Raw genomic sequence first — 116235 nt, forward strand, 5'->3', positions numbered from 1 at the left:
ATAGACAGCAGGTTTAAAACAAACAGAAGGAAGTATGTCTTCACACAACACATAGTCAACTATGGAACTCATTGCCAGGGGATGTTGTGAAGGCCAACAGCATAACTGGGTTTTAAAAAAATAGATAAATTCATGAAGGAAAGGTCTATCAATGGTTATTACCCAAGATGGTCAAGAATGCAACCCATGCTCATGGTGTCCCTAAAACCTCTGACTGCCAGAAGCTGTGACTAGACAATAGGGGATGGATCACTCAATAACTGCCCTTTTCTATGCATTCCCTCTGAAGCACTTAGCACCAGCCACTGTCAGAAGACAGGATTCCGGGCTAGATGGACCATTGATCTGACCCAATATAGCCGTTCTTATGTTTAATATCTGTAAGGGAGGGCAGTCCTCTTGTGAAACATTCTCCACGCAAGCTTTGAGAGGCAGTTATGAAGTTGAGGGCCACCATGGACTAACCTACTGAAAGAATGTCTGGAACCAGCTCCCATTTGATGGGAAACAGATGTTCTCTCAATATTAACATATACCCAGACACATTGCTTACTCACTAGTGAATTAAATACTGAACTGTGTATGTCCTTTGAGAGTCCCATAAAGTGTGGTGACAGTCTAGGAGTACAAAGTGGCCTATAAAAAAAATATATTAGGCCTCTGAACACCCCAGGTCAATATTGTTACCATTTTATGTATGAAGAAACTGACGCAGAGGAACGCCAAGTCACTGCTCAAAACAGCACAAAGCAAGCTAGTTGCACAGCTGTTGAGAGCAGGGTTAGCGGATACGGTGGTAAAAACACTAGCGCTCAGTCAACATTCTTGTTACCACTCATGAAGCTGTTCCTGTGTTAGAGCAACAGAAGAACGTGAGAAAAACTTCTACAGAGCACTCAATTTATATTAGTGATAAGCTCTAAAGGAAAGACTAATTTCCAGGAGGGCCCACCTGCACAGCATTTTCATCAGGTTTAATAAGCACGCTAGAACGTGGTTTAAACCCAGGTGCAGTGGAACAGTGTTCTTAAGATGGTTATGGTGACAAGTGCCAACAGGATGCAAGCATGGCAAAACAATGTTCCAAAAGCATATTCTAATCTAGGCAGGAACCTTTACTAGATAACAGTAACTGTTCCTATCTGAATTAGAATACGGTTTTTGAAACTTGTTTCACTATGCGTTGATCCCATCAGCACTGACCATCTAGGCAGGTCATTATACTTGCTCTAGCATGTTAATTATGCTTTTGTTTCTTAGCCTCTCTCTTTGTTAGGTGTAATAAAAGGCAGAGAATTTTAAAAAACATTAAAAACAGAACCCACAAAAGACAGACACAGGACAACTTGAGTGTCATCTACATTTAGGCAGTTTTATTAGACAACTTGAAAAAAGATGAGTGCTTTAATTTACAAATGTATTAATAATTTCAGTAACCTGGCAATTATGGAAAAGAAATATTTTACAAACATTACAAAAGTTGTACTCTATTTTGAAATACAGAAAAGGCTATTAGTCAACAGTAAAGATATATATTATGTGATGATAGTTTTTCAATCCGATTGCAAAATAGTTTTTTTATGTCTATGCCTTCTCAAATGGACAATAAATCTTGAGGCTAAGGCACTTTGGATATATATTCACTAGCATATAAGAAAAAACATTATAAGGAGACTGCAATAAATGGATGCTCTTATGCCTAGTAGTGGCTGTCAGTGCACCAGACTCTTGTGAATGGGCACAGCTCTTAACAAATAAACTGAAGGTTATTTCTTCCTACTTCTGATAATTTAACTAAAGATTAATTCAGGCAAATTTAGATTTAAGGAGGCCAGATGAGAATTCTGAGATTTAAACTCTTCATTCACTTTAACTATTATTTCAACTTCTTTTAAAAAAGGAAAACTGTGATGATAATTGCATGGAAACTGACAGTGAGAATTAGCGTATGGAGTAATTTTTCAGGAAAAAATGTTTACGGTCTCCACCCAACTATGTTTACTGTCTCCAACCAGCTATCTACTGATTTGTAATGTACCCACCCTGATGGTAGCTAGGTGCAACACAAAAAGTCTTCGAAGCATTACAGCAGCCTCAGTAGGACCTTGTTTTCTGTTCCTCCCATTCTTTTTAAAAGATTGTTTCTGATGCTGATTAAGAAGGGGATAGTGATAGCTAATGTCTCACAGTCTCTTTATTTCCAGGGAACTGCAACAAACCCCCCTTTTTGAGTAAAAAAAAAAAAAAAAAATCACCGCCACCTTAAAGAAAATTCTTTGGAGTGGTAACTGTGAAATGTGTTTAGTGCATCCTTTTCATTTCTGTGTACCAAGTCCAAAGAGTGAAATATGAAACATTCATTTAAACCCCGAGCGACCAATCCTTTATTCAAATTAGTTCCATTAAATTTAATGGGGCAACTCACAAGCTTAGTTACCTGTAGGATCCAACACCATTTGTTCTTTAAACTATCCTTTTCTTATTTTTCACTCAACTAAATGGTGGAGTGAAAGAACAGCAATTCGCGATACAAAAAATTACTTCTTCAAAATCCAGGCAAAACAGATAAACCAAAAGTGAATTTTCCTCAAACAGCTCAACTCGTAATTTGAGCACGTAACTTCCCTGAGTAATATTTTACAATTATAACATTCTACACTAAAATCAGCATAGTGCAACAAATTTTACACATAAGGATAGTGGCCTTGATTATGAAAGTCATGAACAAAAACACAAGAACGTTTGCTGATGTTCGACAACATACTCCTCTGTTAAATATCCTACAGTGAAGGCTAGCAATGATAATTTTAAAGATGCCAGGAAAACTAACCTTTAAGGAAGTGTTTTACAAGAAAAATTGTGTTTCAGATACACTTAATGATTTTCAGTTTCCTTCAGTTTGAAAATTCAGCAAATAGCAAATGCTACATCTAATCTTCAGTGCTGTGGAAACTTTCATCACATCAATATAGTGCAGTCTCAACTTGGAAGATAAAATAACGGTTTTGTGTCTAAACAAATTTAAAACTATATCTATGTGAAATATATAATAAGCAACATATTCCTATCAGCAAAGTGAAATTTGAGTACATTGCATTATTTGTGTTTCAAAAATATTTTCGGTTTACATTTTTTTCATTGATAAGAAGAATAAACCAAAGTCCACAGACTCAAAGCATTGACATAGCAGTAATGAATTTTTAAGCCTTTATTTGTGTGGAAATCCACAGGATGTCAATTGTGGGAAGTTATTTTGGACATCAAATGCTTGAGCAGATATTTTTCTAGGTTAGGGGAGATAGCATACATCAGTTCCATAGGCCAGACTCTTCATGGCTGTTGCATATTTATTCATGGTATTTTATTCTCCATATCTTCACAGGCTGGCAACATTCAGTTATGAATAAATAAGTTGCAAATATGCAAGCATGAAAATTGTTCGTTCTCAAATTGCTATTCCACAAAACTGGTGATTAAAATATCTACCCAATCTAAATATTCAGTTTCTTCTAATTGCAAATGTCAGAATTTGACGCACCCATTTTTCTATGACAAAATAAATTAGAGTTTCTAGTTCCTTGCTCCTTTTCAGGTGTACTGAAATTTATTACATATGCCTCTAAAGTTAAGGTCACGTCAGAATAAACCTCTACAAAATTAAATGCTTCCTTCACAATCTGAAGGATTCACTGTCTTATAGTAGTAAAATTTGCTAATATAATAATAGTGTGATTATGTAAATGTTTATTAGAATAATGACATTTAAAATATATTGTACTGTTTGAATATTACCATTTTTTCTTACAAGAGTTGAAAGTAAGAGTTTGAGTAAAAGCATTTGAAAAAAATTGACAAGAACTGAGGAAATACCAAGTCCTATAGTATCTGCTGTATTAAAGACGTCTAACTGGAACACTTCACTTCTTTATAATTCAGGCATTTGACCCACAATACAACAGAGGTGTTCAATGCATTCTGATTATAAACTTTCTGACAGCAGTTTGAAATATTTCTTTGGTGGGGAAACTATACATAAGAAGTAATGTCAGTTTATAACATGGTAAGACATTAAAATGGAGTTATCAGATTACCCCCAACATACACCCACAGTACAACTAGAGTGGGATGAAAACACAATATTTTCCTTTTCTATTTGTTGACTGCTGAATATGAGTGGAGGGGAGGGTGTTTGTTGACTCTACTTCCCTTTACCTGTAGTAGTGAGTTCCAAGACCAGATGTGGTTCTGGTGGTGCACTATGGGCCATTAATACAAAGGTGAGCCTGAGAATGCAGAGAAATTACAACATAGCATCCTAGAACATCCAATACTTCTCACTCTCCCTTTATCGTGGATTAGAAAAGAGAAACTTGGCAGCAGCTATTATAGGTATTCAATGGGTTTTTTTTTTTAAACTGAGAGAACAAGCTATTGAAAATTACAATTATTTGAATACAAAGGCAAATATTTGTTCCATCCTAGTCACAAAACGGAAGTTAATCAAGTTAGCGAAACCAGGAGACTAAACAGTATAGTCAATATATAGGCCCATTTTGATTATGCTGTTAAAAATGTCAGATATGTTAGCTGACTTCCAACATAGATACCAATAGTATTCTATCAAAATTAAAAACTAAAAATCAATAAAATAGTGCACACTGTGTAAACAAAGATTTAAGGACAGATTTAGCAATTGTGATTTCAGCTTATTCTGTACCTATTTAAAAAAAGCTGTCAGAAGGCTCTTTGCCCTTAATTTGGCTGACATACAACTGTAAAAAAGCATAATTATGTTCGGATAGCATAAGGCTACATATGTAGGTACAAACATTCCAACACACACACATACATATATACAGTATATAAACATGTGTGTTGCATATCACCATCATTACAGTGAAGTCCTACCACTGCTCCCAGCTAAAGTCATCTCCTCTACCAAATACAAGAAAAAAGCCTAAAATGGTAAGAAAAATGACTGTGTTGCCAGCTAGCACAAGACCACAGGCTCCCCACTTGATCTGAAATACAAGATGAGAAGAAAAAAAATCCTTATTTGGTTTACATAACGTGTACAGTTCTATGTTACTTTCATGCATTAGATAAGCTAAATGAAATATTACACATGGGTGCTAAAAGCATAAGGGACAAGACCAACAAACAATTGATTCAGTTCAAGCATTCAATTAGCAACCACTGAAATAACTAGTATTATACTTATAAATTCTCCCTTCATTAGACAGTCTTCTTTAATACATTATCTTTCAGAACTAAATAATTATCTTAAAGCATAATCCTCTTGGCGAAGAGAACATATAATACAGTATACAGAGAATTCTTTCAAACTCAATGCTTTCTCCTAGCTTTTATGAATTACAAATTGGAAGATATTCCATAAAATCAAGGCAAGGAATAACAATGAACAATAATTTGCAAAAATAAATAGCAATAGCTTTTTGTAGCCAAACAATCCCATGCCCCAGTGTTAAAAATATTTTGCACTTAGGAGATGTTGCTAGGGATTAGAGTACCCTCTTGTGGGCATTTCTGGTTTTGCCTACTGTCAAAAACCTACAATTGCTAAAACAATTTGTTTTTATATAGGTTTCAGAGTGGTAGCCGTGTTAGTCTGTATCAGCAAAAAGAACGAGGAGTACTTGTGGCACCTTAGAGACTAACAAATTTATTTGGGCATAAGCTTTCGTGGGCTAAAACCCACTTCATCAGATGCATGCAGTAGAAAATACTGTATTTTTCCACTGCATGCATCTGATGAAGTGGGCTTTAGCTCACGAAAGCTTATGCCCAAATAAAACTGTTTTTATATAGTGTCCTTCATACAGAGCATTACAAAATACATTAAAATGAAGCGTACAAAAGCCTAAGCAGAAGAGGAAGTCTATAAAGTGATATTAAGAAAAAAAGTGTTTCAGTAGTTTAGCAGCAGAGAGGAAAGAGCTCCACGTACATGGCAAAGAACCAGTGTCAGACTGAATCCATCCCACAGAGGAGCAGCTCAGGGATGGGGCAGAGAGGAATGGAGTTAGTGGGTGGATAAAAGGTAGGGCAGAGCAAGTCTGTGGAATGCTTTGAAAACCAGGAAGGTAATTTCTTTAAGCAAGAATTTCATTTTGGCCACATAATTTTGGAAACCCTAAATTGCAGTAAACAGAATTTTTAGAAAACCAGAATAAGAGAGCTGTAATACCCAAGACAGGAAAGGAACAGGCATAGATACAGATTTCAGAAGAGCCACTATCAAGAATTCTGGAAATGGGAGTAAGCAGACTAGTTAAGGATCATAAGGGATGGAAATGAAAGTTCATGAACAAAAATGACTCCCAAGATTTGAGCTGAAAAGAGCAACAATATAAGCTAGGCAGGGGCATGAGAACTGTCAACAAATGTGCAACAGTAGTAAGTTTCTTATCATAAGAAAGAGTCAGCAGAACGTACCGCTTCAACACGTGCAAGAATTATAGGCATTCCAAAGGCAGAAACAACAATTCCAGTTGTGAAGAAATATGCCAATTCCCTGCAGGCACTGCTAGCGGCATCAGTGTCATCGCTTACTCTTTTTGCAATGAAGTGAGGAATGGGACAAAGGACGTAAAATATCAAGACAAACAGGGGCCAGTACACACTGTGGGAGAAAAAGCCCCAAAAAGAAAAAGTTACTTTTCACATTGAAATCAAATCAGACAGACAACTTTATAGATTTCAAAGGGATTTTCACATACACAAAATTAAGTGTGTGTGTCTTTGTAAGATCAGGACCAATGTTTGTACTAAATAACCTACTTTTTAGCCTTTTGATTATCAGAAAACAATTGATATGTAAGCATGTTTAGTCACTATTGGACAAGGTATATCTAATAGTTAATCTTAAAACTCAGTGAATTTTACAGTTATTTTTATATACTTTTTCAAAAATAAACCATCTGGTTGTTGTTTAGAATTAGTAAAATTTAAATATCATTTGTATTTTTTTTAATGCTGCTTGTGAATGTCAGATAAATTCACCTCTACTCCATTCAGTATTACTATTTTAATAAAATCAGTAAAATATTAAAATCAAATCAATACTAGAGAAATCTATTGCAAAAATACTACTACAAAGTTAAAATTACAGACTCATTAAACAATACTATATTGCTACCCGAGACTCAGTGTACAATGATTTTACTCCAGTTTTTACAGGAGTTAAACATCAATGAAAATAGTGGATTTACAATAACTATAGCCCCATTACCAACTGTTGGTTCTGGACCTTACAATGGTGTTCTAGGACAGTAGGTTTAACATGAATAATCATAATGCAAAGCTAAATGGGTTACAAAGCCATCCAATCAGAATCCACAATTCTTAGTTAACTACTGAACTTACCTTTTAGCTAATAAAACAATGGTTAAATGTGCATACTCCAAATTACATGGGACCGACATACAGCTAGACTGCATATGTGTATTTACATGGGCAGTTCAAGAACACAAAGTTAGAACAAAGTCAATTTTTGTTTTTGAACTGAATTATTTCTTACCCATAATATTCTAGGGCACATCCCAACATAAGAAACGTTAGACCAATGGCTCCACTGAAGGATAAACCAACAAGGGCTGTACAAGAACAAAGAAATGGACTGTTATGCTGAAAACTCAAAACAAAACAATAATTATTATAACTTTAAGAGGAAGGCACCCTGACATTGTCACAGCAACACTTTCTCCAAGACTCAGTAAAAACTGCCCTTGACTTGAATCAGCAGCTGCAATGCAAAGTGATTCATTATTTCAATTCATTGTGTGACTTGGTTACAATTGATAATTGTAGCAGATACATTCCTCATTCGTTTGATTTTTATTCTGCACCTTTTCTGCTCTTGATACCATATTCTTCATTGAATGACCATAGCAACAACTTATTGATGCTTCAAAATAGAATTTAAGGGATTTTTACTCTTTTTAAAGTTTCATTAAAATCTAATAATAGCATTTTTATACCTTGTGAAATCAAGACACACCACAACACAAATAAGGCTTTTATTAGACTTTAAACCATTCCCTACATTGTTTGCAATCCACACACTGCAGCAACCTAAGAGTGCATGGAAAGCAAAAAATGAAACCAGCAAGTCTCTCTCATTACCCCCAAGGTAAAAAAGGCCAAGGTATCATTGGATCCTGATCTTTGAGGATAAGGCCTTTTGTAACATCACTTCAAGCCTTCCAAAATTATTCACAACTTTTACAGATGTCAGCCACTTCAGGGAACACTAGGGTGACCAGACAGCAAGTGTGAAAAATCAGGATGGGGGTGGAGGGTAATAGGAGCCTATATAAGAAAAAGACCCAAAAATCCGGACTGTCCCTATAAAATTGGGACATCTAGTCATCTAGGGAACACCTGCGGAAGGGTGCGGGAGCTGGAGAGCTACTCTGGAGGCAAAACGAGAAACAGGGGATCCAGAGAACTGAGGGGGACCAGATTCGGGGGCAGGGAGGATGAGGAAGAATCAGAGGTGTGTGAGGGGGCCACAAGGGAGAACTGGGGGTGTCCAGACTCGGAGGCGAGGGGGAACAGTGGGGAGAAATGGAGGTGGGTCCAGGACAGAAGGAATGGGAGAATCGTGGATGTCAGGGAGACTGAAAGGGGCAAGGGGGAGAGTGACGTGAGGAGGAACAAGGACAACCCAGTGAGGGAGAGGCAACGAGGCTCGGGAGGAGGGAACAGGAGGAACTCAGCAATGTTGTGGCTCAGGAGGAGGAATCAGGGTGTCCAGGCTCAGGGTGGGGGCAAATCAAGAGTGACAAGGCTTGAGAGGGTATCATGACTGGGCAGGGAGGGAATCGAGGGGTGACAAGCCTCACAGGAGGGAACTGGGGTGTCCAAGCTCGGGGGGGGGGGGGCAATTTGCGTGTCGAGGCTCGGGAGGGTACCGTGGCTGAGGGGGCAAGATCAGGAACGATGAGGCTCAGGAGAGTATCACGGTGGTGGTGGGGGAGGCAATTGAGGTGCCCAGGCTTGCGGCGGGGAGGAGAATCAGGGTGTCCAGGCTAGGGTTGCCAACTTTGGTTGGGCAAATTCCTGGAGATTTCATCACATAACATAATCTTTAAATCCTGGAGACTCCAGGACAATACCCTAGTCCAGGCTCTGAAGGGTCCCGTGGTTGGGGGGCCGGGGCAGTGGTAGGGGGGAATCTGGGTGTCCAAGCTCAGCTCAGGAATACAGTGGCTCAAAGAGGAGGAATTAGCGAGGGTGTGTGTGAGGAGACTAGGGGGTGGGGGGGGGTGGAGATCAGGATGTCCAGACTCAGGAGTGTAGGGTGTCTGGGAGAGGAGGAAGCAGGGGGTGAGGAGAATCAGGGGAAGGGGATCATGAGTGACAAAACTCGGGAGGATAGAAAGGTTGAGGGCAGGGAATCGGGGGGTGACGAGGCTCGGAATCAGAGGGGTTACGAGGCTCGGGGGAGGGAGGAATTGGGGGTGACGACGAGAGGAATCGGGGGGTGACGAGGCTTGTGGGGGGGATCGGAGGGACAAGGGGGGTGGGAGAGGAGGAGGGGGCCTCACGAGGCTCGGGGGGCAATCGGGGGGTGACAAGGCTCGGAAGGAGGGATCGGGGGGTGACAAGGGGAGGAATCGGGGGGTGACGAGGCTCAGGGGGAGGAATCGGGGGGTGACGAGGCTCAGGGGGAGGAATCGGGGGAAATCGGGGGGTGACGAGGGGAGGAGGGGGTGACAAGGCTCGAGGGAGGAATCGGGGGATGACGAAGGGAGGAGGGGGCTGATGAGGCTCGGGGGGAGGAATCGGGGAGTGACGAGGGAAGGAATCGGGGGGGAGGAATCAGGGGTGACAAGGGGAGGAATCGGGGGCTGACGAGGCTGAGAGGGAGGAATCGGGGGGTGACGAGGCTGGGAGGGAGGAATCGGGGGGTGACGAGGCTCGGAAGGGGGAGTCGGGGGAATTGGGGGTGACGAGGGGAGGAGGGGGTGACAAGGCTCGGGGGAGGAATCGGGGGGGAGGAATCGGGGGTGACAAGGGGAGGAATCGGGGGCTGACGAGGCTCGGAAGGGGGAGTCGGGGGCTGACGAGGCTCGGAAGGGGGAGGAGGGGGGAATCAGGGGGTGACAAGGCTCGAGGGGAGAATCGGGGGGGAGGAATCGGGGGGTGACGAGGCTCGAGGGGAGAATGGGGGGGGAGGAATCGGGGGGTGACGAGGCTCGTGGGGAGAATCGGGGGGGAGGAATCGGGGGGTGACGAGGCTCGAGGGGAGAATCGGGGGGGAGGAATCGGGGGGTGACGAGGCTCGTGGGGAGAATTGGGGGGGAGGAATCGGGGGGTGACGAGGCTCGTGGGGAGGATCGGGGGGACGAGGGGGTGATGAGGCTCGAGGGGGAAATCGGGGGGTGACGAGGGGAGGAGGGGGGCTGACGAGGCTTGGAGTCAATCGGGGGTGATGAGGGGAGGAATCGGGGGGAAGGAATCGGGGGGTGATGAGGCTCGGAAGGGGGGATCGGGGGATGACAAGCGGAGGAATCGGGGCTGAGGAGGGTGACGGGGGGCTGACGAGGCTCGGGGGGGAGGAATCGGGGGCTGACGAGGCTCGGGGGACACTCGGGAGCTCCCCAGGAGCCTGGGGGAAAGTCTCCGGGGCAGGCCTCGGCCGCCCCCGCGCGGGGCTGCGGCGCGCCGCTCGGTACCTTTCACCCCCGCCATGGTCGCGGGGCGCAGAGACTGTAGCGCGAGCTCCGCTTTCCGGGGCGCCGAGCGGATCTGCGGGCTGCGGCTACTTCCGGCTTCCGCTAACGGAGACACCCCGCCCCGGTTAGCCCAGCCCCGGCCCCGGCCCCACGTGGCCACAGGGGGCGGGAGCCATTAAAGGGCCCGCGGCGCGAGGCTGCCGCTTCCCCACGCGCGACCCCCCAGCCCCGCCCCGCCCCGCCCCGCCCCAGCCGCCCCAGAAGGGGGAGCCCGTGTCCGTTCCCGCCGCGGCAGCCGCGCTTGTCCACGTGCCCCGCCCCGCGGATCTGGCGGGTGCTTTATTCCCCCTCCGCCCCCGGGGAACCAACCCTCGGGTCCCACTGAAACAACGAGGCTGTTCGGAGCCGAGCCCGCGGAAATCTCCGGCGCCTGGGCTCGTCCCCAGCGAGCCCCTTCGCCTGGGCCGGCTGCAGAGGGAGGGCGACCAGGCCCGGGGCGTTTCCGGGCGAGCTGCCTTGGGGGCCGGCGGCGGACCCTGTCCCGGGGAGACTTTTTCTCTCCCAGGTGTTTCAGTGTAATAAGCCTTGGGGGCACAAGAGTCCTGAGCAGGCTGAATACAAATTGCTGCTGCAGCAGCAGCCTCAGGCTTTGCTTCTGTTTGCTCTCCTTGTCCTGCTCCTTCCCCCATCAGCCCTACTAGAGTCTTGCAGGAAAAGCCGGTAGACAAGGCCTGCAGTCCTCACCTGAAAGCCACCGGGAAAAGTTATTTTTCTAGGAGCCGTCTTGTAGTGTTGCCCCGACTTAATGTGACCAGGTGTCCCCATTTTATAGGCACAGTCCCGATATTTGGGGCTTTTTCATATATAGGCTCCTATTACCCCCTCCCTTCCCCCACTCCTGTCCTGATTTTTCACACTTAGTACCGGTCACCCTGTCCTGACTTGGCTCATCTAAGGAAACAGTCCGCCAGAAGTCAGCTGGTTTGAATTTAATAATAAAGTTGTGCTCTACAGCCCACTGGTGGTTTGAACCAGAGGTACTGCAAATCCGGATCAGGGGTTGCCACCTAATTGAAACATGAGTACCAAGTTTATTAATTTGTCTCCTATAGAAAACCAGCATCAAGATTATCCAGGTGCACTACAATGTATTACTTCATTAGATCAGTCTTGCTTAAAGTCACAGTCACTGACATGGGCCCATTAAATGGGTTTGCCATTTGTATGGTAGCGCAGTAGGAGTAGAGAAGGATGAACGTAGCAAAACAAAACAAATTGGTAGACTTTGTGGCAACTGAGAATTACACATTCCACTGTTCTTGGTGTATGTTTGATAGAAATGGAGGCAATATGAAATGTTATGAATACTGTAGGAACTGCAGTGTATTAACCTATGAATACTGATATGTACCAATGGGACCAGGTCAATGAGGGGAAGTTACTCGATATCGGGTTAAAAGACTTTCTTGTGTGAATGCACTGGGCTAATTCTTAGTGGGGTTAGGGCAGTATTTATTATATGCCTAGACTGCTTGAATTCAGTGGGAATTGCACAAGAAGGCAAAACAATGTCTTTCCAGATACAAATAGGTATGTACACAGCAGAGACAAGGCAGGTGCGGTAATATCTATTATTGGACCAACTTCTGTTGGTGAAAGAGACAAGCTTTGGAGCTACACAGAGCTCTTCTTCAGGTCTGGGAAAGGCACTCAGAGGTCTGGTCTACCCTACAGACCTATATCAGTAAAACTACTTCACTCAGAGTATGAAAAATCCATCCCTGAGCCACAGTTCTAACCGACCTAACCCCCCATGTAGACAGCACTATGTCAGCTGGAGAGAGTCTCCCACCAACATAGCTACCACCTCTCAGGAAGGTGGATTAACTATGCTGACGTAAGAGCTCTCTCCCATCATCTTAGAGTGTCTTCATTAAAGCACTACAGTGGCACAGCTGCGCCAATGCAGTGTTTTAAATGTAGACTGGCCCAGAGTGTTAGAGCTAAATACAAGGGTGGAACAGAAAAGGAGTTAACACGTTGAAAAGACCATTTAAGTGTCAAGACAAAGGAGTGTTATTGGCTTATAGATTGTTGTAATGAGCCATAAATCCAATGTCTTTATTATGTCCATAATTTTTGGAGCCTAGCAGAGTTATGAATTAAAGTTCCTAGGCTAGCCTTTTGAAGGTGGTGTTTAGGTTTCCTTTGAGGATGAGGACTGAGAGGTCAGATATGGTGCACATTAGGAAGATAGTATGGCCAGTTTCAAGATCCTGTATCTTGTCTCCAGGACAGCATAAGCCTTGTTTTGCCAGGCTGGTAACTAGAGACTAAAAACCTAGAGTTAAAAAGTACTGAGTAGGAGAAGGGCATTCAGTGGTGAGCAGCTGTCTAGGCAGGCAGACTCTGCAGAGGGAATTTGAAGGAATGGGGATTTCCCACATCCTGGGAATGGTGAGCATTAGGGAAAAGCAGGCATACTTAGGCTGGTTTATTTTAAAGATTTATTTTCTCTTAAGTTCATTTGTTCTAAATAAGTGATACTTTGGTTTAATGATGCTGCTTGGTCACCCATTACTGCTGTTCTTGGTCCTGAGGTAGTAGAATTGCAGGGTGTGAGCCCAAGTCAAGGCTGCTGCTAAGGTAATCATTGTGGATACACATGGGACTAGCACCCTGCACTTAGAGGGGGTATGCTCAGAGAGTTGTTATCCGCTCTCCTTTGACCTGTGGGGTTGGGCAGGGCAGGTATGCGGAGTAGTTTGTTCATGTACATAGGGAAGGCCTTCATATCCTCCTAAGATCTTTCAATTAAACTTTTCAGGAGGTACTCTGCAATCCTCTCCTGAAGGGATGGCAGCCTTATTTCTTCCTCCACAGTGGGCAGCTTTACTGCACCACTCCGCCATCAGGTCAGCTGGTACTGCTGCAATAAACTAGACAACAGCATACCAGCCCAGAAGGCTTCGGGAACCAGCAGCATTTGTGCTCTCTGCGTGTGTCTGACCCTCAGGAGATACCAGATAAAATCACCACTGCTGGTAGAAAATAGTGCCAGTACTCTGTACTGTTGCCTGGTTCTGTACCCATGGAAATAGGGGTCACGATTTTATTGTTTCATTCAACCAAAAAATTCCCTCTTCATTTCACCCCAACCTCACCCTGGTGGGCCATGCTCCCCCTGGCTGTGGCTGGAGGGCTGTACTGGGGCACTCCAAAGTTGAAGTGTCGATAAGTATGGCTTACATAAAAATTTTGTGGGGAAAAGGAAAGAGCACTCTGAAACTTAACTTTTGCTTTCCATTGGGACTGTAAATAAGATACATCTGTCTATTTTATCTGTAGCCATGCAGCCTTCAAAGGTGCCCCATCCTACACCCAAATCTGCTAGCATTAGGGTTCCTCTGGGTAGAGTATTTGGGGGTAGGGCATTCTGCCCTAGGGTTGTAGTTCCTAGGGAGAGTGTAGTAGGAGCTTGGGTTCGGGTTCCTATGGAGAGGGCTTTCCACCTTAGGGTTAGTATTCCTATAGGTAGGATACTTGGAGCTAGGGTGAGGATTCCTATGGGAAAGGCTCCCCACCCTACGCTCAGGGTTCCTATGAATAGGGTACTTGGAGGTATGGTAGGAGAAAGAAGAGAACATGGGAGACTATGGTCAATAAGATCCTGCAAGCCAGTGCTACATGGACTGAGCTCAGAGTATCTGGTGGGTGAATACAGCAAACACCATGGAAAAGAAAAAAAGTGGACAGGAGAATGGCCCAGGAGTCTCCCCAGCAAAAAGGAGAGAGAGAGATGCACCAGGACATAATGTGGCTTCTTAGGCTTGTCCTTCTTTGGCTTAGGCAGCCAATATAAATACTGTAGACTAGTGTTTCTCAAACTGGGGTTCGCGAGAGTACTCTAGGGAGTGGGCAGGTGCCGCTGATCAACTCCTCCCCCTCCCTCCCAGCACCTCCTGCAGGCTGGGGAACAGCTGTTCAGCAGCATGCAGGAGACGCTGGGAGGGAGGGGGAGGAGCGGGGAGGGGGCGGAAAGAGGAGTGGTGAGGTGGAGCAGGAAGAAGTCGGGTGGGGCCTTGGGGGAAGGGGTGGAGTGGGGGCAGGGCCTGGGGCTGAGCAGGGGTTTGGTTTTCACTACATCCCTCAGCAATCTGTCCTTGAAGAAATAGTCATGCCTCCCCCTTGTTGTGGTTCTCCCTGGGGCTTTGCAAATTGTAGAGATCCTTGGTCCTGTGTTTGCAACGTTCAGGAGAATAGTGCAGAGCTCTGTCAGAGATGGTAGGGAAGCAAAAAGTGCCACAGGGGTTTGTAGGATTTAAAAACACACAAAAAGCTACAGGATGGGGATGTTATTATGGTACAGATAAAACTGCACAATGGAAACTTGACCCCTAGCTCCCAGTCACATCTACAAGACTTGATTTCTGCCCCACCATGCATTGCGAAAGTTTCCCAAAAGAAAGAGTGCACCAGATGGTGGTGAGTGCCACATTAGGATACCTATCCATGGGGCACCACACTGTGCTTTGACACAAGCATTCCTGGTAAGTACATGCAGCGCTGACCCAAGCAGCCAAGTGCACGCACACACGCAACACAGTAACTGCAGCCGCTTCCCACCAACATAGCTTACATTGACCAAAGTTGGTAGTGTAGACATGGCAATAGGCACAAAGCCATAATCACGGCAAGTACAAACCTACAAAACTGGATTTCTACTTACCCCCATCTAAACACTTGTATAGATATATACGTAAATGAAATCAGACTCTGGCCTCTTGGGTTTTTTAAAATAATTTTTGCTTTTTAAAAGTCATTTTCTAGTTGTGTATTTTCCCCCCAATATACCTGTTCTTCATATACCTCAAGATATTATTGCCCTATTAATCTGTCTTCAGCAATGGAAACCAAAAGCAAACTAACTTCCTCATGCAGCTTGTTTGCGCTAAAGCAGTGGTTTTCAAACTGGGGTATATGTACCACCTCTCATCAGGGGTACAACACATTTTATTTAGTACAGAGGTTTTCAAACTGTGGGGCATGCCCTGCTAGGGGGGCACAGAGGAATTTTTTTGGGGGGGGGAGGGGAGAAGAGAAGAGGAGAAGATACGTAGTGATGCCAGTTACTCCTTTGAGTTACAATTTTTGCACCTTCTAACCTTGTGGGGTGGGGTGGGGTGGGGCTGGCCTGAGCCCCCTGGGATTGTTGCTTCCCTTCCCTCCCATGTTCCTCTGTGCCCCCCAGTTTAAAAACCTGTATTAACTGTTGCTAAATGGAAGGCAAAAATCTCAGGGGGGCGGGGTACACATGCCCCTCCACATTGCCTCTTGCTATCTCAGATGGAAGTATGTGGTAAACTACGTTATTTGGAAAAGGGTACGCAGCCTAAGAAGTTTGAAAACCATTGCTCTAGAGGAAATGTAGCCTATACATAAGTCTCTAGGGAGCACCCAGTGTTGATTTGTTTCTCCAGGAAAAAATAGCAATAGTTACTTCAGGTGCATAGCTGAGTGGGTCCATTCCTCCTGAGAAGTGATTAAAAGGCGGTCTGTTTAGTCACATGTAAAAATCTTGCAAAATACAGTTTTAACTTCATCACTAACGGTCCTGCTTATACTATATTTACACAGTTTTATTCCCAAAAATTGTATTCAGAGTAATAAAGTGGATGTTTCTTTACAAGCACAGCACATACCTGAATTTATTGAATTTGAGCTTTTTAGTATATATACACAAATGTTTTAGACTAGTCACATTTTGAGTATATAGCATATTTACAAAAAATATTACAATAATTTTAGACAAACAGTAAACCTGAACATTGATAAGCTCTGTCACTACGAGATAGGAAAAATAAATTAAATTGCAGAGTTAACTAATTCTGAGATAAGTAGGTCCCAAAACTTTCATGCATCCAAAAAAGGTTGGAGAAGAATCAAAGTTAAAATTTGGATGGTTTGTATTTTGTGAACATTACTGAGTTACCCAGAGCTCTCTGCCATGACAAACTTGATACAAAGCTAATGTAGTTTATCATTTAAAAAAAAAAAAAAGTACATTACATCAATGAGATCCTTTTATTATATAGGCATAGTTCACACAATATCTACAAACGTGAATAAGAAACAAAATAAATCAACAAACCACAGGAACATGATTCACATTCCAGTTATCTTTTTAAATAAGACAAGCACATACTGGATCAAAAACATTTCATAATATGTTAATAAATAACATCATTTGTTATGGTTATCTTGAACATTTTGAGGTCTTGCATATAAAAAGGAAAAGTGTGTTGGTATCACATTGTCAGTTCATGGTAATAAATAATGGACCAATACAACAAAAAGATGAAGTTTTATACAGAAAATAATGTCTTTTGACATGTTGCCTTTGCTGTAAATATTTTGCCACTGGAAAATTAAAATTTAAAGTAAATAAACAAAAGTGGATTGTCTTTAAAAACATCAGCTTTCCAAAGCTTTTCACATCAGATATAGATCTTTTCCTTAAAGAATTAATATGGAAACCTTTCTGCCCATCCTATGCATATGCTGAACTTTTAAAGCTAAAGCAGATAGGAGATTTCATCTCATCCATGAAGTGTGGTCAATAAACCATTATTTCTAGTTACTTTACAAAAGGAAAAATAGTCTGGGTCAAAGTAATTTGCTGCATAACTAGATAAGAAAGGCTTCAGCATCAGAAATGCCTGTATGTTGCCATTATTGCTTCAGACCAATGCAACTCAAATATACAAACTGCCCTGTTGTTACCTCAAAAGGCCAGACAAATTCCACATGCCTGGATAACTTGCATACTGTGATCTGAAGAGTGAAGTGGTAACAGATCCCATTTCTATCATGACTCCTTCCCCAACTGCTCTGAGAAACTTTTGGACAGTTGGCTGGAATTGATAAAACACGTTGATGCAAGATCTTCCGAACCCTCAAGTGGGAAATGTTTTTAACTAATGTGGGAAGCTTCTGAAGCAGCAGTATAACTGACACAGCAATCTTAAAAAACATGGGCTACCAGACCGTTCTACTTATGGGTAGAGCTTCACCAGGAATGTGGTAAAACCTTACCATTCACGTTCTACAACTATGGACTTGCCCCACGCCCACACAGTTCACTTTTCCCTGAACATTGTGTCTTGACAGGTGTTTAGCTTAGGCTGGTGTATCATCAAATATTTGATCTTCAGTTTAAGTCACTCTGCTCTATGATGCCGTAGACTTTGTTCTAAATATTTCACTGCTTGGCTGTAATGTGAAGTACAGTTCTCTGCTTAAGGCGTTAAATTGCCATATTGACTTATCCTGTTCCTCAGCTTTGCCTTTGAGAATATCCTAAAAGTGATTAGATATCAAATGGTTATTAATTATTATTAAGTGTGCCTAAACCAGGTCCCTGGAGCCGAACACTTACATTTGGATCTCAGCTTGGACATACTGTCCAGTTATTGCACTCAGTTGCAGTGCTGTGTCTCATTATAATTCATTGTCAGAAGTGGGACGTCAAGTGTCCCAACACAAAACAGTTCCACCTTTGTCTAGAATGCGTTCCTCCCTCACCCCACTTAACTCTGGAAGTATGGGATAAGCTTCCAAAGTATTATGAGCAATTTTAGTGACACAGGTCCCTTTAGGAGACATGTGGCTAAAATTCTCCTGTGTTTTTGAAATGTGTGTGATGTATGTATGAGGAAACACCCATTTTGTTCTTCGTGATAAGTGGTAGGTTCATGAGCAATTTTGAAACTTCCAAATTTTGGTAATCTGTGAAAATCGCAAAGTTGTGATCAGAGACTATATAAGCACGAGCACAGATCTGAGAAAGTATGTTAATACAAAGGCTTTTGGCCTTGGTTTTCAAATTCTGACCAGGCATCATTTAGCTCCATGAAGATCATCTTTGCATACTGTTCATATGGCTGCCCTGTAGCCTAAAAGAGAACAAAGTAAAGAATCCATCACTGATCTGCTAGACCAGAATACATACCATTGACATTTAAACACTGTTATATTCTAAAGTACTTAGTAGTTTACTTTAAAAACAAACACACACAAACAAACAAACAGCTTCTCAGTTTGTTTTTGCTTCACTAAACCTAACTGCTCTTACTGCGGGTTGCTCACCCTGGGTACAGCTTAATGAAACATCATGGCCCTCCTACTCCTCCATAGCTTTTCAGTAGACGAGGGCTACTCACAGCTAGTCTGCAACTTCAGAATATAGCACTGCAGCCCCAAGATGAGGGCAATGAGGGTTTTAATCTCAGGTTTTCGTGAAAGGACACTGAATTGGCCGTCACCTTACGTGCAATGGTGCTGCTGTCTGACAGCAGGTCCTTCCAGCTCCCCAACAGAAGCATCTCCCTCCCTATCTTGCAAGCCTCACTTGTTGCGGGTCACAACCCAAACATTCTTCTCAAAGGTCATCCCTGGTTATGCAAACCCAGTCTTGCGGCCACGGGAAGAGCAAAACCAAAGCCACCATCCTCTCAAAGATGGAAGCATCCCCAGACTACCAGCCTGGGATTAATGGATCAAATCTGAACATCAATCTCCTGTTTCATGTCACACTGTTGACAGACTGTAGCCTGAGATTCTTCTATTTTCAATTATAAAAGGAAAGATCACTTTAAAAACAGCTCTTCCCATCTGCATTCATTATAAACTAATGCTCTGCAGGATGTTTGATAGTATGGTATGTGACAAAGTTCCTCTTCTACCTTGGTGGGTCCTGCGCTTATTTGCAGATTTTGCTCACCTCAGAGATTCACGACAGCCCTCAGTTTGGCTACTTTCATGGCTCAAATCTGCCGTTCATTCAGATAACCTCATCACTGGCCAGCATGGGGGGTGTGAGGGGGAAAAGATAAGAACGATCCCCGCAGTTTCTGCTGATCCACCATGCGGGTTGGGGACCATCTCAGAGACCTTCACCTCTGGTGGAAGCTCCTGTGTTGGGTCAGGAATTGGGAGGTTTGGGGGGGAAACTGGGCCCGCCCTCTACCCCAGGTTCCAGCCAAGGGCCCTGTGGACTGCAGCTGTCTAGAGTACCTCCTGCAACAGCTGCATGACAGCTACAATTCCCTGGGCTACTTCCCCTTGGCCTCCTCCCAACACTTTCCCACAGGACCTTCCTCCTGATGTCTTAACGCTTGTACTCCTCAGTCCTCCAGCAGCACATCGCCTCAGTCCCAGCTCCTTACGCACACACCCCACTAACTGGGGTGACAGCCTTTTTAAGCCAAGCGTCCCGATTAGCCTTAATTAATTCTTGCAGCTTCCGAATTGGCTACAGGTGTCCTAATTAGCCTGCCTGACTTAATTAGTTCTAGAAAGTTCCTGAGTGTTCTGGAATAGTCCCTGTTATCTTAACCTGGAACTAATGTATCTACCTTCGACCACTCTCTTGTAGCCATCTGGCCTGACCCTGTCACAGGTAGCAGTTCATGGATAATTTGGCTTAAAAACTAAAATATGAGGATGACCCAAAACCCTGAATCTGAACATCCTTGTATCTGGGGGAAGTTTGTACCTAATTTGAACTGCCTGGGGCTCATTTAAGGGGCTGGTCTTGAGAACACAGTTAGCAATTATTTTTATTCAGTTTCCCTATTCAACCATTTAACGAGTTGGTGCAATCACATCTCATGCTTTCTAGCTCACCTTTCATTTGCACTAGTTGTGCCTTATTCATGAGATTAATTCTTAAAAAAAAAAGAAAAGAAAAGAAAAGGACAGACAGACTTACTTTGTCAGGATGAACAACAAGCACTGCTCTCCGATAGACCTTCTTCACTTGTTCTGGAGTTACAAGATCTGCCATGCCAATGGGTTTCCATTTAGTCTCTCCGGCCCATAACACTGTGTGCATCGTTGACAGCAGTGCTCTTATGTTTCTTTCCTTCCCTTCAATCCATTCTAGGATCTGGAGATAAGAGAGAATTCTCAACAAGAAAGCATCCATTACCGATGCGAAGTGTGTCAAATCCACATTTTGCCATTTGGATGGCAAGGGTTTCCAAGGATCACTCCCCCCGACACTCAGGGCCAGATTTTAGGACAGGTTGAAGGGCATGATATCAGAGAGTCTCAAAGTAGGGAAAGCTTTTTTCTTTTTTAAAAGCACCTCTTACAGGGCTTGACTGTCTTTTTATAGCAAAGCACGGGTGGAAGGCGGCTTTAGAAGCAGGTAGCGTTTATCTAGGCAGCAAAACCTTAAAAGTTTGAGGAAACTATAGGAGAGTCCTGCTTTTCCAATTTTTGAAGCATCCGTTTAAGGAGTTGGGAGCCATGCATCTGAAGTGGATTTTTACCCACGAAAGCTTTTGCCCAAATAAATCTGTTAGTCTTTAAGGTGCCACTGGACTCCTTGTTGTTTTTGTGGATATTGACTAACATGGCTACCCAAATACTTGACATCCAATTAGTCTGAAGATTACAACTAGTTGTAATCAAGCTGGTATTACTGTTCATTTTGTAGGTTTAGAACATTTTGCACCTCTTATCTGCACATCCACACTGATCCCCAAGCCTACCACTGTCAAATTTAACACGAATTGTATTTTGCTGATGAAGTTTACTTGGTTTTGGATTGAGCTATTCCTCCTCCCTCCCCATTCTACCTCAATAGCTACATGGTTTCCCACTTGGAATGGCTCACCCATGACATAATCTGGCAATTCTATCAACAAGTCTGCTTCAAAAGAAAGAATTTCAGCAGAGAAAACAGGAGAATGCTAGAACATATGGGATCAACAAATACAGAGAACTAAATGCAGCCCTGACTTTAGCAAGTACGGCTAACTTAAGTCCTATGGCAGACCACCAGCCATGGCGATGTCACCGAGAAAGAAAACTCAGTTTACCACAGAGACTGATCTAAACCATAAGCTAGAACTCCAGAGCTGCAGGAACATTCCCAGAGGAATGTTCTCAAATCCAGAGAAGATGTAAGGATTTACTGAAGACCTGAACACTGTCAAGTTCCTTCACCCCCTCACTATAGATGTATTGAGATGGGGGAGCAGGGAAGGTGGGGGGGGAAAGAAGGGGGAAAAGAAAATCTTACCTTTGAAAGGCTACTTGTGAAGTTACAATAAGAATTTTCCAGCATGCCACATTATAAAGCTTCTCTTTTTTCTCTGGTACAAAACCACACAAAACCCAACCAACCAAAAAAAATCCACAATTTGCTCAGCTCTATTCTGGACTAACATTTTAAAACAAAGTGCTCTTTACTCTAAATAGCAAAAAAAATTTGTTTTGTGATCTTGGATTTGAGAATTGGGATTGTCCAAAGACAACCTTCCCCAAATTGTGGTATGTCAGGAACCGGAACATTTGCTGGTGGTCTCCAGAGAGCTGACTAGTCACCTAGTGCGAGCTCTTCATTTCTAGCTGCTAAGTTGTATTAAGATGGCTAAAAATGCATTATATGCTTTCCAAGCATTTCTTTTCCATGCACATGTAACTCACTGGTGTGTGTTACACGGCTCTCTCGGAGCCCAATCTGCACAGGACGCAAGTCGGTTACAGACACAGCTAAAAGTGGTGCCTCTTTAGTTCAAACTGTAGCAATTCAAGCTTTCAGCTCTTGGGATATCTAGCTCAATCCCCAGTGTGCTGGCCGAGAGGACAGATCTCACATAAGTAGTTAAGGATTGTGAGTGGAAAGCAGGGGAGTTAGTGATCGTTTGTATTTAAATGTGGCTCTACTATGAAAGTTTGATGCCTAGCTGAGGAATTCAGTGTGACATAGTAAATTTTAGTAGATCTTGGACATCAAGCATGCAGTAGATGAATGCATACTAGAATGGAGTGAGTGTTAAGTGAATACAGGAATACCATAAACAAAGGCATTAGTAGTTTCTTGCACAGGAGTTTGTTCTTAAAAACTGAGCTTGTGGAGAGTTAAAAGTGACTAGTTTTACTAATTATAAGGAAGAAACTGAGTGGGATTTCAGTCTTCAGCTTGCTGGAAGGAAAGTCTTTTCAAATGTGGGTACGGTTATCACACTACAACAAGAATGCAGCTTACTTTTAACTTTTCAGGGTCCATCTCCTTAGCCATTTCTTCTTTTCTCATTTCAGCTATTGTTTTAGGTCCCTTTTTGTCTTTGTGGGCATTAAAGCCTTGACCACATAATAGGTCTTCAAAATCAGCAGACACCTTTGGTTTTGAGTCTTAATAAAAATCAGAAAGCTTAAGTTAGAGTCTACTCTTGTAAATAGGCAGTACGATTAAACATCATCTTCCTCAAGCTGCCCACCAAAGCAATATTCTGATCACAAAGCACATAACCTCTTAATACTTCAAGTCTGTATGTAAACTCTCACCTCATGATGTAGGAACCCCACCCCCTAGAGTAAAAGGCATTTTCAGAAATGGCAACTAGTTGCATGTACCCAACTTAATACACTTGGGCTTCAGATTCAGGCATTCCAAGCACTAGGCTCCAGTTGAAGGGAAACACGTATGTTCTGCAATCAGACAGGTCTAGCTGGACACTCAGACACACACAAAAATCTACAGCCACTTTTGGAACATAAGCGCAGCCATACTGGGTCAGACCCAAGGACCATCCAGCCCAGTATCCTGTCTTCCAACAGTGGCCAATGCCAGATGCCCCAGAGGGAATGAACTGAACAGGTAATCATCAAGTGATTCATCCAGTCACCCATTCCCATATGGCTGCAGAAGTGTTAGGAATGCAGAATTTCCGGAATACCACCAAACTTCAGAATCATCATTCCCCTCCATCTCTCCCTGCCCAAGTACAAAATGTAATTGCCCTTGGAGATCATACAATGATCAGCTTGGTTGTATTTACTCCGGCCATAAATTGTTTGTCTCTTTTTGCAATAACCTACATTAAATAGCAGCAAACATTTTGGAAGTCATTGGGGGGAGGGGTGGGAGAGAGAAAGAGAATAAATAAATCTTACCAGCATTGGCTGGTCCTTTTCCACGATCGTTTTGCCCACCAGGCATTGCTGAAAAGCTCACGTTGTAGTTAGGCCTGTTCTGTGGAGAGGCATGTGCTAGGTTTTGCTGGGATTTGGACTGTGATTGTTGCCAGGAGTATCCGGAACCTTGCTGCCAACCACTACCTCCCATTGGCTGGGGAGATGGTTTCTGTGGAGAGCCCATAGGAGGGAATCCTCCACTTATTCCCGTCGGTGTGGTTGGTTTACTGGCAAATGAAGACCCCCCTGCAATATAGGAAGAGGTGAGGAGAAGAGAAAATGTTAGCAGCATGTTCCAATAGACAGGACACTGGTCTTAGAGCTGGGAACAGAACCCAGTGTCCTGACTCAGCTATTGACCTGTTGTGTGACCGGGAGCAAGTCACTTCACTGGTTTCCTTTGGTCTTGCCTATATTCAGTTTGTAAGCTCTCTGGAGCAGGGAGTGAGTGTTCTTTACTAAGTCTGTACAGCACCTAGCAGAAAAGGACCCGGACCTGGACTGTAACCTCTAGCGGCTATTGTAATACAAACTAACAATAAGCACAGGAGCTCCTTATGTACTATACATGGTGGACAGTCAGGAACCAAACAATTTCTTGTGGTGGTTACAATGGCAAGCAACATTTACCATGAGATTGTATGTGTAGACACACACTGCTTCCTGAGGGGCATAAGGCGCCAAAATGGCCAAAATAAAATAGTGATGTAACAAAAAAAATATAGATATCAGCTTTCAGAGCTTAAAGTATCAAGCTGAATTCAGATACATTTAATGTAAGTTTGATCAAGTTCATGTGATCTAAAAACGTGAACTATGCTGAACACTTAAAGGTTGGGCCATATCCTATGGAGTCCAAGCTCTTGCTTGTTTTTAGAATCCATCATGTCACTACACAGATTCACTGAAGCAAGACCAACAACTGCTCTCTTACATAATGCATGGCACTTGTTTGTTTTGTTCTGGCAGAGCAAGTGGCAAGCCAGCAGAGGGAACTGGGAAACCTAATTTCAGAACCATGCTGACATTGACACAGATGAATAAAAAAAAATGGCAGCCAAAGGCATGTTAGTTTGCCCAATGTAAGAAGCAGAGGGCAGGAAGAGCTGGCAAAAGAAAAAAAAATGTCTGCGTTTAGTAAAGTGCAAGCGGGAGAAAGTCGGAGATATTGAACACATAAGAGGGTCTTAAAAACCAATGTGATCAAAAATCTTTCCAATAGTAGAGTTTGGTGGCCTCTGATCATTTTGAAGGCCAACCTAAGCTGAAAGCATTTTATCTAGGAGTCAGAAAGTGAAGCGTCATTTGCAGGGAGACACAAATTAAGACAGGATCCTTGGGCTTCCAGGCCCCATCTTTAGGGAAAGTGTTGATGGAGCAGTGAGTCAGGGCAGAGCAGCAAGGACAGAAAAAAGGCATAGCCTAGAGAGGAAGATCAAAGCCCAGACAGAAGAAATAAACCCCACTCAAAAGGCAGGTGGAGAGTCATTCCCAGGAACCCCTGAAATTTTGGGTGGTCCAAAACATTGGTTGAGCCAAGCCCCGTTTGTTGTTTTATCACGTTTGTTGACATCAGATTTAAGCTAAGGATAAAAATCAAGGCAGCAGCCCCTCGCAAGTTGAAACTTGCCATTGGCAAGTCATTGACTTCATGTTATACCTTACAAACCCATGCTGCCTAACAGTGGTGAGGTCCCAGCCAAGTCTTTCAACAAGCTCCTATAGATGTAAGCTCAGAAGAAGTCCAGCTTTGAAGAGGCATAAAGAATCTAGTCCACCCCTCCCTTCTTTGAAGCAGCTGTTTTCCAAAACCATCTCCGAGGTTCAAGTGTAGTAAACTGCTCCAACCCTCCCGCCCCCCAGAAATATGCTGCCTCAAACCCCAAGCTGCCCATTTTAACTCAACACTTCCACATTAGCATCTCTTCTAAATGGGCCAACCATATAAATTTGATTTGTTATTAAAAAACAACCTGCTAAATTTGCACCAAGAGCTCCTAAATCAGCAAATGGATCCAGAGTTTGTGGTTTGGACTGGTGCGTGGGAGTGCTATGGAGAGATCCTGTGGGACTTGTAGCGGCTGACTTGCTTCCCATACCAAGGCCACCTATAGAGAGAAAAAGAGTTTGTAAAGCTGATCTTTAACATCAGGTCTGCTCAAACTTACCATTAGGAGTCATACTAGTATATCATCTTAATGTTTAATTCAAGCCTGCTCTTGTAGAACATTGAGGTGCCGTGTTTGTTGAGCTGACATTTTATACTTAGATAATGAACTATTTACTCTTCAATCTCTCTCACACACACCATTCAACACCAACTATGCAAGAAAATATTAGGCTTGGTATTCTCAGATTGCTTCTACAGCAGCCATGGTATTTCGCAATCAAATATAGTGGGGGCGGAGGGAAGTGAAACACTTTAAAAGCCTTGAATTAATTTTATGTAGTGGCTACCCATTAGACACAGTTAGGACTCCACAATGTATTTGAAGACCTCAGCAGCTGAGAAGTTTGCATTTCATGAGATACCAGATACATTTTGCAGGGTTTTTGCTCAAAATGAGGACTATTTTCAATCAAATGGTTCAATTTTCAAGCTAAATCCTTCACATCTTCATATCAATTTTTACATTGTAGCATGCAGGGTTTGGAAGTCTTGTTCATGGATGTTTTAAAAAAAACACACCCCACCAACCAGCCAGCTTTCACAGATTGTGAGAAGTAAAATTTGGAAGTTAGAAGATGGCCATACAACCTCATTTAGACTTTTATTTTTTTGAACAGGGATGTGAAATTCTTCATGAAAAATGGTTTGCACTACTTCAGTGTTCACTGTTACTACAGTAACCTACAATCTTGTCATCTTCAAAGGACAGCAATTTCATTTGCATAACTTTGAAGGAGGATGCACTAGATCCCTTAAGTTCAGAGGAGAATCTTAGTTGTGTGTTCCATCAATGGAATAAATATAAATCGTTGTAATACAACATAAATGAGTACAGTTTTTAGGTAATGGAAGATTAAACCAGCTCTCTTCAGCTAGTGGTAATATTTTCCCCATTAAAAATTCACCTTTAAAAAGGGATAGAAAGTGGTACCATACAAACCTGATTTGTTGGACCACTCCCAGCCAGCTGAAACATCTGGTTGTATGGCAACCGTTGGTGTACTAGAAGCTAAACAAAACGATTGTTATTTATTAAGGTATTACCCTCCCCCCCCAAAAAAAAACCCCAAAAAACCAAACCAAAACAAAGAAAACCCTAACCCAGCCTCAGAGGAAAAACAAAAAAAGTTAAAGAAACCTATAGTGCAGAATGAAATTGCATAGTGGTACTCTGTGGTTGTCTAGGATTTGGTAATGATGGAAGAGTCATGTATTAAGTCACAGCTATCGTGACTAAGGTTTCTCTTTGACCCCACCCCATTATGTTTTGTAAAGTACGGCACACAGATTTAATGTCTATTTCAAGTGACTCAGTTGTACAAGCTGTACAGTCCAATACAAACTTCTCGGATTTGGTTAAAGGCAATGCATAAAATCAATGTGGTCACCACCCATTAGGATTTTTAAGTATATAACTGTAGCTATCAAATGGGGATGATTTTACGCTGTTTTACCTTTAGGCAACAAAGTTAGTTGGCTTGCACTCAATTTGATCAAAAATTAAAGGTTGTGCCAGTTTGAGATGCCTATTACCACACATTAATTTACCTGAAAGAATTTAAGTAGTGACCAGAGCACAGAACTACTGTAGTGGTGGAAGGTCAGAGCACAAAGTATCTAGCACGTTCAACAGATGCCTTCGTCTTGGCAAGTTCCAGCAGCAGAAGAATTCAAGTTTTGAAATGTTTGTGGAATCCCATGTTTTAGAAGAGAGTGTGTGTCTGTTAAAAACGTGACCTGTCTTAGGGCACCGCTACACTTGCGGATGTAGAGTGCTTGGAGTTAAACCAGCCTTCGTAGAGCGCAGTAGGGAAAGCGCTGCAATCTGTCCACACTGACAGCTACAAGTGCACTGGCGTGGCCACATTAGCAGCTCTTGCATCGGCCACAGTGCATTGTGGTAGCTATCCCAGCATGCAAGTGGCTGCAATGTGCTTTTCACACATGGGGGTGGGGGTGAGGTGGAGTGTGACAGGGAGTGTAGAGTGTGTGTGTGTGGGGGGGGGAGCTGAGAGCATGTCAGCATGTTGTCTTGTAAGTTCAGATACAGCAGACTCCCCCTACCCTCACCTCTCTCACACACACACACACACACACACACACACACCCCATTCCACACTAAGCCCTGATCTACACTAGGACTTTAGGTTGAATTTAGCAGCGTTACATCGATGTAAACCTGCACCCGTCCACACAATGAAGCCATTTATTTCGACTTAAAGGGCTCTTAAAATCGATTTCCTTATTCCACCCCTGACAAGTGGATTAGCGCTTAAATCGGCCTTGCCGGGTCGAATTTGGGGTACTGTGGACACAATTCGATGGTATTGGCCTCCGGGAGCTATCCCAGAGTGCTCCATTGTGACTGCTCTGGACAGCACTCTCAACTCAGATGCACGATTGTTTGCCGTTGCTCTGACGCAGGGAGGGGCAACTGACGACACACGGCTTACAGGGTTGGCTTCAGGGAGCTAAAATCAACAAAGGGGTATTTCAGGCAGGACTTCATGGAGGGTTCCAATAAGAAATGGTGCATCCACATCTCAGGGCTGCTCGGCAGAAGATGGTACAATATGACTGCTAGCCATCCTCATCTCTTGCCTGCCCGGCAGAAGATGATGCAATAGGACTGCTAGCAATCCATATCGCCTGCCTGCTCACCATAAGATGGTTCAATAGGACTGACTGCAGGACTAAAGAGAATGACTTGATCAAGTCACTCCAAATTTAGTCCCTGCGCCCATGTCTGCCCAGGCGCTCCTGATTGACCTCACACAGGCGACCAGGAGCACCTCGGACATGACAATGACAGCTACCAGTCCTATTGCACCGTCTGATGCCACAAGGCAATGGGTTGCTGCTACTGTGTAGCCATGCAGTACCGTGTTTGCCAGCACCCAGGAGACATATGGTGACGGTTACCTGAGCGGGCTCCATGCTTGCTGTGGTATGGCGTCTGCACAGGTAACTCAGGAAAAAAGGCACAAAATGATTGTCTGCCCTTGCTTTCATGGAGGGAGGGAGGGAATGGGGGCCTGACGATATGTACCCAGAACCACCCACGACAATGTTTTAGCCCCATCAGGCATTGGGATCTCAACCCAGAATTCCAGTGGGCAGCGGAGACTGCGGGAACTGTGGGATAGCTACCCACAGTGCAATGCTCCGGAAGTTGACTCTAGCCTCAGTACTGTGGAAGCACTCCACCCAGTTAATGCACTTAGAGCATTTTCTGTGGGGACACACACTTGAATATATAAAACCGATTTCTAAAAAACCGACTTCTATAAATTTGACCTAATTTCGTAGTCATACCCTAATGGTTGCTTTGTCTCAGAGCAGATAAGCAGCCAGCTGCCAGAAATGGAGCTTTCAAAGGGCATATCCACATTCCTGCGGTGATTCAAAAACGAGGACAAGAGTGGCTACTTGACTTAAGGGGATTATGGGATGGTTCCAGAGGCTGATCAGAGCGCAGCAATGCAACCCCTCATTCACACAGACGCCCGGGTGTTTCAGCCAAGGCGCAACAAGCATGAATCTTCTCGCTGAGGTGGAGTACCAGGAGCGCTCTAGCCGTGGAGTCAGAGCGCTCTACATGCCTTGCCAGTGTGGACAGGTAGTGAGCTAGGGCGCCCGGGGCTGCTTTAATGCGCTCTAACTCACAAGTGTAGCCAAGCCCTAAAGGTAAAGAAAATAGTTCTAACCCAAGGTAGATCAGGATCATACTTTAATTCAGTGCTTTAAAATGAAGCAAGGCCTCATTCTTCCATGTATGTTATCTGCCCTGAAACCTACTACTATTTCCCTCTACCCTAGTAACGCTGACTCTTTTCATCTTAATTAGCCTCTTACAGTTTGTATGGCAACTTCCACCTTCTCAGTATGTATACATCTTCTTACTATATGTTCCATTCTATGCATCCAAGGAAGTGGGCTGTAGCCCACGAAAGCTTATGCTCTAATAAATTTATTAGTCTTGAAGGTGCCACAAGTACTCCTGTTCTTTTTGAAGTACTTTGGAATGCCTTTTGGGTGAGCACCACCAGGATACCTATAACTTACTTATAATCCCTTACACTTGAGTGCTTTAAATTAAAAAAAATTCCAGAAATTGCTGAACTCAGCTGAATGCTGCAAATCTACAGACCCTTCTATCTTTTGCTGAGCTTTTTGTACTACTCTTGAGCGACAGGGCTGTCTTGTGAAAGTAAGAACCCCCTAAATATAGACATAGCAGCACAAAGGGAAAATGCAAAATGAAAGTCAAATGAAAAATATGCCTCAATATAAATAAGCCTCAAGATCATGATGTGGTGACTTGCTTTGGACATAAACAGCCAGCCAGAATAGTTGCTTATCAAGAGCTGAACCTAGTCAACATTATAAGTTTGCACTTTCTGAACAATACAGAAACGGTGCTCCAGATTACATATGTCCCCATTCCCACCACTAGGATAGTGCATGGATTCTCTTCCGCACTGATTGCACGTATGGATGTTTGTGTTGGAAAGCGGGTGGGGGCTGGAGAACTGGGTAACCCTCACAGAAATTTCCACCCTCTCAGGAAAGATCAGCAGCCACAGAAACATTAAAGGAAAGCAAAGGTGTAACTGTATTTCAGAGGGGACAGCAAGTTGTTTCATTCTAATGAAGTGGTATAAAAATACCCAGATAAACCAAACTGGGTTTCTTTAATGCAGTGGAGAGAAACAAGTAGTCAGGTTTTCAAACATTATTGGACTGCACAACCACCTTCTGCCAAGTTCCCTCATTAATTCTCGACACTAGCACTGTAATTTAGTACCATAAAATAGCCAAGATACTATTTAACTGCTTTCATTGATACAGCCGGCTCCGATTTAGATTTCATTGATACAGCCAATTAACAAAGTTGATATGTCCAGTATCCTCCTCCCTTCCATGTTATGACAGAGCTAAAATACAACAGTGCCAGTGAGAAAAGAATCTCCTCTTTTGTAATACTAACTTTCCAATGAGAATATCCCACCCGAGAAAGGTGTTTTAGATGATCAGACATGAGAATTAATTTGGGGCTGAATTTGTTTAAGCCAGAGAAGGCTACAAGATCAAAAGTTCTCAGTATCTCAACAACGTGATCTCTAGTTCACTTCGAATGAGAGACTATTTGGTGGTACTTGCACCAATAAATGGGCATAGAGAGAAGATATTGAGCAGCAGGAGGAGGAGAGATTGCTGTCTGCAGAAAATCTCCTTGCCTTTTCTTTTTTAAACACACAAAGCTTAGCATCAGTCTGATGGAGACTCAAAGATAAAATGAAACAACTAAACAAACAAGTTTAAAATAAGTCTGATGGGAAGAACCATCAGAAATCTAGATCCAGTATGATGCCTGACTAAACATGAAGAGACTGGAGTTCTCTACCAGACTTCGTGTGCTGTGCCCTATTTAGTGCAATTAATGGTAATTTGGTTCATATCAGACCTCATAACCACATGAATACACATGCAGGCATCGCTGTTTAGCAGTCTGATTTCTTCATGTGCACAAATGGCTCAATAAATTAAATACAAATTGGGAGTGTAACAGGATTCAAATTAGAAATAAGCTGCAAATCTAGGGACTGAAAGCCCTTTCTTCTCCCTCCGTTGAGCAGCTGTGCTCTGGTCATTATTTCAGAGATAAGTATGTTTGTGCTTATTAATGGCTTGTTCCCTCACCATTACTTATACAAACACCTGTTTTAAATACCATAGATGAGGCATTGAGTTTCTTACCCACGTGAAAAGGGTCACTGTGCACTGTAGGTGAAGGACTTCTTGTTGCTTGAAGGAAAGGATCACCAGTGGCATTTGATGAACCAAGAAAAGATCCCAGTAGATCTGGACCAGATTGCTTTGGGCTAGTTCCAAATGGATCAAAGGCAGTTGCTATAAAAATGCATTTGAGGTTAATTTTTGCATTTCATACTATGGTTTCCCTTTCTAATTAGTCTGGATTAGATCTCTTCTCCTCAAAACAATTAGGCATCATTTGTAACTCCCACAGACACTAACAGGAGGTAGGATGCAACCAGGGGAGACAGACTGATAACTTGGATTTGCACTGAATGTACAAAAGTATTCCAACCAAGTGCTACAACTCTAGGTTCTGTTAGATATATCCATGGCAACACAGATGCACATCCCATCTGTCTTATCCAAGGAGGATAACTGCTCCTAAATTCAGCTGAAGTGGGATGCTATAGGAAGGTATTTTAAATTCTGACTTGCAAACTGTGTGGAGAAATGAGTGACTAGCCCAAAAACTTCAGGTGTTGGAGTCTGTCCAGCCTGTTCCCCTTCCTGAAACTATTTGAGAAATAAAATGGGGAGTGTTGGAAGTTCTCTAAAAGCTTTGAAGACACCCAGAGGATGTCATCAAGATTATGGAGTTTCCAAAAGGCTCTTGGAGAAATAGCTTTAGAGAAGCACTGGTGCCCTTCCTGTATATATGAACCATCTCCACATCTGTGACATGGTTCTGAGTTCAGCTCTTCCATAAATTCCGTTTTGAGTACATGCTTATCCCATAGCATTTTAATTTGGAGAAGCTGCCAACAACAAGGAGCAAAGTTTAAGAAGAGAGGGGAGCAATCTGATCTGACCACTTGAAACATTATTGTAACATGTTGTGTTACAGAAGACAATTGTGAGCGCTGAACACTGTATGAAGTGAAGTTACTTATGTGGTAGCAGCATTGTTCATGTTACTTAACGATTGAATACTGGCTTACTGTTCTCATACTTGCTTTCGAGGTCCTACACAACCTAGCTCTCTTGTACCTCACTCATCTGTCCTCCTCATTCTGCCCACTCCCTTTGACCACTCCCTTCCTGCCCCTTAACATATGATTCCATTCTGCCTGGAGATCCTTTCCTGACCCTACTGGCAGAGCTAGGGATGGGCAAGCCAGGTCATTGGCCTGGGCACCAACTCCCAAGGGAGTGCCTAACTGCTGTGCTTTTTATTTTCCTCTGTTCTGCTCTGATTGGCTGGATGGGTGTTTTATTGTTATTGCTCAGCTGTTGGGGGTGCCAAATGACTTTTCTTCCGTGACTGACAAAATGTCTAGGGCTGCTCCTGACCATTGCCACACCCTACCCTCTTAAGAGGGTGCTCTCACAAATCAGCTTTGAGGCTTATAAACCACAATCATATATCAGAAGCAAGATACTCAGGATGAGCACACTGCTCACACAGGGAACCTGGGTACCTTAGCCTTCACTCACTTCTTCCTTCTCCAAATCTCTGTCAGCGTCCTTCCATCCCTGCACCTCAAAGATTTGTGTTCTCGTCATGGTTTAGATTGCAACAGTCGCAATTTTCAATCTGTTTTGTAGACACATCTGGTGTCTGTGCACTAGTAAATAAAAGATTCCCTCTAACAATAGGACACTAGATTCCCTTATTCTACTTAGCTTTGGGATCTTCAGGAACTAGCTGTGAAAACCTCACATTTAGTGGGTGTTACTACAGTGAACTCTACTCAAGTCTGAGACCGCGTTGATCTAGTGCACTACAAACGGATTTTAAACACCACAGCATTAACACTGTTAAAATGATTGCAGAAGGTATATATATGATCAGGAAGTTCAGCATAGGCAGTTCAGCATAGGCACTGATGTACGTATGCTGCCCCAAAACAGGTTTTTTGAAACTAAGACGGATAGTTGTGGGTTAAAGAGAAACTGTCACAGCCTTTACCATATATTTCTTTAACTGGTTCTGAATAATGTGGGGTTTTTTTTGAGAGAGTAAAAAGGGAAGAAATTCAGCTTTACAGCTCTCAAAACAAAAAGCCCACCCACAATAGGAAAAAGCTGCAATGAAAGTATTGTGCCCAGTGATCTGGAATAGCTCCTCCAAAGCTTGCAATCAAGTTTGACCAGGAGTTTCCATTCTCTGTGAGCTTGCAGCTGCCTGTGGCATAGTTGATTAACCATTTCTTAGAGACTTTCCATAATCTGGGCCTTTGAGACTCTTGCCTTCAGCATTTCCTTCATAGATCCTCTTCATTCCTCCTTTCCCCCGCCAAGGAGTCTGGGCCCCGCCCCTTATCTCTGACACTCAGCCTATGGGCAAACTTCGACACTCAATGTCAGTATCATCTAAACAGTCTGCCTTGTACTTTTCAGCAGGCAGGGAGGAGAGAGAGAGAGAGAAAATTTTTAAGGTTTCAGTATTTGCTGGCTGAAAGAGAGAAGGCAGAAATAGCAGAGGGACAGACATGTGCATTGTTTCCATAAACTGGAGATGGACCACAACCACAGTTCCTCACCCCTCTGAGCTATGAGAAAGTGGAGATCCAGACTTTGCTATACAGACTCATCTCTAGCAAAAATCCAACAGCTGGTAGGTTAGAGCATACCCCTACCAGCCCCCACAGCGTCTCTCTAATTGGAGAATTATGAGACATATCTGCTTGTTTTCACAGCTTGGAATCTATAATTTCATTTAGAGGGACACTGGGTCACTGTAAGATTTATGAATTCTAAAACATTCTCCTTCTACCTTTGTTACACAGTATCATTTTAAATAGTCCCCCATCACAAACTATAAACTTACAGAAATAAAATACTAAATGTCACTAATAACTAATTCACATGGACATGAGTGTAATGGACAGGTCCCTTCACCCAAGAAGTATGCACACATTATCAGGGACCACTGAAAATTCAGTATTTGAGATTCCTTAGAGGGTGATGCTCTGTGTAGTGCAAAATGCCTTGGTCTCCTTGCAAGGCCTCACAGATACTCCAAATCCCTCCCCGTGTAGAGCCTCACTCGTCCATCATCTCTACTACAAGTCCAATAGCTCAGAAAGGCTCTTCTACAGCCACATCATCACACATTTGTACCAAGTCAGGGACTAGGCTAAGAAGCGTTACCTTCTCCTACTCTTGGGGACGGAGATGGGGATGCTGAAGCTGCAGAGCGTCGGGGGGTGGAGTGTGCAGATCCAGGCCCACCTACGTGAAAGACATCCTCAGCAGCTGCCTGTCCACCTTGACTGGGGGCCCTGGAACCACTGACCCCAAACAGATCACTCAACAAGTCTGAGTTAGAGGGGAGAGCAGTGGACTGAGTGGGGAAATTCTTGCTCATAGGGCTACCATCTAGACCCAGAAGGTCAACATCCTCAGGTGGAAGTGGTGCTGGAGTCTCTTGTTGCTTTTTGCTGTGTTTTGGAGTCCCATGGGTTTTGTCACTGCTAGCATTGCTGTGCTGACTGGAAAGGGATAAGAGTTCATCATCCGATTGTTCACTCTCCTCATGCACTAGTGCTGCCCGATCCTCAGAGGTGGGGTGAGAACTGCTTTTGTCAGATTTCTGATCTAAGCGAGCAAAAGAATTTATGTTAGCTTCCGGTTCTTTACGTTTTTACATATAAGCCGTTTATTAGCCTCCCATGGAAAAAAGGCAGCAATAGCAAAACACACGTGTTCAGCCAAATTTAAAATGGAAGTCCCAATTACTCTGTATTGTATGGAAATATTTCCACTTTACTGATAGGGAAACTGAGCCTACGGAACAGGACAGTGTAAGAGCCTGGATGAGAACAGAAGCTGTTCCTGGATCTAGATGTGGTGCCTAAACTGATTTGTCTCAGGTTTCATTTATGGGGGACTAAAACACAAGGCAAGGGCAAAAATGAAGAAGCATTTTAATGAAAGCATCACTTGAACTTTAATCCAGGTTTTTAGTTTGGTAAAAGGGGGAAATCCTCATGATGGATTCCTAAACTGTATGTTGCAATGATGCTGCAGGAGACTTATGCTATATATGCTATAGGAGAGGTTCTCAAGCTTGTTCACAGTGTGGAACATGTTCTATCAGACCATTACGTCCCATGGATTACCAGCCCTCCCATTGGCAGGCACAGACCATTTCTTCCCTGTACGTAGTCACATAAGGTGCCACAGGGGATGTTGTAAGTGAAAGAGCAATATTAGGAAAGGCAAGTATTTTAAAACTGTCGTTTACTGTGTATTAGCAGCTGGAATCAATGGCTCTGAGTTTGAGATTATGGACTACCTCAGTCAGACAAATCCAGGGCAAGCAGGCACAGTGATCTCACTACCTCAGAAGAAGGGAGTGTTCATTTTAAACTCAAAATTGCAGCATAACCAGTAGCCCACAGTGATCTAATGTGAAAGACAAGATCACAAGCTGACCCTTTGCTTGAGCACATTCATCCTTTAAAAACTAGAGACAACTTTTTACAACACTGGCTGAAAATACTAGAGGCCAAGTCCAAGTACCTTGCCAGCTGAGAGAGGAGAGGAATGCCCCCTGTCCAACGTTTTTTATGTTATCCTGAGGTGCATCTACAGGGCATCGACCTGCAAGACAAAGAACCAAACGCACCAGGATAGAAGGAAGTCACAAAATAGCAAAGGGCAACGTCAGTGTTAGAAGCTGAAGAACCTGCACAAAGTAGGGCAGTTCTCACCTGCCAAGGCGAGAGCGTCTTGATGTTCCTGGTGAGAGGAGAAGAGAATGCTTGCATTGATGTCTTTTGTTGTGAAGTTCTCCCAGGGAGGAGTCAGGTCAGTCTGTCTATCAGCAGATTCTATTTCTATCTCCAGTGTAACATGAAACAGCTGGGGATATTTGTCTGGGGAGTCGCATGCATCCAGTTCAGGTCTAAATGTTGACAGAAAGTTGTTCAGTTAAAAGTGGTAAAGCAATTTTTTTTTTTTTTGGCAGACAAAGTTTAAAGCCTTTAATACATGTATACGTCCACGTTCTTCATTTTTACACTTCTCCCAATCACTCCTAGCATCTTTTCAACTGCACACAAACAGCAGCAAAGTGGCAAGGACAAAGCAAGTATCTGGCATGTGTTACTATAAGATGAATCATACAAATCAGCAAAGTTATTCTTTAGCTAGTTCCCAAGGAAGGGGAGAGCAAAAATTGTACTCTAAAGACTCTTGCCTCTACTTCATCCTAACAGTCCCCATTTCAAAAAAAAAAATCAACCTTGCTTGTTGACAGGTTGTGCTGCTGTCCGCACTTTGTAGAAACCCAACAGCAGCTGAAAATATAGACACTCCTGAAGAGAGAGACTTCATTTAAAATAAAATGGAATCAGTTACCCAAATTAGCGTGCTCCGAGTTGCAAACTCATTGCCATGAGGTAGATGAGGGCTAGGGCCCTTTCCCAAAAATCAGCTACTCCATATCTAGACCTCGTCATTATACCAGAAACCACAACTGTGTTCTCCTATTCATCCAGTGATTGGACAGTCTGTAAATCAGTCCCCAAGAAAGTTCCTTGTCTCATCACATGGGTGTAGCCCTTGTCAAGCCAGTGCCCTCTGAGTCTGGGGAGCTGGTGTTCCCTTCTGTCTATTCTGTTACCTTCTCAATTATTGATTAGGGGCCTGAAGGCTGCATACTTCCTCCAGACTTGAAATTTCTGGTCTCACCCTACAACACCTACCATTTTCAGTTTCAGACCATTACTCATTTCTGCTCTCTGGCCCAGTGTGGGGTTTCTACACTCCATCACATGGATTAAGCTGCCTTCTGACTGGACTCTACCACTTTGCCTTTTTTCCTAACTGCACAGTAATAAGCTACTGTCACTGCACCATGTAAAGAGCATTCTCAGTATCTGATTTTGCAGTCCAATGAATGCAAAAGTTGTAAGCAGTGAACATTCTTAGAGTACTCAAGCCTTAGTTTAGTTATTTTAAAACTTTATAAAACAGAGTTAATGAATATCAGTAAAGCAATGGGAGACATTTCCCTTAAACACTTCTACAGAGAAAGTATCTTATTCCATTCACCCATGAAAGGGAACAAGATCTTACCTATTTTACTGTTCCACCTCATCCACCCATACTCCATACCACCATGCAGTCACCCTTGCAGGGGTTGCATACAGTCTCTGCTATATCTAAGGACCATTTGTTTTAACTATTAAGTTACCTAGGGCGCTGAAAACAAAAGTTACATCTCAGAAATTAAGATATTTGCCTAGGATAACTCATGTTCTTGGATATTTTACCACAGTGCACCAGCTTTGGGGAAGTAGTGGGCATAACTCCCCTCCCCATTAAACAGACATATGCAGACCTGAGCCATCTGAAGGGATGTCCTGGTATTAGTTATACTGGAAACAAAAGGGGAGACTTGCCTTTCTAGGGAGGCTCAGCAAGTCCAAGAGTGTTTCCCCTTTTAGGGACTTTCACTTAGTAGGCAGCAAATATAGTAAAACATTCTATTGAATATTCCAGGTGCTCCAAACAACTCTCCTTCTGCAGAGTCGAGAGTGGCTAGGAGCCAGCAAGACAAGAAGAGCGTACATCATGCATGCATTTAATATATTAAGTAACCTCAACCATTTAAAAAAATAGGGAGGAAGAGGACCACTCATTATGGGAGGCCCACATATATTTTCTGCATCTTCACAATTGCCCATTATGTAGTTTGGGAATCCCTGAATGAGTGGTACCTAGGGAAGAGATGGCTCCCTCAAAGTAAAAGGAAAAATGGTCTTCAGAAAGCCCTGTTTCTCATTTCCCCAGCACCTCAGAACAGGTATTTGAGAGACACTGATATAAAAGTCTGACAATTTAGTTCTTTATCAGTAATGTTGTCAAAGCTACTCAGGCAGAAGATACTAGAAGAGCTATTTATGCCCTATTTGTGTGCCGGTATGCATTAGTTATGAGTCAGTGATGGTCAGATTGTTTGTATGCAGCTAACATGCTGAAGTTTGCATGCAGTACTGGTCTTTGCCCTAAGAGGTACTTACTTCGTAAATTTTAGCATGGTTGTTCCCAGTGCTATGAATCCAGTATGAAATTGAATCTGGAAGATTTGTGTGTTTGACATCTTAAAAAACAAAAACAAAAAAACAAAACCACCACAAGATTAAATATACACTTCTTAAATAAAAGGGAATTAATTCTCTAGATTTATATGACACACAGGCAGCTAATTGGTTCTACTTCACTAACTGTTACCATATAAGTGAATACTCCTGGGGGAATTCTACACCACTGCACCTGCACAGAATTTATGTTCCCTGCAGATTTCTTTGCTTCCCCACAGAAAAATGACTTTGATGGGGAAGCAAAGGGAAGCCACAAAAGCAGTCATGCAACCCTCCCCGGCAGCATATTTTGGGAGCCCAGGTCAGCTGGCAGAGGTAAATCATTGTGGGGTAGGAGGCAGAACTGGGAAAGACCTGGCTGGTGGCTCCTACCCTCGCTGAGCTCAGCTGCTAGTCCCAGTGGCCCTGCGGAGGATGGGATTTCCTCTTCCTTTGCACAGCATCTGGGGCTGGGTCAGACCCACCAGGTTTCTCCCCCGGCTGAAGGAAGCTCTGCAAACTTCCCTCCCCCCGCTTTCTGCGCCCATTGTTCCTCAGTTGCACAGGAAGGAATCCACTCCTCCCTCTGCCAAACCCTGTGCCCAGACCCCCTCATACCCAGACCCTCTCGCCGAGCCTCACCCCCCTGCACTCAGAACCCCCTCAATGAGCCACACTCCCCCTGCATCACCCCAACAAGCCACCTGCACCCACATCCCCAACAAGCCCCAACCAGCTACATCTGGACTGAGCATCCCCACTGAGCCCCCCACACCCTCTTGTTGAGCTCTAACTCCCCCCACACTCAGACCCCCCTGCTGAGCCCCAAGCACCTTCACCTGGACCCCCCTGCAGAGTCCCATTACTGTTGCACCCGTAAACCCCACCCCCCCAGCAAGCCCCTGTGCATTCAGATCCCCCACTGAGCTGCCCACACTCAGACTGCCCCACATAGAACCCTCCCAATCCACACCTGGATTCCGCCCCCCGCCGACACACACACACTTGGATCCTGCCTTACTGAGTCTGCCTGGCTACATCTGGCACAGAGGGGCAGGGCCCTGGGGTGTTTCTGGGGCAGGCCTGGTCCTTGCGCTGTGTCAGGGTTGGGTACAGCCTCACCACTGAGTCCGTTTCCCGGGGGGAGAGGGTGTTGTGTAGCTGCACAGAGATCTCCCACTTCTGTGCAGCCAGTGGCCTGTGCTCCCCAATGCCATACCACATTTATTTGACAAATAATATTTTAAAATTCTGCACATTTTACGTGCAGAAGATTTGTTTTGTGGTTTTTTTGGGTGCACAATGCTCTCAGGAGAAAAGCGAATGAAAGTCTTTACTGACAGCTACATCACCGGATTTGTTTTTCAAGCATACAACAGCTTTTCTATCTCAGAATCCAATATCTAATCGATTTCAACTCTCCTTCCTTGCATGTAATTCAGAACACCTCAGTGCTGAGTAAACATTTCTCCCCTTTGTTCTCATTTCTCAAGAGATCTTAGGTTTTATTTTAGTGATTTTATTATACATCTGTTCTGACAGACAACCATGTTGCCACTATGTATGTTAAAAATCTGTTGACCTAATCGTGAGAGAATGCAGGAACTTTCCTCCTGCAAACGAAGACTCCACTCCAGCCCAGTCCACCCAGAGCATGGTGAAATGGTACATTAGCAGGGCCCTATCAAATTCATGGTCCATCTTGGTCAATTTTACAGTCACATGATTTTTTTAAAAAAAAAATTGTAAGTTTCATGATTTCAGTTCTTTAAACCTGAAATTTCACAGTGTTGTAATTGTAGGGGTCGTGACACAAAAAGGAGTTGGGGGAGGGTCACAAGGTTATTGTGGAGGGGGTTGAAGTACTGCTACCCTTACTTCTGTGCTGCTGCTGGCGGCGGTGCTGCTTTTAGAGCTGGGCAGCGGGAGAGCAGTGGCTGCTGGCTGGGAGCCCAGCTCTGAAGGCAGAACCCCCGCCAGCAGCCGCGCAGAAGTAGGGTGGCATGGTATGGTATGGCCACCCTTACTTCGGCACTGCTGCCTGCAAAGCTGGGCCCTCAGTCAGCAGCCGCCACTCTCCAGCCGCCCAGCTCTGCAGGCGGCAGTGCAGACGTAAAGGCAGCAATACCATACCATGCCACCCTACTTCTGTGTGGCTGCTGGGGTGAGGGGGGTGCTGCCTTCAGAGCTGGGCCCCTGGCCAACAGACGCTACTCTCTGGTTGCCCAGTTCTGAAGGCAGTGCAGAAGTAAGGGTGGCAATACTGTGACCCCCCCTAAAATAAACTTGCACCACCCCACCCCCACAACTCCCTTTTGGGACAGGACCCCCGATTTGAGAAACTTTGGTCTCCCTTGTGAAATCTGTATAGTATAGGGGTAAAAGCACACAAAAAAAATACCAGATTTCATACGGGAAGACAAGATTTCATGGTCCGTGATGAGTTTTTCATGGCCATGAATTTGGCAGGGCCCTATGCATTAGGAATGTGGAAATACTGGCTTGTTGCCACCTCCTTCCCTACGTGGCAGGGCAGGAAGTCCAGTAGACCCTTGCTTCAAGCTGGTTACTGGCAGAGGAACTTTCAGTTCTTGCAGCTGGAAGGATCTTGCCCGGTCCCCTCCATACACTACCAGCACTGTCACTGCCTACTCTGAGCTTCACTCCCAGCCTCTCCAAGTCTTTAGGGCCGTGCTGAACATTTTTATGGCTACTTTGCCTCCTTCCACCTCAATCTTTGACTGCCAGGGTCAGTCTTTGACTGCGTGTTTGTGCTGTGTGTATCAAAAGGTAGACAAACTATACTTTTGCTTGAAGTCGTCCTCCAATGGTTGATCTCATATGGTAGACAGAAATGACAACATCTCCATGAACAGTGACTCCTAATGGAATTATGACTTTCCCGTCTTGCATACGGAATTCCCTTTAAAACAAATGAGGAAGAAGTCCATGGTTATGCGCACTTCAGCAGAACCATTAAAGTTATTGCTGGTGTACTTCAAAATACATAATCTCAAAACTCAGACCGTGATTAGTGAGTAGAAGTAGCATTCTGTGCTCTTACTAGTGGTCAGTTGAAACGGTAATGTTTCACATAGAACTACTAGTATAGTGCTGAAAATAGGGGTAAGCCCAGCACCTCATCATAGAAGTTCAGACAAGCTCTGGCAGTCGAGTTTTAACACTGGGCATCAACTTCCCAGTAACATTTTCACTTCTAGTAACATTATCTTGCCCAATCAAATCAATCACAGACAGGACCCCGCCGCCGCGCCCTGCCCCCCCCCGCACAGCTTGGAAGTTAGATGTATTACAGTAAAAAAAGACTTTTATTAGCATCATTAAGAGGTAAGAAAGCCATAGTAACTTACTTCATTCTTTCATATTCCTGGGAGGTTGTAAAGATTCTGGTTTCTCCAATCAGAATGTCACAGAAGGGTCGACACCCATTTCTCTGCTTATTGAAACAGGGGACTGGACTGAGAGAGACTGATTTGATAGTAAGAGGCTTACAGTGAGGCTGGATAGGCTTTTCTACTATTAGATCACAAATGTATCCTAGGTATCTGCAACAAAGAGAGCCATTACCGAATGATCCCATCACTAGGGCTGTCAAGCAATTAAAATTTATCACGATTAATTGCACAGTTAAACAGTAATAGAATAGCATTTAAATATTTCTGGATGTTTTCTACATTTTCATTTCAATTACAAACACAGAATACAAAGTGTACAGTTCTCACTTTATATTTATTTTTATTACAAATATTTGCACTGTAAAAAGACAATAGCATTCTTCAATTCACCACATACAAGTACTGTAGTGTAATTTTTGTTGTGAAAGTGCAACTTACAAGTGTAGATTTGGGGGTTTTTTGTTTGTTACATAACTGCACTCAAAAACAAAACAAACGAGCCAAAAATCTACATTTGTAAGTTACACTTTCACAACAAAGAGATTGCACTACAGTACTTGTATGAGGTGAATTGAAAATTATTTCATTTCTTTTGTATGATTTTACAGTGCAAATATTTGTAATAAAAATATACACTGATTTCAGTTACAATATATATGACAATGTAGAACATCCAAAATATTTAATAAATTTCAATTGGTATTCTATTGTTGAACAGTGCAATTAAAACTGAGATTAATTCTTTTGAGTTAATCGCGTGAGTTAACGGAGATCAACAGCCCTACCCATCACACAATTATCACTTCTGTTTTCTATAAGAGAGGCACTTGGAGAGCACAAACTTGCACTGAGCTGCTTGTAAAGTTCTAGGAATGGAATTTTGTCAGTATTTGTACAACATGCATTTACTGCCGTCAAGCCACAAAGCAAACAATGTAAGCATTTTATGCCAATTCTGCATTTATAAGAATAAATAAAAATAGAGTCTATACTGAAAACAAACAAAACAAAAAACCCACACATGGCAGCCTGTCTCAGAGCCCAGGACTACAGACTTGGTGTAGCAGTATTGTCTGTCTGTTTGGTCAGCAGGCCTAGGGGTCAGCACCCGCTTCTCCAGTCTCTTTTAGTTCAATGTGTCCTGAACTCCTTGAATGGGGTTCAGCTGGATTGGCCTCTTTGTTGATAACCCCCTAGTCCCACCCCATCCCTGGGCTAGGCATAGGGGAATCTGGGGTAGTTAGGGGGACCAGGCTCTCACTCCACCAGGTCCCAGCACAGGGCCCTGAAAGGATGATAGCATTGTATGACCTACGCTTAGCCCACCTCCCCCACCCAATGCCTCAGTTTGAGGTGGGACTTTGCTTTCAACCCCAGAGTCTCAGGGCTGATGCAGGTGACCCTCTGGTGCCCCTACCTTTCGGGTGATGTCTAAAAGGCAGGGGAGGAAGACTCACAGCCAGACCTCTTTAATAAGAGCTTCTCCTCCTGTCTCAGGGCAGTGTTCCTCCAGGAAATGACTTCTCTCCTACCCCCAGCCTGGGCTGCTGGAACTCTTTATACTCTTTTCCCCAGGAGTATGCTTGGCAGTACCTGAGGGGTGGAGCTTTCCTGACCCAGCACTGCTGCAGCCTTTTCCCGGCCTAAGCCTTAGTGTGGCTTTGGAAACTCTATCACACTTGGACTCATGCTATGGTGCTAAAAATAGCAACGCAGACATTCCCACTCTGGTTCCAAGACCCACCCTCCTTGCAGGGTTCCAGAGTTTGAGGGGGAACATGTACACTACTATTTTTAAGTGCCATAGCAGGAGCCGGAGTCTGTAGACGCGGGCTCAGAGAGTCCCTGCTGCCGGTGGTTTTTTTGTAGTGTAGATATACCCTTAGAGACCAGTTAGCTTAGCTCCAGCTAAGTGCATTGGAGGGTTTGTTTCTATAATGATCTTAAACAGCACTTTTAGAAAATAAATAATGACAATTCCAAAACTTGCCAGGACACAGCAATGCTGTTTTCAGCTTAACTAGGCTAAGAATCTTGGGGGTTTAAACTTTTGTTTCTACATATTTATCACTGCATTTTTTCTGTTCACTCGGTGGGAGCCTGCCAACAGGATATTCTTCTGTTGCAACACAAACAAGATGTTTTTCACAGCAAGTTTCTGATCAGACAAACTAATTTTGGGGGAAGCTTGAAGCAATAGTAAGCCTTGTCTTAATTTTCTTTCAACCTAACGAACAAAGCCATCAGAAAAAAAAAACAAAAACAAAAAACAGACATAGCCTTCATCTATTAATCCTTGGCCACAATTTGAGGAAAAACAGCATTCACCATTCTCACTTTACACAGGGTGAGGCTAGGACACAGAGGCTAAGGAACTTGTCTGACCCTACATAGCTCTAGCAACATTAACATGCTAGGACTGGAACTCAAGCATTCCAGGCTCCAAACCCCTTGCTTAATACTTTAGACCATCATTACTCAGACTATCATGTGGCACGTGAGCAGTTCCACTGACTTCCGTGGGACTACTCACAGGAATGTTTGTAGGACCCAGGCCTGGACAGCTGAGGAGATGGGGACCACAGGCCTAAAAACAGTTATATGTTTTCAACTATGTTGAATAGTGCTTGCCCGACTAACATACTCTACCTTCTGTGGGATGGCCAGAGTCCTATTCCAGGTCTCTTTGAGTTGAGCAACTGAATAGCTGGGATTGGACTAGAGAAGAGATGACAGAAACAGAACATTGCACTGACCAGAACTGCTGATGCTGCACGACCATCCTGTCAGATAAAATGCAAGAGCACAAATCAGAGATATCCTGTTAATTGAAGGGAAAGGATAGTCTATTTTAACCCAATCCATATTTAAAAGCGCATTTCAGCAAGATTTCAATGACATGGCCATATTAGAGCTAAAGGAGGAATGCCTATAGAAACTCTTGTTTCGGCGCTTTCATTTCTAGTAATTAACATTTGAACCAGACTAAATCCAGTTGATAGAAATGGACTCAGTTATTTTACAGAAGTGCATAAAAGAGTAGTTGAGGATTCACACAAGATTTTGAGGGCTCAGAAATAACTTCTGTCTTTGTATTGGAACTTTTGCTGTGTTTTAGTAATTTGTAGTTTGTAATATTACACTACACCTGCAGATCTTGGGCTCACTGCAATCTGCTAAAGCAGGGATTTACCTTGATACAGGATTTGCCACCCCAGAACAGACTAAGGCTTAAGTATCCTGCTGAATATGGGCATGTGCTCGAAGTCAAAGGGACCACTCATGCCTTTTGAGCTTACATAGATCTCTTCTTCAGGGTTAGAGCTCTGTGTAAGCTCAAAAGCTGGTCTCTCACCAACAGAAGTTGGTCCAAAAGGTGGGTGAGGTAATATCTTCTAGTTTCTCGAATATCCTGGGACCAACATGGGTACAACATCATTACATACCTTGTGTTAAGCACTGGTTTAAAGTACCTTGCTGAAGAGGGGCCCCCATATTGGTAACCTATCTTTTGGACTTGGCTGGCTGTACAAGCTAGTTGGAGGGGGACGGACAAAGAGAAAAATGCCCTTTGACATACAAAAAATTCATTTGGGCACTAAGCAGGTCTTGGAGCTCGGTCATGTTCAAGTCTTTTAGGTTGGGAAACTACATACCTAGAGAACTTATGTGTTTCTGATTTTCACAGTAGAACTGTAGTCAAATGGAGAGTGACACTATTAGGCTTAATGTTTATCAGAAGTTTCCAGATGAAATCTGCCTAGATCATAGAAGGTTTTTACTGCCCAAAACTTGACAGCCCTGAAATGACAACCTGGGAGCCGAAAGTTAAACAGAACTCCTTCTGCATCATTATCAACCGTAAAGGTTCTACAGGCCAAAGAGTGTGATTGTGTAGGTGTCACTGACACAATCTTCAGCCTACACTGTCCTCAACATCTGTGCAATTACAGGGCCCTCAATGGGTTTGCCCAAGGCCCTGGAAACACTACGTTGTTAACAAGTCTGTTGATGTACAAGGAGAGACAGAATGTGGTTCATCTTCCTTAGCTATGCTGGCTCTGCGGGGCTAACTGGAGTAAAAGCCATCAGACTCGTTTTTCATGGAAGTTAGTAGAACTGACTCAATACTCACAGGAAGTAGATCTGAGGAGTAAAATGTCCCTCTTGTTGCAGAGAGAATTTTCAGAATAGACCCACACTTTAATGGTAGTTTTAGTTATTCTTCTTCAAGCTCTCCTCCCCCAACCAAACTAGAAACTGCATTTAAAGTTGTGACAAACCATAACACTCAAAGCAACGTCTGCTGTTGTGTCGGGCAGAAAAGATTCTCAAACATATTGCAATACATAAGATTAAAGGCATGAAGCATTTTTAGCATCAAGTTGAATTGTCTCTTTATATTTAAAAGTTTAGGTTTTTGCATACTGGCAGATTGTATAATCCTTATTCTCCTGTATGGATTTACCCTCATTGTATCCTTGTACAATGGTGCATTTTGTTGCTGGCCAGTTCCCCAGGGAAGCAAGAGTTTACAAGCAGAGATTACTCAAATGTAGCTACCGGCTGACTTACCATGCAATGGATGACACACACATTTTTGGGGTTCTGCTGTAACCAGTTGTGCATGTTCTTACATACAGCATAGAGATTATGCAGACTGGGTGCTTGTCTCATTGGCCAGCTACATTCAGATACCTAGGAGATCACATAATGAACAAACATAAAACTTCATAATCCCCTTAACTGAGACTGTTTCATAGATCTTTCCTGTCAAAAAGAGCATATCCCTTCCATACAAGGTAAGTGATGTGCTTTAAAACCCTTCAGCCTCTTTTTTCATGCAGAACTCTGCTTAATGGGGGAGGCATGAATTATGGAAGGGGCAAGAGAATATCAATTTCATATTATGAAACAAAAAAATCTTTTGTCCCTGACAATACATTTTAAAACTGTTTTGAAATATTTAGCATGCAACTTGGATCATCCTTACTAACTATTTAAAGCACTGAATTCTCTTTGCAAGGAAGAGTTGGATCAAATTGCTGTGCTTTGATTATAGTTACACTGTAATAAGTCCTGCACTAGGTCACATGGTTGACATGTTAGCAAACTGGTTCTTAAAGTTATGGCCTGGTTTTCAAGAGGAGCTGAGCATCGCCTGCTTCCACTGACTTAATGGAGTGGGATTTGAGAGACCTCCGCAACCCTGAACATCAGGCCACTAATGCCTGGACTCTTATGAGAGAGAGAGAGAGAGATCTGATTTCTACAGCAATCTTTTAATACTTTGAGTAATTCTTTGTAGAAAGGAATTGGGTAATAGTTTCTAAGATGTCAGCCAGAACATTATTCCTCAAATGCTAAGCTGTACAAACAAGCAAAGCATTTCTAGCTATCACTCATCCATATACTCTCTGAATAATACAGTTGTCTCAAGGACAATCTTTGCAGTGCTGTGCCAAGTTGCAGATTGGCTCGCCTTCCACAAACCTTTTTCTCCATTTGGCTTATTTTTAATTGAATTGCTTTTTAAAGAGGTTTCTGGCCAGAGGTAGGAAGCTACAGTACCAAGTTTCACTCTGTCTGAAGAGCAGTTTTTTCCCCAAGCAGACATTTGAATTCTACTTTAGGAATGGGGAGGGAGGGGGAGGGGTGGAGAAGAGAAGATGGTAGTTTGATTAAATCTTCCTAAATACGTGGAAGTTCCCTAGATGGATCATATAACCACTTAAAAGGAGAATGATATAAATTTGTCAAGGCAGCTTACTCAGACTGTCCATAACGTCTAAGCAATTAATTTGGGTTGTATTTAGTTTGAACCCTAATATTTGTAAGGGGATCTACAGCAAGGCCCCCTATAAGAATGTATTGTTTTCCATTGTAAGCACCTAGCAAAGTATCTGTTGCTGCAGTTAACCGTCTATAACACAAATTCTTATTTTAAAGTATGTACAATAGTTAGAAATAACCATTCTGCTCTGTAGCAGATGAGCATACATTAGGGAGTGCTCACATGAAGTGCAATGAGCATTTATTTGGCCATTCTTTTAGGTTATAATCATGCAAACTGAAATGCATTTTTTTTCCTGGACAGTTTCACATCGTGATTTTTTTAAGTGGAGTTGCTTGGACAATTAGTCCTGATTGTGTTTTGCTGTTCTCCAAGGGAAGCTGTTACTGACAATATGACCAACGACCCATGAACTAAATATCCTCTAACTAGGCCTTGACACAGCAGACTGTAAAGGCTCTGAAAAGCTGTTACCATCTATTAAGTAAATATGCATTTCCAGCAGTCCATAATTATGGATTTGCTTGGTCTGTAATCACAGGCCAGCAAGCAGATATGTAATTTGGAAATTTTTAAGTATATGTTATGTAGTTTTCTTTATTTGACATGCTACCTCAATATCATTAAGGAAATTCAATACAACATAAAAATAAGTGGAAGTTGTATACGGCTTTTGAAATATGGGGGCCTGTGGCCATGTTTATGATACTAGTGTTAGGACAGTAACATCAGCTTGTTTTTATGCATAAAATTTTTATTTTTAATTTCTCCCAGCTTCTTTGGGAAACTGCTGGAGAAGCCACTACCAGGGAAGTCACTAGAAGAATGGATTATTAAAGGACTAATGAGCATTATACTGTTCCCAGTTACATTCTTCCAGGGGCTCTACATTTTGCCTTGCTTATTTTTTAAAACTATATCCTATCTTCAGATACGGCAGCTACTTTTCCTCTTCAGAAGTCTGTGAAAGAAGAGGTGAATAAGCCAGTAGGAGGCAAAAAGGGTTATGGAAGATGAGAATTAACAGCAACTATGAATTTACAACATTTTTATATAAAAAAGATTTATTCCTCTTGAAAAAAAGGCTTAGAGAATAGGAAACTAATAATCCACTTTAAATAAAGAACAGAACAAGCAGCTACTGTGCGTGGAGGGGATTGGGAGGAACACCTCTCAGTTAGTCCTGTGCCAAAGCCTAAATGGAGAATAGTCATTCAAGGATTTTAGCTCCTTTAGGATCGATTAGTATTTTTCCATGTATACCACATCCATTGCAAGAGCACCATGGAACAATTTTACAAAATCATCTCATATATACACACACCTTATCTTTCCTGCCTGCCTAGTAGAGACAGACTATCCCAGCCCAGAACCTTAAGATGCTGCATTTTGATAAATGCTATTTATCATTTTCACCTCATGTTTTGAGGCAACAGCTAACAAAATGGCTAGTCAGTCTTAGTAGGTAACATACACAGTAGTAAATAAGAATATGAATACTATTTCCTGCCCTGCAGCATTCTTTCAATAGACAAGTACAGCAGCAATACCACTAAAATATTTTAAGTTGAGTGGCTGTAAATACAGATCCCACTGCATCTTCTATGGATACAGAAGAGTCCTGACGTTAGTTCAGTTTTTTTTGAGCACTCCTCATCTCAGCCCCATTGCCAACAAATATACCTGAATTTGTTAAGCAAAAGTGAATTAAAAGTTCCTTGATTATTTTCACCTAACAGGTTTTCCTGATTCACTGACAACATATAACACCATCACAGAAAGGCCGTTTACAAATGGAGCCTTTTTTTTAGTGATGTGCATTTTTAGCCATGGTGTGCACACAAATGTAAATGGAATGGCTACCAGCGATCTAGACAGTGGCTGCAAATAGACTTCAGTTTACTTAACAACTATAGGTCAGACTAATCTCTTGCTACACTAGCTTAAGTTTTGTAATTAATGTTGCATTTTGGTGGAAGACAGAGCTAGAAAGAAGGAAGAAGATTGCTTGTAAGAAAGTGTTTTGTTTTTTGGGTTTTTTTTTTTTTTTTAAAACCAGTTATGTCTAACCTTGCATATCTACAGGGATCTCCAAATGCTTTAAAACCTTCAAGAAATTGTAGCCCAACACTTCTGTCTGGTATCATTCTGGTTTTATAGAGGAGGAAATGAAGGCAGAAAGCATTAGTAACTTCTCAAATAATAAAAGTAGGGGCAGAGCCAGATACACAACCCATATTTAACTTCCAGATATAACTTTATTTTGTGAGGGCAGGAATATCACTGATTGCATCAAGATTTTACATAACTAGAGAGACAGTTTTGCAGCACAGAAGTATGCTGTTTTATTTTTAAAGAAAACTTCTTTAGAAGCACCTTTGTTAGGATACCTGTTCTCACCACTTTGCTTTTTTAATTCTTTCTAAGAGAGTCTGGTGAAGTGAAGTTTCCCTATGTACAGTACCAATACTGTAGGTGATTACAACGGTGACATCACACCCCATATTCTTCATAGAAATATGGTTGAGATATACTTTATGTAAGATGGCTCATGTAAGGTATCAATGGAAAGGTTATAATTTACTGAATGTGATTTTCCGATTTGTATACATGTATGAGCTTGCGCTGTGCAGATCTTTCTATACAGCGCAAGACAGTATTATTTTGGGTTTATTCCCCAAACGGGGTGTGCACGTGAATGCTGGGTGAATCCTCTCACACAGAGTGGACTTCAGTCTGTGTCTGCAGCTGGGTGTGGCCCTACCTGTGTGCGTTGCAAGAGGCCGGAGAGCCTAATTCAGCAAAACAGGGAAGGGAATCCAGGCTGGTGGAGGAGGAGGGGCTCAGTGGAACCCCAGTACATGAGGGGGCATCCCAGAAGGAGGGGGTCTAACCCAACACAACTACCCTCTGCTTTTCAGGCCTTCAACAAAATTAGCACCCGAGTATTATGCTGTTAGGCAGTCATGCAGATGGGAGCTACTTTCATTCATACACACTACAATTTTAAAGAGTTGTGCAACTCAGTCAGTATATAAAACTTAGTGTTAATAGACTGATAAGTCATTCTCTTAGAAAATTTTCTGAAAAAGTGCTTATTCCTCACTCCTCTGCAGCAGTTTCTAGCAGCTGTACAGGAGTCACGAGTAGCATAGCGGCAACTTAAGTACCCCTACAGTCCCTCCCATTGCAAGCTCCAGTGCAGGTACATGCCATAGCACAGAGCCCTCAAGGGCGGCTTTAACTTATGCCAGGGGCTGTTTGAGGCCCTATAGTAGGCCAGAATCCAGGGAGTGAAATGGGCATTTAAAGCCACCTTTGGTCCCCATCTCCCTGAGCCTTCTGTGCTCTGCCTCTTAGGAGGCACAGAACCTGCCCCCTTTGTTTTGTAAGAACTCTGAGTGAGATTGCTTCAGAGACCTCTTGCTGACTGTCCTCCAAAGTTTGTGATCCTGGGCTTTGGTATCCCAGAAGAAAGCACTTACCCGGTTATGAAACTTGGCACTACGATAAGACTTCTGTGACAAATTGAAGACCGTGTAGTGGTCAGGATGTCGTGAATCTAAGAACGTTCGCACATCTTCAATGTGATTCCTGAACCCCAGTTCAACCCCTTCAGCAGGAAAAGACATAACTGTCAAGACCAAACACACACAAGAGTGAGTATGGACCACAACAGGGTTCAGAAGTTGGTTCATAAACACTGAGTACTGCAGACAGCATGATTTCATTTACACAAGTGACTGACACTTACCAATGATTCTTGAGGTAACGTAAGAAATATCTAGCTCTCCCTTGGCGTAACTAAAGAAAAGAAAGCAGGGAAGACACTTGTTAACATAGACACCTATATACAGAAGCCAAGACAACAATGTTTCTCCACGAAGACTCACTTCAGATTAGGAATGGATAACAAGGGGCGACAAACTACTTAGTAGTACATTTGGAAGTTAAGTCTAAACAAGACAGAATCAGAGAGTTTTAAAATATTGCTTTCCAACAATGGACTAAACAACCCTCTCTTTTTTATATACCCAGTTGTCTTTACACCATTGTCTACTTTTTGTCAAAAAGAACACCCTCCACTTTATCATCAGCTGCCTTGACTCCAATTTCTAATGGAAATTTTTCAGCAACCTGAACAGTCAGTCACTTCCACAGACACCTGAAAGCCACTCCTAAGATCATGAACAATTGCTCTGCCACCTCAGAGTTATTCCAGAATAGACAGTGTGCACCACAAGGCGGCACCAGAGCACAGTGCCTAGTTGAGATGCAGTCAGCTGCAGTGATCAACAGCGTACAACAAGTCAACAAAATTTTCTTAAAAGGTAGTGGTCAAGAATGGATTTAAGGATGGGAACAATAAGGGGGGCTAAATAGGATGGGTGAATCAGTCAGTCGGGAGAATCGGTATTTAAAGACAAAAACGTAGGGTAGAAGTGGGATCGCATAAGGGATATAGAGGTAAGAGTAGTGAAGAGAGACTTGGAGAAGAGAATGGATAGGAAAGGCCCATCCCAATGTTCAGGATCTCTGACATTCATTCATCCCAAGGTTACAAATCTTGCTTTAGTGGCCTTAGCTTCATTTAAACCATATACCCAATTATAAGACCGATTCATTCATAAAAGTCACATCAAACAAATAAAAGAAAAGCTTTCTAGATAACCTGGAAAAAGACCAGTTTCTTTTTCCAATGCCAGTTAAGAACAAAGTTTCCTTCCCACTAACATCCTGGAGCTACAGTTTTTGTTTTACCTGTACTGAGAGGCTTTGGTTGTACTATACCTGGCAACAGATTGCATAACTTTTGAAGAGGTGTCTTTTAGGGTGTCCTTAAGGTTATCCTTCAAGTTGCTGAAGAGTCGCCCTGCTCCTCCTTTCACCATGTCTAGTAAGCCTCCCCCATAGGTGGATTCCATGTCTGGCGATGATGCCCCTTTAAAAAAAAAAAAAGGCTACAGATGTCACTCATTCAGAACAAAGAGCATGCTGCCAACAGGCACTCTGCTTTAGCCTCATGGTAACACAGCCGAGTGCTTTGCTTAAGATCAGGAAACAGGCTACTCTCACTGGTCTCCAGCTAAATATCGATTTTCAGAGTTGTGGAAGCACTCCTGCTGGCCAAGGTGAAGATGTTTAGAAGTTGCTAGCGTTGCGTGCAAGGCATCAGGTTGACAGTCTATAGCAGGGGTGGCCAAACTGTGCCTCTTTTGCAGTTACACTGCAGCTCCCGAAGCCTCCCAGAGATCCACCCCACCATTCTCCACCTACCATTTGGGGGGGGGTGGGAGGGGTAGCTGCTAAGGGCTTCTGCCCTGCGGCAGGGTGGGGCTAGGGGCTTCTGCCAGAGACAACTGCCAACTGTAAAGGGGCGGGAGGGGGGCACAATTTGAATGTTCAGTCCTCCCAACAGCTTGAGACATACACCCCCAGGCACACTCCCCCTCTTTCCCCCCATGGCCCCTCCCTTCAGCTCCCAGGTGTTAGCTCTGCATGGAGAGGCAGCAGCAAACACCTGGGAGCTGCAGGGAGGGGTCATTAATTTAGCTCCTTGGGGAGAGGCAGCAAGAAAAGTAGTTGAAGCCCTGAGCCCCAGCAGGTGCCACCCGCAGGGCTGAAGTTTGGCCTCCCCTGGTCTATAGAATTGGCACAGTAGGGGCAAGAGCAGAACAAGCTAGGCTACTTTTTGCCTTAACCCAGCCTCAGGATACAAGCAGAATTCAGTTTCCATTAAGGTTGCCCTTCCTATAACTGACTTCTCTACCATGAAATCTCTTTCAGACAGGCTAAAATATTTATTAGACAGCAACTCTTATCACAGCGGACGTGGTCACGAGCCTGAATGCATTTCAGAAGTCACAGGCTCTGTCTCCCAGTTATCAATCCCTGAACATCTAGTCTCCTAGGAGAAATACAAACCAATAACTTTCCTATTCTCTGCCTTCCACCCTCCCAATACATGCAACATGCAAGAGGGGAGATAGTCGGCATCCCATTTCACAGACAGGGTATCTTAGGAATGGAGATTGTCATGGGGTTACATGTTCCTGGCAATATACATTGTCAATAGGCAAGACAGGCTTGTCAATTTTACTGAGGGACGGCAAGACCATATTTGTGGGTCTTTTAAGCCATATATGTTTGTTCAGCAGCTTGCATAGTGGGCCCTGGACTAGATTGGGGCATTAATGTAATGTAAATAATAAGAAGAGGCATGTCTTCACAGTTGTGATTTAATGCTGTGATAAAGTGAATGTTCAAGAACAAAACAAGACAGAGTATTAGCATGGTAGGATGCAATGTGTTCTTATACACAGTATGTCCTTCATTGCACAAATAAAATAAGTGATTTGATGTTTATTTTTGTTGTAATCCTCAATAATTAAGTTGTGAAAAGCTTTGTTATAGATGCAGAATCTCTGTTAATTTCCAGCTGAAAGTATTGTTCTGGAAGTGACTTCCAATTGTGTTACAGATTGCAGTACACGGGTTCTTTTATTTCATTCTGCAACTGAACTGCAAAGCATCAGTCTAGCAAAAGATTTAAAAATCCTTTGATTATCTATAATTAAGGCTACGTTTTAGTCACAGACAGTAAACAAAAATTCACAGCCAGTGATCTGTCCATGACTAGTATTATATACCCCGACTAAATCTTGGGGAGGAGGGAATAGCCTAAGGGGTGTCGCGGGTGCTGTAGGTGTTGACACAGCCTTGTCGCTAAAAGTTGCGTAGTGTAGACAAGCCCTTAGTGTCCTAACCACTATCTACAAAACTCTGTTCTGTAGATGAAGAAATCATCAATAGAACTTCAGCTGTACTGTACCTACAGTTCAACTTCCATTTAAAAAGAGAAGAGAGCAGAATGTTTGAGGAAGGAATTAAGCAGATTTAAAAAAAAAAAAAAAAAAAAAAAAAAGCTACCCAACAACTTAGATCCAATTGATAATCTCTGCTAAAACTCCACTTAATTATGGTTTTCAAAACTGTTAATTAGAAGACTAATCAGTAGCCCTGGTGCAGTTCTAATGGAGACAATCAACAACCAAGGATCATAGCTGCGTTTAAGGGCACACCTCTCAATATAAGCTGCTCTCTGAATACTCGAGGGAATGATTCAGAACCTAACATACAGCTCAACAGATGGACACATGCTTGGTAGGGACGCACAGTTTGTGGCATAATGTTCTTTCAGCATTCGAAAGAATCTCTATTTATGGGGGGGAAGAAAACTAGAATACAAGATCATTCATATTTGGCAATAAGCATCCTTCTTAATATGTGAAGACAGCAGGCACATTTTGCAGTGTTGTTTGCACAGACTGTACATTACCAGGGTGGGGAACTAGGCTGCTGCACAAGACCATGAGATTCCTTCCCCCACTCAAGACCAATTGCATTGCAAGTGCCCATTTGCTTGTGCTTTAACAATACTAGAATGATTAATTAAAGCTCATAAACATAGATGTGAAATTCAGTGTTAAAATCTAGTAACATTTTATTCTACAATGTTAGGAGTGTGCAAGTGTATCTTCATAAAAATACACCCCTGCAAGTTAGACTGGTAGGGGTATCGCACCCGGCCTTCAATCCAATATTCTGCACATTTACTCATAGCAATCCAGTTAACTTTGACCTGGTGTTAAATTACTGTCTGGTGATCTTATCCTTGTTTGTGAAGAACCGATTCTTGCAGAGTATGAGATTTTTGTTCTGTATGCAACAGGAAACCTTTACTAATTCAATTATTGGATAGTCACTGAAAAGCTTAAGTATTTTAGAGAGATTGTCACTTTTGACAGCTTCTAGCTCTTTATAATTTGGTCATTATTTGCGATACAAGTTTTAGTCAAGGTATTTTGCAAACCATGACTTTTTACTTTTCCTAATAATGATGAAACTTTTAATAGTGTTTTTAATGCAAGTGTGATGTGAAATGCTAGTGAAACAGAAGCTAACATGCCTCCCCTTTAAAAAAAAAAAAATTGCATTAGCAATGACAATTCACCCCCCCCCCATCTTCTCACTTTTAAGATTTCCACATTAGTGGCTCAGACTGGTAAAGTGACAGTTTGGTTCATTTAGTTGACAAGTTCAAACATTCGTCTGTCAGAGAGAGAGAGAAAAAAAAATCCATTCATTTTCAACAGGCAAACTCTCATTTTGAAGACACCATGCGCCCATATGACCAGGCATACGTACCAGCTATTCATCATATAGCACTGCTACAGTTATAGGCACCTTACCATATGGGATAGCAGCCACTCCTAGATTCACCTACAAAAAGGGGTGCCATTGTTCCTTTTAAATTTCTGCTCATTGCATCAGGTGTCTGCTTGGTTCTTGTCCTAGATAATCCCCGTGTGATAACCAACTAAAACGGATAAACCCCCATTCAGATCGCCCTCTCTGCTCCCCCCGAAAAAAGTTTAAGATGTGCTGCTGCTCCTGGCAGTGTCCTTTACAGTCACTTACAATAAGGCAAGGCACTCAGAATGCTATAGAACAGTTAAAGATATGAAAATCAGTGCAAAGTCAAATAAAAGGGAGCCTTCTAAAAAGAGTGGGCGCTCATGCAGGAGTGGACTGACTGCAATTGAAAAGGTGGACAAAGACATTTAAAAAGGGGGAACAGTTCTGCGCCCTGGATGCCTCACAGAAATACAAAACACAACTCCTGGAATACTGGTGCCCATTTTTGGCTGGGATGCTGAAGTTGCATCATACTGGGGAACCAACATAGATCCCTAGCCCAGCGTTTTCTCTTAGATGGCACCAAACTGGTGCCGGGGATCACAGGGAAAGCTCCATGACCCTAAATCAATTCCATCTCACCACTGCAAATATGCTGCTGTGGGTAAAGAGATGGGCAGCGCCTTGAAACTCACCTTCTTGCCTCGCTCCTGATACAGCATCTAAATATAGCTGGCCACAGGAGCCATCTGTGTACAGGATTAAAGGTGCAGGAAGCAGTGCCCTATTCCACGCTTTCTGCTTCTACTCTCACACTATCCCATTTTACTGTGAGAGCAGGTGTCCCAGCCTCCAGATAACACCAATGGACCTCCCCAGGCATCAAGCAGCAGATATCCTTTGGGGAGGGAAGGGACAGGAGGAGCAACAGAGGAGAAGACCAAAGAAGAACAATTAATTCAAAGTGGAAGGAAGACAAGAGGAGAAAGAGATCTGAGTCAGAAGGGAAGAAAAGGAACAGACAGAGTGCTATTGAACCACAGCCTGGCATAACGGGATAGACTGGAGGAGCAATGGCCTAATGGATGGAGGCCTGAGCCCTATTCCCAGCTCAGCCACAGATTTCCTCAGTGACTTTGGGCAAGTCATTTAATCTACCCTGTGCCTCAGTTCCCCCATCTGTAAAATGGGGAATACCACCACCTCAGAGGCATGAGGAGGATAAAAGCCATTAATGACCAAGGAGCACTGATGCTACAGTGAGGAGGGCCACCTAAGTACCTAGACAGCGAGGTCTCTCCAACAGCAACACAAGGGTTAGGAACTACTGCCCTTCACTCACCTTTAAACTTCTTCTCTTTCAAGTTTCAATTCCTTTATGATCAGTCTTATCTTGCTTATGCTCCTCTAGAGCCATTTAATTATTGGTCTCTCTCCAGAAGAGGAAGAAGTCTTAAGAGTGAAAAACGACAACAGGCCCACAGCAGGTTAGCTAAACCTATTGTGCAAAGGTCACTGCTAGAGCTGGGACTAGAATCAGAGCTGCTGGTTCCAATGCCGTGCGCTACATACGAGACTACATCCTCCCTGAACGCTGGGTTCTTAGAAACACTTCTTATACAGTGTGTTTGCAGACAGATACTAGGAGAGTGACCGAGAGGATAGAGAGAGATGAGTTGCCTATATTTTGACAGGAAGCTTCCACAAGCATGTCACCTCAGCCTGTGAGAAACCCAGTGTGCTAGGACGCATGTGCTGGCAGCAACAGGTGCAGGGCTAGGACACTTTCCCATTTCAGTAAGGGCTTTTTCTTATACCTTAGGAAGGAAACAAAAAGCCATTAAGCAAACAAGCATTTAAAATGCACTTTGCAAACTTCCAAGAGCTAGTCTGAATATTAACGTTGATAGGACAGTATTTAACTTGAAGTGGGGGGTGAAGGCAGACATGCAAAGTCAGGAAATTAAGCCAGATAAGACCCTTCATTCAGACAACTCACAAACCAAGGCAAAGGCAAACAGAAGTACACAGAAAGAAAGCAAAGGAATCAGTCTTACTTCAGCTTACCAAGATCATTAGGGTCTTCTCCATAGCACAGCTCCCAGTCCAGGAACATTTTTCTTCCCTGCACTCTTGCACATGCTCTCTGCTCCCTTTTGAGAGAGACTGAATAGTCACCAAGCCTCCAGGGCTAACCCCACCCTGCTCTCTTGCAGATTCCTGCAAGAAGAGCAGACAGCTGTGGTCCTGGTAGCAAGTTAACCCTTTCTCACTCACTTCCTCCAAAGAATCAGGAGTGTTTTCCCTCCTGGTGCAATGTGGTCCATTTCAGAATAGGAGGGGAGGGATCTTTGGGGCTTTATAAAAATTACATAATACCCATGGATAAGCAATCACTCTCAGGAATAATTTAGTATTAGCAGTATCCAAAGAGGGAGTTACTTTACCAGAAGCACAGACATAGTCACCTTAATTGTGTCTTAAATATCATGGCAAAACTTTAACAAAGGAGCTCCCAGGAGTATGCTCCAGTGCCGTATGCTGAGAAAAAATATCTTCCTGTTTCCCCTAGTGGTGGTGACTCCTGTAAATTGATGGCAGAGTATATGTTAAATTTACTGTGGCAATAAAATAGAATATAACTTAAGTCAGAGCAGGAACTACAGATCAGTTCAAATATTAAAAAAATGGAAGATTTCCATTTTCTTCTATATATCAGTGCTGCTTTCATTCTGAAAGTATTAAATGCTCTAATGAATATACAGGGTTCCATGACAGAAGTCTGACACCATACTTAAAGGAGCTCAGCTAGTTCTTCTACTGACTTTGCACAGATACTTCAGTTCCCTGACCATTTCCAAATTTCTGGCTCTTTATGCCACATATTCCCCCAAAGTACTTCACTTTGCAGATCTTGGAATTGTTTTTTCCTTAAATCATTACCATGGCAGCGTCAGGGATGTAATTTCGTTTTGTTTTTAAAACATACAAAAACTTCTATAATTATGATCCAGCACTTTTCTTCAACATTAAGCTACACAACAGCTCTGTGATATAGGCAAAAAGGGGTCTAATCCTGCATTCCCTGAGCCCCCAGAGCTACCAATAAAGCCAGTGAAGTTTCCGAGTGCTTCACTATTATCCCCATTTTTACAGAAGGGGGAAAGTTAAATTATGACTTGTTCAAGGCCAGAGTGTCAATGGAGATTAGAACTGAGGATTTCCTAATTCACTTCTTTCCTTAGACTATGATGAGTCTTGACGCTATCTTCCATGCTTATCACTTAGTGCCTTTCATCAGAGGATCTCAAGTCATTTTAAAAACATTAATGGAAAGATACAAACCCACACTTAAATTGTGAAGGTGATTGGTATTTCTAAAGGACACTTCTCTGCACAGGTGACTCCTTTCAGCCACTGATAATGGATAATATTAAGAGCTGCAAGTGCTGCATTCGTTAAATATACTTGCAAGAGTAGCCATCAAAATCTAACAAGTGTTAGAGATAATCCTTTACCCATGCCTACTTGTAACTGCAAATTGGAGGTGATCAGTTATATGCTGTGCACCTCCGAGATTCATCTAATTTAAAAGAGACACTTAAAGCACTAAAGTGCATGGTAGTTTTATAAATGGAACTCACTCACATTGATGAAAGTTACCTGCATAAATCTATCAGGCAGCCAGGAAAGATTAGACCCTAGAAAACCTGCTTCTAAAGAATTAGAAAATTTGAAAGAAGAAATATTTAAGCTATAGCTTTGGCTCATTTGATCCAGCTGCCCTTTTAATTTTTGTGTTAGATTTTCAGTATTGTTAGATTCCCTAGAATCCTTCAAGTACAGGTTTACAAAAATTAAAACATGTATTGCTATTATAAAGCAATACCTGAGGTGCTCAGTCCCTCTCAGAAACATAGCCCATGAGCAAGATGTGCTCTGACAGAGTAGATCAGCAGAACTCAGTAATCAACTCCAAAGGTTTCATTCCTGTAGTTCTAGTAAATATCAAGACTTGCAAAGTGAACTTTGAAAATTGTACAACTTTTGCAGCTCTGTGATGTAGCAGCTTAGCAATGTTGCAGGGGCAGTCAGCTAACAAGCCAACAGCCTGTGGTTGCTCTGCCGTGACTGTATACAGCAGAAGAAAGAGGTTTGTTGCACGGTGGTCTAGTGCAGTGTTTCCCAAAGTAAAGTAGAGAGTGTACCCCTGACCCCCACCCTGGAGTGGAGGTGGGGGGGAGGGCACAGAGATGTCTCAATTGTTCTCCAGAGACTCAGCTTTCTTTAGAAAGAGTCTCTAGTTATTAAGGTTGCAAAGAAAACCTCAAAAAAGTGACCTGAGTGGAAGTAATGCAGTGATGTCCACTCGGGTCTGCAGACAGGCTGAGAAACAATTGTGCTGCACTGTGACCTGCCTCATTTTTCCCCATGCGCGCTAACTCAAATGCCGATGATACTGTACAATGTAAACACTGTTGATGTTCCATTGCTGGTCTAGGAATGCAAGAAGATCTACACTGAGGGATCCCTCCTTTTGGGTAGGCCTTTACAGCACAAGCGGGAGCGCAACTGGTTACATTCTCCTGAAGTGGGGCTCCACTTTCAAAATTTTGAGAAATACTGGTTGAGTGGATAATGCATTGGATTTGGAGTCAGGAGACCTGGAGGTCTATATCCAGCTCTCCCACTGATCTGCCACGTGACCTTGGGCAAGTCACTATCTGTGACAACTCTCTGCCTCTCACCCTTTGTTTTCTCCATTTTGGTTGTAATCCCTTTGGGACAGGGATACAGTATTTGTTTTTACAATGGCTAGCATGATGAGTTCCAGTCTTGGTGGGGCATCTAGGTCCTACTGTAACACAAATAGGTAAAAAGAACGAGTACTTGTGGCACCTTAAAGGTAAACAAATTTATTTGAACATAAGCTTTCATGGGCTAAAACCCACTTCATTGAATGCATGGAGTGGAAAATACAGTAGGAAGATATAGATATATGTATCTACACAGAGAGCATGAAAAAATGGGTGTTGCCATACCAACTATAACAAGAGTAATCAGTTAAGGTGGGCTATTAGCAGCAGGAGAAAAAAAGCCTTTTGTAGTGATAATCAGGACGGCCCATTTCCAACAGTTGACAAGAAGATGCGAGTAATAGTAGGGGGAAAAAATAAGCATGGGGAAATACCTATTACACAAAGTAAAACTAAGGGAATACAGCCTTTGACGAAGCACAATTGTTGTTAATTTTGATCAGAGAGAGGGTTCTAACTGAAAGTTTTGATTAGCTGCAAAGTAAATGACTTTTCTGGGTACTGTTCTAGAGAAAGAGTTATAAAAGGCAGTGACTTATCATATTTCTTGGCATTAACACTTGTTTATGTGTTAACACTTGTTTATGTGTTATGAAGTTACAGTCTACATCTATCAAAGCACAGATGCATTCTCTCAGACATTCATCTAGAAAATAACCAGTATATTGCTGGAGCATAGTTCTATGTAAAATGGCCATACATTAAGATCATCACCCAACTATTCCTTTATCAGTAAACATTCACACTTTTTTGAAGGTTGCAAGTGAGACAATTCTCTCGGACAGTGGTTTTCAACCAGTGGTCTGCAGACCTCTGGGGGTCCACAGATTGTGTGTTGGATTTCCAAAGGGGAAATCTGCACCTCTATTTGACATTTTTTAGGGGTCAGCAAATGAAAACAAGTTGAAAAACCACTGCTGTAGGAAGCTGGTAACATAACCAATTTACCTCTATGCTACACCCCATTCTCTCCTCCCTCTCAAACCCAAAGTCAGGAATAAACAAGGAAAAAGACTTATCTGACTTGTCTGATCATGTCCATTTCCCTTCATAATGCAGAATGAGAGTCCACCAAGTCAATGACAAGTCGGTGATTACAAATATAAGAATTGCCATTCTGGGTCACCCCAGTATCCCGTTTCCAACAATGACCAGTACCAGAGCTTCAGGGGAAATGTACAGAACAGGGCAGTTTGAGTGATCCACCCCATCTTCCCCGATGGGCTTCTGGCAGCCAGAGGTGTAGGGTCACCCCAAGCATGGGGTTGCATCCTTGCCAATCTTGGCTAATAACCATTGATGGATCTATCCTCCATAAACTTATCTAGTTCTATTCTGAACCCATTTATACTTCTGTCCATCACAACATACCATGGCAATGAGTTCCAAAAGCTAATTGTGCATTGTGTGAAAAAGTACTTCCTCATGTTTGTATTAAAACTGCTGCCGATTAATTTCATCAGGTGATCCCTAGTTTTTGTATTGTAAATAATACTTCTCTATTCACTTTTTCCACACCAATCATGATTTTATAGCCCTCTATCGTATCCCCCCTTAGTCGTCTCTTTTCTAAGCTGAACAGCCCTAATCTTTGTAGTCTCTCCTCATATGGAAGCCATTTCATACCCTTGATCATCTTTGTTGCCCTTCTTTGAACTTTTTCCAGTTCTATTATATCCTTTTTGAGATGGGACAATCAGAACTGGAGAGAGTAGTCAAGGTGTGGGCACAGCACATCCTGATATTAAACAGAAATTATATTTGATCTTAGATGAAAGTGTGTGGGAGGAGGTTGGGGGAGAAATAAAGGATGTGCAGGCACAATCTAAAAATGGATCCCTAATCACAATTTTGTCTTAAATTCCTACACGATGGTGGTTTATAATTAATATATGATGGCACCAGCACCCCCTAAGCATGTTAGTTTTATTGTGGTAAGTCATTTATACTTATTCCTGCTAACTTAGTCCTTCAAAAAAGGTTAATTACACATCAAAGCACCAGCCTGTGAGTATTACATATTAGGCATCAGTAGAGTGCTGATTCTGGTATGTATATGCTCACGACTGAACCTTCAGCTTCTGAAAAGCTAGTGTGAAGTAATGTTTTCTTCACTGGACCAAGGAGTAAAATTGTATTTTTTCATGCTTTTAGCCTCAGTCAATAAGCATATAATGGTTTCCGATACATTTTAGCTGTTAAATAAATTTAAAACACAAAATAAATTTGGATATCCCAAAATACACAGAGCGACAGCAGTGTATAAATTCTATAGTCACCATGACATGGGTGAGATGAGATTTGAGGTGGTGGAAAGAATTGCAAACTACTGAGGCAAATTCAAGGGACAACTCAGAAAGAGCAAAGATATTGCAGGTAAAATAAAAGAATTTGTAATTGAAATTAGATTCCTCATTGGCAACAAGACGACACAAACTGAAGAAAAGCTAAAATTACATATATATTTAAGAGGGGATCAAGGAGTGATAGCGCATACCCGTATATCTAAGCTTAGATGAGGAAAGTTTCTGTAGTCACTGATTAGAGACAAAACAAAATATCTGGAAAAGTACAGACTGGGAAAAGACAGCATGGATTAATAAGAAATCATGACTACATCTGATAAGATCCCCACAGTGACAATAAAACACAGGAGTAAAGCAGTAGACACTTCACTGAGATTTCAAGAAAGTTTTTAATGTTATGCTGTACAGATAACTAGCAAGGTTTATAAAATGTACTGAAAATCCAAATTTAAAACAAGGTCTTTGTAACAGGTTAGTGCTCACTGGGTACAACTTGGGTAAGACTAGGCACATGGCAGAGAACTTTGTTACATCCACTTTTCACGCATACTTTACATCACCAGGTGTAAAGATGTCACACAGTATACATCTGCTGTATTGACTCCCTGAGAAGGGAGACTGGAGCATCTGCGTGCGTGTCAGGAATGAGGCCCTGCAGCTGCATCTGTCCATTCATCAGGCAGTCAATGAGCACAGTAGGGCAACAGCAGAACAACCTGATTGGCTAAGGCAGTCAGGTGGCTTGCTCTTCAGCAAAGCAGTGGCACAGGATCAGGGCTACTCCATGCACACACCTGTGAATTCTCTGCCTCCCTATGCTCATCTCATCCCAACCCCTGCTCCTGCCTAGATGTGCCCTGCACCCAATCACACTCCAGTCCTGCCTTTGCTGTCTCCAGATAATCTGATTCTACCCTTCAGCTTTGATGCCTGGTGCTGACTCGGTCTCAAACCTTGCCTCTGGCATTTGGACTCTGACCACTAGGCCTGACAATGAGACAAAGTACCTTAGACATGGACAAATGAAAACTTAAACACTAGGTAAAAAAAGACCAGTATTCAGACACTAACTCAAGAAAGGGAATGGGGCAGGGAAGATGCCACCAAGCAGGAACTTGAAGTTCAATTTTAATATTAGCCAATGGTTAAGAAAATCAAGTATACACTGAGATGTATAGAGATGATTAGATCACAAATCCCATGAGATTATAACAGTGTTAAAACAGCTGGCACTCCTTCATCTGGAGAATTGTGCACCGTTTGGCCATTTTACAATAATCATCTTGAAGACAGCAAAGTTTAAAGACAGAAGAATAAAGGGTCTTGAGTATAGGGGGAAGCTAAATTCATTAGAAGAGGGTTGATAGTACAGGGTAATGATTGAGGTGCACGCAGCTCACCAACTACTGAATGGAAAGGAAATGCTCCTTCACTAAGCTGTTAAAGAGTCTTCAGCTATCCTTCAATGCCTCATTGTCAGGAGACTGGGTCACAGGTGGCCAAGAGGGTTTTTAAGTGGCTGAGGAGCCCAATTCTTGCCCTGCAGATTTTCCCACAGAGTGACAGGGTCAGGAACATAAAAAAAGATACAGAATAATTTTTTTCTAAGTAGGTAATTAGTATAAGAAACAGACAAAGTGGCAGTAATAGAAACTGCATAAAGAATGCTAGACGGGAGGGTGACACACTACAGGATACAAACACTGGCTGAGAAGGTCGAGGGGTCAGTATGAGCTGCAGGCTCTTCTGTAATGTGATGAATGTACCCAATCTGTATAACTGTCTATGAGTGTATTTGAAAGTTTTATAATTAAATGTGTACCTGGCTAAAGAGAATAATCATGCACGGTCATTGTAGGAGGTCTGATGGGATTCACGGACGTCAATGAGAAACTGAATTCTAGCAACATGCTACTGTTCGCATATGTTAAGGCTGCCTCCAACGTACACTACCCCATTTTACTGAAGAACAGCATTTTAAGCCCTTCCTACACTCTTAAGGCCTGAATTCCTCTCTTTTCCTGAATGTACAACCACATTCTTCCTCTATTTCAGATTCACAGCCTTTCAGCAACTGAAGCATACCGGTGTCATAGAATCATAGGACTGGAAGGGACCTTGAGAGGTCATCTAGTCCAGTCTTCTGCATACATGGCAGGACTAAGTATTATCTAGACCATTCCTGACAGGTGTTTGTCTAGCTTGCTCTTAAAAATTTCCAATGATGGAGATTCCACAACCTCCCGAGGCAATTTATTCTAGTGCTTAACCACTCTGACAGGGAGTTTTTCCTAATGTCCAACCTAAACCGCCCTTGCTGCAATTTAAGCACATTGCTAATTTACATGACAAATGTGTGGGTCTATCATGTAGCACCACACTGGCGATTCAGCCCTTAACTACCGCACACTGAAGCAGGAAGGTGTTTGCTGCATTGTGCTAAGTTTTAACCAGGTCAGCGGATTTCCCTCTGTGTTTTAGCCAGTGATGTGGCCTGTAAGTAACACTACACATACTTCAGTTACAGTGAAGCCACCCACATATACAAACACATACACACAATCTATTTCATGCAATATAGCCAAGATTCCAAATTGGTTTGGAAGCAGCAAACTGAAGGGGTGTAGGCACAGTACTCACCAGGCTAGGTCTCTGGTAGGGCAGCTCTCAAGTTAGGCCATGTCTACACTTGCACACTTCCCTGGCTACTTTTCCATGTACTGCTAGCCCGTGTATTTTGTGCCTGCACCAAGTGTCCACGTACGCTGTGCTGGGGCACAAGTATAGACTGGGTACAGGCATATTTCCACATACACATTGCTCCTTTTCAGGACCTGACGATAGCATCACCATTTCAGGGACAGTGTCCCAGAATCCTCTGCATCACTGGAGACACTCTGGGAACTGCCTTGCTGTGTGTTGCTGGTACTGTATGCCACCTTCACACATTTTGCAACGGCAGCTCCCAGTTCTCTCTCCCCTCTGCCAAACTGCATTGGAAGACATCAAGCAAGTCCAGAATTATGTCATTCTGCTACTGCTCGTGGGACAAATGTTCATGTGGTCCAGTACTGGCTGCTGGATGGAATGGGTCTAGAAATATTTGAGATGCCAAAAACGCCTGACCAAAGGGCTGAATGATAATCCACTGCAGTCCCACAGAACAGATATCTTCAATGCTGGGATTGCAATAGTATGCCCATAGGTGGACCGCTGTTTCTGGTCCTGAAGAACCAGCACAGTGTGGTGGGACCACATTATCTTGGAGTCCTGGGATGATGACCGGTAGCTGCGTAACTTCCAAATGAGAAAACAGACCTTCACGGAGCTGTGCAAGCAGCCTGCACCAACACTCCAGTGCAAGCCCACTCATTCTTGGAAATGCATACCACTCCAGAAGCAGGTAGTGACTGCCCCTCGGAAGCTGGCAACACCTGACAGCTACCGGTCAGTTCCAACCATTTTGGGGCTGGGAAGTCAACTGTTGGGATGGTGGATGTGCAGGCTGGCTATATTGTCCATACTGTAATCTATCCACAGGTGGTTACCATAACTGAAGTCCCTGAATTATAGTGGGATTTCTGAGGATGGGTGGGAGGGCAGTTCTGAACCATGCAGGGGGCAATCCCAGTACTTTGCCCCCTGAAGGGAGCCGGTGAATATGTGAACCAAAAATGTTACTGTGCATTTCTTCTCCAAGGCTTAGTGGGCCTCGGGTTAGTTCATGAACACCAGTGCTGGACACCTGTGAAAGGTCCATGATGCCAGGAGCTCAGGATTGTATTGAGGGGGGAAAAGGAACTCCATTGCCCAGAAACTATGTGGTTATATGTAGTGTTTCTGTGCCAACAGTTATTTTGGGAGACCCCACATACCCAGTCCTAACATGGCTCATGCAGCTGTATCCCAACATCACCAACCTAAGAAAAAGGGACTTGAACTACCGACTGAGTAGCTGCAGAATTGTGTTGAAGTGCACCTTTGGGCATCTGCAAGCTCATTGGCGAAGCCTGCAGATGCACGTGAATGCCATTGTAGCCAGCACAGTTCACATTATCATGGCATGCCAGGGCTTGCATAACACTTGCGATGCTAAAGGGGAATACTTCCAGAGCAAGTGGGCACAGGACAGATCTGGTTTTCAAAATCTATAGTCAGCTGGATCCCTCCCTCGTGCACACTGCTCCTGGTTCCTGGAAATTCATGATGCTATTTGCTCACACATTGTGGATCAGTGTGCAGCCAGAGTGTGACGCGATGGTGCTGCTGGAAAAACCCAATCAAACATTGCTACATAATGGTGTTGTGATAAACCTCAGTGGGTTTTGATCCCCTGCAGATGACGTTAATGTACTAACTGAAAGCAGGTAATTGGGCGGGGGGCCTGCAAGGTTAACACCTTTGGCGGGGTTTTGTGCCATGGAGAGTATATATGTACTTTCATGCCATCATTGAGCAATGGTTTTTGTTATAGGGTAACAGCTCTGTTTCAGGGTGCTTTATGGGGAGCACTGAAGCATTGTTAAAGTTATTTAAAAACAGTTCTGCAAGGTTTGCAGAGGGGCTTCACACATTCCTTCCTCTCAGTGTTTTCTGATACCGCTGCTCATAGCGCTTATCCTAGAATCACAGAACTGTAGGACTCAAAGCAACCTCAACAGGTCATCTAGTCTAGCCTCCTGCACTGAGGCAGGACTCAGAGTTATCTATACACCCTTGGCAGGTGTTTGTCTAACCTGTTCTTTAAAACCTCCAATGATGGAGATCCCACAACCTGCAAAGGTAATTTGCTCTATTGCTTGACTACTGTTACAATTAGGACATTTCCTATCCTGTCCTCAGTGATTAAGGACAACAGTTTATCACCCTCTTCCTTATAACCACCTTTTACATACTTATGTAGACTTATGTCCCGCCACAGGTTTTTCTTCTCCAGACGAAACATACCCATTTTTTTCAATCTTTCTTCATAAGTCATGTTTTCCAGACGTTGAATCATTTTTGTTGCTCTTCTCTGGACTTTCTCCAATTTTTCCACATCTTTCCTGAAGCATGATCCTGAGATTTGGACATAAGACTCCAGCTGAGGCTATATCAGTGCTGAGCAGAGTGGAAGAATTACTTCTTGCTTACGACACTCCGGCCAATACTTCCCAGAATGATGGGTGGTTGATTTTGTTTGTTTGTTTTTTGTCACTGTTTTTTTGCAACAGTATTACATTGCTAACTCATTTAGTTTGTGATCCACTATAAACCATAGATCCTTTGCTGCCATACTGCTCCCTAGGCAGTAATTTCCCATTTTTTATTTGCACAATTGATTACTGCTTCCTAAGTGTAGTACTTTGCATTTGTCCTTATTGAATTTCATCCTATTTATTTCAGACCATTTCTCCAGTTTGTTAAGGTCTTTTGAATTCTAATCCTGTCCTCCAAAGTGCTTGCATCCCCTCCCAGCTTGGTATCAACTGCAAATTTTATAAGTGTACACTCTATGCCAGGGGTGGCCAAACTGTGGCTCACAAGCCACATGCAGCTCTTTTACCATTAAAGTGCCTACCAGACTGAGTGGGGGGTGCTTGGGACCTCCGCCTTGCAGTGGGCTGGTAGGGTAGGAGCTTCTGTCCAGAGGGGAGGAAGGTCTCAGGCCTTCAGCCCTACAGACGCACCTGCCAGGACTCAGGACTTCAGCAGGAGTGGGGCTGAAGCCCTGAGCCTTGGCTCCTGGCAGACGTGCTCTGGCTCTCAAACTTCTGAAGATTGTTGTATGTGGCTTGGAAGGCCAGTGAGCTTGGCCATGTGTACTCTATGCCAAAATCCAAATAATTTATGAAAATACTGAACAGAATGAGACCAAGACATATCCCTGCAGGGACAAATCCCAACTCAATATGCCCTTCCAGCTTGATTATGAACCATTTATAACTACTCTAAGTATGCTTTCCCAATCAGGTGCACACCACCTTACACTAGGTTAGTCTAAGCTATATTTCTCTAGTTTGTTTATGAGACGGTATCAAAAGCCTTATTAAAGTTGAGATATATCACATCTACTGCTTCCCCTCTATCTACAAGGCTTATTACCAGGGCTTAAATTCTCACAGATTATTTCCAGAAGCTGCCCATGCTTCCCCGCATTCAGGGCTTGGGGCTTCAGCTTTGTGGGGGGTGTGCCAGGTTTGGGGCTTCAGCCCTGGAAAATATTTACCGGAGCTCTACTCCAGACAGCTCTGGCTGAATTTAAGTTCTGCTTGTTACATTGTCAAAGAAGAATATTAGGTTGGTTTGACATGATCTGTTCTTGACAAATCCATGTTGACCTTATTTTCTTCTAGGTGCTTACAAATTTGATTGCCTAATTATTTGTTCCACTATGTTTCCGGGTACCAAAATTAAGCTGGCTGGTGTATAATTCCCTGGGTTGTCCTCATTTCCCTTTTTATAAATAGGTATTATATATGCCCTTTTCTAGTCCTGGGGGATCTCTCCTGAGTAGATCCCAAAGACATTTCTTTACAAAGGATGTCAGTGTCATTATTCCCACTTTACAGATGGGGAAACTAACTATATGGCGTCATGACCCACAGGTCTCAAATCTGGTTTGTGGGAGCAGCCATGCTCCAACCCTCCACCTGGCAGCCTAGAAGATCTCTCAGGACCTGGTCTCAGGACCGTGGTCTTGAGCCCAGTATCATTAGTCTCTTGGGAATAAGCCTTAGCCATCACACCACACCAATTCATGGCCTGATGGGGGAGGAATAGGTGCAGATCATTGTGCAGGGGGACAAACAGGGATGTCTCCTGCATGGGCTTGGGGGCCACACTCAGGCTGGGTGACAAAGACTGGATTGGGCTCCTCATTCCCTTCTTTAATGCTTGGGGAGCGGGGGGGGGGGTTCCCCTGAGAGGTGCCAGCAGAAGATGTGCTGGGTGTCCAGCATGCTCTTCCCCGGCAGCAATGGTCAGATTCACTGCCTCAGCAGCAGTAGCCTGGGTGGCTGGGGGAGGAAGAGGAGTAGCAGGAGCAGGAGGTGCTGGCTATTCTGGAGAGGAGCAGAGGCCATGGCATCGAGCAGGCAGGCCCCGAGTGGTATGAGTTGTACCAGTGACTGCATGTGTGCATGGTCCCATTCCATCTGGGCATACTCTGCTCCGTGAATCAGTTCATCAGTGCCTCCTCCTGCTTAAGAGCCCAATTCTCCCTTGCCCTAAGGAATTCAAACTGCTCCTGACTCCTGCTGTCAACACCAATCCACAAGTCCCCCAGAGTCCTCCTCCATCTGCTATCTCTACTGCTGCCCTCCCAGCAGAATGGTTTCCCTATTAGAGGGGGAATGTCCTGGTAAGTCAAAGAGAAAGCTAGCATTATATTTCATTTCTCCTTTGGAGGAACCTAAGCAATTCCATCACATAACATAACAGTGCTGCCGACGGCTACAATATTGATGCCTTTTAGCATCCCAGGAATGCAACTGCTACAGTCTCCTTCCTTCAGACTATTTTTGCAGCCCGTGTCGAAGGAGCTGAGGGCAAAGTGGTAAAATACCAGCAGTACTGTTAATAAAATGTTCCATGGTTTACAGTGCATCATGGGAATGGTTGAGGAGGAGTTTGGTTCCTTTCAGGGATTACATTACTGGTTACCTATTTCTTCTTTAAAGGCTGGCCATCATTTGGAGAACATACCAGTGTTCATGGAATGGAATGAAGAAGTGACTTTCCAGTGCAGTGGAGGTCACCCGGCCACCTCTGCCAGAGCGATGTTTCTGCTAATGCTCACCCCTCTACATATTGCTGAGTGGAGGGGTTGAGTGAGCTATGAAGGTAGTCCAGGCCCATTTGCCCTGCCCTTAAAATTGAAGAGACAGCTTGAATTTTTGCCACACTAAATTTGCTGAATTATGTGAGAGCACTAGGAGGGAATTTAAGAGGAAACTGATCGTATTCTAAACAAGCAGACAGAGTTCCCATGGAAAAGGGCAAGAGAAAAACTTCCACCTAACCCTTTGTCTTGCCAGAAAGTCCAGCCCAAGTCCAGCACACCACTTTGAATGGGACAGGAAAGCAGTCAAACCTCAAGTGTATTTTCTTCCCAGAACTTTTGCATTAACCCTGCAAGCAAGTCGCCTCTCCACTCCTAAGAGACTAGACCTTGTGTTTGTGCAAGTGCTGGAGGGATGCTTCACCTACGCTCACACTCCACAGCTTCTGCAGGGTGGCTCAGCACAGGGAGAGGATAGACACCAGGGAGGGAGTGGGAATGGTAATAACCATTTGAAATGGTCATAGTGGGATTGGACTGCTCTGATGTTCCTTGGACAACTATATGTTTCCCTTTCAGGACCTAGACAGCCCCACACACAAGCAAGCAAAAACCCTGCTTCATGCAGCTCCTATACAGAAGGGGAAAGAAAAACGGTCGTGGGGTGTTTACACAACCGTCAGTGTCATGAAACTGTTCTTTCCTTACTGCTCCTTAGGAATCTGTTATAGCTTCCATTGAGTGCTTTACTGGGCTTCATGGGATTCTGAGCAAGTCGTTGGTTTACAGCCTTGTTTTGCTTTGGGACCACAAGGAGCTGGGGGTAGGAAGCAGCTTCAGGTATGTATTACCAGAGCAGGGGGATAGTTCCAGGGAGTGTGAAGGTGCATTGTAACTAACCAGCCTCATGTGCTGTTTCCTGCAGAGGCTCTGGTTTCTCTTGGCAGGGGAAGCTTCCTCAGTTAACCTGGTAGAAACGCAGAATCACATGCTCCTCTTCCTCCAGGGTCCCCACTGCCTCCTCACTGTGCCCCTTAATGGCATCTGGTCATACAATAAGGCCAGTGGAATTGAGGAGAGGGTCATGAGTCTCACTTAAGGTCCATACTTGCAGTCCTGGAGGGTACCTAGTCCAGCTCATCGTAGCATGGGCATGTGCTAGGTCCTCTCCTGGAGTGATCGTTGAGTCCTTCACTCTCCACTACAAGAGCCACGGGTGCTTCATGTGCAATGGGCTGGAGTCTAGTGAATCCTGTCTCCTCCAGACTTCATGAAAGGCCCTGTTAGAGGAGTATGTTCCTGCTGATCCAAGCGAAACTGTGGAGGACGGTGTACTCCGAGCACACACTGATCAAAACCCACGTGTGTTCCAGAGACCAGAGGCAGCTCTTGGAACATGATCTGTGGTCACCTGTCCTGAGCCACAGAGTTCATGGGAGAACTGATCTGAAGTGCTCAGCACAGGTTGCTATACCCCGGCAATGGAAAGTCGGGGGGCGGGTCAAGTCTGAGTCCTTTATGCCTTTAGGTAAGGGTCAGGCAGTATGTAAAGGGATGAATGCATTGTGGGAATAGCCCTGGAGGACTATCGATACCCATGACCTGGCACACACCCACTGGCCATTTCGGCACTGCACTACAGGGCTAATATGGGGCCATGCCACAACAGAGGCATGTACCTACTCAATCCCTCATACATGTAGCTTTCGTTCTGTGTGCTATCATTCAGCAACATGCTTCAAGATTTCGGATATGGGCAACAGGGAGGTTATGACACATCAAGGCACGTGTAATGGTGTAAAGTCACAAGTGCAGGTGTAGCCTTCCAGGACGTGTGCCAAGCTTATCTACTCTTCCACACACTTCACACCTTTTACGGTTCCTATTTTTAGAACCTTTCCCCATACACACACTTCCAAAAAGGGAGATTCACCTATCTCTCATTTTCAAAAAAGAGGCATTTCTTTACGTCCTGTGTGAATTATATAGAGTCACAGAAATGCAGGGCTGTAAGGACTTCTGGAGGTCACCCAGTCCATCCCCCCCACACTGAGGTGGGATTAGACTATCCCTGACAAATGTTAGTTTAAAAAAACTAAAGTCAGGGATCACCCAGCCTCCAGGAATGCTGATCACTCAAATGAGGCAGTATTAATAAGCAACTTGCAAACCCATCCCTAGCATTTACATCAATTTAAATATTTTGTCCAAATACTGATTTTACTAAACTTGTAACTTCCAGGAAATAAGTTGTCATCATGTTGTTTTGGCTACAACTTTTATCTGGAGTTCTGTACACATCAGGCAGAAACTGCCTCTGGACTTCATATATGTCCCAAATGGTTTCAATGACTGCAAAGGCAAGTTCCTGGACAGTCTACTTTTACAAATAATGTAGCTCCTTTAGAAAAGTTGTTGGGCCTTATTCTCTCCTGTAGGGGCATGAGTGACTTTGCCTGAAAGGGAGAATAGGCTGCCTCACAGGGGTGTTGTGCAGATAAATGCATTAAAAGATTGCAAGGCACTTAGATATTAAGGTAATGGGGGCTATGTAAGTAACTAAAATAGAGCTCTTGAATATAGTAACACATGATTCTGTGCATAAGAAGTTGAAGTATTGGCCATGGTGGCCACGTATAAATTGAAAGGTGCAGAGCATTGTTGCAGGTTCTTGCCATGCAGGACAATGCACTGTAATAGAGACTACCAGAGAAATCTTCAATACTTGCAGGAATGAGCTTTGTTTATTATGCAGTCACTGCTAATGTACAGAAAGGCTACGTCCACTCCTAGACAGTACGTCCTAGTGGCTAGTGCAATGGACTGGGAGTCAGGTTCTAGTGCTGGCATTGCTAGTGATCTACTAGATGACCTTTAGCAAGTCACTTTCCCTTCTCTGTGCCTCAGTATCCCCACCTGTAAAATGGGGATAATGATACTGACCTCCTTTGTAAGGCACTTGGAAATCTACCAATGAAAAGTGCTACATGTGAATATTCTAGCAATTAAATTTAGCAAATGTAATTTTTCTTCAGTTTCTTTCAATTTCAAGTCATCATCCCCCGCCAGCTCATGTAAACATACAGCATTATAAATTTCATGGATAATCCTTACATTTGTATACTAATTTATAAAAGCAACACAAAATGACCATATAAGTAATTTTTTTTTTCTGAGTAAAGCCTTAAGGTTTTATAATCAGACTGCCTTCATATAAACTTCATGACATTTTTGAGAACTCTAGGAAATATTACTGCTGTTTCTTCAGAACTTTACAAGTTTTCCTCGTTATCTAAACAATATTCTTTCACAACAACAAGCAGATATTTTAAGGGAGAAGTACAAAATAGCCCAGTGTTACAAGTACCCTGAGCAAAACATCTGCATTGTGAGCAATTCCCCTCTCCCCCACACCCATTGGTCAATCAAGTTTATTTATACCGCATGAAAGATTTTCCTTGTTTGTGAAATTTACATTATGATGAGAAAAATGTGCTGGTAGTCAAAGTGATTAAATGCTGAAACTTGTTGAAGCCATGAAACTTGTGTTTTTAAAGTTTACACTAAAACTAAAACAGAAAAAACAGCATATAAAGCTACTGCCACATCACATGCAAGAAGAATCAGGCCATGCTATTCAGTGTTCAAAACAAAGAGGCTTATGAAATGGAACCTTCTCTTTTAAAAATGCAGAGCACAAAACAAAGCAGACATTGTCTGAGAGATACTCTATCTCATTGCCAGTGATATGGAGATGTCTCTCTCCTGACTCAGTCAGGAGTAAGCACCAACACACAAGGTTTTGATTGGTGGGTATGCAAATTTAAAGCAGTTAAAGAAATCCTGACTTTACACTTCCAATGGATTTTAGATAATTTTCAGATTATGAATAATTTAAGAACTGTACAAGACTAATGTGAACAGCAATTTCATTAGTTTTATTGTGTTCTTACTGTTACTCATTTTCTTTCAATATTCAGCTTTTTAGTGCGAGAGAGCATTACTATGTCACAGAGGAAGCAAGAAGCTCATTTTACTCCTCCATTGCCTATTCCTCATTCTCTAACCACCTTCAGCCATCCATAAACTCTTCGCCATATTCCATATCAGATAGTTTTATATTTTAGGTCTCTTTCCACTTTTGCTCAAATCTTCCATTGCTAATTTTGCCATTTTTGTCCTTGTTCTAAGTTCAGTCCACTCCAACGCTGTGTACACACTACCTCTTACGTCAGTATAAATTATGTCACTCAGGGATGTGAATACGCCACTCTCCTGAGCGACATAAGTTACACCGACCTAAGCGCTGGTGTGGACAGCGCTATGTCGGCAGGAGAGCTTCTCCTGCTGACAAAGCTACTGCCGCTTGTGGGAGCTGGAGTAATGAAGTCGATGAGTGAGGTCTCTCCCATCGGTTTACAGCTCTGCACTAGCAGCGCTATGGTGGCACAGCTGCATCTGTTCAGCCGTGCGGCTGTAAGCTCTGTAGTGTAGCCATAGCCTAAGATTCCTCTCTGGAGGTTGGTCGTTCAGATTATTCTCGAACAAAGATAAGCAGTGAATCTATTATAATGACATAGGGAAGTCTTGTAGTGGTGGCAGTCTGGGACTATTTTCTGCTCAAAGTATGCAGCCCTTGTACATATACAAATACATTATGATAGTTTTTAGTTACAGGATCACAGAAATTTCTCACTAAAGCATGCACTGTCTGGGTACCCCTAGGAGCGGTGAAAGGCTGGCGCATGCTCAGTGAAGATGGAATCTTTTAGCAGCAGCAACTCTCTACTGAGCATGTACAAACTAAGATTTTTTTCCGAAGACTTATAAATTGGCCAAATTTGGGCAGATTTTTACAGGGACAGCAAAAGGCACATCCCTGATACAAAGACCTACCATATTTCAAGTCCCTGCTCCAAAGCATGGGGGTGGTAGAGCTGGTCAAAGAAAAGGGCTCAAGATATATTTTTTTTAAAAATATGGGCAAAACAATGTTTTCTCCCCTAGCCTTTTTCTTGGCAATAACTGCACCATTTTGCCTTAAATTTTCTTGAAAAAATTCAGATACCCAGCATGGAAATTTCAGCTAAAATGATTAAAGTTTGGCAAAGTTATATGCAACTGAAAACAGGGTCTTATAATGGAAAATGTTGGTCAATCTTAATAACCACTGATACCAGCCCTATCTGGAATATAGTGATTGAGAACAAAAACTATGAAACGATGAGCTAAATCCATGAATCCTACCAGTAAGCGTGCAGCATTACTGTGGGTCATTTATACCTTCGCATTCCTACTTAATCAAAACAAAAAGTAAAATCAACACCAGGTATCGGCAACCTTTGGCACGCGGCCCATCAGGGAAATCTGCTGGCAGGCCGGGATGGTTTGTTTACATGCAGCATCTGCAGGTTCGGCTGATCGCAGCTTCCACTGGCCGCAGTTTGCCATTCCAGGTCAGTGGGGGCTGCGGGAAGCGGCGTGGGCCGAGGGATGTGCTAGCTGCCGCTTATTTTTATCTTATTTGTTAAATAAAACAAATTCCCTACCTTGTGTTACCAACATCTTAAATTATTCAAACAGGAACTTTCTCCATTTCACTCAGCTTGGACAATGGAGACAGACCAGTCAGGTAGTCTCTTCTTTTCATGTGCTAACATGATGTTGTGGGGGCTCAGGCCAAACACAGTTACATGTTACAGAATCAATGGAAGGGGATGTTCAGATCAAAACATGACTTATTTTAATTAAAATCTCCCATTCTAGTCATATTCCATTTTATAATTTTTATTATGTGTGTGTATATACACACACACACCCCACCCCATCTCTATTTGCCTGAAAGTGCTTTTTTTCCCCCCAGATATGCCAGAATATGGGTTTAGTAACTTAATCCTTCAAAAAAAATTTAAGGTATTCTTTCATTATATCTGCATAAGTATCTGGGAAGTTAGAATACAGCCTAAAGGTTTGGTTATTTTTATTGCAAGGAGTTATTTATAGGATTGCAAGCCTATGTTTAGACCTACTTTCAATCTTTAAGTACCATCCAAAAAAGGTTTAGGGTTTTTTTTGTTTTGCTTTTTAACTAGAGGTCCAGATTCTGAGCTGGGATAAGTTAGCACAACTGCACTGACTTTACTACACCAGCTGAGGTTCTGATCCAGAATTCCCAATGTTATGCCTTCACCATCATCCTTCACCACCCTCAGTTCCCGGATTACTCTATAATATATCTACATCTACACTTTCCTATGCTTCTAGAGTAATGAAGCTACCTTAAACTTAATGTTGTCAAAATGTGGATCTTAAACAACGTTTTCCTCACAGAACAGAAATAACATACAGTGCCTACCTGGAATAAAAGGAATATATTTTGTACATCTGTCTATATTTCACATGGTCCGTCTCTGGGCACTCCTCCTCCTTCTATGCACAAACAAGTCCCTTTAATCTTACATGACTTGAGAAGACAATATATTATACCTGGCAAACCTAAAACACCAGTGCGATGGGCTGGATCACAGAAACCCCCTTGGGGATGCCAACTGATGTGCCAAAATTACTTCTGCCCCTGCTTTCCCTGCCCTGGCAGCTTGGAACTTCAGTGCCCTGCCTGGTTTGAGTCCGATCCACTAGCCTGCTGCAAACCCAGAGCCACGTTTGAACCATGTCCCCTAACAGCTGCAGGCTTAACTGAAAGCAGCTTCAGAAGTGTTCCTGTCTTTAACACTCAGATGCTCAACTCCCAGTGGGGTCCAAACCCCAAATAAATCCGTTTTACCCTGTGTAAAGCTTATACAGGGTAAACTCATAAATTGTTCACCATCTATAACACTGATAGAGATGCACAGCTGTTTCCCCCTCCCCCCCAGGTATTAATACATACCGTGGGTTAATTAATAAGTAAAAATGATTTTATTAAATCCTACTTTCTGTATTTAAGTGGTTCCAAGTAGTAACAGACAGAACAAAGTGAATTACCAAGAAAAATAAAATAGAACACGAAAGTCTACGTCTAATACAGTAAGAAAACTGAATACAGACAAAAACCTCACCCTTAGAGGAATTCCAGTAAGCTTCCTTTTACAGACTAGTCTCCTTCTAGTCTGGGTCCAGCAATCACTCACACCCCCCGCAGTTACTGTCCTTTGTTCCAGTTTCTTTCAGGTATCCTTGGGGGTGGAGAGGCTCTCTCTTTATCCAGCTCAAGACAAAATGGAGGGGTCTCCCAAGGGTTTAAATAGACTCTCTCTTGTGAGTGGAGACCCCCCGCTTTCCCCTGTGTAGAATCCCAGCTACAATATGGAGTTTTGGAGTCACATGGGCCAGTCACATGTCCATGCATGACTCAGAACTTACAGATAGCAGCCATGGTTCACATGCTACCTTGAACATCCTCAAGTAGACTTTTTATGTGGATTGAAGCATTCCAAGATCCATTGTTCATTAAGTGCTTCTTGATTGGGCACTTAATTTGCACATTCCTTTCTCAAGAAACTGACCAAATGCTTTACTAAGGCTACTTAAAAATCAAGCAAGTACGCAGCCAATATTCATAACTTCAAATACAAAAATGATACATGCATACAAATAGGATTAATAGATTCAGTAGATCATAGCCTTTACAGAGATATGTTACATGGTATATGTAGCATAAAACATATTCCAGTTATGTCATATATACATTCATAAGTATATTTCCATAAAGCTTTATGGGGTGCACCGTCACAACCAAAACAAGTGAAAGCCAGAGTTTGATCAAACCCATCTATGTCATGAAGTTTTGGTAGTTTACATTGGAAACATATAGTTTATCCCAAGTTATGCCCCAATTTCCGGCACGATTTTCTCCTCTGGGTTTTCCTTGTATAACTGGCACTTTATTAATGTACTATTGACACAGTGAAGAGCATTCTTAAATGTAACACTAAGAAACACTATCAGCAACATAACAACATCAAAACTATGGGTCCAGTTCACTTCACGGCTAGAGGAGCCCAGACTCCAGCACCCTAGTGCACCAGGAGTGCAGGTGGTACAGGCTACTGCTAACACCTGCTCTCCTGAGTGCCCAGGCCCAGCGAGTACAGCCCCTAAGTGGGTATAGCTTGCCTAAGAGGGATCCAGAGTAGGTCAACTAGAAAATGTGCTCATTGAGCCTCCATCAATGAGATTCCTATGGAGCTCCAGACAGATTTTAAAGCTGCCTTTCCCCATTGGAACACCTGCAGGAGAGCAGCAACGATTTCTCCTCAGCCACTGGTGTAAGTCTGGCTTAATAGGAGGGCTTGCTATTTGACTCTGGAAACTTCTTTCAAATGTACTGATACAGCAAAGAGGTGAAGGGCCAAATTCCCAGCTGTTACTCCAGTTTTACCAAATGGTTCTTTGGTGGAGTTCCACTAGTGCAGAAGTGACGTGATGCAGTGAAGTATCAGGTCCCCAGTCTTTCAGTACACCCAAAGACATGCGGGACAGAGGTGCAGTAACAACTGCCTCAACCAAACATGCCAAGTCATTGCATTCTTGGCATCTTGTATTCTGAACAGTCCAAAGATGCCAGACAACTTAAAGCTACACCGAGGGATCACTTTGCTTACCACCCAAATACAGCCAACTCAGTGACGGAAATATGGCAACTGTTCCAGAACAGCATACCAACACCAACAAACACTAAACATAATTTAAGATGGGAAGTGAAGAATATTGTATCCTGTTGAAAAGCCAGGGGAAAATCATGTGGGTAGAAAGTAAATGAGTTATAATTTGGCCAGAAGACTCCATCATGGATTATATATTGTGTGTTCTGAATATACAATATGTAATCCATATTAAAAAAAAAAAAAAAAAAATCAGGAATCACTTTCTCTCATCCAAAAAAAAAAGCACAGCACAATTTTCCTTAACACCATGATAAGGCATTGGTTTAGAGAGAAAAGTACTACCCACTGAATCAACATCACTTCTTGCAGCATTTAGGTGTTTGGGATCGGCTACACTGGCTTGTTCTGACACTAACCATCTTGTGACACTGCACCACATCACAACTGGTAGTTTTATACAAATTACCAAGAAAAGAGATTATCTTGACACTTTTGCTGTGTGCTCCCTTTGATAGGATAGCTCAGTGGTTTGAGCATTGGCCTGCTAAACCCAGGGTTGTAAGTTCAATCCTTGAGGGGGCCATTTAGGGATCTGGGGCAAAAATTGGGGATTGATCCTGCTTTGAGCAGGGGGTTGGACTAGATGACCTCCTGAGGTCCCTTCCAACCCTGATATTCTATGATTAACCAGTTTTACTAGGTTAGGTTTACTGTTTTTGTCTTGTAGGACTATCTAATTTCACCCACCTACCCATCCAAATTTGTACAGCTTTAAAAACAAATTATGTCCTTACATTCATGAGCAACTCCCCAGTGGAAGTCGATGGGAACCACATGCACACCTGTGAAGTCCTTTCAGCTCTTAAAACTTGTTTTATTCTGCCGATTAGCTAAATTATATATGTATGTATTTACTGTAGACTACAACTGATAAAATCTCTTATTTGTCAGCATAAAAAGTTTAATTGGGAAGACCAGGTGGAAGAAATGGACATCAAGTTTTAAGTAGAATATCACAGTTGATCCAGTATTCCTGATCTTGTTGAGAATACTCCATTAATCCAAAAATGGTCTCATTTTTAGCAGATACAAATCACTATCAAGAATCTCATGAGCCAATTTCAATAGCATATAAACAGAATATTCTTGTTGCACTGTCTGGATACACTGTTGCTTGCATCAAATGGATATTATTAATCATGCTAATTACAGCAGTGCTCATGGGCCAACCAAGAATGGGGTCCTAATGTGCTAGGTGCTGTACAGAGTAGTAGATGACCCTTGCCCTGAAGCGCTTACAATCTAACTAGACAAGACAGACACAAGGTGGGGGAAGAGGCATAACACACTAGCAGAGTGAACAATGTGATGGCACCAAACTGCATGTTCTATGATTTGTTGGGAGGGATGGGGGTTTAGGTCAGTGGGGATCATCTAAAGGGGGAGGAAGGAAGAATGAGAGGGGAACAGGACAGATGAGAAGAGGACAAGAGAGGCAGGTGTGGAATAAAGCTGTGGTGAAGAGACTGTAGGAGAGGAAGAGGGTTGGAGCACTCAACAAATCAATCAGCACAGGGCAGAGAAAGTCCAGTGAAACCTGTAAAAAGTCCTCTGAATGTCCAAAAGATGGAGTGTCTGGCTGGTTCCTCTCTGCAGTTTTTCCCCCAAGACCCCTTTGTGGTGTAGAGCATGGGGAGAGGTGGGCAAACAGACCTGCCCAAGAGGGCTGGGCAAAGTAACAACAGCAAAAGATACTCCCAGAGAGAACTGCTGACTGAGCGGAAGGAAGTGCAAAAGGCTAATCAGATTTCTCAACCATTAAAATAGAATACAACACAAGTGTAATGCCAAAGTGTTGGAGAAGTCCTGGAAATAGCCCTTCATCATTCAATGTATTTTGAGCATGCACACTCTAGAAGTTCAAAATAGGAGTTATACAGTTAACCACACAGGGATTCCTGATATTTACCAGTAGAACTTTTGATATGGCTGAAAATTGTATGAATACCTTTATATAGAAAAATACTATGTAACCACCATGAACACTTGTTTTTACTGAGAGAGGAAGTGGTGAAAATTGAACAAATAGAGCAATTGCAAGAACACTCAAGTAACATACAAGCTAACATTAAGCAAAGGTCACCATCTGACATTTACTATACACTAAAACGAAAAGGAGTACTTGTGGCACCTTAGAAACTAACAAGTTTATTTGAGCATAAGCTTTCGTAAGCTACAGCTCCGATGCATCCAATGAAGTGAGCTGTAGCTCATGAAAGCTTATGCTCAAATAAACTTGTTAGTCTCTAAGGTGCCACAAGTACTCCTTTTCTTTTTGCGAATATAGACTAACACGGCTGCTGTTCTGAAACCTTACTATACACTATTTGCCAGACCTGGCTAGATATAAATATCATCATCTGCCACACTTAGTTCCTCTATTTCCATTATTCTAATCAACTCCAAGACCAATACAATATATATTAAAAAAAGAAAAGGAGTACTTGTGGCACCTTAGAGACTAACCAATTTATTTGAGCATGATGAAGTGAGCTGTAACTCACGAAAGCTCATGCTCAAATAAATTGGTTAGTCTCTAAGGTGCCACAAGTACTCCTTTTCTTTTTGCGAATACAGACTAACACGGCTGTTACTCTGAAATATATATTAAGTAGACCATAGCCTCCAAGTGTCTCGATGGGTGCCTATATGAGAACCTAGACAGCTAGAACGTAGCAACCTACTGTGAATAAGCATCAGCTGACATACTGAGTCTAGCAAGCAAGTCTAGCACCGACATCATGCTCTTAACTTAAAGTAGATTTCTAAGTTCTCTCAGAGCGAGAGGCAGTTGGTTATAAACTAGAAAGACATGATTCATTTGCAAAAACCCTACATAACCTGAACTTTCCCCATATGTTCACAAATGTAACTATTTCTCTGTATGGTACTTCTTATGTCTGTATGGTACTTCTTATGCCATGAATTCTTTTCCGCAAGGAAGAAATTTTAACAAATTATTTTTGTTACTTGTAGTGTCAGACTTAGTTTGACAGGTGTGCCTTGGGACTGAACTTCCCATCCACGGAATAAAGTATTCAAGGAGACTGTGGCAGTGCAAACTTCCCTATATCATCCTCTAAGAGTGCGTAGACATCAAATTGGACCCCTAGAGCTCAAAAGGGTACTTCTATGACTACTCAATATACGTTTCCACTCTAAAGTTCTCTGAAAAGACTCTGGGTAGTAATTCGCAAAAAGAAAAGGAGTACTTGTGGCACCTTAGAGACTAAAAGTGAGCTGTAGCTCACGAAAGCTCATGCTCAAATAAATTGGTTAGTCTCTAAGGTGCCACAAGTCCTCCTTTTCTTTTTGCGAATACAGACTAACACGTCTGTTACTCTGAAACCTGGGTAGTAATTGTGATGTGACCACATGGCCCACTAGGAACTGGACTGAAACCAATTCATTTTGCAAACACTGAAAGGCCATCAGATAACTATGTTCAAATCACTAGTGACTGAGGCAAATTTGAATATGTGACCTAGAGGTGAAGGGCTCTATATCCTATTACCAATCACATGGGCCATCTGGTCCCTCCACTGCGAGATTTCACACACACACACACATAAACTATTCGTACAGCATGCATCAAAATTTATCTGATTTAATTCTATGAGTTGTTTTTAGAACAAAATGATTCCCAAATGACTTCAAAAGAAATCAATACACTATATTCAGGATTTCTCCCCCTTTTATTTATTCCCATTCACAATGGTTTCACAACAGCTTTTCTTCTCTTTGGGGGAAATGACAAAGAAATCAGTTGCAATCATAGTCATTTGCTTTTAATTTTACACTACCAAGAAGTGTTTCTGATTTCCAGCTCTCGTGAAATTGCATTGAATCTATGAATGACCTGACCACCACCCAAAGCACCTAGGTTGTTACTGCTCTTATGAAAGCTCTTAGGCCGGACAAAGGACTTCTGTTGTCACTTACCATACAGGCTCATGAACATGGTGCCTTATAAAGGTAACTCCACCATTGTTTAGTTAATCGATGCTTACAACACTGCATGAGCATCTTCAGGATAGTTATTTCCTATTCAGTATATCTAGCTGCACAACAGCACAATGCATTTCTCATTTAGATAATGAACTCCCTTCTGCTCTCCTAAACATGCTCATTTCGAAAGATTTACCATGCCTGGGAAATGCACAGACTGCATTCTGATGAAGGTACATTTTCAAAAACGTCCTGCCATAAGAAGTGTCAGCAACCCCACCTCCCCAGGAACAATACATCAGCCCCCCTCGTCCATTAGCAGGGCAGAGCCGCGGCACCTGGGCTGTGTTGATTCATTGGCTAGTAATGAAGAGCTCTTTAAATTTGCAAGACCCTGCCATCTCAGGTGTCCTCTCCCTAGACACCGGTGAGGATCACATCCAGTGCAGCCGGACCCCCGTCCCTGCCAGCGCCTGGCTGGGCCAGCTCAGTCAGCCCCAGCGGGGAGCAGGAAGGTGGGCCTGTACCTCGGTCCCCGTCCCCGGTCAGCCCTGGGGGCGGGACGCGGGAGAAGAGAGGCCCCTTACCTGAGCTGTCCATGGTGCTGCTGCCGCCGTCCAGATGCTGCGGCTGCGGCTGCTGTCGGGCCGGGCTCCGGGCTGCGGCCAGCACGGCCGGGATCACCCCTTGCTTGCTGCCGCCGCCGGCTCTCTCTTTGCTGCCCCCGCTGAAGTCACCGTTGCTCTCCACCAGCTGCAAAGATTCGTACCCGTCATTGCTGGGCTTTTTGCGGTAGCTCCCGAGCAGGCTCATGGGCGAGTCGGCGGCGGGGAGGCTCCGCGGGCAGGGGCGGGAAACCGCGCGCGCGCCCTCGCCTTCCCCGGGGTGGGGGGGTGGGGGTGGGGGGAGCGGGGCCCCAGCGGGGCGCTGTGTGCTGGGCGTGGGCCGCCGGCTCGGCTCCGCTCCCCCGGCTGGGCACAGGGACTCCACCGGCGCGGCCTTGGCACAGCGCTCCCCGGCGGCCGCCACAGCCCAGCGCTGGGTCCTCGCAGGCTCGGCTCCCCTGGCCGGGAGCCAGCTCCTGTCTGGAGCCCCGGCTCGGGCGCAATCCAGCTCCAGGGGGCGTCTGGCGCGGGCCGCGCCCTGCCTCTCGCGGCCTGGGCTGCGCCGCTCCGACAGAGAGGGGCGGGGCACGCGTGGCAGCGGCCCCCGCCCGGCCGGGCAGGGGAGGGGAGGGGGTGGGCCGCTCCGGGGAGGGTGAAAAGGCCCAATGGCGGCCTGGCTCAGGCTGAGGCTAACAAAGCCTCTTAAGCGCCCACCCCCTTTTTAAAGGGTTTGACGGGGGTGATTTCAGTCTTAGGCCAGAGGCCTCACTGCCTCTGTTTGAAAATTCTGTCTCACCTGTGTGTAACCCCGCCCCCCCCCATATATTATGTTATCTACACACGGACACCCTATATTATCTACATACGCACCCCACACCCTATGTCTTATCTACTCATGTCTTCTCCGCTCTTTATTCTGAACCCAGTTTTCTCTTAGGCGTCAAGGAGTTTAAAAAGAAAAAAAAAATCGAGAAAGTCTCTCTGATTTGGAGCCATAATTCACCTAACCTAACCATACCATGGACTGTAAAACCGCAGACAAACTGCTGTCACTGGTACTGCTGAGACACTTGGACCAAACCCCCTCAAACAAATTACACCGGACAATTCTGTCAATGCCACCTTTCTCGCCGTAGGGCTTAGACTAAACTGATAGTGGTAGAAACAGAAGAATGGCCACACTGGGTCAGACCAAAAGTCCATCTCGCCCAATATTCTGTCTTCTGACAGTGGCCAAGGCCAGGTGCCCCAGAGGGAATGAACACAGCAGGTAATCATCAAGTGATTCATCCCCTGTTGCCCATTCCCAGCTTCTGGCAAACACAGGCTAGGAACATCATCACTGCCCATCCTGGCTAATAGCCATTGATTGACCTATCCTCCATGAACTTATCTAGTTCTTTTTTGAATCCTGTTATAGTCTTGGCCTTCACAACATCCTCTGGCAAGGAGTTTCGTAGGTTGACTGTGTGTTGTGTGGAAAAAATACTTCCTTTTGTTTGTTTTAAACCTGCTGCCTATTCATTTAATTTGGTGGCCCATAATTCTTGTGTTCTGAGAAGGAGTAAATAACACTTCCTTATTTACTTTCTCCACACCAGTCATGATTTTATAGACTTCTATCATATCCCCTCTTAGGCATCTCTTTTCGAAGCTGAAAAGTCCCAGTCTTATTAATCTCTTCTCAAATGGCAGTCGTTCCATACCCGTAATCATTTTTGTTGTCCTTTTCTGAAACTTTTCCAATTCCAATCTATCATTTTTGAGATGGGGCGACCACATCTGCACGCAGTATTCAAGATGTGGGTTTACTATGGATTTATATAGAGGCAATATGATATTTTCTGTCTTATTATCTATCCCTTACTTAATGATTCCCAACATTCTGTTAGCTTTTTTGACTGCCGCTGCACATTGAGCAGATGTTTTCAGAGAAAGCAGATGTTTTCAGAGACAAAAATGATTTTTTAAAATGCTGGCTCTCTCCCCGTTCCTCTCCTCTCCACTCCCAAATAAATTTTAGGAGCGTTTGCTTTGTTTGTGAAAGGTGCTTATTTGATAGCCCTGGATCATGAAATCCCAAATCCCTGAGTTTATTCTCTGAATGTTGACTATGCCACTATCCTGAATATGTGCTTTAGCCCAGGTCTAGGGTTACCATAGTGCAGGAGCCCCTGTGCTGAGACTGCCAAACAGGATCGGAAGGATGGCATAGTGTTGGCATGCTGGACTGGGGCTGGACTACACCCAAATCACTGCAGCTGTGCCGCTGTAGCCCTGCTAGTGCAGACGCGCTCTGCCAACAGCAGAGAGCTCTCCCATCGGCAAACTACATCCACTTCTGCAAGTGGTGGTAGCTATGTCAATGGGAGAAGCTCTCCCGCTGACATAGTGCTGTACACACCGGCACTTAGGTCGATGTAATTTACGTGACTGGGGGTGGCTTTTTTACATCCCTGAGCGAAACAAGTTATACCAACATAAGTGCCGGTGTGTAGAAGCCCTGGGACTCAGAAGACCTGTGTTCAGTTCTTGGTTCAGATACAGACTTCTGGTGTGATCCTGGGCAAATCACTTCATCTCTCCTCCCCATCTGTAAAAAATGGGTACATTTCCCTACTTCACAGGGGTGTTGTCTGAATGTAATCCATTAACGATTGTGATGTGCTCAGATACTAACTACAGTGCTGAAGCCTATGTGAGTATCTAGATGCAGAGATCGCCAGCCCATACTAGGTTAGAATGGGTGGCATCAAGTTGAAATGTTTGGTTTTTATCATGAATTACTAGCCTATCTTCTGTTTGCTCAGTCCAATTGATTTTTAGACATTTGTATAGGTGGATTTCTCACTGTATAATGCAGAAGAATGTCCTTGAACAATACCATAGTCCCATGTTGCTCTGCATTTATATTTTAAGCACCCTAGGTAGTTCACATTTTAGTCATTTCCATTTGTAGTGATCTAGGAGTGTCAAATCTGACATACGGAATATAAAAAAAAAAAAAGTTTATCCACCATGAAGCTTGCACAGCCCAGCAAAGCAATCATAGAATATCAGGGTTGGAAGGGACCTCAGGAGGTCATCTAGCCCAACCCCCTGCTCAAAGCAGGACCAATCCCCAATTTTTGCCCCAGATCCCTAAATGGCCCCCTCAAGGATTGAACTCACAACCCTGGGTTTAGCAGGCCAATGCTCAAACCACTGAGCTATCCCTCCCCCCCCCAAAGCAGGACCAATCCCCTATTTTTGCCCCAGATCCCTAAATGGCCCCCTCAAGGATTGAACTCACAACCCTGAGTTTAGCAGGCCAGTGCTCAAACCACTGAGCTATCCCTCCACCCCCGAATCTTATTGCTATACATGTGTGTCCTCCCCACATCCTGCCCTACTTGTTGTTTCATCACCATTTGGACATAGCAAATCAAATTGTGTTTTCCTGTAAAGCAGTAGTCATGAAAGCAGTAATGCCAAGAAGAAATTCTATTGCAATTTCCACAATTTGAGGTATTAAAGACACTTGGCTTTCAACTTTATGCTTAACACTCCAGGAGAGGGGGCAGCTGGTACAATCATAACTTGTCATTGTACTATTGATTATATAACTCCTCAAATTCTATATTGCTGGGTAGAGAAGATTCTAGGCCACAGATGCACCTATGCAAGGAGAACCCACAAGTTTGAAAGTGACAAAATAAAGGACACCATCTCCAAAGATGTAATTTGGAATAAAAATCAAGACTAATTCTGCAGTAGGTTTGTATAAGTTCTTCCCCTTCATTATATTGTGTTAAAATACTGTATGAAGTAAAATGCAGAGAGCAAATCTTGCCAATATGCTTCATGTGAGAAATATGATGACAAGAAACCAATCTGAATATCCAGTAAAGCAAAACTCATGTTATTTTTTCAATTAATCTTGACTGGATCCTTACAGTGCTGAGAGACACACTTCACATTAGGCAGCCAGTAAATCCCGAATGATTCCTACACTGCCCTTATGCAAGCTGTGAAATTCTGTACAATCAGTCAAAGTGAATTTATTTCTGTTTTCTTTATTCAAAAATACCAAACTAGTGTCCCTGCTCAAAGTGCGACTATTCAATTTTTGCAGTGTTTTCTGAAAGAGTTCTTGGTCCTGTTAGTCCTTGAGTAAAGCCTAGCCCAAGTTGGAGTGGAATAGCCATAGTACTAGCTGCCCCACTCTAAGGGGCGGGACATTTGCCTTGTTTAAGCAAACTGTTCCCTAGTTCACTTACTGCTCTGTTTTCTGTTATCTTTGTCCAGTCGTAGCACCAGAAAATCAGTAAAGGTGGAGCCAGACCCTAAATCTTAACTCATCCTGGACAAGTAAATACTGAGAATCTCTACTGGACACTCCAATACACAGCCTTTCCTGTTATAAAGTGCAGTGGGAACCTTACTTTGAAGTCATTTTTCATTAAACTGTTTCATTGCAAGAAGAGGTTCACTGTAGCTGGAATTGTAACTTACACTTCACTTTGCACTGAAACAATTTGATATTTGCATTATACTTCATTAGAAACGGAGTTTCCTTATATTCAAGTTTGTTATCAGGTTCCATTGAAATCTGAAGCACATGTTTTTCTGGCCCAAAATTTACATTTCCAGTATTTTACAGGCACGTTGCACTTATATTAGACAAAGCTTAATCCATGATTCTTCTATGAGTTCTTTCCTTCACATTTTGTAAATGAGGGTGGGAATCCACAGAGGGATCCATCTTTCATGCATGGATCCTCCCCTTTTATTAATTATTATTATGGATTTCTTTTATTACCATAGAGCCTAGGAACCCTAGTCGTGGAACAGGATCCCATTGTGCTAGGCACTGTACAAACACAGAACAAAAAGACAGTCCCTTCCCCAAAGAGCTTGCAGTCACTGATGATGCCACCTTTAGTTCCACTACTTTTCTGCAAAGGCCCCTTCACAGGGTGGGATTTGACCAGGGTGATGGTGACCCCATGTTTGGTGAGGCCTGAACACAGGGATATGCATCATGCCCCGTGGACAGCTTAATGAAGAGATAGTGCTGCAGTCTAGGGCCACATAATTTTTTTTCCCAGAGATCCCCTATAAGATGGAGTGCAGAAGGAGCAGCCATAACTGGTCATTGGTATCATAGTTCCAAGGGAAAAGCAGAAGGATATTTGTCCTTCCTTGAGGTCTATGTAAGATCAAGAGTACCATATAAGACTTAAGTATAATTATCTACATCATGCAGAATTTCCAAAAACCATAGCACAAGAGAAACACAGCATGCTAGGGAAGCTCATTAAAAGTGTCAGGATTTATTGAACAAGAGCTAGTGATATTAAAAATTTGAGATAGACGGTATATTCATGTCTGAACACAAACGCCATAAGGTGCCATAAATAGTATGGGAGTTGGTAGCAACCTAGGGAGGCAGCATCTCCAGTCTCTAGGACATTGGACTGAGAGTCATAATAAATGGCCGCTATTCCCTGCTCTGTCGCTGACCTGCTGACCTGCTATTGACTGCTTGGGCAAGTCAATTCACCTTTATGTGCCTCCAATTCTTTGTCTTATCAACTGCAAGCTCGTTAGAGTAGAGACTTATGTGTTGCATGAGAACGGCTATACTGGGTCAGACCAATGTCCATCTAGCCCAGTATCCTGTCTTCCGACAGTGGCCGGTGCTAGAAGCTTCAAAGGGAATGAACGGAACAGAGCAGTTACCAAGTAATCCATCCCCTGTCATCCAGTCCCAGCCTCTGGCAGTCAGAGACGTAAGGTATGTCTACACTGCAGTTAGACACCCGTGGCTGGCCCAGGCCAGCCAACTCAGGCTCGTGCGGCTCAGGATATGGGGCTGTTTTATTTCAGTGTAGACTTGGGCTACAGACTTGGGCTTGTGCAGCAGACCAAGCTCTGGGTCCATCCCACCTCTCAGGGTCCTAGAGACCAAGCTCCCACCCAAACCTGAACATATACACTGCAATTAAGTAGTCCTGTAGCCTGAACCCCACAAGCCTGAGTCAGCTGGCACGGGCCAGCCATAGATTTCTAATTGCGGTGTAGACATACTCTTAGGTATACCCAAAGCATGGGGTTGCATCCCTGACCATCTTGGCTAATAGCCGTTGATGAACTTATCCATCATGAACTTATCTAATTCTTTCTTTAGCTCAGTTATAGTTTTAGCCTTCTCAACATCCCCTAGCAATGAGTTCCACACACTGACTGTGCATTGTGTGAATAAGTACTTCCTTAGGTTTGTTTTAAATCGGGTGACCTCTGGTTTTTGTGTTATGTGTTTACACAGTGCCTCGGACAATGAGGCCGAATCTCCACTTGAAGCTTTAGGCAATAGAACTAAGTGGTGTGCTCTCAATTCTTCACTGATATAATTAAGCTGTGCAGTGCTAAGAAAAGTATGACTCAATTTAACGAAGGTACAAGTATAACTTGAAAGTTAGTTTGATATCTTAAACAATTCCTTTACAAAGTAAATTTTATCTATAGAAAATATGTATCAGCTCAAAAGTTATTCCACTGTGAACAGTGCTAACATATCACATTGCATAAAGGCTTCCACAGACCAGATGTTCCTGAAGCGAGTACATGAACTGTAACTGACTCCTTTCAGAGATGTACATAGGTGGAAAAGTAGTGGTGTGTTTTGAATTGTTGGACACATAAGAGTGATAGATGTGCTATTTTATAGGCTGCCAGCTCCAGTTCTTTTAAAAAAAAAAATCTTTTTACAGAGTAAAACAATTAAATGCAACCCCAAATCTTTTTTTCTTATTTCACTAAACTTTTGCCCCAACTTTTTAACTCATCTTTCTCAAATATGTAAACATCTTCAGCTATGTAGCTTTTATTTTATTTAAAGTGATTTAGTAATGTATTATACCACCATGGATTCAGCTCTGCTGGCTACAATTTCAAATTCTACAGAGTGAACTTCATTTCTTCTACTTGCTTCAGATTTAGAGCCTCTAGCATCACATAAAGCCAAGGATAGTGACCACACATATATGCACAAGTACAAGGTCTAGTCTGTTTTACAAGTTTTATTAAAGTCACAATTAAAGTTATGATTACCTATGCATATAAAGACCTATGCTCAAGTTACAAATATAGTCATGCTCACATCCTTAACGATATTCTTAGAGTCTGATGGATGCCTTGCCAACTGATCATCAGTAGAGGGATGGTTCCTGCTGGAGTTTTCCCATAAGGAACTCATTTTACGCACTCTGGTTGCCCTCTTTTTATCTTGTGTTTCTGACTACACCTAACACTCTGCACATGCACATGAAGGTGTCCATCCTCTTTTTCCTCATTTGTATTGTGTTCCCCAAGAATATTGTATACCCCCTGTTTAATAGGTTGTTTGTAGTCCCTTTATTCTCATTACCATCAACACACATAGTGCACTCTGTGGTTAGGGCCTGTGTTAGAAAAAATGTGCCTCTAGGGCATTTTGGGATCTAAAATTTATCTTACAGCTAATTTTTCCCAATATCACCCATTGGTACATTTGTTCCCGTAATTTTGCAGCATAGGGTCATTCTTTGGTCACTTACTTATGTCAAGCATTTCTTATGCCTATGGCCTAGTATGGTTAAGTTAAAATCTTACAGGCCTCAGCATGTAAGCCTTGCATTTTAGCCCTTCGTACCTAGATACCTAATACATACTTATCCCTTCTAACTACTAATTAATCTAATAGTTCTATAATCCTACAATTTAACTTTATTTAACATACAATGATTATGCATAACTTGACGTTAGTTAATCAACATCACACAATAAATGAATGATAAAATGAAGTAATTGGCTACTGCTAATAACATTCCCCTTTGACTTGTCTTTAGCTAAAAGCCAGCGTTTGGAAAAACTTAGTTAATGATGCTATGTAATTTCCTTCCATATTGCCTTAAAATAGGATATTTCCCATATACTTAACTAGTAACACTGATCATGAACAATGCATGTAAGTATCTCTCATCATAGTATAACAGCTGCATGGCTAACCAAATATCCTAATGTCTGACAAACAGGTCGCTCTGTCTGGTTTATAGAGGTGAGGGCTGTGAGCTACGCCTGAGGAGAACTGATTAAAGTCTATGGCAACTCTAAATAAGGCTTGCTAATTTCGTATCTGAATATTTCACTGGACTCTATCCCCATTAAATATATAAAAAATTGCCTGTATCAATATAGTATTTACATAGGATATTCATTCCCTTTTATTAGTCTATTCTGTAATGTATAAGAAAGTTTTCCTGAAAGTGTAACTCATTTGTATTCTCAATTAGTTAATTAAATTGGCTCTAAACGCTGTTTAAGGTATGTTTTTGTTTCTTTCATCAATGTAGTTCAGAACAATACTACACATGCAATAAGGAACTGAGAAGCAGAACAAAGCCAACTTCACCCTAGCTACAAAAATTTATGGTTGAAGTTTGCAACTAAATTTTATATTTAAAAAAGACTGTTGAACAAAAGGTGTGTAATTTAAGGAAAATAATTTTGCATCCTAAATCATGAACTAGTTGTTGCTTTGATTACTACATTCAATTCCTTTGAAAAGTATATTTTATTCATTATTCTGTTTTACCATCGTGAAACCAAGTTAGTGAACTTTTGGGGGCACTGTTGAAATATTCACATATTTCAACACATATTGGGCTAGTCACCAAATGTTGTTCTATGCATTAAGGGCCTGATCCTGCTCCCATTGAAGCCAATAGAAAAACTCCCTTCGATGGGAGAAGAATCAGGTCCTGAAAGCCTCATCCAAAGCAAAAACCTTTCCACTGACTTCAGTGGGCACTGGATCAGGTCCCAAATGAGGCTGGATTTACACTGATGTTTAATATGCCTGTGTTTTGTGGAATATTGTCTAGACAAAGAATCTATATCCTCAGTTTTCACTGATATGGCCCTCTCTGGTTATTCCAACAGATAGCACATATTTCTATCAATCTGAACGTACTTCATTGAATGAAGCTCATTAAAGTACATTCAGATTTTTCATTCAGCATCTGAAGTGGCTCCAGCTCTAAGCCCATTTCAGTTTCAGTCAATGAGGCCTAATGAGTCTCTTTCCTTGGCTTTCTTGTATCACAGCATTTTTTGATTTGAGGACATATGAGCAAAAGGGAATAAGCAAATTAGTGGTCATTAAAGCAGCCCTTTTTATGGCAAACTGCTGCACCCCAAGGGGTTGCCCAAACCACTAAAGGAATTAGTGTCTACAGCATTAAGAGTCAAGGCCCAGGAGAGCAAAGAACGTAGAAGGCAGATGACAGCGTCAAAAGGTAGAATCCCTACAGCAATTCTGCCCTTGGATACCTGTGACTCAAATTTTGAGATTCTGAAGTGCTTAGTGGCTGTACTTGGAACTCATCCCTGGAAATGCTTATTCAATGAGAAGTCCCAGCTCAAGCAAGAAGTCACACTGAACTCAATAGGACTTACCCACATGAGTAAAGGTTTGCCGGATTATGCTCTTAATCTGGCAACCCACCCCCATGCATCATGCAGTTATTATAATCTAGTGCCAGGGTGGCCAACGTGTGGCTCTGGAGCCTCATGCGGCTCTTCAGAAGTTAATATGTGACTCCTTGCATAGGCACCAACTCCCGGGGCTGGAGCTACAGGTGCCAACTTTCCAATGTGTCGGGGGGCGGGGGGGGCGGCTCACTGCTCAACCCCTGGCTCTGCCACGGGCCCTGGCCCCACTCCACCCCTTCTCCCCAGGCTCCTGCCCCTTCCCCAGATTCTGCCATGCCCTTGCTCCTCCCCCTTTCCCCCAAGAGCCTCCTGCATGCTGTGAAACAGCTGATTATGGTGGGCAGGAGGCATGGGGAGGGAGAGGGAGGTGCTGATCAGTGGGGCTGCCAGCGGGTGGGAGGCACTAGGGGCAGGGAGCTGATGGGGAGGCTGCTGACGTATGACTGTGGCTCTTTGGCAATGTACATTGGTAAATTCTGGCTCCTTCTCAGGCTCAGGTTGGCCACCCCTGGTCTAGTGGTTTTAAACATGTAATATCTGTGCCATCCTCCAAGGAAGAGAATTCCCCTTAGTGAAAATAATTAGTTTAATAAATATAAGAGGAGAGTCACAAAGATAGCTTTCCTCTTGTTAAATGTTTAAGGTACTTAGAATCTATAGCATAGTAGCTAGTACATATTCGATAGTGAGGAATTGTATTCCTTCAATTCCCATTGTGTTATTTTGATGTTTAGTGTAGTTAGACTGCAAGAATGTAGCGTAGTTAAGACTCATAAATTTTGGAAAGCTAGCAGAATCCTTTCTAGCATTCATAATCTACGTAATCTAACCTTTTTACTCTAATACTACATTCATCTCTTTGGTATCTGCACTGCATCATTTACATGTTAAAGGTCCAATCTGCTGAGACACTGGCTGCCAGTTCTTGATACCTTACAGAATTAGAATCCAAGACTGGGTTTACATTCTCTTTCAGACTATTTCAAAAACACTTTAGTCTCTAGCAGCGGTCATTACTGAAGCAACCATTTTTTTACACCCTTTTAAAAAAAATATAAAAAAGCATGACTTAGTTTTCTTCTTCAGTTATAATTTAGCACTGTAGATAACTTCATTGTTATACAAACAGTTGGATGCCCCTGGAACACTAGAAAAATACTATTTTATCTTTTTATTTAAAAATAAAATTAAAACCTCCCATCTGGACATATTAGTTCCACTCATGCACATGAGTTCCATTTCTCGAGACCCTATCTGAATGCTTGAATAGTATATATATTTTATATGCACCCATATCAGAGATGTACCGGTGCTGCATGGGACTTGAGCTCCATGATGACCTGCATATTATGTAGCCCTTTGCAGTAGTAGTAAGATGTGCCTCTATTTGAATTATTATTTGATGGCTTGTGCTAGGACTCCCAGGCTCTTAGATGTATAGCAGGAAGCTGGAAGCCCTAGCCCTAAAACAGTCTGCAGCTCCCAGAAGCTGCAGACTCTGGCAGTCCAAGCTCACCAGCAACCTACCAGGTGAGCTGGGAGGAAACTAGGCAGGTTTCTAGTAGAAAGCTGCCTGTGTTGGGCAGAAGATTGTTGAAATCAAACTGTTGGTTTATATGAATTGGCATTTTCCAACAAATGTTTCACTGGAAAATTCCTGGCCAGCTCTACCTAACCCACATTCATGTCACCCTTATCCATTGTACTATTGGAAACATTTTCAAAAGTGCCTAAGTTGCATGGACAACTCACGCTTGAAAATGGGGCTTAGGCTCCAAAGTCAGTTAGGCGTGTTAGAAAATTTTACTCTCTGTCTAAATTCAGGCCCTGATCCTGCAAACCGTTTAATGGGGGCAGACCCTAGGCCTACGCTGAGTTCTCTTGACTTCAGTGGGCTGTAGAGGGCTCCTCCCACAAAGATCTGATTACATGGCCAAGGCCTTAGATTATGAGTTCTGGGGTACAAGGAGCTATGCCCATTTATGGCATTTTATGGGTAATAAAATTGTCATCAAACCATGGAAATACCGGAATGGTAGACTGTATCAGAACAACATGTATAGACTGAGAACACAAGCTTATAAATTAAATTACAATTATACTCAGACTCAAACTTTAAGATCAGAAGGGACCATCATGATCATCTAGTATGACCTCCTGCATATTGCAGGCCACAGAACCTCACCCACTCCTGTCAGACCCCAAATCTCTGGCTGAGTTACTGAAATCCTCAAATTGCGGTTGAAAGACTTCAAGTTACAGAGAATCCACCATTTACACTAGTGTAACCTACAAGTGACCCGTGCCCCATGATGCAGAGGAAGGCGAAAAAAAACCCAGGGTCTCTGCCAGTCTAACCCAGGAGAAAAATCCATCCCGACCCCAAATATGGTGATCAGTTAGACGTTGAGCATGTGGGCAAGACCCAGCAGCCAGACACCTGGAAAAGAATTCACTGTAGTGACTCTACTGTAGTGTAGAGCCCTCCCCATCTAGTGTCCCATTACCAGCCATTGTAGATATGTACTGCTAGCAGTCGCAGATTGCCTACAATGGCATGTAGCTAGTCTGATCATATCATCCCCCGCATAAATTTATCAAGCTCTATTTTGAAACCAGTTAGGGTTTTGCCCCCACTGCTCCCCTTGGGAGGCTGCTCCAGAACTTCACTCCTCTGATGGTTAGAAACCTACATCTAACTTCAAGTCTAAACATGTTGATGGCCAGTTTATATCCCTTTGTCCATACACATGGAATATTGATATAACAATCAAATGCCAGTAATAAAATCAGTGTAAAGGAGCTTTAGCTCTATTGGTTCATCCCTTGTAAGAAATACAATAGGATTGCCTATTATAGTACCATTTGGAATGTTCCTCTCCACAAAAGTGATAGTTTTCCACTTGTTCCTGTTTTCATGCTTCTCCTTTATTAGTCTTTGCTTTCCTTCTCCTTAGTTCCCTTCTTGTCACCCTTGTTCGCCTTCTCATATATGCCCTAGATTTTTTTCTATTAAACTAGCCTTACCTCTGCACAAATTATTTCTGAAAGTCCTCTCACTTGAAGAGTTGTTTCTAGTTAATTTCAGTCTGCACTTCACCCTTATGCTCTATTTGCCCAGAGAGAGCATTTCTCTCTCACTCTCTGATTTGTATCTGGGAAAGAAATCAGGGATTGCTATGCAGTAGCTGACTCTAGAAAGGGTTTGCAAAGTATATTTTGAAGACATTTTCAGTAGAAGTGTGTATCACCACTGAGGTCCATAAGGTGTTTCCACAACAAACTGCTTTACATAAAATGTAATTTCTACCAAATGACCTTTACTGTACCATTAAAAAAGAGTGTATTGTTACATTAAACACAGATTGTGTGTGTGTTAAAGTTATGTTACAGGTCATAGCCAAACCATCAAAACCAAGTACATTCTGATCTGAATTATGGCTGTACAGAGTCCTTGTTTCCGCATTCTAACACTGTATGGGCCTCTGTCATCAGTTCCCTTCTCACCAGTAAGTATTGTCTACTTTTATATTCAAATCTATCGTAACCATTACATTACCACCAGTGCCGGTCCACCAGTGGGAGCTCTAGCATAAGCTCCAGCCGCTGCCTGCATTTTTAGCAGTCTGTCACGAGCTGGCCTTTGATAACTTTTCTTCAAAACTAGTCAGACACAGATGGATTCTGGAGAGCATATAGCCTTCTAGATCAGCTGCAGAGGTCTCCAAAATATATGATCTCCTAGGAGCCTTACCTAGAATTCTTATGTCCAGTCCACACCTTCAGTGAACTTTCATTGAGGTAAACAGGAACTTTGTGCGGGGGGGGGGAGGGGTCTCTGTCTTGCCAAGAGATTGCGACACTAACTTATGCTCCAGTAGACATGCAGCTAACTGATAAAATATGGATTCAGGCACCATCCTATCTGAATGGACACTTAACACACTCTTGTGGTAGAAACTATATGTAGTCATACATAATATGAAGAAGCGGAGTCTCATGGTTAAGGTATAGGAGAAGGAGTCAGTCCATCTGGACTCTGTTCCTGATTCTGACACAGAGTATGTGTGTGACACTGGATGACTCAGTTAACTTCTCTGTACCTCAGTTTCCTCATCTGTAAAACAGGGCTGATGCGCCCCTCCTTCATGTAGAGTTCAGAGGCTTCATTAGGCACTGGTGAGATGCTATACATTGGCCAATAATATTTATGCAGACACATTACTCCCAGGCTTAGTACGTGAATAGTGTTTTCAGGAAAAACAATGAGGAGTCCTTGTGGCACTTTAGAGACTAGCAAATTTATTTGGGCATAAGCTTTCGTGGGCTAAAACTTACTTCATCAGATGCATGGAAAATTTTAACTTTTGGAAATTGTCACTGGAAAATAGGTCCTTTTTGGATCCAATCTAGTACCAAATTATAAGGGCTAGGTAGGATCTGGTGATCTGAATCCTTGTTCCCCTCTCCCTGAAATTCAAAACTATTTGAATTGGCTGTTCCTGTTTCACCCATCTCTAGTAAAAGGCAAATGCAGAGGTGAGAAATGTTTCAGATTTGCCTTTGAACATTGAGACATTTGACTCATGCATTAAACATTTGTTTTCCCATGTCAGATGAAACCAGGAGTGCTACTGTAGCAAAGTATAAAACAAACAGGGATCTCAAAGCCTTGTTGATGTTTATTGGAGCAGATCAAATACCTCAAAAATATTTACAAACATTTAAGCCATGAAGTCACTTTGGTGACTATTCAAGGCCCTTCTTATTAGTTTTACACAAATATCTGTATCTGATCTTGGGTTAGCAAGAATATTCAGCGAAAGAAAGAATCACAAACACATTTGCAATTGTACTCTCTCAAATACTTGCACCAGAAGTGTTCATGTAGCCATCCTGAAAGTATTTTGTGGGTTTGAGAGTGAGTCAGTCAGGGAGCAGATCCATTCCCATGTGACTTATGGTGTTTGCGCTAGGAGGTTGTTCCCTTAAGCCTTTCTTGGAAAGTAGTTCACAAGTAATCTACAGCCAGAAATGTTTGTCTAAACTATCTGACAAATAATTTTGAACAAGTTTGTAAAAATCTACGTCTGAACAAGAATGAGTCATGAAAAGAGCAAAAGGCGAGTTTAATCAAAAATCACATGCTGAATAGTTGGCCCAGCTCTACTAAGAATCTTTAAAACAATTCATCTGAATCTGAAACTCTTCTAATTCTCTTTCCCTATGGGCCTCCTTGAGCCTTGTCCCAATTGTTATCTGCCCTCAGACAGTACCCATCATTAGGTCTTATCTTCACTATGGAAGGCTCTACCATATGCAGAACTATCCCCTTGACATAGCTTCCTTCCTCATTTCCTACTAAAAAAAATTCCTCAGCATTCTTATATCCAAGGTTTTGTAGTGTGACTAGTGTTGGCCCCATAATTATTATGGTCTTCCTTCCCAACCCTTTCTTTCCTTGTTTTGATATTAAACCTCATTAACTGGGTTTGCTTGTCTGAATTTTGAAGGGTTGTAGTCATTGTATTTTAATCTTGTTAAAACTTTGGAGAGGAAGTATGGAACGCTGGTCTAAGTACAGGATTTAGTATTAGAAAATAGGCATTTTTGTTCTACACACTGTGACTTCTTGGCCACGTCACTTAACCTCTTTGTGCCTGTTCACACTTCTGAAAAATGTATATCTTAAAGCACCACTAACTAACCAGCTAGATTTGTGAAGGGTGAGAATTTTAGAAGCACTCACCGTTGGCCTAATTGTGTTCCCATTAAAGTCAGTGGGAGTTTTACCATTGATTTTAACAGGAGCAGAATCAGGTCAATGTGGAGTTCAACTTACTCAGCTATTTGCCTCAATATTGTGCAGCAGTGAGTCACAAAGATTAATTAGCCATTTTGTGTATAAGTAATCTCTATAGCTGCATGTTGCATTATAGGATTTTTCAGTTGTGCCTAGAAGAGCAACATCAACAACGCAAGAGTTTAGGAATCCGTTTTTGCTTAGAAGTATAACTTTGCAGTGCTTAAATTTCTTTTTAAAATGGGATCATTCTCAATGAAACAGTGCAACTAGCTAAAATAAAGATTAAAAACATCAGACTGCCTTTTAGAAATAACGGCAAATAAGTTACCACTGGATAATTGCAATTCCTGCTGCTGTAATGTTCAGTTTAGGGCACAAAAATAATTGAAACAGAGTTTTGGTTCAGTTAAGAGAAAATTATTTAAATATAAATAAAACCCAATTTTTTTTTATTTAAAAAAGTTTTTTAAAGAAAAGCTTAAAAACCAAGAACCTAATAGATTTCCTTTAGGGTATATTTGAGATCCCTGAGCATATTTGTTCAAATGTCATTTGACACAATCAACTGCGTGTCCAAAAATCCTCATGACCTGATTTTCAGAGGTGTTAGGAACCTTCAGCTCTCATTAGCTTTAATACTCAGTACCTGTGAAGAGAAATCAAGCCATCTGCTCCCCACTAGCTATGATGAAATCAAGGAGAAAAACTCAGTGTATAAAATGTTTTAATGAAAATTTAGAGAAATGTAACATGGCATTCACCATATTGCATCAGATTACTATTCCATCACATTTTATATCCTACCACCCTGGCGGTTGCCAATGGCTGATATTAACCCACATTGCACCTAGCCTATCATTATTTGTATGATGAGGTGGTACTGAGAGGCCTCAACTGAGATCAGTGCCTTATAGTGCTAGGCACTATAAAATCCACAGTAAGAGACATGCCATGCCCCCAAAGACTTACAGTCAAAACAGACAAGGAGTCAAAGGGAAAATAGAAGCATAAAGAGTTGAAGTGACTTGCCTAAGGTTGCACAGCAGGTCAGTGGCAGAGCTGATAACACAACCCAGGTCTCCTGACTCCCAATCTGGTGTCCTACCCACTGAACCACAAGTCTGCAATAACTATGTGAAGCTGTACATGAGGAGGCGAAGAGAGGGTCCTTCTTTCCCCCTTCATTTCATCAGCTTCATTGCCTCATTCACTTAGCTGACCTTGCAGAACTGTCCCCAATGTTATTGATGGTACCTGATAATATCCAGTAGGCCAAAAATGATTAAATGTGGGTCAAAAAGTCTAATAGCAACTGTCCCAAGAAGCACATTTCCTTTACCTCCAAAGAAAGGCACGGAGCAGGGAAGAGGCAATAACATGACTAGGAGCATTAGAAAAAAAAGAAAAGTAGTAACCAGCAACGGCAATGAATTCACTAGCTGTGTTACAAATGTACCTATACACACCTACCAGGCTGCATCTTTCTTAGTAAAAATTCCTTTTCCTCTACTTTGTCTTTCTTCTGACACTTTCTTCCTCCCCCTTGTTGTTCCATCTCTCTTTCCACTCTCTCCCTTTTGCTTCATACAGGGAAGGAACACATGTGAAGAAGCTGTTTATATTCCTCATATTAAACTCCCAGGGGTGCGGAAGGAGCAAGTTCTTAGAGCCACTGACGCTCCCTCCAGCATGCAGGCCACATTTGAAGGGGCATCTTCAGATCAACTTAGGCTCCATGTTTAGGTTGTGTGAAATCAAGGTTTTGAAAAATCTAAAGGTCAAAAGCTTCCATTGCTTTTTAAAAAACCCTATTTCAGTGAAATGTTTTTTTTTTCATTTAGTTGGTTTTAAATGTTTCCCTGCAGGGTGTACAAAACCCCCTTTGCTGCAGTGCCATAGAAAAGGAAAATCAAAGCAAAACGAACTTGTCTATTTTCATTTTCCAACCTGAGTGAAATGCAAAGGAAACAATCTACATTCCCAGTAAAAAGAGCAAAGCAAAACTTTAAAATTCCTTTGTAAACAGTTCTGTTTTCACAGGCTGAGGTGCTAATCCTGGGGGATTATTTGTGAAGGTGGATCCCTGTGCCTACATGAAGCCTCATTGATTTCAGTAAAACAACGAGGAATCCAGTGGCACCTTAATGACTAACAGATTTATTTGGGCATAAGCTTTTGTGGGTAAAAAACCCACTTTTTCCTCAAGAAGTGGGATTTTTTACCCATAAAAGCTTATGCCCAAATAAATCTGTTAGTCTTTAAGGTGCCACCAGACTCCTTGTTGTTTTTGTGGATACAGACTAACACGGCTACCCCCTGATACTTGATTTCAGTGAGGCTCTGTGCAGGTGCCTGGGTCCTCCTGAGAGGGGATCAGCTTACAGGACTGTGGGGCCTTAGATGCTAATGCAAGTAAGAAAATGCCATAGATTTCCCTCAATATGATTTCTAAACTGACAGTTTTCCTTGAACAAGTCCACAAGTGAAGTCTGGCCCATGAGCTGTAGTTGACTGTAACTGAGCCAAACATTTAAAGATTTGCCATCTGTAGTAACTCACCCTATCACTGTTTTCTTCATGAAAGTTTCTCTGCTCCCTTGTAGGATCCCATCCTGTTATTATTATATATCCCTAGTGCTTACTGAGGCAGTGCCCAGGGCCCCCTTGTGCAACCTGCTGTACAAACGCAGAACAAAGATAGTCCCTACCCCAAATCTGCAGCACTCCTAAACATGCCATGCATCTGCTCTAGTGGATGGAATTCGGAGGTTCAAAATTGTCACTCATCTCTCCACTGTCTCCAAAGTGGTTATTCACCTGTACAGCCCATGCTGCTGTTTAGGTTGTGCCCTCTCCCAATCTGTTGCCATCAAAATACAGAGTAGCGTGTAGCTATGAAAGAACAACTCGTGCAAATCCAATGAAGAAACATTTTTGCTCATTGGAATGGGAACAACTTTTGGCATCGCAAGAGGAACCCTCAGGATTTGTAAATTCACTGGTGCAGGGACCCCGGGCCTGAGTCACAGTCACAAAGAGGGTATGCCTTCACTGCAAATTACGGTGTAATTGTAGGGCAGGTAGGCCCACTTGTGCTTGTTTTAGTCTAGCTAGCACAGGTAACCATAGTAGTGAAGTTGCAGTACCATGGATCCCAGCATGAGTCAGCAATCCAAATACATAGCCAGAGTTCTCAGTGAACTGGTATTGGAGTAGGCAGTAGTCTGCTCTGAAGCCCACTCTGCCTCATTCGCACTATCACGGTTACCAGTGCTAGCTAGATTAAAGCTAATACAGGTATGCCTACCTGCACTGCAATCATACCTTCATTTGCAGTGCAGATGTACTCTGAGGCCCCTTTATCCCCCTGTGGTAGTGTAAGGGGCATTCAGATGGGTGCAAATGTCATTTGTGCACACTTAGAGGCCCCTCTACACTGGGCAAGTGGAGTACAGAGACCTTAGTGTAAATGAAAATCAGGACCCACGTCATCCTCTGTTTTGTTCACCACTGAGCTCACTGTTGGTGTTTAAATGATTCTTTTGTGGATTACAAAGATTTGGAGTCTGCCCTGTGATGTGTCTTGGCTTGCATTCCTGAGATGTATTTTGATGTTGTACAACAAAAAGATCATCAAGAACATTTAAATGAAAGCAGGCTTTGTCCAGCAGAAGGGATTTGCTTCTCACAGAGATGTGAAGTCACATCTGCCTTCTGCACCTGGTTAAGTGAATCAGCAAAAATTTTGTTGAGCCACAGGATTTGACTTTGCCTCTCCCTGAAAGTGTGACTAATAGTGGTGAAGAACAGGGCTGAGGAAAAGGCTTGAATCTCTCAGAAAATCCAGTTCTCCAGATAAACACACTTCAGGTTCTTTGCTACCAGTTGGGATAAGAAACATTTAATTTACAATCACTCAGATCAATCCTGAAAGTTAACTTTGAGGGGTCTAGTTTGCACAACTCTAGCTGAGACAGTCTTTAAATGATCATGAACATAGAGTTTGCAATCTAAGGCCTCAATCATGCAAATATTTATGCACATGCTTAATTTTTCTACTACAAGAAAACCCATGGGATTAGGGTGTAAAAAAGATGGTCTCCTGCCCTATATACCAAATTACCTGATTTATTATATGCTTTAAAAGTGACCTTGCCTTAAAATTTCAGCAACATTAGTTACCATCATCTGAGGGGTCTCTTTTCTGATAAGGTCATGTGACCCTGTCTTAGCTAATAGCAAAACAGGGACCAGCTGTAGGTTTTCAGACCTTCCATTTAAACAAACATATTTGGCCTCAAACAGTTCCCTCCCACCTCTGTGTCCCTTCATCTCCAGGATGTTGCTAAATCTCCAGCACATGTTCAAGGAATCACAGCCACATACACATATTAACAGGGAGGCCAAGAGTCAAAGCACAACTCTCCTGGACTAGAGTTAGAGGGTAAGATCACTTAGGGAATTCCCTCTGTTGCAGCTTGTTGTTGCTAGAGTCAGATGAACTTTACCCAGAAGTGGGGTAATACTCTGCCATTAAAATCTTAACATTCACCTCCTCAGGCCCTGCAGTAATTTAAATGAAAAAATGTTGTGGTACTCAGTGTGGAGTGGTGAATGAGTTGTTAATGGTGCCTACTGTAGGGGACATATTTTTAAGGTTCCCACAGCTCCAAGAATGGTAACTGTGGACATTCTGAATTAAAGTTAATGAAATTTCTATTTTAAAAAATAATTTCTACCTATATTATTGGCACACCTCCAGGGTTCCTTACGGGGCAGGATGGTCTGCTTACGCCATTGGATTGGGACTCAGGAATAGGGCTGTCTGGAAAAAAAATGTATTGTGCAAAATGTTTCTAAAACAGAAAAAAAATTATCTAAATTTTCCACAGAAAAACATTTTTGGCAGAAATTCAAATAATAATAATAAAAAAAACATTCAGCCAAAAGTTTTTTTGATTTCTGGGCATTCTGTTTTTTTGATTGAAAAAAAATCCCATGGATTGCAGACATTATTTTAACCAAAACCTCAATTTCTAATTGAAAACCAGTTTCAGGAGATCTGGGTCTAATTCCTAACTTTGCCACAGCCTTCCTGTATGACCTTATGCAACTCCCTTAATCTCTGTGTATCTGTGCCCCAACTACAACACAGGAAGTGCATCTCCTCTCCCACCCTTTGTATTTTTTTGTCTATGAAGTTTGCAAGCTCTTCAGGACAGGGACTATGTCTCACTATGAGTATGTACAGAGCCTAGCACAATGAGGCTCCAGTGTCTGCTGAGGCCTTAACATGCTATTGTAATATAAATAATTAGAGTTTATAAAGTAATATTTATGGGTATTTTCATGTAAGTGGCTTTACACAGCTGCTTATGCATCAATACCAAGGTGTATCAGTATCTCATTACATCTGATTTTTAAAGCGAATGGAAATTATGGCACCCTATTTATCTGGTAGTGTTACAATTGTGGTTTATAGAATATATTGTGCATGTTTATAGAGGTTTATTCTCCTCTCTGTGCCTTAGCGTTAACAGGTGTGTGACACACAACGAAGAATAGATTCTCACAATACCTTAGTATCAGTTAATACATTTCTGAATGCTTCCAAAGCATATTGGCTCAAGATCAGTAATCGCTTTCCAGATTCTCTATTCATTAGTCATGTTGATATTATGTCCTTATCTACAGTACACAGGCTCTAACACTGATAATTGAAATGTAAACAGACCTACAGTGACCTATACAGAATCCTGAGTGTGTATTAGATATTAGATTGAAAGCACTGTCATTTATTTATATCCTCTGAAAGTGTAGGATTGGTTTGTTTAATGTTGATCCAAAAATCCCCTTTACAGGGCATTTCAAAGCTACACTCTCTCCACCATCAAAGTATACGGACTTTGACAACCGTTTCCTGTTATGTTGCTCATCCAAGTAGAAGCAGTTTTAGAAAATTTTTATAAAAAAAATACACCACTCTGTCAAAGAGATTGGAGTGGGGGTGGGAATAAAAACATACAGCAGGAAACAGAACAGGTTTGGGGCCTATGCTATATGGCTACATCCAGGATTAATCTGCACCAGGGTAAAGCCATACGTGAAACAAATTCGTTCAGTCAGCAATTGAATGTTTGAGCTTACACTACCAACGACATGCAGTAAAAAACAGTACTAAAGGGCAAAATTTGATTCCTCCTTAAAAGACAGAGCTCAAAAATACTGCATGTATCAGCTGTTAACATTTCTGGGGCTACAAACAAGCAGGGTCTGTCACAGCTGACTAAATATAGCACAGCCTGTGTTGTCTTAATGCTGTGTGTACCATCTAAATTACTTGATTTTTTTTCCCCTTGAATGATGCTGTGACTCAGAGAAAACCCTCAGTTTAGAGGATGTTAGAAGATGGAGGCCCTAATCCAAATTCAATATCTGAATACAGGGTTCAATTTTCTAGTGCTGCAGGCCTTTTTCATTCCCACAGTATCCAAAATATGGACAGCAATATAGGGCAAGAATATATCAGGAAGTAAAACATTTCATGTTTTAAAGCCTGAGGAACGTAGAAACACTACAGTACGAAATATGTACCTTCGAAATGGTATTTAATTCACAGCCTCAGAAACATACCTGACATTCTGTGATTATTTGTTTCTGCCTTCACCTCTCAGAGCAGTTTTGTTTGCATCTGTCTTAATAAGGTCAAAGCAAACTACATTTAACTGAAAGTGATAAAGTCTTTTCTGAACTGAAATATAATTTTCAAAATTTTCTAGCTATTAAGGTCAGTTCGACCATATGTCCTGAAAATATATATGCCTGTATTTCTTTATATTAAATATTTTATTCTTAAACATATACCTGGTTAATCTTTCCCTCAGAAGCCGAGATGCACTCGGCTGCTAATCACACCATGCAGTTATTATTTTAACCTGGAAACATCACATTATTTTTCTCTATTGAAGGTAATATGCTCAGATGATGACATAATATTAAATATACATTTAGGTAGTCAAACAAAGCTCTAATGGTCTATATATAATTAGCTAGGTATGTGAAAAAGGGGATGTTTTTTCAGTTATTCAAATGCTAAATATTCAGCTATGCACTTGCTAAATTCAGCATCTTAACTTGCCATCAAATGGTAATATGTGATATATTGAAATCAGAAGCAGATGTCGATGCAAAATCTTTCCCTCAGCATATTATATAACTGCATTTTTTTTTAACTAGGATCTTTGCATCAAAGATGCAGGATGCATTTTTAAAATGGTTACTCAGGAGAATATACTGTAAACGGTCCCACTTATTTAATTATGCAACATCTCATTTTTCATCTATTGTACGCAATTCCCTTTATGTTCTTTTCTTACCTTTATTTTCAGATTCTTTCATTCTCCTCTTCCTCCTCTTGCTGCAGATCAGCAGGAAGCCCAGCTGATTTGCGAAATGCTGACTTTTGATTTGTCATTCACGGCCAGTCATAGGTCATGGAGGGTATGTCCATCAAGCCAGGGCACTGATGTGTGATAATTGTATGCAACTGTGTATGGTATTGGGTTATAGTTAGAATTATACAGAATCAGGAAAGAATGAGTATGTAAGCAGACATAACACATTTTCTAAAACGTGGCATGGAGTAGGATCTGGAGTAAAAGGATTTTCCCTTAATTCAATTCTGAGTCAAGTTTCATTTAAAAAAAAAATCTAAATCCTTTGGAAAAAATCAGTGATAAAGGAGCATGTAGGCAAAACAGCATCCAAAAGGTGTTCTTTGAGGAGAACCTTGAAATCAGAAGGCATCTAGTCAACAAGTGAGATGGATTAGAAATACAGATATATTTGTTTCTCTGTTTTGTCATTCCCCTGGGGAATACACTTGTGTCTACAGATCATAACAATTCTAATCCCTTCTTGCCTTAAACAATCAGTGTAAATCCAAAAAAATATTATGGAGTAAAGGAGAGTATATTGTGGTGGACTTGAAGCATGACCCATGTTTTGTGGATCTATAAATGCCCTAGCTAATTATTAGTATAACTTGGTTACTATTCATCCCATCATCCTGATCACAGTGCACCTATGGCTGCAGCAGGATTACGAGCTATGCATTCTGTTTCTTCTAAGCATGATGTTTTCAAACTAGTTCCAGTGATAGTTTTACCTATCCTTAAAGGTGCTTGTTTGGCCCTTATTACCACAGTATCTGAGCAGCTCACATCTTTAATGTATTTATCCCCCCTCACCAACACCCTTGGGAGATAAGGAAGTGCTATTATCCCCATTGTACAGAACTGAGGCAGAGACACTAAGGCACTTGCACAATGGCACACAGAAAGTCTCTGATAGAGAAGAGAGCTGAATCAAGCTCTCCCAGGCTAGTACCCTGACCACTGAATAATCTTGCCCTCATTCTGCCATCACAACACTGTCCGACTCAGAGCATGAGGAAGCCATCTGTAAAATAAATGTATTTTCATCGCAATTTTCTGCCCCACTAACAATTCATCCAGGTTACAAAGTCAGTGAGGGGGGGGAGCACTTCAAGGTGCGTCGTAGCAGTGCTTATCCAGGTAGCGTTCCTGAAAGCAGCAGCAGTGGAATCCACAAGTCATGGAACAGCCCACAATCTATGGAACAGAAGCCTCAAAAAACCTGCGTTTTCCCCAGTCCCTTGTGGTGACAACCAGCTTTAGTTAAATAGCATATGGGTAACAAATACATTTTGTAGGACTCTGACTAAGATTAACCTAGAAGTATCACTGGGAAGCACTCTTCAAAATAAAACTTTAGAAGACTCTTATTCAGTTTTGATAATAGATTTTTTCTTTTTTTAAGATTCATTTCATAGTTATTTTTTTAAATGTCTGTTTATCTATACTGGTACCTAAGGCTTTGTGATTGTCACTCCAACTTGCAACTGTACAGTGGCAGAGTATATAAAATCTGGACCACCTGCTCCAAAAGTACAACCACTCTTGCTTGCACCATGGGGAATCTTCTTTACCTTTTGGCAGTATCAGGCCTATGACACACAGCTGAGAAATTTGGAGTCCATCCATTACAGGATACACATACACCAGCCAGATTATGATTCATAAGAACAAAGTCCCAGTATATTTGCCAGGGTTAGATAGGGAATGTACATCATTATATGTGGGGGGTTTTCAGATATAGCCCATCAGTATTTATACAGGACCTGAAAAACCAGAGTTTCAGAAGACCTCATCTCCCATTTAGGCACCAAAGTCAGGGGTCAAATTTTCACATTGGATACTGAGCTATGTTGAAAATCAGGCCTGAAGTGTATGAGTGGGAGCTTCTGGGTACTAAAATCTTTTGAAAATCTGGTCCCAATTGTGAGTACTTAAGCACCTGAAAATCTACCCCTGTGTGTTCCTGGGGCCATAAATAATTACAAATGTAGTGAATCACACTCCCAGCCCTAAGGAGCTTTCTTAATCCAAGATTATCTACAGATCAATAAGGTGGGTGAGATATCTTCTATTGGACCAACTTCTTCTGGAGAAAGAAACACAGAACTCCTCTTCCGCTCTGTGTAAACTCGCAAGTTGGCTCTTCAACAGAAATTGGTCCAATAAAAGATATTACCTCACCCACCTGGGATCAACACAGCTATGACAACTCTGCAAACAACAGAGTAGAGCGGGATGTAAAAGAAGGGGCACTTGCTGGAGAAGTAGGAGCTTGTTCCAAGCATAGGGCAGCCATACTGAAGGTGGGAAGCTGAGAGCACATGTGAAGGAAACAAAGGCTGTGCGTCTACACTAATCTTTTGCAGGGGAAGTCTCACCAGCACTGGTGGGAGCACTTGAATGGTCAGAGCTCTGCCTTTTTTACCATCATGTCGTCTAGACCTGCTCTGAACAGGGCGAGATGACACCATGGTAACACCACCAGCGTCCTCTCTTCACTAACTCTCCCACAGACAGTAAGGAAGTCCTGGGACACTTCCCCAGATAATCTAGCATAGGCAAGACCAGAGAAAGCAGCAAGGGGAAAGGACTGAGAGGGACATAGAGAGGGAAAGTGCGAAGGATCCTGGCATTGGCTGGGGTAGGGAAATGATGCTACCGAGCATTTTTCCTACTGTACATTTCTTAGTCTGCTCCAGGCCGCTACAAAAGTACTTTGGGTTATTTCTGAAGATGAGGCCCTTGAAGTGCTCTAAGGCCCAGCCAGAGGTTACCTGACTCTTTGTCCTAAGGCTGGGAGTCTACACTAAGAAGTCAATGTAGTTGTATAGTTGTTTGTCCTCCTGGCACAGCCCAGCTTCACAGAGCTCTCCTCCTTGACCCGCCTGTTGAAAGGCCATTGTACACAGGAGATTGCTTTTAAATATTAGACACTTTGAATATTCTGATAAAAATAAACCCAAGCACCTCATGCTCCAGGATGAATCAGATACTGCAACAGGGACCTTTGCAATTCCTATGCTTATTTTTCACTGTTCATCAAAAGTTTAACTCAGGCCCACTACAGGTTTCAATGTACATTAAGAACAATTTCAGGCATGTTCTTCAACAAATAGCCCAGAGTGATACAAATGGCATTAAATTGTTCTCTCTTTGTTTTCTTTGCTCCTACACAATGTACTCAGTTCCCAGTGAAACTTTGGACAGAGCACCACAGACACAAGTCACATCTCCCGCTTTTGCCAAACCTTCTGTTAAATACTGACTCACTGTCCTCGTGAATCAGGCTAGTGAACTGAAGCTTTCCCTCCAGCTCCTAGCTGCAGAAATGAAAGTGAAGTTTCCTTTCAATTTATATCATTACATGTGCAAAGGAAAACGGGCTAGAAACTTTGTCTGTAACTGGAATCTCCTGTATATCTCCAGTTCTCCCAAATCTGAGAAGACCTCATGGGGCCCAAAGACCCAGCTCTGAGAAACATCATAGCCAAAAGGAACAATGAACTAAGTAGAATACAAGCAGCAAGCTAAATTAGTAAATATTTGGTTTTCATGCAGCTTGATTGTACACATGGAATTCACAGGGGAGGGAAGCTGAACCACGGTATTCCACAAACAGCAAGGACTTGTACAAATCTGGTTCGACTGAACAAACAAAAGACACTATTTTAAGCAATCTTGGTGAGTAAGAGAGTGCTAAGCACCAGGAAGGGAGCAGATGTATATTGAAATATCAGGCTGTTGCTCCTGAAATTAAGTCACCTAGGTGAATTTCAGAAGTTCTGAGCACCAGCAATTCCCATTGATGTCAATGGAGAATGTGGATGCTAAGCACCTCTGGAAAAAAAAAAAAATCAGAACCTCTGACGAAATGCCCTGTGGTAATGCCTGCTGGCCAGAGAAGAGCCCTAGACCCAGGGCATGTTTTATACATTAAATGGAATAGAAGGTAACATGGTAGGAATTGGGGGACAGGTTTTAAATAAGGCAAAAATGTAACCCAGAACTTGTACTATCTAGGCTTGGAATTTAATGACCACACCAATGAGAACTGATTGAACACAGACAGCCTTGCTGAAGGGGATAGGTGAAGAAAGCGTTTGGGTGAGTGTTTGTTCCTGTAAGGAAATGGGCATTCACAAACAAATGGAAAAGTAAAAAATTTGTAACCAGATTCTTTTGTACAGGCTTTTTAAACTCAAGATGCCTCCTCATATTACTACCCTCATTTAAAAAAAAATCCATAACCATGCACTGCTCTTGCTCACTCGGTCATTGGGGAAAAATAATTAAGCAACCAGAGACACAATAACCCCAGGAGCAGAAGGATGTATTACTATTACAGAGGCAGAGGAAGGAGTTACCCAAAAAGCAAGTTCTTCGTTTGCTGACATTACCTTCCCAAAGTAGCCCCTGTAAACTCATCCTGCCAAAAGCATGAATACATCTCTGCACTGATCCAGGTGTTACCATCTCCAAACTGCCAAGCTAAGATCCTTAAATCCCCAGTGAAAAATTAAAAATAAAAAGTGCCCATGTAGAGAAGTTTGAAGGACAGGGGCCGTAGATTGCAAGATCCCAGAGGCAGGGACTGTCTCCTTCTGCACACACAGGAGCAAGTACATAGCTGGTGCTCACCAAAGAGTGTGATCTTAGTGCCAGGTCTTGCCACAAATTAAACACCACATAAGACAGGTAGAAGCAGGGAAAAAAATTTATTTACATATCTCAAATGGCAATATAGCTGTAGTGATTCTCCAGGGACGAGACCACCCAAGAATAAACTCGCTGTTACATTTCCAGCCATCAGCAAACATACAAATACCAAATGGTTCCCAAGGAGAGAGGACAGACAGAGGAAACCTCCTCCTTCCAACCCTCACTTTGGTTTATTACAGAACTGTCACCACTTTATTTAAAAAAAAAACAACAAAAAACAAAAAACCACGCATAAGATTCACAGTAAAGTACCAAAGTCAGGGGATGAAGTGGGGAATTGTGTTGTGTTCTGACGGGAAGATTCAGACTGTAGGAGAAAGCTGAAGTAAAACAACTAACACAGGTAGGTTGTGTGACCCAAGTGCAGTGGGATAGTATGCAGTTCAAATTGAAATGTTTATCTCAGCAATGATTGGATCCATCCTTTAAAAACACAGTACAAGTATCTATAGATAATTTGCACACCAATATTTAATGAGTGCATGCCCTGTAAAACTAGACCTGTTCCTCTCCTAAAAAAAAGTGGATTTATTTAGGACCTAAAACCTCTAACAAGCCCCCCCATAGCAATTCTAAGGTAAATATACACACATGCATTCCATCCCTTTAACTACACTCCGAACACCCCACCCCTTTGCACACAACACAGACAACTAAAAAGGTAGAGCTGGACTCTGGGATGGGAGGGATCATCATAAATTGTTGGATTTGACAGAGATTGCCAGGTTGTACCTAGTTTCAAGTGAGTTTTGGGGTTCCTACCGCAATTCAGGGTCTCCTGAATTCTGCTTTGCACTAAAGAACAGGTGCGGCAGCCATTTTACAAACTCAAAATTAAAAACCTAGTGCTGAAATGACAGTGCAACCATGTGTAGTGTATTGGTGTTAGTATACTTCCTGAAGTCAATCACTACCACTCCAACCCACAGCATCATTAATAAACCCTGAGGAATGCACATGCTGTGAGTGCCAACCCTTTGAAATAAACACCACTTCATACTTATACAGTGCTTTATGTCGATCCACCAATGTCCTGCTGTGGTATGTAAATATAGTATTATCCCCAAGGTGATCAGGTGTCAAATTGATGTAAAGAATTTACAACTCTTTAAAAAATTGACATTAAAAAAGTTTGTAGATGCCACAAAGAATAGAGATTGCTATTTTCATAGATTCACAGATTCCAAGACCAGAAGGGACCATTGTGATCGTCTAGTCTGACCTCCTGTATAACACAGGCCACAGAACTTCACCCAAATAATTCCCAGACTATATATTTAAGAAAAACATCCAATCTAGATTTTAAAACTGCCAGCGGTGGAGATAGTATCAGTGAATTTAAAATCTAAGAACATTAAGAGGGGATGTGGTAACAGTTTTGAACTACATAAAAGGTTGTTACAAGGAGGAGGGAGAAAAATTATTCTTCTTAACCTTTGAGGATAGGACAAGAAGCAGCAATTAAATTGCAGCAAGGGAAGTTTAGGTTGGACATTAGGAAAAACTTCCTGTCAGGGTGCTTAAGCACTGGACTAAATTGCCTTGGGAGATTGTGGAATCTCCATCATTGGAGATTTTTAAGAGCAGGTTATACAAACACCTGTCAGGGATGGTCTAGATAATACTTAGTCCTGCCATGTATGCAGGGGACTAGACTAGATGACCTCTCAAGGTCCCTTCTAGTCCTATGATCAATGCACAAAGTTCTCTCATTCAAAAAAACCTGGACATTCAACAATTATCTTCTAAATATGGTAACTTTAAGGGAAACCTAACAATTAAAAAAAAAAAGTTTGCAGAAGAAAGGCCACCAAGAATGGAGTTTGCAGCTACTGCAGGGGAACAGGGCATGGATGCGCCTCCAACAGGTAGTTTTGTCACTTCTTCAGCAGAATGTTACACACACGTAGTCCAATGCACTGAGCACAGGATTACAGCCCCATGCTCAGAGTCAGCAAGTGACCTCTGGCCAGTCACATACCTCCATTTGCAAAATAGGGGCAGCATTCACTGCCTGGGGACTGACTAATGTTTATAAAGCACAATATGAAATATTATACATGCATGTAAAAATGGCTAAGGCTACTAATGGACAGAGAGAGAGGCATAATAAAGTGAAAGGTGTTCTAGCTACAGTTCAAAGGTGCATGTCTCCATCCATCCAGGAATTGTTGTGGCTCTAGCATGTCCAAATGTTGTTCTAAGCCATTCATCTTACATAACTGGAAGAATAAATTTCCCTAAGGGGAAAGATGCAGCATAGGATGCCCAAAAGAGCCTCTTGTCTGATGAAATACGACAGCCTGAAAAACAATGGGAACAGCAGCATTTGCACTTTCATAGGTTTTGATAAAGATAAGGAGAATGGTCTCAAGGAAGACTCTTAACTGTGTTGAAATGTGTTCAATACAGAGAGACAAAAAGCAAATAAAATAATGGATACAAATGAAAACCCCAAATGTCACTGTTCAAATATATCCCCCTGAACGGCACTGGAGGGTAGGACAGTAAAGGCAGTGAAATGAGACCCTGGATTTGAATGGTTTCAGAGTAACAGCAGTGTTAGTCTGTATTCGCAAAAAGAAAAGGAGGACTTGTGGCACCTTAGAGGCTAACCAATTTATTTGAGCATAAGCTTTCGTGAGCTACAGCTCACTTCATCGGATGCATACTGTGGAAAGCGTAGAAGATCTTTTATACACACAAAGCATGAAAAAATACCTCCCCCCACCCCACTCTCCTGCTGGCAATAGCTTATCTAAAGTTTGGGGACAATGTATACCTTCAGATCAGCGGCACTGCTATGGGTACCCGCATGGCCCCACAGTATGCCAACATTTTTATGGTTGACTTAGAATAACGCTTCCTCAGCTCTCGTCCCCTAATGTCCCTACTCTACTTGCGCTATATTGATGACATCTTCATCATCTGGACCCATGGAAAAGAAGCCCTTGAGGAATTCCACCATGATTTCAACAATTTCCATCCCACCATCATCCTCAGCCTGGTCCAGCCCACACAAGAGATCCACTTCCTGGACACTACAGTGCTAATAAACGATGGTCACATAAACACCACCCTATACCGGAAACCTACTGACTGTTATTCCTGCTTACATGCCTCCAGCTTTCACCCTGACCACACCACACGATCCATCGTCTACAGCCAAGCTCTGCGATACAACCGCATTTGCTCCAACCCCTCAGACAGAGACAAACACCTACAAGATCTCTATCAAGCATTCTTACAACTACAATACCCACCTGCGGAAGTGAAGAAACAGATTAATAGAGCCAGAAGAGTTCCCAGAAGTCACCTACTACAGGACAGGCATAACAAAGAAAATAACAGAACGCCACTAGCTGTCACCTTCAGCCCCCAACTAAAACCCTCCAACACATTATTAAGGATCTACAACCTATCCTGAAGGATGACCCAACACTCTCACAAATCCTGGGAGACAGGCCAGTCCTTGCCTACAGACAGCCCCGCAACCTGAAGCAAATACTCACCAGCAACCACATACCACACAACAGAACCACTAACCCAGGAACCTATCCTTGCAACAAAGCCCGTTGCCAACTGTGCCCACATATCTATTCAGGGGACACCATCACAGGGCCTAATAACATCAGCCACACTATCAGAGGCTCGTTCACCTGCACATCCACCAATGTGATATATGCCATCATGTGCCAGCAATGCCCCTCTGCCATGTACATTGGTCAAACTGGACAGTCTCTACGTAAAAGAATAAATGGACATAAATCAGATGTCAAGAATTATAACATTCATAAACCAGTCGGAGAACACTTCAATCTCTCTGGTCACACGATTACAGACATGAAAGTTGCAATTCTTCAACAAAAAAACTTCAAATCCAGACTCCAGCAAGAAACTGTTGAATTGGAATTCATTTGCAAATTGGATACAATTAACTTAGGCTTGAATAGAGACTGGGAGTGGCTAAGTCATTATGCAAGGTAACCTATTTCCCCTTGTTTTTTCCTAACCCCCCCCCCCCCCCGACGTTCTTGTTAAACCCTGAATTTGTGCTGGAAATGGCCCACCTTGATTATCATACACATTGTAAGGAGAGTGGTCACTTTAGATAAGCTATTACCAGCAGGAGAGTGGGGTGGGGGGAGGTATTTTTTCATGCTTTGTGTGTATAAAAGATCTTCTACACTTTCCACAGTATGTATCCGATAAAGTGAGCTGTAGCTCACGAAAGCTTATGCTCAAATAAATTGGTTAGTCTCTAAGGTGCCACAAGTACTCCTTTGGATTTGAATGCTTGCTTAAAATGGAGGAGATTACACAGCATTTCCAACAGGAGTTTAACACCTATTGGCAAACAGAAAAATATTCTCAAATGCATCCCTTCCCACACACTTATTTTTCCACCAGTGTTTTCCTCCGACTGTACAGTTGCATCAGTTTAGCAACTTTGATAAAGTTTATTTCAGATATTAGGAATTTTTAGTCAGGTCACATTTATTCTCTTCGCCACCTCCTACAGCAG

At 42.6% G+C, this 116235-nt stretch overlaps 2 protein-coding genes across 4 annotated transcripts; both read right to left on the reverse strand.

The window, feature by feature from the left end:
• Positions 1–2234: 2234 nt before the first annotated feature.
• Positions 2235–10830, reverse strand: LEPROT (leptin receptor overlapping transcript). The gene is made up of 4 exons (XM_073357428.2): positions 10704–10830; positions 7541–7616; positions 6457–6643; positions 2235–5021 (listed from the first exon to the last, which is right to left on the reverse strand). Exons 1-4 carry the CDS (start codon positions 10717–10719, stop codon positions 4905–4907), a joined length of 396 nt encoding a protein of 131 aa, XP_073213529.1. The 5' UTR covers positions 10720–10830; the 3' UTR covers positions 2235–4904.
• A 5562-nt stretch (positions 10831–16392) lies between these two features.
• Positions 16393–107071, reverse strand: DNAJC6 (DnaJ heat shock protein family (Hsp40) member C6). 3 transcript variants are annotated; one of them, XM_073357431.2, is made up of 20 exons: positions 106929–107071; positions 84213–84378; positions 52719–52869; positions 51682–51731; positions 51413–51561; positions 46709–46831; positions 44783–44916; positions 42089–42283; positions 41523–41640; positions 38658–38737; positions 36342–36535; positions 36151–36231; positions 34777–35223; positions 31624–31776; positions 26804–26872; positions 25667–25801; positions 23673–23939; positions 22765–22910; positions 20476–20652; positions 16394–18658 (listed from the first exon to the last, which is right to left on the reverse strand). In XM_073357431.2, exons 2-20 carry the CDS (start codon positions 84223–84225, stop codon positions 18557–18559), a joined length of 2784 nt encoding a protein of 927 aa, XP_073213532.1. In that variant the 5' UTR covers positions 84226–84378; positions 106929–107071; the 3' UTR covers positions 16394–18556. The 3 variants fall into 3 exon arrangements, with proteins under 3 accessions (XP_073213530.1, XP_073213532.1, XP_073213531.1); XM_073357429.2 differs by lacking the exon at positions 106929–107071 and having other exon boundaries at positions 16393–18658; positions 84213–84815; XM_073357430.2 differs by lacking the exons at positions 84213–84378; positions 106929–107071 and adding an exon at positions 58194–58212.
• Positions 107072–116235: the final 9164 nt, after the last annotated feature.

The sequence above is a fragment of the Lepidochelys kempii genome, chromosome 8 (assembly GCF_965140285.1).
Source record: "Lepidochelys kempii isolate rLepKem1 chromosome 8, rLepKem1.hap1, whole genome shotgun sequence".
Classification (NCBI taxonomy): domain Eukaryota; kingdom Metazoa; phylum Chordata; order Testudines; family Cheloniidae; genus Lepidochelys; species Lepidochelys kempii.

What these genes read in the sequence shown, in the direction of transcription:
- LEPROT (XM_073357428.2), bottom strand. An exon ending in TGTGCCCTAGAATATTATGG is followed by an intron (nt 6,644 to 7,540) that starts GTAAGAAATAAT and finishes TTTCTCCCACAG; the next exon opens with TGTGTACTGGCCCCTGTTTG. An exon ending in TTCTTGCACGTGTTGAAGCG is followed by an intron (nt 5,022 to 6,456) that starts GTACGTTCTGCT and finishes CTTGTATTTCAG; the next exon opens with ATCAAGTGGGGAGCCTGTGG.
- DNAJC6 (XM_073357429.2), bottom strand. Translation starts at nt 84,438, where the DNA reads ATGAGCCTGCTCGGGAGCTACCGCAAAAAGCCCAGCAATGACGGGTAC. An exon ending in CTCTGGCCATCCCACAGAAG is followed by an intron (nt 42,284 to 44,782) that starts GTAGAGTATGTT and finishes TCTTTGTTGCAG; the next exon opens with ATACCTAGGATACATTTGTG. An exon ending in GGAGTGGTCCAACAAATCAG is followed by an intron (nt 25,802 to 26,803) that starts GTTTGTATGGTA and finishes TTCTCTCTATAG; the next exon opens with GTGGCCTTGGTATGGGAAGC.